Source organism: Schistocerca americana, chromosome 5, assembly GCF_021461395.2.
Source record: "Schistocerca americana isolate TAMUIC-IGC-003095 chromosome 5, iqSchAmer2.1, whole genome shotgun sequence".
Lineage (NCBI taxonomy): Eukaryota > Metazoa > Arthropoda > Insecta > Orthoptera > Acrididae > Schistocerca > Schistocerca americana.
Window position 1 is genome coordinate 413899008 of NC_060123.1, and position 144179 is coordinate 414043186.

Genomic DNA, 144179 nt, shown 5'->3' on the forward strand with positions numbered 1-144179 from the left:
TACTTGTAATAATCTTCGTGATGTAGTATTGTGTCATAGCTTTTTCTTTCTCGCGTTCATAACCTTCTGCAAACGTTTAAAAGTTGTTGGGCTGCCTTCCGAAAATACTGCACCGACTAATGCTTTATTATTAATTCAGATTACAGCTTTACCCTCAACATCACGTTAGGACGAACACTGAATATTTGCTGCTGAATGGTGAATACTAAAAACTGTATGCGGAATTGGCACAAATGGAGTCTCTATAGCCTACGGTCTTAAAAGATAGATAATGCATTTTTTTCATTTGCAATGCTTTTTTTTTTCATTTGCCGTTTGAATCGCTTTCTGCAGAAAGGCAACTAGTTTGAAATTTATAAATTTCCGTTTTTTGACGATTATGATTCTGAGTGGACCATTACTTGTTTATCACAAAAAGGAAACCTGTTTGCACAATAACACGCGTCTGACACTGCTGTCAATTTTCCATTTACTGCATATACGGAACTAGCCTGGGACACGTTGGTGCAAAAAGGGAAGATATTATACAGTGAATTACGTTGCTGAACTCATAAATAATTCTTCAAAAAAAAAACTATTACAAGCTTTCCATTTTTCTAAATAATGAAGGTGGATTATTTAATCGTTTATAGTTCTTCGTGGCTTACATTCCATGAAAGAACTTGCCTGAGTGATGATTCGCACGATAAAATCGATCCTAGACACCTGAAACGCGTTCTCATTATTCCAAAATACGATAAGATTGCAGAGCAGAGACTTTCCTCTAGCCTACCACAAGATGTACAGTAAGAAAGACTGCCACACTGGCAAGCCTTTCCGACAAAGAGAGTGTCATAACAAAATACATTTTACTTCTCTGACTATAAGCAAATTTACGAATCATTTGGTATATCACAATGGTTGAACTGATTAGTATTCAAAAAGTCGATGAAATTAACATATGAAAGTAATCTCCCCGGCAGCTAGATATTACCGTGGGCTTACCTAGAGGACTGTTTTCTTGTAGGAGCGGTGTACTTTTCCGAATCTTGATTTATATGTTCCTAGTAATTTACAATACCCCAACACAGCTGATCATGCTTGCTCGATAGTACTAAGTTCTTCCCCCGCCTGGGCTTCAGTTTATTATTTCTCGTGGATAATAATCATCACAATTTATGTCTCAAAGTACGCAGTCTCTCTCTCTGAGCAAGTGCTGGACGAGCTAATTAGGAGACTCGTTTTTGTTGCATGTGGTTCCCTTTCTCTTGTCCACAGCAAGACGTTTTCTGTGTCAGGTTGTGCTATTCCTATGTATGTAGTATTGGATATTTCAATTTCCATGTGTGTGCTTATGGAAATATATGCAATAGTTTAACAGATTTGTCCGTCTTATAGTCTGTAGAAATCCCCTGTTGCCTCCCACAACCCGGTACTTAATAATCAGAAAACCCTGCTGGAAGAGATGAGGTGAAATGCTGGCTACGATGAAGAAAGCAGAAGATTAGCGGGTAACGTCGATTGTATTTCTTATTTGGGAATCGCAAGTCAGGCAGACATTTAATGTTTTACCACCCCTAACGCCATGTTCGTTCTTTTAAAAGAGAATCGATGGAAGCTGCAACATCTACAAGATGAACTTTTCAACTGAAAATCCGCATAGTGTTACCTGCCAACAAAATGCCCGTCCACATGTTTGCAAGGTTGTCTCGACTACCCTACAGAAGTTTCGCTGCGGCGCCCTTACACAAGGTTCATGCAGTCCTGATCTCTCCCCATGCTATTTCCATAATTTTGGAACGCAGAAGAAAGATATTCGTGGCTGCCGATTTGCTCCTGAAGACGGGTGCACGCCTGGGAACAATCATGGTTCCGTAGGTAATCGCCAGCAGTCTTTCTTGGTATCACCAACACCTTTGGTATGATGAAATACGACGTAATGCTCAGTAATATACACACTACAATACTTTCCTTCATAGGGGATCTATATCGTGGGTTATATTTTGCTTAAATCGTTGCTGCGAAATGATTTTACATGAGAGCATCCCTGAACCTCAGAGAATAGAATACCTCTGACATGGAAATACATTAGAAAAGACAACTCGTGTACTGGAACTTTCAGTACTACTTACTGGCGTCATAATCTCTTTAATACAAAAATTACTCTGTTACACCAAACGATCTACATTTTCAACAGTTCTTATAAAAATAAAAATTTAGCCTGCAGATGCCAGAAATTATTTCACTTACCGATTTTAGCTATTCATCTATTACGATATTGGGAACCTTATCGATAATGACAGCTTTTTCTGGTGAGATCACGTTATCGGTAGAAACAGAAGAGTGCCGTTTTGCTGCAGCAACTGGTGTTTGTTGAGACGATTCAATCGTCGAAGTTTCAATAGCACAATTTCCCCGCACGTCCGTAGCTTCGGTGTTGACAGCCGACTGTAGCGAGTGTGTGTGTGTGTGTGTGTGTGTGTGTGTGTGTGAACTCCACATCTCTTCCAAAATCACTAGACCGATTTCTAGCAAATTTTGTACACATATCCCCTCCGCCCAGAAACAATCACTGTCGGGGTAAGAATCACCTACCTATCACGGCTGAAGAGATGTGACGTGAAATGTGTGGAAAACTGCCCTATCATGTGTGACGTATAATTTATTACTTCTTAGCTACAATAGCCCGCTTGACATAGAGGCGGAGTGATAGGGAAGCGTGGAGGGGATGAAGTTTGTGCATGCGTGGCAGCAGAGAGCGGGAAACGAAATCCGTGTTGCCGAACTGAGTTGCTGCGGTCAACAATTAGGTTTATTTGCCTTCAGTATCTTCTAATACGTTTTAATATATGAGGGAATAATACATTTTAAAACTGATTTAGATAATTCGTCTACATGAGAGAAATCTTTCATGTGAGTCTTGAGATGGTGTCCACTGCTCCACAGCAATAGTCTGTGTGACGTCGGAAGGCGAGAACAGCTGATTAAGCTTTTTTTTTCTCAAAACGACAAATTTCCTAACGACAATAGCATCGAAAACAATTGCAATAATTTCCGTTTATTGCGATTTGGACTACACTATAAGTAAAAATGTAATGCATTACAAAATACACTTCAAACTCAAACCGAAATCATTAAATTTGTTTGACAACTACTGCTACTCCGTATAATTTTTAAATGTGTAAAATGTGAATATGTGAGTAAGTTTGACAGAATTTCAATTGAAGTCACTGTCCATAAAAAAGAATTACTTGTAGCAACACTAGTGCAAAAAACTATAGAAAAAGTGTAAAAACGGACACCCTCTTCTGTTTTTGACTTAAAGGTACCTTCTTTCGTAAAAATCCCAGATTTTTCAATTCCATTAATCGCTATAACAAGTTTAAGAAATGATGAGAGGCGAAACAATGATTAGTGTCCATCATTTCTATTCTAAAACAAAGATTTACAAAGATCTTGTAAAATTGAACTTAAAAAAAGGGGGTGCAAATACCGGCATCCACAAAAAGATGCAAGAAATCTCTTGAAATATTTTAATGAAATGGTTTAAAACAATACAATATGGTAAAATAGTCTACAACAAGCAACTTTCGTACATTTATGCATGAAATCTGATATTATTTACAGTAATTGCAAGCGTTAGTAACGCCAGCACAAATTGTGCCCACATTTGGCACCTAACACATTTAATCCACACCTCTCCTCTCCTCTTCTCTCCTCTCCTGTCTCGAGAAAACTTTTCATCACAAAAGATGCAACTTGCATCGCTTGAATCTGATGTATACCCGTCGTTCACATCAAGGTCATTATCGCTGTCCACAAGGTGAGGGCTGCAGGAGCCTGAAGAGCCCAATGATGAATCAGATAGTTTGGTAGAACAAATCTTCTTTCTGTGAAGGCCTTTGGATTTCGCACATCTGTTCGCAGGACGGCCTCTACACCCAGAGAAAGTTAACTACCTCTTCTTCACAGCACTTTTGTCAAGCGACTTTGTCAACTGAGCTTTGTATGGTGTTCCAATGACGTGGCAGGCGGTTGCTGCTTTTCGTCTCTACGTTGTGGGTCTCTTCAAATGAGGGGGACAAGAGATATTTCGAGTGGTGAAACCACATTTGTTTAAGTCCCTGGAGAGCTTCCCGGTGTTACAACGGTTCCATCAACTGACATAGTTAGAGCTTGATATGACTACATGAAGATAACTGGAAGAAGAAGCAGATGACGCCGATGGTCCAGAGATGGTAAGTAGAGGAGCATGTGATTGAGAAGCATTAGGTCTATGTTCCACGTGGAGCCAGTTTTCCCTGCAACCAACTCAGCAGCTACGAAATCAGCGTCGGTGAAGATGTAACGGTTCACAATATATAATCCAGTTTGAATCCGTTTATTGCAATCTCAGCTGATTGGCCAAAAACCTCCATAACGTCGTAAGGTGTGAGAGAACGCCCATTGTGATGCAACCATAATTTCACTGCCTCGCTGTAATTCGTTTCCAGAGGTCTCACGAACGTCTTATCTAGAGACTGCAGTTTGTGGGTGCAATGTGGAGGAAGTGAGATGATAGTCACGTCGTGTTCTTTCGCCAAATCAATAACATCTGGAGTTCGAACGTGGCTGTAATGATCTTCCAAGATAGGAGAACAGGCCTTTGTTCAGTCGGACATGTTTTCTCAATGAAATGAACGAACCATTATGTGAACAAATTGTTTTGAACCCATCCTAAAGGATGGGCTCTACCAATTGCACCAGGGGAGCAGCTTCACATTAGTGCTTGGCAAATGTTGGTCATTGGTGGGGCGTAAGCGCTAATGCATGTGATATCTCTGATTGCAGCCACACTTTCTGCAGACGTAAGACCCGCAATTTGTGTTTTCCCTTTCGTCCCTATCACTTTTGGAATTTTGCTTTGGACAATGGATAAGCCTGTCTCGTCCATTTTATATGTTCGGTCTGCTGGATATGAGTGTTTGCTGAAAGTGTCTGCCAATAAATCAAAGAAAACCATCACATTCTCTTTATTGAAGCCTAAGGCTCTGTGATATGAGGTTCTACAAGGTCTGCGAATTAACAGCTGATCCTTGTGTCTCTCAAGAGAAAGATCAGCCCAATCTCGTCCTTCTTCTCCTCCTTTGAAAGGGGTTGTCAGACTGTTTCTCTGGGCAAGTAAAAATGCCATTCTTCTCAGATCCGCCTAAGTACACCCAAAGAATTTTTGTTCCATCTCAAGGAGATAAGAAACTAGCTGTTTCGGTTTCCTTCCAAGCTTTGTCTCTTGAACCGCTTGCTCAGTGATTTTATCATTTTATCAAGTTTAAGAAACCTCTGCAAAGTTGTACGAGACACTGCGAATGTTCTTGCAACACCTTTCACAGTAGCCTCCTTTGGTTTCACAGCTGCTATGGCACGTTCCATCTGAGATTTATCGTACTGATGCACATTCACAGCGCTTATTCGTTTTCGGCATTCTGTAAGGACGAACAAAAGCATTAGGATCTATTATCGCAATTTGAGAATTCTAGTTGTTTGTTTGTTGCTGTGTGAGTTGTGTGATTATATGAACTTTAAACAAAAATCCACTAGCCATATCCCCATAAAATTATTTGAATATTTTACGTTGATTAAGGGAAGAGATAGTGTAATTATGGGCCTTCCTTAAATAGAGGCCCATTTTTACATCAACCCAATGGGCCCATATTTACATCAAGCATTCTTAAGCAACATGCACGTATTCATGTCTAACCTAAAAGCGTGTGTAACGTAAAACTTGCTTCTAAAAGTAGCTTAGGATTCCATTATTCCGGATATCACTGAGAAATTGTGTTAAGCTAATCGGAAGGATATAAGAAGAATACGGTTTGATATACCTGCCAGATGCGCGCAGTCCTGAACAAACACAAATTCACACAATAATCCACGCTGCAACCAAACTGCTTTAAACAATGCTCCCAACTGTTCAGTGCTACCGTCTATCAACATCAGGCACCGTTGTCAGTCCTGGTCACCAGACTGCAGCACTTCCCATACCCTCTTCCTGAGGGGTGCCTATAATTACACCTGTACCCATTTTTACAAGTCGAGCAGCTTTCATGTACCAAACTGTTTTATCTTGTGACTTCGGTTTTACATATCTTATGGAAAATAATTACTATGAGCGCAGTTACTTTTTTTTATTTTTGTGACAATGATTTTATATCAGCTGGTGTGCCTTATGTATCGCTTTATCCAAACGGTTTATAAATGTTAATCTATATTCAGATCCGATGATGGCACCTTTAGTGTGTTGAAACCGGTTATCCAGTAAACAGTATTAAAGCGATCATTTCTTTTGAATTATTTTTACAACAGAGTGATCGCCCCACTACGTACTATGTGTTCACTGCAAAAAGGCAAGGAAGTTACTAAGTATAGTGTATGCAATTGATATGTTGACGAAAACGTTTTTATACCACGAGCCTTTGAAACCAAGAAAGAACATTACTTTGCTTTGTTTCAAAGTCTACATCGTAATACCGTCTGAGTTCATGACCGAACCATCTGATTGTAAATTTAGGATGATAGATTCAAGGCTTTTATCCATCTTCATCTCTCTGTGAAGGTCTTATTCCTGAAACTTTTCAGCGTGACACACACTGTATAACCACGCTGAAGAGGGATGCTGTCTACTGCTTCATGCACAAGCTTTTCAGTGTCTGTTATCTTGAAAGCCTCCTCCCCCCCCCCCCCCCCGCACCATCACACAAACACACACACACACACACACACACACACACACACACAGCTTGCGACTTGTTCGCAAATTAATCCTATCGGACTATACTGACAGTAATATGTGGGTAAAAGCAAAACTGTGTCACCACATTCACAAGTAAGGAAGTCAAATTTGTTCACTCTGTCGCGTGACCTTTATAAATTAACGAGTTGCTGGAGTTCAGCACGAGTCTGGCTTATATCGTCCGGAGTATTTTTATTTTGCACCCAGAGCACAATATCCCCTTTCCTGGTGCTCGTACTTGGTCACTTCCCTGTAACAGCTGAATGATAACTGACTCGGTAATTACAATGACCGACTTCGAAGCTAGGTATGGCAAGAATTGCTTACTGAATCACTTCTCGAATCTAGTCACTACTGTTTTTCTTACTCCTAAATACAAGTTTACTCTCAGAAACCAAATCAGATGAAGAGTCAGCATGGAGAATAAGTGTGCGAGAACCATTTCCTAAGGGAACTTTAAAATCGCCAGTTCCACCACTGATTTTCCAGCAGGTATGCATGGAATGATTCTGATTCATCCATGTTTCATCAGGTTAACACAGCGAAGAACTAACCTCCCCCTCTTGTATCGTACATCTTTATAACGGACGTGGTTCATGCTGCTCCTATGTCACTTCTTTCAATTAAATACTCTCTTCTGAACATACCTGAACCAAACGTATTTTAAATTTTTTTCATTGACGAAGCACTACCTTTGAAGCCAGTTTGCTCAAGCGTAATAGTAACAAGTTTTTGTGACGTTGGATATTCCCTTATTATATACGTTTCAAACACGGAGCACTTTAAGACACCGTTATCAAAAGCTGCTATTTATGTTACAGGTTTCTTACGATTTAGATGATTTTCAGGGACACGAAAACAAATTTTCCTGAGATTTCTACAGCTCTGACACTTTTGTTTACTATTCTCTACACAGATCTCTTGCCGACACGTGCTTCTGCGGTTCGTTCTTGAGTCTTCCAAATGTCAAAAATGGAAGAATCGCTTTTAGATTCACATTTAAAGAACGTAAACTTCTTCGACTGTTAGTGAATTACCTACATCTACATCTACATGATAACCCCACAATTCACAATTAAGTGCCTGGCAGAGCGTTCATAGAACCACTTTCAATCAATTTCCCTACCGTTCCCCTCTCGAAATCTTTAATCTTTCCGTACGAGCTCCAGTTTCTCTTATTTTATTTGTTGTGTGATGTCCTTAGGTTAGTTAGGTTTAAGTAGTTCTAAGTTCTAGGGGACTGATGACCATAGATGTTAAGTCCCATAGTGCTCAGAGCAATTTGAACCATTTTCTTATTTTATTATGATGATTATTCCTCTCTATGTAGTTGGGCGCCAGCAAAGTATTTTTCCACCCTGAGGAGAAAGTTGGCGACTGAAATTTCATGAGAAAACCCTGCCACAACGAAAACCACCTTTGTTTTGATGATTGCCACCCCAATTTATATCCGTGGCAGTCTCTCCCCTATTTCAAGAAAATACAAAATGTGCTGCGTTCCTTGAACTTTTTCGATCAATCACATCTGCTCTGGATCCCACACCTGACATCAATACTCCAGAAGAGGGCAGAAAACCACGGTGTAAGTAGTTTCTTTAGCAGACCTGTTGCATTTTATATGCGTTCTGACAATAAATCGCAGTCTTTGGTTTGCCTTTCACATAACTTTATCCATGTGACTGTTGCATTTCAGTTATTCGTAATTGTAATCCCTATGTATTTAGTCGAATTTACAGCCTTTAGAATCCTATGTTTTACCCTATAAACCGAATTTAGCGGATTCCTTATAGGACACTATTTAGAGTTAATTACTGCTTTTGTCACCATAAAGCTATCTTGCCTAAGTCGTTTTGTAATTTGACTTTAGAAGACGGTAAATCATAGCATCATCCGCTAACAATCTAAGAGGGCAGCTCAGATTGTCTCCTAGATCGTTTATTAGATCAGGAACGAAGAGCGCCTATAACACTTTCTTGCAAACACTAGATATCACTTCTGTTTTACTCGATGATTTTCCGTCGATATTACATACATGATATTTCTGAGATGAAATCAAGAATCCAGTCACACAACTAAGACTATACTCTACAGGCACGCTATTTAATTAAAGTTGCTTGTAAAGAACTTCACGTTTATTGCCGTCAAATGACATTTTCATTTGAAAATCACACTAGAACGTTTACAGACTCACAATCACAGATCTCCTGCTACAAGGAAGTAACAACGACATCTGAATGAATAATTTAGTCGCTCTGTGAATGATACTGAATCGTCGTAAAATACGGCAACAGCGCAGCATGTGGGAGAGAGATACTCGCAGTCTAGTTTGTAATTCGCGGCTAGCCACTCGGAAAATTTTTAAAATTTTGTGTTTGAGTCACCCATTATGTATGCGCGCGCTGCATTCCTGAAGGAATTTCATTTGTAATTATAGCCTTGTTGAGTTCAGAGTATCGAGCACTCGCCGTCGAGGCATCACAGTTCAGAGACTACTTCGTCACCATTTCGAGCTGAATGACATAATAGTTCTGGATCATCGGAAGACCGTACAGTGGGTCCAGCTGTTCAGGACTAGACCTACATCTTGTGCAGGAAATTGAAGTCTACGGCGAAGAAGGACGCAGCGGCCCGCGGAGCGAGTGGAGGAGATGCATCAAACGTTCATGCGCGGTACTCACCGTTATGGCACTACACATGCCTCGGCGCTAAAAACCACATACCGTTCTCTGTGGCGCATCATTCGTCATAACTTACACGTCCACCCTTACAAAATTCAGGTTGTACAGAAACGGGTAAAGCTGCCCGATGGACCTTCCCCTACTCTTCCTGACTTCTTCCTGGTTTCTTGTTATAGGGACAGAGCGAGGTGGCGCAGTGGTTAGCACAATGGACTCGCATTCGGGAGGATGACGGTTCAATAACGCGACCCGTCACACTGATTTAGGTTTTCCGTGATTCCCCTAAATCGCTTAAATGCCGGGATGGTTCATTTGAAAGGGCACGACCAACTTCCTTCCCCGTCCTTCCCTAATCCGATGAGACCAATGACCTCGCAGTTTAGTCTCCTCCCCTAAATCACCCCATACCCATCCCTTCTTATGAGTGTACTTGAATAAGCATGTGAAAGCCACACGTCCTCATACCGTGGCTCAACTCAAGAGAAGGATTCATACAGTTATGTAGGAGGTCCCAATGAACATGCTCAATCAGTAGATGAAAGCTTTCGATAGCCGCCTGGATAAATGCACGGAAATCGATGGCAGTCATATGTACAGCGTTATATTTAAAATCAGGAAAGGGCGTATATGTTATGTAATGCCACACATTTTTCTTTGTTTTCATTGTAAGTTTCAATAAATTTATCGGTTTGTTTCCAGGTTCTGTCCTTTTCAAATCCTACTATTCATTCAGCAGTCATTTAGCTACAAAATAGCAGGTCAGCAACTGGAAGCAGTTAATTCCATAAATTATCTGGGAGTACGCATTAGGAGTGATTTAAAATGGAATGATCATATAAAGTTGATCGTCGGTAAAGCAGACGACAGACTGAGATTCATTGGAAGAATCCTAAGGAAATGCAATCCGAAAACAAAGGAAGTAGGTTACAGTACGCTTGTTCGCCCACTGCTTGAATACTGCTCAACAGTGTGGGATCCGTACCAGATAGGGTTGATAGAAGAGATAGAGAAGATCCAACGGAGAACAGCTCGCTTCGTTACATGATCATTTAGTAATCGCGAAAGCGTTACGGAGATGATAGATAAACTCCAGTGGAAGACTCTGCAGGAGAGACGCTCAGTAGCTCGGTACGGGCTTTTGTTAAAGTTTCGAAAACATAACTTCACCGAAGAGTCAAGCAGTATATTGCTACGTATATCTCGCGAAGAGACCACGAGGATAAAATCAGAGAGATTAGAGCCCACACAGAAGCATACCGACAATCCTTCTTTCCACGAACAGTACGAGACTGGAATAGAAGGGAGAACCGATAGAGGTACTCAGGGTACCCTCCGCCACACACCGTCAGGTGGCTTGCGGAGTATGGATGTACATGTAGATGTAGATGTACTCTGTAGTTTCCTTTCATAGTAGCCGTCTTATTTGTAGCATATCGTAAACAACTTTCAAATGAAAGTCATTGGATGTGTAAGTAGGCTGTTTAGGTTTTTATGTTGGTAACGCCACGTAGCGCTCTGTATGAAAATCACTGGCTGTGCTGTGTGCAGTCTGTGGCTGGTTTGCATTGTTGGAATATTCGCTATTGTAGTGTTGGGCAGTTGGATGTGAACAGCGTATAGCGTTGCGCAGTTGGAGGAGAGCCGCCAGCAGTGGTGGATGTGGGAAGAGAGATGGCGGAGTATTGAGAGCGGACGATCTGGACGTGTGTCCATCAGCAAGAGAAAATTTGTAGTATTGGATATATATATATATATATATATATATATATATATATATATATATATACATATGTGTGTGTGTGTGTGTGTGTGTGTGTGTGTGTGTGACTTTTGAACATTATTAAGGTAAATACATTGTTTCTTCTCTATCAAAATCTTTCATTTGCTAACTGTGCCTATCAGTAGTTAGTGCCTTCAGTAGTTAGAATCTTTTATTTAGCCGGCAGCATTGGTGCTTGCTGTATTGCAGTAGTTCGAGTAACGAAAATTTTTGTGAGGTAAGTGATTTATGAAAGGTATAGGTTATTGTTAGTCAGGGCCATTCTCTTGTAGGGATTATTGAAAGTCAGATTGCGTTGCGCTAAAAAAATATCGTGTGTCAGTTTAGTGATGATCAGAATAAGTTAAGAGAGAAATGTCTGAGTACGTTCAGTTTTGCTCTGCTGTTTGATTATCAAATAACGTAAGAGGTTTTCCAGCACTGTCATTTATAAAATTTTTCTAAGGGGCTGTTTCAGATGTAACACAGCGAGCAGTTATCAGTAGCTTCAACGATCATCTAGTTCTTGCAGTCCATGACAACTATTACATAACAAACTCGCCTTACGTAATTTTGATTCGTTAATCTAGGGTGTTGGGAAAGGCCATCGCTTCGAATATATTTGACTATAATCATTTTGATTCACTACAAATTTCTTCCCATTGGAGGAACTGCACAGCTATTTTCTTTGGAACTGAGTACATGTTACGAGCTGCTATCTCTTAAAATCCCATATGTACACAACCAACCATTACTGTTCTTTGCAAGCAACCATTAAGGCTATTTGGTGCCACTTCTTTTTCATTCCTTCATGAAAAGGACTTTGTTGCTGTCTGGTCTTCAACCCGAAGACAAGTTTAATGCAGCTCTTCATGCTATTCTATCCTCTGCAAATGTCTTTATCTCTGCCTAATTACGGAATTCTACATCCATTTGAACGTGTTTACCTTATTCAACCTTGGTCTCCCTCGAAAACCTTTACTCCACACGTTTCCCTTCCTTACCAAATTGACAGTTCCTTCATACCTCATGATGCCTATCAGGCGATTATTTTCTTTTAGTCTAGTTAGGCCATGAATTCTTTTCTTCCACAGTATGGTTCAAGGCTTCCTCATTTACGCTCCTTAGAGTTCTTCTCCAGCGACACATTTCAAGAGCTTCTAGCTTCTTCTTGTTTGAAATGACTATCGTCAACCTTTCACTTCCATACTAGGACACTCCTCCCCCCAGGAAACCATGGACCTTGCCGTTGGTGGGGAGGCTTGCGTGCCTCAACGATACAGACAGCCATACCGTAGGTGCAACCACAACGGAGGGGTATCTGTTGAGAGGCCAGACAAACGTGTGGTTCCTGAAGAGGGGCAGCAGCCTTTTCAGTAGTTGCAGGGGCAACAATCTGGATGATTGACTGATCTGGCCTTGTAACTCTAACCAAAACGGCCTTGCTGTTGCGGTACTGCGAACGGCTGAAAGCAAGGGGAAACTACAGCCATAATTTTTCCCGAGGGCATGCAGCTTTACTGTATGGCTAAATGATGATGGTGTCATCTTGGGTAAAATATTGCGGAGGTAAAATAGTCCCCCATTCGGATCTCTGGGCGGGGACTACTCAAGAGGATGTCGTTATCAGGAGAAAGAAAACTGGCATTCTACGGATCGGAGCGTGGAATGTCAGATCCCTTAATCGGCCAGGTAGGTTAGAAAATTTAAAAAGGGAAATGGATAGGTTAAAATTAGATATAGTGGGAATTAGTGAAGTTCGGTGGCAGGAGGAACAAGACTTCTGGTCAGGTGAATACAGGGTTATAAATACAAAATCAAATAGGGGTAATGCAGGAGTAGGCTTAATAATGAATAAAAAAATTAGAGTGCGGGTAAGCTACTACAAACAGCATAGTGAACGTATTATAGTGGCCAGGATAGACACGAAGCCCACGCCTACTACAGTAGTACAAGTTTATATGCCGACTAGCTCAGCAGATGACGAAGAAATTGAAGAAATGTATGATGAGATAAAAGAAATTATTCAGGTAGTGAAGGGAGACGAAAATTTAGTAGTCATGGGTGACTGGAATTCGCCAGTAGGAAAAGGGAGAGAAGGAAACATAGTAGGTAATATGGATTGGGGTTAAGAAATGAAAGAGGAAGCCATCTGGTAGAATTCTGCACAGAGAATAACTTAATCATAGCTAACACTTGGTGCAAGAATCATAAAAGAAGGTTGTATACATGGAAGAATCCTGGAGCTACTAAAAGGTATCAGATAGATTATATAATGGTAAGAAAGAGATTTAGGAACAAGGTTTTAAATTGTAGGACATTTCCAGGGGCAGATGTGGACTCTGACCACAATCTATTGGTTATGAACTGTAGATTAAAACTGAAGAATTTGCAAAAAGGTGGGAATTTAAGGAGATGGGACCTGGATAAACTGACTAAACCAGAGGTTGTACAGAGTTTCAGGGACAGCATAAGGGAACAATTGACAGGAATGGGGGAAAGAAATACAGTAGAAGACGAATGGGTAGCTCTGAGGGATGAAGTAGTGAAGGCAGCAGAGGATCAAGTAGGTAAAAAGACGAGGGCTAGTAGAAATCCTTGGGTAACAGAAGAAATATTGAATTTAACTGATGAAAGGAGAAAATATAAAAATGCAGTAAATGAAGCAGGCAAAAAGGAATACAAACGTCTCAAAAATGAGATCGACAGGAAGTGCAAAATGGCTAAGCAGGGATGGCTAGAGGACAAATGTAAGGGTGTAGAGGCTTATCTCACTAGGGGTAACATAGATACAGCCTACAGGAAAATTAAAGAGACCTTTGGAGAAAAGAGAGCCACGTGTATGATTATCAAGAGCTCAGATGGAAACCCAGTTCTAAGCAAGGAGGGGAAAGCAGAAAGGTGGAAGGAGTATATAGAGGGTCTGTACAAGGGCGACGTACTTGAGGACAATATTATGGAAATGGGAGAGGAGGTAGATAAAGATGAAATGGGAGATACTGTGTGAAGAGTTTGACAGAGCACTGAAAGACCTGAGTCGAAACAAGGCCCCAGGAGTAGACAACATTCCACTGGAACTACTGACGGCATTGGGAGAGCCAGTCCTGACAAAACTCTACCATCTGGTAAGCAAGATGTATGAGACAGGCGAAATACCCTCAGACTTCAAGAAGAATATAATAATCCCAATCCCAAAGAAAGCAGGTGTTGACAGATGTGAAAATTACCGAACTATCAGTTTAATAAGCCACAGCTGCAAAATAATAACGCGAATTATTTACAGACGAATGGAAACACTGGTAGAAGCCGACCTCGGGGAAGATCAGTTTGGATTCCGTAGAAATGTTGGAACACGTGAGGCAATACTGACCTTACGACTTATCTTAGAAGAAAGATTAAGGAAAGGCAAACCTACGTTTCTAGCATTTGTGGACTTAGAGAAAGCTTTTGACAATGTTGATTGGAATACTCTCTTTCAAATTCTGAAGGTGGCAGGGGTAAAATACAGGGATCGAAAGGCTATTTACAATTTGTACAGAAACCAGATGGCAGTTATAAGAGTCGTCGGGTATGAAAGGGAAGCAGTGGTTGGGAAGGGAGAGAGACAGTGTTGTAGCCTCTCCCCGATGTTATTCAATCTGTATATTGAGCAAGCAGTAAAGGAAACAAAAGAAAAATTCGGAGTAGGTATTAAAATCCATGGAGAAGAAATAAAAACTTTGAGGTTTGCCGATGACATTGTAATTCTATCAGAGACAGCAAAGGACTCGTAAGAACAGTTGAACGGAATGGACAGTGTCTTGAAAGGAGGATATATGATGAACATCAACAAAAGTAAAACGAGGATAAAGGAATGTAGTGGATTAAGTTGGGTGATGCTGAGGGAATTAGATTAGGAAATGAGACACTTAAAGTAGCAAAGGAGTTTTGCTATTTGGGGAGCAAAATAACTGATGATGGTCGAAGTAGAGAGGATATAAAATGTAGACTGGCAATGGCAAGGAAAGCGTTTCTGAAGAAGAGAAATTTGTTAACATCGAGTGTAGATTTAAGTGTCAGGAAGTCGTTTCTGAAAGTATTTGTATGGAGTGTAGCCATGTATGGAAGTGAAACATTGGCAATAAATAGTTTGGACAAGAAGAGAATAGAAGCTTTCGAAATGTGGTGCTACAGAAGAATGTTGCAGATTAGATGGGTAGATCACATAACTAATGAGGAGGTATTGAATAGGATTGGGGAGAAGAGGAGTTTGTGGCACAACTTGACTAGAAGAAGGGATCGGTTGGTAGGACATGTTCTGTGGCATCAAGGGATCACCAATTTAGTACTGGAGGGCAGCGTGGAGGGTAAAAATTGTAGAGGGAGACCAAGAGATGAATACACTAAGCAGATTCAGAAGGATGTAGGCTGCAGTAGGTACTGGGACATGAAGGAGTTTGCACAGGATAGACTAGCATGGAGAGCTGCATCAAACCAGCCTCAGGACTGAAGACCACAACAACAACAACAACAACAACTAGGACACTCTACACAAACACCTTCAAAGAAATGGCTCTGACCAGTATGGGACTTAACATCTGAGGTCATCAGTCCCCTAGAACTTAGAACTACTTAAACCTAACTAACCTAAGAACATCATACACATCCATGCCAGAGACAGGATTCGACCCTGCGACCTTAGCGATCGTGCGCTTTCAAACTAAAGCACGTAGAACCGCTTGGCCACAGAGGCCGGCTAAACACCGTCATATAAGTCTCCCTAACGCTTCTTGCTATTTCCGCTCTCCACATTGTACCTTCCATGCTTACAATGTCGTCAGCTGTACGCCTCCCAAATAACAAAACGCATCCACTACTTTTAAACTATGATTTCCTCGCCCAGTTTCCACGGCACCCCGTAATTTTCTTCGCCTACATTCCATCGACATTGTTCAATCAAATTTTGTGTTTTCAGCCGGTCTCGTTTAATTCATTGCACGATATTCCGACTGGGCTCCTGGCAGTCATCTTCAGGTGAACTATCGAAGAGTGACGTAAGCTTGCTCCGCTCCGCCCTTTACAGCGCGCTGCGAGTATTCTGTCCATGTGTAAATATTCAAGTTGGTCACGGACCACAGCGCCCTCGCTGGTAGAATAGCGGAACTCAGCTATCTGTCCTCTGTATTACCACTCGCTGCGGTCGTTGGCGCACGCTATCTTCTTCGATTAGAGCAAATCGTGGAGATGATGGGTATCCACGCACTGTCAAACTGGTAACCGCTTTCAGGGTTCATCATATTTTCCGCCAGGCGTATTTCCACGGATTCTTTGATAAAACAGATGTAGCTGTGGTCACAATCACAGTTCTATCACAGTCCATTGAATGTGCAGTGGAAATACAGTGTTGTGGAAAAGCGGACCTGCTTGGTTGCAAAAGACGAGTGCAATGTTGATGTTCAGTGCAGCGTTCTTTCACAGCAGGTTGTTCTGTTCTATGTAAGCCATACCACAGTGACAAGGTATTTTGTAAACTGCGGCTTTCCGTAATGACATGTCGTACTTCAGTGATCACAAAAGCTCTGCTACCTAAATCACTTTCACTCGTAATTTGCAGAGTGTGCTTGCTATTTTAAACTAAATGTTGCACACAAAAGGATGAAAAGCTAAAGATTTGGCCGGCGTGTTCTCCTTATCCGTTTCCTGATTCTTGATTTTAACTGATAGTACCCTGTTAATCTGTTAGATGAAATACCCATTCTTTATAAACACTGTCTTTAAGTGGTCGAGTTCTTTAGGTAGACTGTCTAGATTTTAATTTTAATTATTAAGAGCCTCAGTTGCACCGTTTACCTAGACTTTACCTAGGTTTCAGTCGGGATAGCCCAACCTTCTTCAGAGTAACGGTAACTGCCGTTTGTCCATAGTGGACATCGTCAAGCTAAAACTGCAAATCCATAATTTAGATCTGAGACAGTGTGAGCTCTGTGTATGAGCGTTTTAAGCACGCTCATAGTTTGCGACTGGTGATGACAACTTCACTCTTGCAAATATAAGTCAGCATGAATGGGCTTACGATAAGCACAATGCCCCAGAGAACCACCATTCTTTCGTTTAACCAAGACAGCCAAGTAAAACAGACAACCATCTTTCTGTATTTCCATGTTATTATGAGTGCAGTAGAGGTGGTGAAGAAACGCCCACATACCCGCAAAGAATCGCTGATTTAAGAAACAATACTTGTCCACCAACTGTCGGTTTTCAGTTAAGGGTGTAGCACTGTTCTATGAGGTCAGCTCTGTAGGTTGGTAAGAGAAATAGCAATTGTTCCGCACTCGATATGGGTGTTTTGCACCGGCAAAATTTGCAGTGAGCGCAGGAAGAACACTTGTCCTGGAGAAGTGTTATCACTATACGCAGTGTTGGTAGAAGTGAAATAAGTGGCAAACGAGCTCTCGCACTGATTCTTTTGCGTGAAGGTAGTAAACCACTTGTAGTTTATTATCGTGCAACGAGTCTTCTGATGAATCAATTCAAGATTGCGTGGCATTAAAAGAAGGGAGTGAGTAATGTGGAATATCAACACTATAAGCTCAAAAGACTGCGTACTAAACGCCCTGATTACGAAAGCAGTGGGAAAATAGTGACGAAAGAACAAATTGGTGATGATTTCAAGTAGCTACTCTTACCGTTATACATTGTGATGTACACACTTGCATTAAACAGTAATAAGCAAAATACTGGTATTGCTGGTTCACATAGAATATTAACTTGACTTTACACATGTTCTCTGCAATTTTTTGAGAAAAATTAATGATAAGGATAGAGACTTTCACACATTTTTATGATATTGCACAAGACTATCTCCGGGGGCTGGTTACTGTCGCAGGTGTTGGAAGAAGACATTTGCGAAAAGGAGAAAGAAACCTAGGCAGCAAAACTTCAATTATTCTGTGAATATTAGTAAAAGGAGATATTTAAGCAAGCATTCCTGAACATGCATGGCGCGACGAACATGAGGTTCGAAGGATTAGACAGCTACTCGGACTCGGTGAGTGAGCTACCGACCGAAGAGGTAAAAATCGTTCAGCCAGTGCGGCAAGAGGCAGAGAGATAAGGTCTATTGTTGACGATATGAACTACTACCCGCAAAAAGTAGTCCACTACGAATCGCGAGAGCGCCATTATCTGCACGAACAGCGTAATGTAAAAATTATGCACGAACAGTTTCAACTTATATACTCCGACATAGCTGTAAAACACGAGTACTTTCTGAGAATATTCAGTGAGAGATTTTCACCCAGTTTCGGAAGACCACAGGTTGACAGATGTGGCAAATGTGAAGAACTGTCAACTGAAATGAACGATACGGTGCTTAATGACACAGCGAAACGGGTAGCTTCTGCAGAACTCGTCGTGCAGAAGAGGTCGGCAGCTAAGTTTTCTTCTCACGTTTGTGAAATTAAGGGGAAATGCATTGATGATGAGGAAGCAGCAGAAATTGATAATGACTTTATGCAGAATCTATGTCTACTAACTATACTATTTAAAGAGGCCTTTATTATCGTCAGCTTACTGTGAATGTCTTTAATATAAACTACCTCAAGATTGGTGAATAAAAATTCTACTTTTACCATGAAGGAACGCCGAAGAAGACTCCGATGAGGTGTGTTCATTCTTATTAGATCTCATCTCAAATAATACTCCAAAAACATATAAACATCTCATGTCTTTTCATTTGGTTGCCCCAGATAAATTAGGAGTCATACCTTCGTAAGGGCCGGCCGGGGTGGCCGTGCGGTTCTAGGCGCTACAGTCTGGAACCGCGTGACCCCTACGGTCGCAGGTTCGAATCCTGCCTCGTACATGGATGTGTGTGGTGTCCTTAGGTTAGTTAGGTTTAAGTAGTTCTAAGTTCTAGGGGACTGATGACCTCAGAAGTTAAGTCCCATAGTGCTCAGAGCCATTTGAACCTTCGTAAGGTTTTCCCTGGCATTGGCAGCCTCATAGCAATTCCTCGCCATTAATAATTATTTTCCTATACGTGGAAATTCATTTTTAAGGGACTTCACGGTAGAGAAAAGAAAAATCCGCTCACTGGATAAGATGTATCACATCTACCAATTTGTTGAATTCTTCAGGTTGAGAAGGTAATAAGTTCCAATTGAAGGCAATTTCATCAAGCCATCTTCTTGCATTCAGAAACTGGTGGCCAAGATTTTACAAAAAGAATACCCCTTCTCTGGATGGGGGTAGCAGAAAGGTGCTCAGGAACCAGAAGCAGTCAACTGCAGTGTCCGAATTCTTCGAACACTCCAGGTACTTTGGTTAGAAAAACCAAATATCCAAAGTCCTGTCATACACACTTTCCGTATTGGTATTGACTGCAACTGTTCAGTTCCTTTTCCCACAGAGAAAGCGTAAAACACATGTGTGCCAGTAAGTTCGAAAGAAATTGCTGACATCAAGAAATACATTGCAGTCATTTTACACCACATTCTATAGTTGGTCAACAGTTGAATTTGGAGATTCGGACTTGTGGAGAATAAAAGAGTGCAGCGTAATATAAAACAATGTGAAGACAGGTTTAGTTTAAAAAATGACAGTGCAAATTCATAAAGTTCATGCCTGACGGAACATCGGATGAACCGTGACAGTGGCTAACAGTTGGACAGTGCGTGCAACTCCATCTTCTCCACAACTTGTTCTAATCGAAAACGACAGAGTGCTCCAACGACCACGGCGAACGGTAATACTTGACAGACACATGAGGTCTGCGGTTCCACCAGCGAGGGCGCGTCCCTGGCAAGTGTGAAGTCTCGTCAACTTGAATTCTGGCGCATGCGCATAATACTCGCTTCGCTCTGTATAGGGTGGGCACAGGTAAGTCGTGTTCAGTCTTCGAGGTTCAACTGGAGATGACTGAGTGATGCCCCGACGAAATATCGTGCAATTAATTAAACGACGACCAGCTGCAAGCCCGAAATTTGTTCGAAAACTCAATTTGGCGGAAATATTTTAAAATTCATTTCCTTTGCTCTTGTTTTACCTATATTAATGTTGATCTTATTACCTCTTTTCAAGAAGCCATTAATTTCATTCATTTTATCTTCCAACGCCTTATCAATCTTTGACAGAAATACAATGTCATCGGAAAACTGCAAAGTTTTTATTTCTTCTCCTTGTATTTAACGGGAGGACGACGGTTCAATCCCGTCTCCGGCCATCCTGATTTAGGTTTTCCGTGATTTCCCTAACTCGCTTCAGGCAAATGCCGGGATGGTTCCTGTGGAAGGGCACGGCCGATTTCCTTCCCCATCCTTCCCTCACCCGAGCTTGCGCTCCGTCTCTAATGACCTCGTTGTCGACGGGACGTTAAACACTAATCTCCTCCTCCCTCCTCCTCCTTGTATTTAAATTATGTTTCTAAATTTCTCTTTGGTTTCTTCACGGAATATACGCATCACACGTATCGTATAAAGATATTATGGATATTATGTACAAGAAAATAGAAAGGAGAATCAAGTTGCTGGAATTTATACGATTGTGACACTATTTTATACCTTGAAACGACCAGAGTTTAAAAGTATGGCCATTAGATTTAAACTGAGAGAGAGCTACAGAATTCTAGATTTCCTCTGAAACGTATGCTGCTTTCTTCTCGTAAACGCAGCAGTGATGCCAATCAGAGGAATCTGACTTAATGTTTTTTCGATAATGAATCTATTTAAACGCTCCTCAGCTGGTTAAGTTGCTCATATTTATTACGTTAGTGTCTGTATTACAAAAGATTTGAAACGAACATTCTATCAGTTTTAAGTTGCTTATCTAACGGCTTCTAGGGGCAACAAATATTTGGTTTTCAATACTTCATAGAATCAGTTATAGACAGAATTTAAAAAATCAAATGCTGTTAAAATCTACCCGTTATAGGGTAGAATATAATGTTAAAGGTTTAACACAGCAAGCCAAGCACTGAAGTTGGAACGTATGTGTCTCCAAGCAACGTAACGTATAGCGCGCAATTTACTCTGCCTATATTCCTCCAGTATTAGAAGATCAGGACACGTAGAGACTTCAGACGAACTGTAAGCATATTTCCGAAACATTTCGAAACTTTTTGTCACTGGCACGCCGCACTTAATAACGAAATGGAATAAGTTCATAGCTAACGACATTTTCGCTGTTCATACAGTCAAACGTTAACATTAGGTAAGGCGTTTCAATATCTTGCTTCTTTATACTATATTTATTTTCAATACAATGCGCTTACAGTATCCGCAGATACCGCTGATTGCCCTTCACTATGACATCATAGTGATCCGATAAAAACTACTTTTCTTAAAATTAAGCGGAAATAACCCAGACTATACTTATCCAGAGTTTGATAACTAGAGCACTCAGCGACTTGGAGGAACTTGAAACATGGTTTGAAACCTTACCTAAGGTTTTTTTTGTAAATGGGAGTTCGATTCATTAAAGAATAGACGTTTGGGGCTACTGGTCCACAAATAACCTGCTAAATGCACATACATATACTTACTGCGTATCAAATAAATTATCATCGAAAAGATTTATTCATTCTGAAGGAAAGTTATTCAAGCGATTTTTGTACCAGAGGTATATAAAACGCAGCAACCTTACGTTACTGTTCATAACGGTAAGAGAATGAGCCGTGACACATTTTAAATCAATTAACTTTTATTAACAGCACATCGCCATCGCAAAATTCATTGCTCGGGAGACTTCTGTTATCGAGTGACACAGGGAGCTCCGAAGGGCTGGTTCACGGCCCCGTGCGCATGCGCCGCCAATCTCAGCAAACAGTTCCCACTGCGGCCGCCAGGAGACGCATGAATTTCCCACGCGGCTGCAAAATTCATCAACAGATGGCAGGCAAGCTTTATCTTGCCCTGTCGAATGAAGATTAGCTCCACGTTCTGCTGCCAGATATTTCGAAATCAATATCCATATTTCAGCAGGCGGTTAATGAAGTTAGGCGCGCCCTTTAATAGATCGAGTAAACGCCATTAAAATTTTAAAGGCTGCAGAGCTGGCTCGGATTCTGTACGAAACGGTGCACCGGTCATACGTAATGAAGTGCCACATGTTCCATTCTACTGAGCAAACAGCTGCAAAAATTTTGCCGAACAGATTGTGTTATATCACATTATCGCTACAGAAATCCGATGAATGGAGCCGGCGGTGTTGTCAAAGGATAAAATTTTCAGAGAAAAGTATCAGAGCCATCAAAAAGAGTTACGGTATTTGAATCAAATTTAAAAATGCAGGGTATTGTTTTCGCTGGCGTTGATCAAAATACTATTATTAACTTGTGCAATTTTTTTGTTGGAGTTTTTTTTTACATCGAAAGAAAATGAATGGGGGTAAGTGATATAAGTGAATGGAAATATGTGCAAGCAGTTTGCAAATCTATTAAATCAATTTCTTTTGGTCATTATTTTTCTCTGTGCTACATCTGTGTCCGAGGGACTTTGACACCCTTAGTTTTTCAAAGCAGTAATCTGTATTTACATGAAGATTTTCCTTCCAATGTTTTTTAAAATTTATTAAGATATGTGAAACACAGTAAAATGATATTGGTGGAACATGATAAATCTAAATAACAAGTGATAACATGACAGTCGCTACGTAGGTGTGTGAAGAGTTTTCATGCAATTTTTTCGACAATTATGTATGACGTTACATTTTGACGCCAGATTCGTAATGTCACGAGTAGCTCATCACACATGATACACGTGTACGGACAATACGTCAGTATATTATATTTTAAGGCAAAGTTTTACAAACTACACCCATAATGTATGGTAACCATTGCAGGAAATTTGACGCAAAGAGCTAATGTGCTTTCCGCTTTCTATGGCAAGCTTTAAAGAGCAGCAAATTATGCAGCCAGGAAAATTTTATTGTCTAAGGCGTTAATCCGTATACTGAACACTTGAAATAAGGAAAGTCAAAGCGTAGAAAATATAAAACATGGTTAAGGAAAAAGTTTTTAACAAAAATCTCGAAAAGTTACTGACTGACTTTCTCAAATTTTTACACAACCTGATAAAAATTCAGACAGACATAGGATATATATTTTTTTACCAACAGTGTACAGTTTTTCTAAAATTAACTGCAAGAAAGAAGCTATTGTATTATACTGTGCCGTGAATATCTGTAATTTACTTTTCTTTCTCGCATTCAGATTGAGAGCAGGGCACTTAAACCATTGGGCAAATTTTTTCTGGCATGCCATACATATTATTTCAACTTACATATAATTTTAAAGGAGGAGGAGGAGGAGATTAGTGTTTAACGTCCCGACGACAACGAGGTCATTAGAGACGGAGCGCAAGCTCGGGTTAGGGAAGGATGGGAAAAGAAATCGGCCGTGCCCTTTCAAAGGAACCACCCCGGCATTTGCCTGAAGCGATTTAGGGAAATCACGGAAAACCTAAATCAGGATGGCCGGAGACGGGATTGAACCGTCGTCCTCCCGAATTATAATTTTAAACAAAAATCGTATACGCAACTGTATACCGCTTTGTTTTCATCATCGCATCTGATTTTAACAGAAAGCACGAAAGCTATATTTATGTCTTACCGTTCTTATGACTGGAATAGTGTCACGGCGTCCGTACCTTCCAAAACTTTGTAGTGCTGCACGTTCACAGATTAAAACCAATTGAAGTTCTGTCATTGAAGCTACCATCCTCACAGATATGTTAGCAGGATTTAGCTATTGCTGAAATTTTTTATTTTGGGCAAAAGCAGCTGTAGAACTGTATAAAGATTAAAACAGCAGTAAAATAAATATTATTTGTCATCCAACTAGTTTCATGGCATTAGAGCCACTTCTTTGGGGACACATTTATTTCATAATTTAGTTCCAGCGATAACCAGTAGGCGACTTAACATTCTCTGTCCAACTGTAACAAAAATGTTCAGGCGTCCAAGATGTCCTCCATTCTGCCGAAATCTTGGCCGGTTGAAAATTTTTGTTACGGCTGGAGAAATAATGTTTGGTTATGTTGTGGTTGTCGCTTAAACTCTGTAGTGAAATTTCTACGTATTCCTGAAAATGTGGTCCTAACGCCACGATAGCAGTTAGATCATTAATAACTGTCTCTCATATAGCTGAAGAGGCCTTTTTCTATCATGATAGAATTTAGACAGAGATTTTAAGCGATATCAGTTCCCAATTAAGGTTTCGTTGTCAATAACAATAAAGGAGGCCCCTGTCACAGAGAGAGGGGATGAAGAGAACGACACAGAAGGGGGGAGGGGGGGATGGAAGGAAATGAACACAGAGAAAAGAGTTGATGTAAGGAGAGAAGAAGGAGTAAGAGGTGTAGAGAGGTAGAAAGGAAAATTGCACGTATATCCAATTTCAATACATATTTAGAAATTGCAAAGTATTTCAGTGTTCGCTAGTATAAAATATGTTTATTGAGCAAGAAGAAGAAATGAGCCTCAAAAGCCAAGATTATGTCTCAGTAATGTCTCTCGCCACTTCAGTATATACCTCGAACAAGGTAAGAAGGAAATAAAAAAGAAAAATCAGGAGTGAGATTCAAGTTCAGACTTAAAAGATATCAAATGCAACATTCACTAATGACGTTGTTATCCATACCAGCGGTGTAGAAATTATCCTTCCAGCCTGCCTGCCTGCCCCTATTTCTGTCGCAACCATTACAGCAGCTCAGCCTGCTGCAACGGAGACACAGAGTACGTGTGTACTGAAGCACAGTGGTTAGGGCAGGCCAGCTTGGGTTTCCACAAACCTGGCAAGTTCCACGAGACCCTTTAAGCCTGCTGCAGCTGACAACGGGTTGCTCTGTTAATGCAGTGTGACTAGCTGGGTATATGTATGCGTAGATAGCTTCACTGCAGCTCATTTGCCGTAACGGTGGGAGCAGCAAAATCAGCAAACCAAACTTTAAAAAACTGACGAGAAATGAAGAATTGGAAAATATATACCAGTCAAGAAAGAGAGCCGAAGTCTAGCAGGTGAAAAGTTGTGTTTTATGAGGGCTTATAATAAACCGGTAGAGGTCTCACATTGTAAATTGTGTAAGAAGATACGAAACACTCTGTCAGGAAGCTTGAGTATGTCTGTAAACTGGACCAGCAGTTCCAGCGCTCCGGAAATATTTTGAAAGAGGACAGAGACTTTGCGGCTGAGAAGTGTGAGGAAATGTGTGCTTAGGGCTTGAGGCCACTTAGCAGTATGTAGGCTTTCTAAATGTTAAGCAAACATGGACTGAAACAGGAAAAAAGTATTGCTCAATGGATATTAAAAACCACATTCAAAAAAATTGTTCAAATGGCTCTAAGCACTATGGGACTTAACATCTGAGGTCATCAGTCCCCTGGAATTTGAGCTGTTTAAAACTAACTAACCTAAGGACATCACAGACATCCATGCCCGAGCCGGGATTCGAAACTGCGACCGTAACAGGTGCGCGGTTCCGGACTGTAGCGCCTACAACCGCTCGGCCACAGCGGCCGGCCCACATTCAATGGTGTCCAACGTAGTGTGAAAAGAACTTAGAACTATTTCTACCACTTGGAAAGAATTCAGCGAAGCCGCAATACACATCGTGGAAAAGGTAACTAGAATTGATGTAACTGGGGTCATATTCCTCTGGAGAACACTAAGGTTACAGAAATGAGACTCCCAAAATCTTACTTTAGTTAGTGTTGCAATATAATAGACATCTTCGCGTTCTTAGGTGCAAAGGATCTCTACTTTCGATATGGTTCTGATTACAACACAGAACATATATTAGAGGTGACCTGATGATAGTTCGAATTGAGAATAGCCAATATTAGTAGAAAGAGGATGGAGTTGCAAAGAAAACCGTTCATTTTAAAATAAATATAAATGTTGTGTGACTAGAGCCTCCCGTCAGGTAGAACGTTCGCCGGGTACAAGTCTTTCCATTTGACGCCACTTCACCGACTTGCGAATCGATGGGGAGGAAATGATTATGATTAGGACAACACAACACCCAGTCCCTGAGCGGAGAAAATCTCCGACCCAGCCAGGTATCGAAGCCGGGCGCTTAGGATTTACATTCTGTCGTGCTGACCATTCAGCTACCGGGGGCGGACACCGTTCATATTGAAATGCATAAATAAGCCTGAAATACAACGAGAAGGGAAAACAAGTACAAAGAAAATCCACCATTTTCTGGCCTAAAATGATCCAAAGTGAATATATATTTCATATAGTCTCGTCCAGTGATACTCGGGTAAAAAGAACAATTTTCATCAACTCAGAACCGTGCACATAGCAATACAATGAAAGCGAGCCGAATAAACTGCTCCGTAGCGTAGCACAGCGGGAAAAGGGACAGGCAAGTAAGATTGTCTTAGCATATGTGGGATGAGCATAGCTTAACAAGAATAGGAGTAAAGTAGACTGCCCGTTTTGCTGATACCGTGCGGTACCTTGCCTGCCTGGTTAACAGGCAAGCCTGGACAGGTTAAAAGCTGAAAATGTACACCTCTGATCCGTAGTACAACAAAAGACATGTAGAATGGAATGAACATTCAAATAAGCATACAGTATGGTTAGAGAGTAAAGCGACAAAAGAAAAAAGGAACGATTAGTGTCAGAAACGAGACTAGCGATAAACTTAAGATCAAATTCAGGGGCCAAACAGTAGACAAACTGTAAGCGTTCTGCTACTTAAGAGCCATGGCAGAGTTTTCGTTCGAAGGCCTTAGTGTCCAGAATCGGTAAGCCAATCAGGCAACATCGCCGTGAGCAGAAAGGCAATCGTCCTAGCGACACACACGGTTTAAGACACGTGAAGGGATTAGTGAACACTAGGTCATCGTAGCGAAGCTCAAAACCATATCAACCAAAACCGCGAAAAATAAACGCAGAATATATTGATTTAAAACAGCAGATAAAAATTCGCTTGATGCCTTACTCAGAGAGAGTCTCCATTCCTTCCAAGGTAATTATGTTAGTGTAGACGAGATAAGGCTCAAATTCAAAGATACACTATCGACAGCAATAGATTTTCACCGCATAAGTTAATAAGAGACGGGACTGATCCACCATGGTACACAAAACACGTCAGAACACTGTTGCAGAAGCAACGAGAAAAGCATGCCAAATTCAGAAGAACGCAAAATCCCAAAGACGGGCTAAGTTTCACGGAAACTCGAACTTTAGTGCGGAAGTCAATGCGAGATGCCTTTAATAGTTTCCACAATGAGACATTGTCTCAAAATATGGTAGATAAACGAAAGAGATTCTAGTCATACGTAAAGTACACCAGTGGCAAGAAACAGTCAATAGCGTCACTGCGCGATAGCGATGGAAATGTTACCGTGATGGTGCCACTAAAGCGGAGTTAGTAAATACAGTTTTCCGTAATTCCTTCACGGAAGAAAAAAAGGGTTCTAATGGCTCTGAGCACTATGGGACTTAACTTCTGAGCTCATCAGTCCCCTAGAACTTAGAACTACTTAAACCTAACCTGAGGACATCACACACATCCATGCCCGAGGCAGGATTCGAACCTGCGACCGAAGCGGTCGCTCGGCCCCAGACTGTAGCGCCTAGAACCGCTCGGCCACAGTGGTCGACTCCTGTATGTCATGAAAATATTAGACCAGTACGATTCAGGTGCCGTGTCGGCCGATAAATCTGAGCAGCCACCAATTTGTCGGATTGAGTCGTGCCTTGCATATGACTGGCCCAGTAGGCACCGACAGCATACGCGTACCATGCCGCGTAAACAGTTCTCCATGCAGTGTAAACAGCTCTCTAAACAGGCGAGCAGAACTGAATTATGCCCTTGGTGCTATTCATGGTACAAACGCCAAGACTGCCCGTCCCGACAAGCACAGTGTTACGCTTGTGGCAAGAAAGTTCATGTACAATTCTTATGTTTTCAAAGTAACAAGCATAAGAATTCAGCCCATTCACAAAACTCTACTTACGAGTCCCATGTAATCAATGCAGTGTATTCAAAGGCTACTAGCAAAACTAGCAAGTAATCAATTTCTTCAGTGCTACGCCAGTCCACTCCGGCCGGCTTCACGAAAGAAGACGAAGTAAACATTCCAGAATTCGAAACCAGAACAGCTGTTAGCATGAGTGACATAAAAGTAGATATCTTAGGTGTTGCAAAAAGAGCAGTTCTAGGCGCTACAGTCTGGAACCGCGCAACCGCAACGGTCGCAGGTTCGAATCCTGCCTCGGGCATGTGTGATGTCCTTATGTTAGTTAGATTTAAGTAGTTCTGAGTTCTAGGGACTGATGACCTCAGACGTTAAGTCCCTTAGTGCTCAGAGCCATTTGAACCATCTTTTTTAAATTTCTTTTTGTTGCAAAACGACTCAAATCACTTAATAACGGCAAGCCATCCGATTCAGATGATACACCAATCAGGTTCCTTTCAGAGTATGCAAACACAATAGCGGCTTTCTTAGCAATCGTATAGAACCGCTCACATGACGAAAGGTCTGTTCCTAAAGACTGGAAAGTAGCACAGGTCACACCAATATTCAAGAAAGGAAATAGGAGTAACCCATTGAATTACAGACCCATATCACTGACCTCAATTTGCAGTAGGATTTTGGAGCATGTACTGTACTCGAACATTATGAATAACCTTGAAGAAAATGACTTATTGATACATAACCAAATCGGATTCAGAAAATATCGTTCTTCTGAAACACAGCTAGCTCTTTTTTCCCATGAAGTTATGAGTGCTGTCGACAAGGGATCTCATATCGATTCCATATTCCTAGATTTCGAGAAGGCTTTTGATACCGTTCTTCACAGGCGACTATTAATCAAACTGCTTACATATGGAGTATCGTCACAGTTGTGTGACTGGATTAGTGATTGCCTCTCAGAGAGGTCACAGTTCGTAGTGATGGACGGTAAATCATTGAGTAGAACAGAAGTGATATCTGGCGTTCCGCAAGGTAGTGTCATAGGCCACCTGCTGTTCCTGATTTACATAAATGATCTAGGTGATACAATGTGAGCATCCCCCTTGGATTGCAGATGACGCTGTAATTTACCGTCTAGTAAAATCATCAGACGATCAATTCCAATTACAAAATGATCTAGAGAGAATTTCTGTATGGTGCGAAAAGTGACAATTGGCACTAAACAAAGGAAAGCGCGAGGTCATCCACATGAGTACTAAAAGAAATGCGATAAATTTTGAGTATACGACAAATCGCACGAATGTAAGGGCTGTCAATTCGTCTAAATACCTAGGAATTACAATTACGAGCAACTTAAATTGGAAAGACCACATAGATAATATTGTGGGGAAGGCGAAACAAAGACTGCGCTTTGTTGGCAGAACACTTAGAAGATGCTGCAAACCCACTAGGGACACGACCTACATTACACTTGTCCAACCTCTGCTGGAATATTGCTGCGCGGTGTGGGATCCTTACAAGGTAGGATTGACGGAGTACATCAAAAAAGTGCAAAGAAGAGCAGCTCGTTTCGTGTTATCTTAGAATAGGGGTGAGAGTGTCACTGATATGATACACGAGTTGGGATGGCAGTCACTGAAACAAAGGCGGTTTTCTTTGTGGCGAGATCTATTTACGAAATTTCAATCACCAGCTTTCTCTTTCGAAAGCGAAAATATTTTGTTGACACCCACCTACGTAGGGAGAAATGATCATCATAATAAAAGAACAGAAATCAGAGCTCGATCGGAAAGATTTAGGTGTTCCTTTTTCCCACGCGCCATTCGATAGTGGAGTGGTAGAGAAGTAGTATGAAAATGGTTCGGTGAACCCTCTTCCAGGCACTTAAGTGTGAATTCAGAGTAACCATGTAGATGTAGATGTTCGGTAAAACAGCGTGTCCTGCTGCGTGAGGAAGTCCGTGATTGGCAGCTGCACATCCTCTTCCGACAGGAATCGTCCAACCTTAAAAGCCCTTTTTGAGGAAGCGAAGGAGTGGTAACTGCGTGGGGAGGGATTAGAACTATAGCGTGAGTGCTTGAGTGTCTCCACATGCGTTATCATGAAGCAACACCACCCCTTGTCACACAATTCCACAATGTTAGTTTTCGATATACGTGCTACCCCGTACAAATTCTTCATTCTCCGGTGGATGTCTACCGATGGTTGTCCACCGATAAACAAGAAAAGAACAACAGTGCGTTGGTCGTGTTTGGACGCATTTTGTAATAACGTCGCCGTAGTTCAAGTTTCTGCATTTATCGCAAGAGCGTCGGAAAGACACGGATACCACACTGGTCCCTTGCTGACATGTCGGTACCGACGTCGAAGAAGCCCTACGTTGCATATACACAACCCCTCAAACGGATACGTATCGATAGCCCTTTATATCACATGACGGATGAAGCAAGAAAGACATAAAAGCGGATTAGCACAGACAAAAAGCAGGCACTCTTGCTCAAAATCTGAACTACTAGTAACGGCCTTAAATTCAGGAAGAAGTTCCCGACAATGTACATTTGGAGCACAAGGAACATGGGAAAACCGGTAAAGAGGAGAATCGTTGTGTTTCTGAAGTGTTGCTGTAGACAGATGTTGAAAATTAGCTGGACTGATTAGAAAAGAAATTGGGAGGTTCTCCTTGAAGTCAATTAGGAGAGGAATATGAGAAAAACATTGACAAGAACAAGCGATAGGGTGACAGGTCATATATTCAGACATGAAGAAGTAACACCCACAGTATTTTCGGAATCTTTTAAACTGTTGAGGATAACACAATACTGGCCTTTAAAATTGCTACACCACGAAGATGACGTGCTATAGACGCGAAATTTAACCGACAGGAAGAAGATTCTGTGATATGCAAATGATTAGCTGTTCATAGCATTCACACAAGGCTGGCGCCGGTGGCGACACCTACAACGTGCTGACATGAGGAAAGTTTCCAACCGATTTCTCATACACAAACAGCAGTTGACCGGCGTTGCATGGTGAAACGTTGTTGTGATGCCTCGCGTAAGGAGTATAAATGCGTCCCATCACGTTTCCGACTTTGATAAAGGTCGGATTGTAGCCTCGCGATTGCTGCTCGCGTTGGTCGAGATCCAATGACTGTTAGCCGAATATGGAATCGGTGGGTTCAGGAGGGTAATACGGAACGCCGTGCTGTATCCTAACGGCCTTGTATCACTAGCAGACGAGATGACAGGCATCTTATCCGCATGGCTGTAACGGGTCGTGCAGCCACGTCTCGATCCCTGGGTGAACACATGGGGACGTTTGCCAGACAACAACCATTTGCACGACCAGTTCGACGACGTTTGCAGCAGCATGGACTATCAGCTCGGAGACCATGGCTGCGGTTACCCTTGACCCTGCATCATAGACAGGAGCGCCTGCGACGAACCCGTGTGTACGAATGGCAAAACGCCATCTTTTCGGATGAATCCAGCTTCTGTTTACAGCATCATGATGCTCGCATCAGTGTTTGGCGTCATCGCGGTGAATGTACATTGGAAGCGTGTATTCGTCATCGCCACACTGGGGTATCACCCGGCGCGGTGGTATGGGTTTCCATTGGTTACATGTCTCGGTCACCTCTTGTTCGCATTGACGGCACTTTGAACAGTGGACGATACCTTCCAGATGTGTTACGACCCGTGGCTCTACCCTTCATTCGATCCCTGCGAAACGCTACATTTTAGCAGGATAATGCAAGACCGCATGTTGCAGGTCCTGTACTGGCCTTTCTGGATACAGAAAACGTTCGACTGCTGCCCCGGCCAGCACATTCTCCAGATCTCTCACTAATTGAAAACGCCCGGTCAATGGTGGCCGAGTAACTGGCTCGTCACAATACGCCAGTCATCAATCTTGATGAACTGTGGCAACGTGTTTAAGCTGCTTGGGCAGCTGTACCTGCACACACCACCCAAGCCCTGTTTGACTCAATGCCCAAACGTATCAAGGCCGTTATTACGGCCAGAGGTGGTTATTCTGGGTATTGTTTTCTCAGGATCTATGCACCCAAATTGCGTGAAAATCTAATCACATGTCAGTTCTAGTATAATATTTTCTATTATAATATTTTTGTCCAATGAATAGGCCTACCCGTTTATCATCTGCATTTCTCCTTGGTGTAGCAGTTTTAATGGCCAGTAATGTAACTGTAGACGAAGACAGAGACTGGAATATATACGCCAAATAATTGCGGAACCGTAGCTTCTTCGGAATGCGGTATGTGTCCTACATGGTGTGTGCCTGCGAAGTGTTTGACGAGTTGAGCAAGAACTCATAATTTTTCAAGACGGAACCCACGATCGGGTATTCATGACCTGAGTGATATCGAAGTTAGCGGTAAAGTAGAAAACAATTCGAAGTTCTGTGCGTAGATTTGATCCCAGATCGTATACCGGGGGTGTGGAAACGCGCAAATAGCAACATTAGCGCAGATGTGCATTAGTATTTCAATTTAGTATCTCAAACGAAGAGTGGATCCGTGTCACAAAATACTCATCTGCTGTTGGACGAATAGTGAACACTACAGTATTCGTGGTAACCGGTACAAAGTAGACCAAGGTCTTGTGGCCGCAGATGCTCCAATAAGTCGCCCCATCATCATGACAGCTACTTTGGCACCCTGCTAGTAGGCACATTTGCTCCTGTCAATCATTTTTCCGCCATACGATCCGACAAACCGTTAGTAACACCTCTAACACTTGGACAGGTCCCATTGGTCTGGCTGGCATTGGACACCGTACGATGATCACAATTTATGACAGCCACTACGTACTGGCCATTTGTTGTTTACTCCTAAGCACATCAAATGGTTGAAATGGCTCTGAGCACTATGGGACTTCTAAGGTCATCAGTCCCCTAGAACTTAGAACTAATTAAACCTAACTAGCCTAAGGACATTACACACATCCATGCCCGAGGCAGGATTTGAACCTGCGACCCTAGCGGTCGCGCGGTTCCAGACTGTAGCGCCTAGAGCCGGCCAGTGTGGCCACGCGGTTAGAGGCGCTTCAGTCCGGAACCGCGCGACCGCTACGGTCGCAGGTTCGAATCCTGCCTCGGGCATGGATGTGTGTGATGCCCTTAGGTTAGTTAGGTTTAAGTAGTTCTAAGTTCTAGGGGACTGATGACCTCAGATGTTAAGTCCCATAGTGCTCAGAGCCATTTGAACCATTTTTTGTAGCGCCTAGAACCGCGCGGCAACCACGGCAGGCCCTAACCACATCGGCGCGCAGGTTTTCGTGTGCCAAAAAGCTAAGTGCAGTGCCCGTTCACGATGACAGCTCGTGGGAATGTATGTTCGTCGGTAAACAACACCGAAGTCTGGGATTATTGCCGGAGTATGCACGGTATACTCGTCTTGCATGGCTGACCACTGTTGTCTCGTGGGCTTTCTACCAACAGATGGGTGTCGCTGATTTACACAGACAAATCTTCACATGTCGGAGTGAGATGTTTTCCGTTTTTACATCACTCACTGAGTGTTAGTTGGCCGTTCCTCTCTGAAGTGTTGAAAGCCGTCTACTAGATACGCCTTTCATATTAAACAACACTGCACGCGTTGTAAATCACTAGTGTGGTGCAAAGATTCTCTGTATTGTTTTCATCTCCTTGGGAAGTCATATCTTTGGCTCCGTAGTAAAGGTATATCTGTACAGTGTACTTTGAGCGTGGAGCGCTGCTAATCAATTAAGTAAGAGGGCGATTAAGGTCTGCGTTCGCTTGCCGATGCGCCTGAGCACACAGGGGAACTGTTCCGCTGATCCTGAGCTTGAGAGTTCTATTTGTTAATGCCATAAGCTTATGTTTTGTGGCTTGCTGAGATACTCACTTTTAAGCTGCAATATTCAGGAATTTATGGTGAGTGCGTTGCCTGCGAGAGTGCTTTAGCGTAATAGTCTGCTTCATGGATTCTCAGCTCTGCAGATGTGTTGCTTTCTGACCAGGGCTAAATCTGTTGTTCCGATCGACATTACATTCATTACACAAGGATCTGTATAGAATTTTCAATAACTCATCCGTGATTATAGGTCATGGTCTACGTCTTTCTCCCATCATTTAACAGTACCATGGAATATGAGAATGTATGGCGTCATCTTGTTCTGTTTTTGAGAATACGTGATATTTTATTAACACGTGTTTCCTTGAAGAACATGTGTAACTTTGTTAGTCGATTTTCATGCTTATTTAGTGAAAAAGAACAGAAATTCATTTTACATTTACCATTAGCTGTTTCTGCCGAAAGCCATTTACAAAATGTTGGGGCTTTCATGCTCAGTTCGAATGCGCTCACTTATACATTGTCTACGCTTGAAGCTGATGCGTACAGTTCACTGAATACGGCCAGGTTTTAGCTAAACTGCTACCATGATAATATTTTTTTTCTTTTTTTACACCAATATTTCAGCTGTCACAAGATTGGTTAGAATTTGAGAGATCTTCGACATAGTTGCTGCAATGCTTGCGAGTGACTTCTGTGATTCCTGCTTCTTGCGAATAGGAGTTTGGCCATCCAAAACGCTGTCTGCGTTTGCATCGAACTTGTTTTATTTATAAAAGGAAACGAATTTATACTTTCAGATAGTGTAAGAATGATTGAACATCTTGATTGTAATGTTGCATTACCTAAACACACATTAAAAGACCGCTTTGTGTGTTTTCCATTGTGTTATGAAATTGTTGCCTAGTATTAAGTATTACATTAATAACAAATCATTTTGTTGTTCATTCACGGATCAAAACTTTATATACCAAGGGAAGTATTTTCAGGCACTAGTACTGACATCATACCACGTATGTTATCGGTTAAGGTCAAACGGGTAGCAAGCAGTTTTCCGTGTCGCAAAGTGCCTCATTGCAAACATCACTGAAACTGAGTGACGACAGTTGGTATCTGTACCAGACATCTAATATTGGACAGTAATGTAGAATAACTGATACAACATTCCTAAGGCGTACCATGTGTACATAAAATGCTTCAAAAGCACGCAGTACATCCAAACGTACAGGAAAATGTAACACGCCCAGAAAACTTACCTGGTTGTTCGAACATGGCACAGTTTTGAAAAAAACTCCTGGTGGAATATAAGAGACCAACTTGCCACTTTCCACTTTATCGTAGTCTTTTCTTGCGTGGTGCTAAAGTCAAGCGATGCATAGTACTTTAAAAGGAAACTTTTCCGCTTAAGATCGTGAAAAAATTCTATTTTAACTTTTGTTACCATGGACACTATACTATCAACATAGCTGTATAAAAGAAGCACATTGGTAAAGGCATTTGTTCATTACCCATACATGTTACTATATTGTGAAAACTGTAAATGCACTAGAGCACGTTCCAAGTGTTCAATTATGACGAGGAAAAATAATGAGGAAATATACTGCATCCATAGTTCGTGACTCCACATTGATTTCAAGTATGTCACAGACTGGTTCGACTTTCAAATACAACTCGAAGACAAAAGAAGTGGTTCAAATGGCTCTGAGCACTATGGGACTTACCTTCTGAGGTCATCAGTCACCTACAACTTAGAACTACTTAAACCTAACTAACCTAAGGGCAACACACACATCCATGCCCGAAGCAGGATTCGAACCTGCGACCGTAGCGGTCGCGCGGTTCCAGACTGTACAGACCAGAACCGCTCGGCCACTCCGGCCGGCCAAAAGGTTAACAAATGAAGGAGCTTACATTTGTAGGATATAGAGAAAGCTTTTGATAATTTTGAAATTAAGAATGTAGCAGTGACAAAATGCAAGGAGCCGAAGGTTACTATATCTAGCTCAGAAAGAAGACTACAGTTACAGGAGTCAAGGAACATGAAATGGAGGTGTTGGTTGATGTGCGAATGAATTAAGGAGTTTGTAGTTTATCCCCGATTTTCTTGAACCTGTGTATGGAACGGACAGTCAAGCACACAAAATAAAAATCAGGAATGGGAAATAAAGTTAGGGAAGAGAACAAAACCCGTAAGAAAATTGGCTGACTTTGTTATTCTATTACAGACGCCAAAGGAATTGGAAAATCAGTTGAAGTGATTGGACAGTGTCCTGAGAAGACTTTGCCAAAAAGGTAAGAGAATTTTAATGAAGTGCAGTCAAATTAAGTAAGGCAATCCTCAAGGAGTTAGAAAATGAGACCCTAAGTAGTTGATGCCCTATTCAGGCTGCAAGATAACTGGTGGTGACTAAAGTACAGTAAATGTGAAACATAAACTGGCAGCAATGAGAAAGTCGTTTCTCTGAAAGATAGAGATTTTAATATACAGGGTGGTCCAGTGATAGTGACCGGGCCAAATATCTCACGAAATAAGCGTCAAACGATAAAACTACAAAGAACGAAACTGGTCTTGCTTGAAGGGGGAAACCAGATGGAGCTGTGGTTGGCCCGCTAGCTGGCGCTGCCATAGGTCAAACGGATATCAACTGCGTTTTTTAAAAATAGGAACCCCCATTTTTATTAAATATTCGTGTAGTACGTAAAGAAATATGAATGTTTTAGTTGGACCACTTTTTTTACTTTGTGATAGATGGCACTGTAATAGTCACAAACGTATAAGTACGTGGTATCACGCAACATTCCGCCAGTGGGGACGATATTTTTTCGTAATACATTACCCGTGTTAAAATGGACCGTTTACCAAATGCGGAAAATGTCGATATCGTGTTAATTTATGGCTGTTTTCATGAAAATGCCCAACGGGCGTGTGCTATGTATGCTGCTCGGTGACCTGGACGACATCATCCAAGTGTCCGGACCATTCGCCGGATAGTTGCGTAATTTAAGGAAACAGGAAGTGTTCAGCCACATGTGAAACGTCAACCACGACCTACAACAAATGATGATGCCGAAGTAGGTGTTTTAGCTGCTGTCGAGGATAATCCGCATATCAGTAGCAGACAAATTGCGCGAGAATCGGGAATCTCAAAAACGTCGGTGTTGAGAATGCTACATCAACATAGACTGCACCCGTACCATATTTCTATGCACCAGGAATTGCATGGCGACGACTTTGAACGTCGTGTACAGTTCTGTCACTGGACACAAGAGAAATTACGGGACGATGACAGATTTTTTGCACGCGTTCTGTTTAGCGACGAAGCATCATTCACCAACGGCGCTAACGTAAACCGGCATAATATGCACTATTGGGCAACGGAAAATCCATGATGGCTGCGACAAGTTGTACATCACCTACTTTGGCAGGTTAATGTATGGTGTGGCATTATGGGAGGAAGGATAATTGGCCCCCATTTTATCGATGGCAATCTAAATGGTGCAATGTGTGCTGATTTCCTACGTAATGTTCTACCAATGTTACTACAAGATGTTTCACTGCATGACAGAATGGCGATGTACTTCCAACATGGTGGATGCCCGGCACATAGATCACGTGAGATTGAGGCGGTATTGAATAGCATATTTCATGACAGGTTGGTTGGTCGTCGAAACACCGTATCATGGCCCGAACGTTCACCGGATCTGATGTCCCCGGATTTCTTTCTGTGGGGAAAGTTGAAGGATATTTGCCATCGTGATCCACCGACAACGCCTGACAAAATGCGTCAGCGCATCGTCAATGCATGTGCGAACATTACGGAAGGCAAACTACACGATGTTGAGGGGAATGTCGTTACACGTATTGCTAAATGCATTGAGGATGACGGACATCATTTTGAGCATTTATTGCATTAATGTGGTATTTACAGGTAATCACGCTGTAACAGCATGCGTTCTCAGAAATGATAAGTTCACAAAGGTACATGTATCACATTGGAACAACGGAAATAAAATGGTCAAACTTACCTACGTTCTGTATTTTAAGAAACTTACCTGTTACCAACTGTTCGTCTAAAATTGTGAGCCATAGTTTGTGACTATTACAGCGCCATCTATCACAGAGCGAAGAAAGTGCTCCAACTAAAAAATTCATATTTCTTTACGTACTACACGAATATGTAATAAAAATGTGGCATCCTATTTTTAAAAAACGCAGTTGATATCCGTTTGACCTATGGCAGCGCCATCTAGCGCGCTAACCATAGCGTCATCTGGTTTCCCGCTTCAAGCTAGCCAAGTTTCGTTCTTTGTAGTTTTTTCGTTTAACACTTATTTCGTGAGATATTTGGCCCAGTCACGATCAATGGACCACTCTGTATACTTAATGTATATACTTTATATATACTTGAGAGTTAGCAAGTCTTTTTTGAAACTGTTTGGAGTGTAGACTTGTACAGACCTGCAGCATCAACCATAAACCGCTTAGAGCAGGAAATGTTACAAGGGTTTGAAATGCAGTACTACAGCAAGATGCTAAAGATTGGCAGGGGTAAATAACGAAGAGTTGATGAACAGAATTTGGAAACAACAAAATTAATGGCATAACGTGAATAAAAGTAATTATAAGTTAATAAAACATGATCCCGGACGAAGCAAGGAGGATATCGGATGTAGATCACAAGGTGCATTTCTGCATACGGATACTTGCATCAAATATTGGACTTAAAGTCGGAGTGATAATCTGGAGAACATACATCTAGAGCAGAACATTGTGTTGAAGTGAATCATGGTTTGTTAAAAATAGAAAAGGTAATTTTGCTGTTGGTGGTGTGTTATTACAAATGGTTTTTGGAGATCATGGATGACTGACAATAAATGATCAGATATCACAATAAATCAAAAATCGAAGACCACTGTCAAAGAGGAATATGTCCTAGTTTACATTAGAACCAAAAGGAGCCCATTCCCATGACATTCGTAGTATGCATACCATGATGGAGTGTGTACTCTGATGTGTTATTGATTACATATACATGTTTAAATTAATTTCGTTTGCATAAATGTTTTGTGTCTCAATGACTGCGGTCTGTAGTTCGAGAGTCGTGTTGGAGGATCGAGAAACATCAGAGTAGCCTTGGGTGCAATATGGTATGCACGTCAGTAGTATGGCTGTCGGGCCTTTGTGCCGCAATTAAAGCAGCTGGTGCTAGTTGCTGCTGCGGTCATCGAAAATCCAAGATGGCGTTAGTGGAAAGTTAAAAAATCCAAGATGACGATGATATGAAATTTAGAAATCAATGACGGCTGAGACAAATTATAAAAAGGAAGGTAACGTTTGGGGGAAATTTGACAAAAATACAAGACGGCAGTGATGGGAAATATAAAAAAAAGTAAGAATAGCAGGAATAGAACAGTTATTGATGTGTCGACAGAAGTGCCGACACAGTGTTATTTTGAGGGGGCCGATAGGCACGCTATCTAACGCAGACGGGCGTGAATTCTGGAACAGGATAACTATTGAATGGTAGCAAGAAAAGTACGTAGCTGCTTTATACTTAACTTTAATGACTCCTTGTGATACATCTCTCTTGACTATACAAATGAGACACGTAAGGTACATGCACTGTTACAATTGGCGCCTTGCTAGGTCGTAGCCATGGACTTAGCAGTACGCTATTCTAACAGTCTCTCGGCAAATGAGAGGAAGGCTTCGTCCGTATTGTCGCTAGCAATGTCGTCGTACAACTGGGGCGAGTGCTCTATCGTATATCGAGACCTGCCTTGTGGTGGCGCTAGGTCTGCGATCACACCGTGGCGACACGCGGGTCCGACATGTACTAAATGGCCCGCGGCCGATTTAAGCTACCACCTAGCAAGTGTGGTGCCTGGCGGTGACACCACAGTTATGCTTTGTGATGTTCTCTATGTTAAAATCCAGGTGGTTCAAAAATGGCTCTGAGCACTATGGGACTTAACATCTGAGGTCATGAGTCCCCTAGAACTTTATCTTCAAAAAAAATCTTTATTACAAATTTATAATAATTATACTATCTTAACCCACTTCCTTAAATGATTAGTGGGTCCTAATTTTATCCAATACTAATTGTTGATAGATGCAAATTTAATTTATTTGTGAGCTACAGCTGTAACTAGATAACAATGGGCACAAATTTATTATTATTAATATTAACTTTATATAACCTACGATTAATTAAACTCTACTGCCTGCAGCGTCACAGTTGTGTCAGTAATTTATAAACCTACTTTTTAGAGCCTTGTTCAACGAGCTAATCCCGATGAGTGTGCCTCTAACACTGGGAAGGCCAAGGATGTTATTCGCTGCAGGTTCCTAAAATAGCTAATTTCCTAATCTAAGTCCTACTAACTAGTTCTAATCTAAGTCAAGTCCGGTGCTGTGTCCTGTATCGGTGGTGTCGTTCCCCACTCCCCCTAGTCCTGTACTCGGCGGATTCCAGACTATGAGGAAAGTCGGCCTGTCCACGCACAGGCAGTATGGGAATAGGGCGCTACATTCAGTGTTTGGTGTGTCTCCAATGGTTAATTTAGTTTATGTCCCTCAGGTATTCTTTTAACACTTTTCGTGATACCTCGTCAGCCAATTGGTTAAGAGTTTGAAAAGTGTCTTCTTGTCTACGTAAGTGGTATGTGTCATGGTCAGATTATTGGTGACGTAATGTCGATGCTACATCAGCGAAAAGGGGGCACTCGTTGACCACATGATCGGGAGTACCCTCCAATGCACCACATTCACATGCGGTTGTTGCCCTTTTCCCGAACCGACATAAATATGTTGGGTATGGCCCATGACCAGTGAGAAAGTGAATCAGTCCTCGGGTAAGTTCAAAGTATCCCATGCCCAGTCGTTCCCTAACGTTAGGAAGAAGTTCAAATGTTCTGCGACCTGTTTCATCTGCTTCCCATAATTCTTGCCATAATTGTTCGCCTCTTTGCATTATCTCACCCTTATCCTCAACGCCAATGCCTAATATGTCTTCTGTCTTCGTAGTATTCCCTTTTTTAGCCCAGAACCACACAGCCTGTTCTCGAATTTTGATGTCCAGGGGGCAGAGCCCCATTGTGACTAATAGGGCTCCCCCTGAGGATGTTGTGTAGGCCCACACAGATCTCAGTATCATGTTTCTCTGAACCCTTCCCACTGTCATAGCGGGCACAACCCTCATGAGCCTGTGTTCCCAGACTCCCGAGCCGTAACCCTCTAATGATGTTAGGATACCGTAGTGATATAGTTTTATGAGGTGAGGGGGAAGATGAAATCTTTTATGTCTGACGGAGATGAGGTTGTTTAATGGTTGGATGGCTTTCTGGGTTACGGTGTCAATGTGTTTCCCGATGTTCCAGCTTTCGTCAATGATGATTCCCAAGTATCGTGTGTCACGTCACCGAAGAACTGGTGAGCCCTCGATTCATACAGCTGGGTTTCTAATTAACTGTCCTTTTAGTAATAAGTATGTTGACTTACTTGGTGATATTTTCATTTTGGTGTTTTGGCACCATAGTTGTAATATATTTATGGCCCTTTCTATTTTGGGCTCTACGTCCTCGCGACTACGGCCGCCAACCAACAGGAGGAGGTCATCTGCGTAGGCTATCCCCTCTAGCACTTCTTCACTTCGTTGTAAGGTATCCAATAGCAGCTCCATGCGGATGTCGCAAAACAGGGGTCCTAATATGGAACCCTGGGGTCATCCCTTTGTTATTGATTTTCCAACTCTCCCGCTAGGGGATGACAGCCGCACCTCCCGATCCTCACAACAGCTCCTCAGGCAGCCATATAGCGGCCCTGGATACTCTTCCTCCCATAAGCATGAGAATAGCGAAGGCCACCACGGGTTGTCGAAGGCGCCACTGAAGTCTACATGATGTCAGCTACGTACTTATGCGGCGTAGAGCCACAGACCTCACCCGCCAGGGCGATTGCATCAGATGCCGATCGCCCAGGCCTGAAGCCAAACTGCTGTTCATCCCACACAGCACTCGGTGTGCAGCCAGTCTGTCAGCCAGTAGTTTTTCGAATATCTTCCCAATATGTCCAGTAAACATATGGGTCTATATGATTTTGTTTCTGTTGGGTCTTCAATGGGTCCTTTTCTGATGATCACAATATTTGCTGCCTTCCAGATCTTGGGGAATTTCCGTTGTCTGAGGCATTCGTTATACAGGTGAGTGAGTGGTGCAGTTAGCTGGGGAGCTAAGAATTGCACCACCTCCGCCACAATGCCGTCTGGCCCGGGAGCTTCAATCCTGTTTAGTGATCTTATGTGAGCAGCCACCTCCCCTTCTGAGAAAGGGTAGACTGCCGTGTTATTGTTGTATTCTTCGAGGTCATCATGTCGTAGCTGCCACTGTCCTTCAGATTCCCCATCCGCGCTATCGTCAGGCAGCAGGTACTGGAGGAGGACCTCAGCAGTCTCCTGCCAGGATTCCGTCATCCTGTCCCCATGCCTGTCTGTTGATAATTCCATAGGAGGGCGGATCTTTTCTCTGACTAATTTATATGGTAAGCCCCAAGTGTCTAATGCTAATTGATTCTGAACAAAGCTCTCCCAGCTTCTTGTCCTTACGGCTTTTAGTTCCTTTTGCAGCCTAAGCTTGGCCTCTCGATACAGCAGCAGCCACCTTTGCAGTTCCAGCCAGACGACACTGCGCTGGTAGTGCCTCCTCAACCTTCTGACAGACCGGCGCATGTCCTCGAGTTCGGCCGACCATGGTGACGGAGAGGCCGTCATGGCCTTCCTCCTAGTTGGTACGGCTGCTTTAACCGCTCTAGTTATTGTGAACACCGGTTCTTCTGATCTCTCGTTTATGTCTATGTTCAGGTGTGTGTCAACCTCTGGCAAGGCAGGAATATCGCACTCCCTCACTAGGCGTTCCCAGTCAGGTCTCTTGTAGTTTAACTTTTTTATAGTTAGAACTTAGAACTGCTTAAACCTAACTAACCTAAGAACATCACACACATCCATGCCCGAGGCAGGATTCGAACCTGCGACTGCAATGGTCTCGCAGTTCCAGACTGAAGCGCCTAAAACCGCTCGAATCCAAGTGGTGCCTTTTTCAACTTATCTGAAGGACGTGTGTTATTCATCAAGATGTTTACCAGTAGTGGTCTATGTATCGTCCCACATGTGAGCATGTAGTTTAAAAAAATACTTAAGCTTCACATGAATTGTGTTAATTGGTGCCATATGGAATAAATATCTGAACAGTCTGAATTATTTACCAATGATATTCTCAATACTACAGCGTTCCCATGTAAGAAAAATAAAAAATAAGAGACATAAGCCGCACCTGAATTGCGTCAATTGGTGCCCCCCCCCCCCCCCCCCCCCACACACACACAGACCCCAATTGCGTAACGTTTCATCTCTATATTTCATCGCCGATATCTCACATCTCACTAAAATCTTTATGTCAAATACTGTACTGTCTCATCGGTAAATTATATCTCCCTCTCTCTAAGTGTTTCCCCACTAAAAAGCTCTTATTTCAAATACTGTACTTCTTGATCAGTAAATTTCTGCGTGTGTGTATGTATGTTTATCCGTGTGTGTGTGTGTGTGTGTGTGTGTGTGTGTGTGTGTGTGTGAGTGTGTGTGTGTGTGTGTGTGTGCGCGCGCGTGTGTATGTGTGAGTGTGTGTAACACTTGAATGAGACATCAACAACAAGATAGTCTACCGGGATGAAAGCAAAAAGAACACACAAAAATACTCAAGATATAAATTTTGTTACAGAAAGGATTTTATTCCTAACGAATATTACATGTACGCTTGATTGACTACTCACAGATTAAGAAAATCAACAGAATCATGTCTTGTGACAGAATGATTGTATAAAATTTACTGTATTCTGCAACTGCCTAAAGCTGTTCTTCATAATTTATGCTAATATAGATCCTACGCTGGACCCAGCTGCTACTTCCGAATGTAATAGTAACTCTGGTTTGTATTTTTGTCAAGTGTGTTTACATACACCATTCAGTATAGCCTGCTACACACACCACAGGTTAGACAAAGTATAGTCAGATTTTAAATTGTACGACGTCTTTACTATTCCAAACTTACACAGAAATCAGAACGAATCAGATTAAATGTATTTTTCCATTTTCAGCGGTGATGACTCCAAGCTGCTTGACATGAGTTACAGAACACATTTAATATTTTTACATACACAGTGACATAAATTATAATTTTTTGGGTGGGGTTGAGCCCCTCCCTCTCGCCAGGGTATTCATGTTAGCTACAAATTACACTTAATGAATCCATACACCATAAAAAGGTGACTGCCATAGGCTATTCATGGTCGTCTAAGTAGTATACTTTTATACTACACACCGATTACAACATGTGATATACTTTCAACCATTTCAGCTTCCATAGTCTGGTCATAATTAATATACACCAAGGTGACGAAAGTGATAGGATAGCGGTTGCACAGATACAGATGGCGGTAGTGCAGCATACAAGAGATATAAAAGGGCATACCTTTGGAGGAGTTATCATTTGTAGCCATGTGATTCATGTGGAAAGGTTTCCCCCGTAATTATGGCCACAAAACTGGAATTAAGAGACTTTGAACGTGGAATGGTAGTCTGAACTCTACGCATGGGACATTCCATTTCGGAAATCGTTTAAGAATTCCATATTCCGAGAAACCGCAGGGAATTCAGTATTCCGAGATCCACAGTGTCAAGAGTGTGCCGGAAATACCAAAGTTCAGGCATTGCTTCTCACCAGGGAAAACGCAGTCTCAAAGACGGAGAGCGCCGGCGTTTGCATGGAGTTGTCAGTGGTAACAGACGAGCAACGGTGCGTGAAATAGCCCCAGAAATCAATGTGGGACGCACGACGAGCGTATCCGTTAGGGCAGTGCAGTGAAATCTGGTGGTAATGTGGTATGGGAGGGTACGACTGTCACGAGCGTCTTTGCTAACCGAACCACACAGCCTGCAGGGCTACACCCGGTCTCATGACCATACCAATTGGACCATAGTCGGTTGGAAAACCGAGCCTCAGTGTTGAGAGCCAACGGTAGTACAGACCCCACGAAGCCACGAACCCAAGTCACCAATAAGGCCTGTGCAGGCTGGTGTAGTCTGTGTCTACACAAAATGAACTGGGTCGTCTGGTTCAACTGAACCTATCATTGATGGTTATGTGGGCTACTTGGAGACCATTCACAGGCAACCACAATGAAATTGATTTGGATGACAGTGTGCCATGTTACCAGACCATAAGACTTCGCGATTTGTTTGAATAACATTCTGGACAGTTCGAGCGAATGATTTGGCCACACAGATTTCACGTCAAGAATTCAGTCTAATATTTATGGGAAATAATCGAGAGGATAGCTCGTTCACAAAATCCTGCGCCGGCAACGCTTTCGCAGTTATGGAGGGCTATAGAGGCAGCAAGGCTAAATATTTCTGTAGTGGACTTCCAACGACTTGTCGATTCAATGCCACGTCGATTTGCTGCACTACGCCGGGCAAAGCAAGGTCCGACATGAATTACCCCACGACTTCTACCACCTCAGTGTATACTTACATGCCCTGCATACTGTTGGCAACCCATTTCATGTGCCATACATCCGTGACTACAGATCAGAAATGAGATGTCACATACACCATCCAATTCATAAAGTAAAATTCATTGACATGCATACCCCGCATTTATGCAAAAATGATGATATTCTTAGGAACATACAGAAAAGATAAACCAATGAGTGTATGTTCTAGCTTCACTATTTCTTAGAGTTTAGCTCTGTAATTTGTGAATATGTCCTTGCATTCAATGAATTCAGATGAATATTTCTTTCATCTGGATTCTAGTAAAATACTAGAAACAAAGGAAAAACACTGTTGTGCTAACTGAAAATTAGTTCATATTACTGACTGTGTCATCAAACTTTGCTGTGATTTTATTCCGCCCGCTAAATGTTTTTGCATTTTTCATCTGTAAGTACATTGTACAACAAATACAATACACTCTGTTTAAAGTGAGTGCATTAATGTCCTCACGCTCTGCCTGCAAGGCAACAATTGATGTTGGCATCCAGGATAGAGGATTAAAAATGAAAATTACGTTTTAAAGCGGTGGAGAATGTTTGTACTTTGCATAGCCATTACCCTAAATGACAAAGGTCACAATTTAAACGCTCGACAAGTAGCAGACATACCTCTGTTCAACATATACAATACACCTTTATGAAATCCGCAGAGTAAGGAACAAACAATGATGTCTACTGTACCATCCTTCTTGTCAAATGTTTTATGGTTCAGGAACGGGAGCAGCGGGGATGCCTGATAGGGACTAGCTAGATATCGACAGAATAATGGTTACTAAGGGAACAGCTGGACAAAAACGATTTACACAGCTACACAATATCTACAGCTAACGAAGTACTGGGTATTATAAATTATCGAAGAAAGCGAATACTTTAAGGACAAGATCCGTGGGTGCAGTGGGTACGGAAAACATTTTATTGTATTTGTAGTCACCAGTTCCGATGCACTAGCTGTTAATCTTACTGTACGATAGATCCCACACTTGCTGTCCTCGCGCTTGTGTGCCAAATAGTTATCTAATATCTGACGGTGTGTTTCCAGTTTGAAATATTCTGCAGACCAACTTCATTAGTCTTTTTGCTGTCACTTCTCCCAATGATTTTAGCTACTCCGAATGAATTTCGTACATCCCTCCTGCCTATTTTGATTGCAGGCCCCATGCTGGACCTCTAATGTCTTCCATATCGACTCTCATTTTTCTCACATCACATCACCTAGCCTGCTCTCCCCCTCAGAGTTCAGTGTACTCTTTACACTTACCAGCCCTCTTCTCTGTATTTGGCAGTGCAAATCCCACTTACATGTAATTTCACTGATTGTTTTGACTTTACTATCTGCTGAATCATTCATTATAACTACGATTTCTTTTTCGACGTGTTCATATTTTAAGTGTAGCCATTTCAATTTGTCTTTCCCGCTATTCCGATTTATTTCATTCCTAAGCGACTTATATTACTGTATTCCTGTGTTTACGATAGAATTCTTTTTGTACTTCCTTCACTGATTTATCAGTTGAAGTTTCTGTTAGTTAACCCAAAGTTCCTTCGCAGTTACCTTCCTTGTACCTATAATTGTCTGCCCAAATTCTGTTCACATGGCTCTGAGCACTATGGGACTTAACATCTGAGGTCATCAGTCCCCTAGAACTTAGAACTACTTAAACCTAACTAACCTAAGGACATCATACACATCCATGCCCGAGGTAGGATTCGAACCTGCGACCGTAGCGGTCGCGCGCTTCCATACTGAAGCGCCTAGAACCGCTCGGTCACAACGGCCCGCCCAATTTCTGTGATTGGCCTTTTTAGAGTTGTTCATTCGTCGTCAACTTAACCACCTACTTTGGTATTCATTGTCGCAGTGCCTACGTCTTTAGAGACCATCAAATGCATCGCATCATTCCCCAGCTCTTCAGTGTCAAACTTCTTCCTACTCTGATTCTTCCACAGGATTCTCCTGAACTACAATTTACTTTTCATCATTATTAAATTGTGATCCGAGTCTGTTCCTACTGTCTGTATCTGCTCCTTGGTAAGCCTTACAATCTAGTTTCTGGTTCAGTGACCTACTCCTGTTATGATTTTTGAACAGTGTATTTATTTTTGCTGACGGAAATTTATTGCAGAACTGAATTAACTTTTCTTCTTTCTCATTACTCCTGCGAAGCCCATTCTCAGCCGCAACTCTTTCTTCTATTCCTTCCCCCACTACCACATTCCATTTCCCTGCGTTTAACAGATTATCATCTCACTTTATATAGTCTAGTGAATACCCGTTCACTATTTTCATATACTTTTTATCTCTTCATCCTTTCGTTGTGACTTTGGAATGTATACCGAAACTATTGTCGTTGGTGTCGGTTTATTGTTTGTGCTGATGAGAACAACATTATCAATTATCATTTCAAAATTCACTCGCTCTTTGGCCTACCTAATTATGTCTGATTTTGTTCTAAAAATGAAAATTCGGTTTCATAATAAAAAATTTTAATCTAAATCCAGTAACTTCGGTATATATAGAAACTGAGGATCTAGTTTCTTACTAAACAAGAATAAATAATTAATAAAATTTCGTTGTGGGATTTCTCATTTTTACCCCTTTTATTCTATCTCGACTACGTAATTCGCATTTAAAATTCAGGTGGTAGTATGGAAAAAAACATTAATCTTAAATACAAAATAAAAATTAGGGGTGTCAGTAACTTATTATTGGTCGTTATGAGTCAGTAACTTCATTTGATAATTCGTTTCTTTCTGTAGTTTATTTTGTAGTTCTGCTAGTCTACATTTAAATTTCGTTTAACTCGATAATTCTTGTGTTGTCAAGTACTGTACGAATTGGTGCGATGGCCAGGCAGCCACACTGTTCTTCTGGCCAGGGAATTGCTTTTAGTCTGCAGTCAAAATTTCTTGTTCTTGGCGTACTATGTTGCGTCCTGAGAAGTGATGCAGACTTTTGTTGCGTCTATTCCCAGGTTTGTCGGCGGGGTCACATGTGATCTGTCATATTAGGGTATCGTCTGTATTCTACTTGCCCAAATCGGGCAGATCTAACAAGATGGATAGAGTACAGTTTTGTGACACGGGAATCGTTTCATTGATTTTATTCAATGTTGTTCTACCATGTGACTTAAACTGGATATTGAAAATTTTTCCACAACTCATGTCAATCGTCATTCACTTTGGACTTTACCTTTTCTTAATGTGGTGGTACCACTTGTTTGCCCTGCTCATTTTGTCTTCGTGGGTTACGTAGCTATTCTCGACTGTGGTGGTTCTGAGAAATCTGGGCTTTGAATTCACTGTACAAACGTTAACGGGTGCTGCTTGACTTTCTGACTGAAATGCTTCGATACATAGACTTTTCACTTTGTTATGACCAATTTTGATATTTTATGGACATTATATAGTACCAATGATCTGTATTTTGCATCATTGGATCTTACTTTCTTCCTGGTGTAATGATAGTGGGCCGTATTTTACTACGAAAATATTTTCACGGTGTACGAAATATACACTCACTGATAATACGCTATTGGCTACTGATTATTGGCTAGTGGCTGTTAGCGTTGCTAAGCCATGTAATACATTTTAGAAAATCCAAACTCTTCTCTGGTTTTACTTTAAGGGTAATACCGAGACTTCGCTTGGAATGTAGCTGCATGGGTGCACTAACCTTGTTCAACATTGAGAACCAGTTGGTAGTTGGCCTCTTCTGTGGGTCTCACAGCGCACCTATCTCTAGACCCGTACCATTGTTGCTATGGGTAACCATTGCAGTTGGTAGAGCTGTAATGATTTCCCAAACTACAATTTTCTTGTACTTGTTCCAGTTGATCATGGCTCCTGCTGTTTCACAGTAAGTGTTGCGGAACTGTTTTATATGGTTAGCTGGTCTTATGCCGTCACAAATATTCTCACATTATCTGCATTTGCTAAACGCATGATTTTGTATCCAAATAAGTTAAGCCTGGGAGCGAGCTGTTAAGCTTCCAGCGAAAGAGTTTGAAAGCAATTGAGTCTGTGCCATCGACGGTGGCCAGCTCTGATGAACTGACCGCGTTACGTCGAATGGCCCAGATAGTTGCCTTATTTTAGACTGCGGGTCTTGCTAAACTCCTCTTACAGTTAGGAAGCATTTGTTACTGATTTCAGATTTCCGCATCGATTTTGGTAGAAATAAGGGAGATCAGACTGACATCTTCCGAAAAATCAGTAGATATAACAGAGCCCTTGTTTTACAAGTGTCCATAATGATTATTATGTAACGGGAGTCAATCAGACTGTCGATTATAATGCCCCAGGAACCTCGCCTGTTTGATATTCTGCTGTCATGTGTTTCCTTACGTACCTTACCCTTGTGCTTATTGCTCAAACTAGTATCTTGTAGACGGCGATTATCTAGGTTATCGGCCTAAGGGTTTCCATGTTTGTTCGCTCTCGTTTCTTGGGCAAAAATACGATGAGCCCCTAGCGGAAGGTTGCAGGAAGCTGTTCGAAATCCCATGCGTCGCTTAATACGTTAGCGCTTCGTTCAATATATCCCAAAAAGTGAGTAAAAATTTCACCTGGTAGTGTATTTATTATTGGTGACTTCCTTTCTGACTTGTCAGTAACGCTTCATGTATTGCCTCTTCTGTAAAATCTTGTCAGAGGAGACTGTCGTCTGCTTCCGATAGTCAATCACGGATATCATAAAAAAAAAACTGACTCGAAGTTCTCGTGTACTGCTGCAGCGCTTCGCTTATGATGTGACACCCGATGTCGTTTCGTTTCGTTTCCTGTCATTAGTTCCTCGAGTGTTTGGTTTTTCGCCGATTGTGATGTTTTAATCAGATGTCTCCTCACTTTCAGTCGCTGTAGTTTCCTACTCTGCAAAGACATCTTTGCTTCAGTCTGTGAAAAATTGGTGTATTTAGATGCAACTCTCGGAGACATACGAAATAAAATCGCTCTCTACATTCCTGCCATTCACTTTTTTGTAACCGTATTGTCTCGCAACCTCCTTACATTGGGTTTCACATGCTCCCTCCATGTAATATTTCCTGATTTCTAAGTAAGAGGTGTTTCATTTTCAGTCCCCATTTCCACGGCAAGTCGTTTACTTTTGTACACTGATTCTGGTAATATAACCACAACGGTAGCCAAAACCTTTACAGGCTAGTTTCCTGATGTAATGATGTTAGGTAAACTGTCTTCTGAAGGAGTACACTAATGAGTTCATGTTTGGTACTTGGCTAGAGCCTACTACGCAAGAATAAGCTCTCAGTAGACTGCCATTCTCATATATCAAAAATAACATTAAAATACACCACTCATTAAACCACAAAGATGGCAGTTATCTAGTAATTTGAAACATTTAATTCTTGCATAATCGCTGATAAGTCTGAATATTAGAGGCTAACAGAAGAACACCGTAACGGTGAGTCCTGAAGAATTACTCTCTGGGTGGGTCTCCAGAACTTAAAGTCACAGAAAAGTCTGGCACTGCTCATTACAAAGACAGAGAGGTGAAGTCCGTGAGGCTTAGATCAGAGATCGGTCTTTCGATGGACTGCTCGTAAGGCCCCCAGAGACGATGATTCGGTACGCTGAGTTTGACATCTTGGCTGTAATCGTACGGCGTCCTAAGTACAGCCGATGCAGAACGGTATGATCCGGGTTACTTTCGGCCATTTGATATCACTGGTGCAAGTAGGCCGCTATAGCTCTAATGCTGATGTGGGCGCCGACTATTTGTGAAGCGGGCACCACAGTTCGTAACAACTGCAGTCGAAATCGTTTCTCTCACTCTTCGGAACTGTTTGTCTTAGGCTCACGATACTGTACGCCTAGAGGACCACGCTTCAGCGACCCACCTCTGTCCTGCTACGCTGGTGGACTACAAGTGGCGACGAAGACCCCTACCGTTCCCGGGAGGAGAGATGGTTAACTGACTCGACGTCGCAGAGTCCTAATAAGTCATTTTCTACCAGGTATCATCCTAAAAAGTCGTCTGGTATAGTCGCTGTCGTGGTCCATGAGCATGGGGCGTCGGCAGTGGTGTGCGCTCCTTTGTGAACCCTGCTGTCTGCTGGCCAGTTGCCTCCAATTCCTGTGGGCGATGCTGCTGCTGCTGTCGTTGGAACTCTATCATTGACCATGGGGAACCTGGACCAAAAAATCATGGTGAAGCCACCATTTGAAATATACGAGGCTCTTCGGGTGGGCCGTTGATTTACTTATTTGTGGTATTGTGAATGGTCCAGCAGAAGGACCTGCACCTTTGCCAAGAAGTCGGGTTACCTCTGCAAGCGCCCAGTGTTACTTGCCTCCTGAAAGAACCCTGTCCATGCGCATCTTGTTACCTGTAGTAATGGTGGCGCAGTCTTGGATGGGGGCGGTCGCAGACTATAGGGTTCACAGCTGGGAGTGCCGAGGTCAGGCATGCAATCTCTCCACTGGGTTTGCCCCATCAAGCCAAGCAGGGCGATGTGATGCCAAGAACAGTACCAGGGGATGACATGTATTGTGGTCCCTAAGTAATTTCGCCATTTGTGATTTGAAAGTTCGAACGAAATGTTCCGCTCTGCCATCGGATGCTGGAGAAACCGCGGCCGTTTGCAGAAGTTGAATATCACTATATTCACGTGGTTAGAGATGAACTGACGACTGTTGTCGGTCACCATAGTTTTCAGGAGGCCTTCACTGCCAGAAATCATCGTCTACTCTTGGATGGTTTTCGGCTGTCGTGTCGAATGCATTAGAGAAACTTAAGAAAATATCCACGCCTCTTCTACTAGTATCTGCCAATGGGATCCCACAATGGCAGTTTTCAAAATCAAGATGCAGGCTGTAACACTGTTGCGTTCTGAAGCTAATTGATCATACTGACATTGTTGGTATGTTCTGAGCAGATATTCAGTATCCTTTTTAATGCCTTTGCAGAACGTGTATTCACAGGCTATCCGTTTTGTTTCAACCGTACCCCAAATAGCTATGATGATTCCAAGTATACACAAGGCGCTGTATTACTTTCGGGATTGTGTTGTACTGTATTGTACGGGCCTGGGGACCTAGAAACGACGGAGACACTTCGTGCCCGCCGTAGCCCTCAGTGGTTCACAACCCCACAGCAGGCTACAGCAGTCCACTCACCCCACCGCTACCCCGCACCGAACCCAGAGTTATTGTGCGGTTCATCCCCCAGTTAACCCCCTCCCCCCACCCCTCTCCCCGGGATCGTCTCACACCAGACGAGTGTAACCCCAATGTTTGCGTGGTAGAATAATTATGGTGTACGCGTACGCGGAGAATGTGTTTGCGCAGCAATCGCCGACATAGTGTAACTGAGGAGGAATAAGGGGAACTAGCCCGCATTCGCCGAGGCAGATGGAAAACCGCCTTAAAAACCATCCACAGATTGGCCGGCACACCGGACCTCGACACTAATCCGCCGGGCGGGTTCATGCCGGGGACCGGCACACGTTCTCGCCAGGAAAGCAGTGCGTCAGACCGCGCGGCTAACCGGGCGGGCACTTTCGGGAAAACGACCGTGGTTTTCCTGTTTCCGCTGTGTATAAGGCCCATGCTGAAAATCGACAGTTCTTGGAGCCGATGCCAGTAGGCAAATTTCTTGCTTTTCTAGGAGTTTTTTTTCATCCGTCGGTCACCCGTGCTGTGGATACCATATGATGTCTCTGAGTACAGCGTCTGCTGGGTCAATTGGCGAATTAACTGGTGTTGATTAGAAATGGCGCGGCTACCGTTTCCGATTCGCAGTCTGTGTGAAAACAAAGTTCAGACGTGTTATGTGTTGCTTGAAGTTTCCCCAGCGGTTTGAATATTCCATAATATTTCTGGTGTGCACCCAGGATATTTTTAATTATCATTCCGGGAAAACATCAAGAAACACCTCAAATATCCCTCAGGGAGGAAGATGGTTTTGCTGGTCCGGAGGCTGGAAAAGCTACGGAATCTGGGAGCTTGATTATTAAGGTCACTGAGTATTTTTACCGAGATGTCGCAGCCGAGATTTATACCTAAATTCGCGAAAGCGGTACATTTCATTAAAACTGTCGCTGCTAGTAACATTGCTCGTAAGGCTTTAGTCTTGGAAGAGCCGTATCATTTACATCTAAAGACAGCAATTGGTCTCTTTCCAATTGCTTGTGGAATGGGTTGATTTCGTATCCATCGACACTACACCGTACGGCCAATAACAAAGTCTGATCGCCTGGCTACGTTCTCTCAGCAAAAATCGACTTCCAAACGTTCCGTTTTTAATCTACGGAGTAAGGATCAGGATCTCTCGACGATGGCTGTTGGGCTTTAATTTTAAGCCTACGCTGAAGCCCTCGCCAATAACATCTTTTGTTGGAAGAATTGAAGAAGCCATTAGAAAAATATCTAATTATCCTGGCGAGGAAACAATTAATGAAGCCTGTCGAGTGATAACAACATACTTTCTAGAAAAAAGCAAAGCTGCATTACATAAGCTACGGAAGGACAGAACGCATCGTAAGACTGACAAGGAGCCAGTGCACTTGTTCAAAGAAAACCTGTTTTACTTCTGAACTCCAATTTTCTGTCCAAGAAAGTTATCAACAGATAGAAGGGTCACAGCTCTGTACCATCGAGATTACAAAACCTTCCCAAGGTCCACAAAGTAATACGGAAACAGAAAAGTGATTCAGAAGACGATATATGTCACAAATACTGAAAGCATTGACGTTTATAACAATAGTGAGTAACATACGTGCACCTACTTGAAACGCACAATTATGGATAAAGGATGTAAAGTGAAAGATTAGGGTCCATGAAGAATCAGGTGTCATTTCCTACCTTATTGAAATTAAAACCTCTGAAACAGGTAGGCCTTTCGCAAACACAATTTCAGTTAATTACAACACAGATCCAGTAGGATATCAGATCTCTGTAATAGGGCAATAAAACAGGTAAGCCTTAATTAATAAGAGTTTCAGCTAACTCAAATTATGAACTAGCTCTTAATTTAATTAAAAGGAAACAGGGAGGCCTTCAATAATAACAGCTACAGTTAAGTAAAATTATCAAATAGAAAACAGGCAAGCCATCTTTAGTAACAGCTATAGTTAAATGAAATCTCCAAATAGAAAACAGGCAGCCCATCTCTAACAACAGCTTCAGCGAAGTAAAATTATCAAATAGAAAACTGGCAGGTCTTCTTTAATAACAGCTTTAGTTAAGTAAAATTATCCAATAGAAAACAAGAAGGCTTTCAACGATGACATCTTCAGTCAAACCACATTACCAAATGCAGAACACGCAGACTTTCAATAGTAACTGCTTCAGTTAAGTAAAAGCACCAAAGAGAAAACAGGCAGGCCTTCAATAACAACATATTCAATTAAGTAAAATTCTTCTTATTCTTTTCATTCAGCGTTTGTCCCTCATGCCAGCGGGGTCCGAGACATGGGTCCGTTGTCTCCACTTCGCTATAATACGGGCTGCACCTGTGTGGCTGTTCATGCATTGCATCCACTTACCTGTGCCAGGTCCCTCCTGTGATCTTTCCTATCGACCACCCTCGGTCAGCTCTTGCTCATTTCAAACCCCGACGGTTCAAATGGTTCAAATGGCCCTGAGCACTATGGGACTCAACTGCTGTGGTCATAAGTCCCCTAGAACTTAGAACTACTTAAACCTAACTAACCTAACGACATCACACACATCCATGACCAAGGCAGGATTCGAACCTGCGACCGTAGCGGTCGTGCGGTTCCAGACTGTAGCGCCTTTAACCGCTCGGCCACTCCGGCCGGCAAACCCCGACGGTATGAGGGCATCCGAGACCTAGGGGGTCTCATTTTCCTCTTTCTGCCTTTCATGGCACAAGCCCTTGTACTTCCGATAGCTCATTCTTCGACTGCCTGAGTTCTTTCTCTTTCCATTTCGCCGGCCGCGGTGGTCTAGCGGTTCTAGGCCCTCAGTCCGGAGCCGCGCGACTGCTACGGTCGCAGGTTCGAATCCTGCCTCGGGCATGGATGTGTGTGATGTCCTTAGGTTAGTTAGGTTTAAGTAGTTCTAAGTTCTAGGGGGCTGATGACCATAGATGTTAAGTCCCATAGTGCTCAGAGCCTCTCCATTTCTCTTGAAGTTAGTCAACATCTTCAACCGCGGACCAGGTCTGGAGAACCAAAGGCTAAGAAGGCGGAAGAAACAACTTCAGCAGCGTCTGTACTCCATGATAGGAGCAGCTGCAGCAGGCGTCTGTTCTCCATGTCAGGAACGGCCTTTCCTCCTGCTGGCAATAGCTCTAAAATGCTTGGTAACAGGCTCTGTGACGAGGGGATCGTAAAAATTCTGTCATGTTTATGGAAATTCAGTTAAGTAAAATTACCAAATAAAAAACAGGCATGCCTTCAATAATAACAGCTTCCGTTAAGCAAAATTACCATACCAACAGGTGCGACAGGACATCAGCGATAACAGCTTCGGTTAAGTAAGATTAACAAATAGAAAACAGGCAGGCCTTTAATGATGAGTTTCAGCTCGGTGAAATTACCAAAAGAAAACAAGCAGGCCTTCTTTACTAACAGATTCAGTTAAGTACCAAATAGAGAACAGGTAGGGCTTTATGATTAACTGTTTCAGTTAAGTAATAAAGAGTTTATACTGCCTCCTCACAAGGGGTGCACCAGAAGGCTTAAATATGAGACGCACGAGACTACACCATACAGGGAGGCCAATAAAGGTTACAACGAGAGGACTGGCCTTCCAAGGACCTTTTCGTTGGGAATAGACCGGCAAAAGAAATAATTACACAGAAAGCTTAGTAACGTGAAAGCAACACACTACGCAAACAGTATACCCGTGTTTCTGCGAGATACCGCCTCTACAACAATGGCGAAACACGCGAAAGAAAACTAGGCTGCCAAGCCCAATTACATAACCTCATCAGTTGCACATTTTGACACTCACGCATCTCCTAAGCCAATATAATTAACAGAGCGATGACGTCTGCAGTGCCCGAAGTTATCTCGAAAACCGGCACCCGGTCGTATTACAAGAGGAAGGTACTTATCTGGTGTTCGAAGAAGTTTGGCGCGAAGGTCGGATAAAACCTGTCCGGCTGAGGAGAAACCATCAGTTCACATAGTTTATGATATCGTATTAACAATCACCCAAGGCCATCATCGAGCAACTAGTGGAAACAAATAACTGCTAAGAAATCGAAATGATCGCAACAGACCTATAGGTGTTAATAAGAAAATAACAGTTAAGACCACACATATGAAACTTAACTGAAGTTCACGAGCGAAGCTGAAACTTTCCGGTTCCAATGGGGGCCCAGAATTCAGCACAGAGAAACTGGCTTCAACTCTCTTATCTGTGTGTCACGTCCCAGAGCTGGCTGGCTAGGCTACGCACGAAGACGGCTTCGAAAAACACTATAGACTCCACGCTCAATACGCTTGTTTGTGTAAGTGCTCGCCTTATTCGCTGGGCGCATCTTCCACGCCGTCCTCCTCGCTCCGTTACCACTCAGCAAATCGCCACGCCACAACACGCTCCGTCCCCCACCAACTACCTGCAGCAAAGATCTTTTTTTTTTTTTTTTTTGGTCATCAGTCTAGTGACTGGTTTGATGCGGCCCGCCACGAATTCCTTTCCTGTGCCAACCTCTTCATCTCAGAGTAGCACTTGCAACCTACGTTCTCAATTATTTGCTTGACGTATTCCAATCTCTGTCTTCCTCTACAGTTTTTGCCCTCTACAGCTCCCTCTAGTACCATGGAAGTCATTCCCTTATGTCTTAGCACATGTCCTATCATCCTGTCCCTTCTCCTTATCAGTGTTCTCCATATATTCCTTTCCTCTCCGATTCTGCGTAGAACCTCCTCATTCCTTACCTTACCAGTCCACCTAATTTTCAACATTCGTCTATAGCACCACATCTCAAATCCTTCGATTCTCTTCTGTTCCAGTTTTCCCACAGTCCATGTTTCACTACCATACAATGCTGCACTCCAGACGTACATCCTCAGAAATTTCTTCCTCAAATTAAGGCCGGTATTTGATATTACTAGACTTCTCTTGGCCAGAAATGCCTTTTTTGCCATAGCGAGTCTGCTTTTGATGTCCTCCTTGCTCCGTCCGTCATTGGTTATTTTACTGCCTAGGTAGCAGCATTCCTTGACTTCATTGACTTCGTGACCATCAATCCTGATGTTAAGCTTCTCGCTGTTCTCATTTCTACTACTTCTCATTACCTTCGTCTTTCTCCGATTTACTCTCAAACCATACTGTGTACTCATTAGACTGTTCATTCCATTCAGCAGATCGTTTAATTCTTCTTCACTTTCACTCAGGATAGCAATGTCATCAGCGAATCGTATCATTGATATCCTTTCACCTTGTATTTTATTTCCACTCCTGAACCTTTCTTTTATTTCCATCATTGCTTCCTCGATGTACAGATTGAAGAGTAGGGGCGAAAGGCTACAGCCTTGTCTTACACCCTTCTTAATACGAGCACTTCGTTCTTGATCGTCCACTCTCATTATTCCCTCTTGGTTGTTGTACATATTGTATATGAACCGTCTCTCCCTATAGCTTACCCCTACTTTTTTCAGAATCTCGAACAGCTTGCACCATTTTATATTGTCGAACGCTTTTTCCAGGTCGACAAATCCTATGAAAGTGTCTTGATTTTTCTTTAGGCTTGCTTCCATTATTAGCCGTAACGTCAGAATTGCCTCTCTCGTCCCTTTACTTTTCCTAAAATCAAACTGATCGTCACCTAGCGCATTCTCAATTTTGTTTTCCATTCTTCTGTATATTATTCTTGTAAGCAGCTTCGATGCATGAGCTGTTAAGCTGATTGTGCGATAATTCTCGCACTTGTCAGCTCTTGCCGTCTTCGGAATTGTGTGGTCTCAAACCTGAGCGACATCACACGACAGATTGAGCTGGTGGTGCCAAGAATTTCGAAGGCGACGCCAGCAACCCCGCTACGGCTCCGTCTCCTTCCGTTAGACCAGTAGACCCCAGTCCAGCTTACAGAAAAAGGAGCGGATGGTTAATTAACAGTCTTAAGCTGATTAAGGTGCACCCTGAGGACCTTACCAGTGGCCAGATGCCTGACAAGCAAGTTAACCAGGCCCAGAATTTAGATGGTAGTGCTGCATAGGCCTATGAAACGAGGAGTGAACTTTCCGAGCTTGGCATCTCCCCTCACCCGACTGGAACAGTTCTTCACGAAAACTTCATATTCTACCTTGCCCTGAAAAAGGAGTATATTCCTGTTATGTCACCGTTCCTGGCAGCGGTAGCTAACACAATGTTATTCCTGGCCCATTCCCAATTTTTCCTGAGAACTTCAGAAGAAACAGACGAAGGCAGGAGGTCGTTGATATACTACAAGTTGGATAGAGGGGAACTGATCGAATACGCAAACAAGATACCGGCAAGAACTGCCTTGGATGCTTCGTGCTGCATAGTGTTAAATGAAAAATTGAGCTAACGTAAGGTGGTACCCACTTACTCGGATACTCAGGATGGTAAATGATCGAGGTTGACTTAAGGTTGCGATTCACTCTCTCGGCAATCATGTGTGGGTATAATATGGCGTCATCGTTAGGTGCTTAACAGCGTTTGAAAGCGAACCTGCTTAAACTGTTCAGGAAGCAACGGCGGAGTGTTATCGCCAATTATAGCCTCAGGGGGTCCAAACCAGCTGAAGAACTTGGTCAGATGTGCAATGGTAATGGGTGCTATGACCTCTTTTTGTTACGAGGAAGAGACCCTGAGTTAGCGACAAAGAGTTTGTCCATAGTATTCTCCTCCCACTCGGATCGTAACAATCCCTTCGGAGGACTATTAGGCTTCTTACAGACTGCACACTCACCCACCAATCGTGTGATATCCAAAAAATACAACGTAGGCAAAGTGAGGTGATCCTTAACTTTTTCCAGTGTTTCATTGAGGCCCAGATTCCCTCCCACTAGAGAATTATGAAAATAATGGATAACGGGAGGCAACGGCTCGTGAAGCAAACAAATTTTAAAATTCCCAACTTCGTTAACGCGTTTGCATAGTACGTCATCCCTGATGAAGTAATCGCTAACGTCACTACCTGGTGAGAGCTGCTTTTTTAATGGACCCCATAACGTATCTTGATCCTGTTTGATTTTAAGGCCCACGAACAACTGGGGACCTTCGGCTAAAACGGTACACACAACCAGGTGAGACTAACGGCTTTATTCTCGACAGGCCCCTCCTCCTAAAACATGCGACTGAGGGAGTCGGCGACTTGGTTGTGAGATCCTTCTATGTGTAGCACCTTGAAGTATATCTCGGAGGACCGCCCATCTGGCAATCCTACCAGTTTTCCTGGGTCGAGCCAACATCCTACTTAGGACCTGATTGCCCGTCTCGAGATCAAACTCCCTATGCTCAAGATAGAACTGCAACAACTCTCAGGCGGAAAGCACAGCCGGCACCTCGCACTCATAAAAGGAGTAAGTCATCTCGGACCTGACAACCTTCTAGACGTAAACGCAAATAGGCGTCTTATACCTTGATCGTCCTGCAATAACACTGCAGCAATATCGGCACTGGAAGCAACTGTTTGAACAATAAATCTTTTGCCAAAATCCGGGATGGCTAAAGCCGACAGGTTGGTGACAGCGGTCTTGATAGCTTCAATAGCTGCCTGTTGGCTCTCACCACAGACACATTTCTTCCCCTTCCAATATTGTTTCTTTAGGGGAGTGGCCATCTGGGCAAAATCAGGAACAAAACGACGAAAATAATTCGCCAACCCAATAACTCTAGCTATCTCTTTCCTATTTCAAAGTTGAGGAAATTTCTCCAAAACCTTAGTCCCTTCCTAGTCAATCCCAGTACCGTCCGCGGAAATTAAGTGGTCCAGAAGGGGCCCCTATTTCCTAACAACTGTAATCTTCTACGGCTTAGAGAGGACCTCCCGAATATGGGAAATATGGTCCTCAAACCACTGATTATAAATCACATCATCAAGGTAATTAAAGACACAAAAGCACTTCAAGTCACCCAGGATATGATCTAACAAACGAGATTAAACCGCCGCCCCAGAGGACAAGTCGAACGGCACCCTGTTGAAGTCATAAAGGTTCAATCAGTGCAGAACGCAGTGAAGTGTTTAGACTCCGCGGTAAGAGGAATCTGTTAATAAGCTTGGTTGAGATGAAGCAGCACGGATCACTTAGTCCCCGAAAACCAGGTAAAGCTGTAGTGAAGGCCCAGAAATGGGACAGATTCTAAGATACCGTTTTTATTAAGAGGTGTTGGCCCTCCGCTTTAGGACCGAGGGGCATCGGTGACGCGTAGGAGATGTAGACGGGCTCTAGACCCCATCCTTCAACATACTCGTCAATTTCTGTTTCAAGATTTTTATTCTGGGTGGCGAGAAGTGATAATGAGTGTGTCTGTCGCACCGGAATATCGTCAGGCAAGTGTATGTGGTTCCGTATGACGTTAACGACCCCCAACTTATTAGAGGAAACATCGGTAAACTCCTCTAATAAATTCAACAACTGTCCTACCTAACCTGGCTCAAGATGAGCCACATAAATTCACCGGAGTTACCATTTACCGAATAACCCCCACTTTCGCAATCGCAAGAGCAAATGGCTGTCTTGACACTAGACGAAGAACTAAAAGAGAAGGTGCGGCTTGCAAAGTCGAGAACTCATCCAGTTTTCTGAATAAAATCACATCCGAGCAACAAACTGAGCGCTAGATCCTTAACAAGCAAGAGCTTAAAGGGCCACGAGAACTTATAAATAGACAAACTACCGCGCACCTCCCCGACCAGTGGTAACTCTGGGCCATTTACCACACCAAATTTCTGAGGGCAGGGGTACACGGAACATAATTTACAGAAATGCCCAAACTCTAAATACCAATTATATTTCAAGGAGGGTACACAGAGCTACTAGAATCCAACAGCGTGCAAAAGGTTGTTATCCTAAACGGGCACAGATAAAAGGGAAGGTAGATCCGGAGAGAGCTTGAATACGGGAGCACCATGGCGCACGCGTCTGGCGGACACCATCCCCCCCCCCCTCCCCCCGCCCCGTCGTCAGCTGGCGTCGTTTCCCCGTTCTTGGAGCTCGTGCTACGGGACACTCACTCACCAAGTGATCGCGGGCGCCGCAGCGAAAACAACCTTTCCCTGAAAAGGTGTTCGATGTTTGAGGAGTCCTATTCATTCTCGGGGTGGGCAGAGGAGTTTTCAAGTGCTCCTCTCGCCACCGTTCCTCGCCGGCAAATGACAAAGATTCAGTGGAATCAAGCAATGTCTGCAGATCCCAGAAGCTAGTGGGTTGGGAAGGAAAGTCTATGCGCGGCCTCTCCTCAGGACGCGTGGCCTCCAAAACGTTTTATACAGTCTTGAGTTGCGAAACAGACAGACCAAGAGCCAATGTGCCTAGACGTATTCGCTCGCCATGATGGTTCAAAAATGTTCAAATGTGTGTGAAATCTTATGGGACTTAACTGTTAAGGTCATCAGTCACTAAGCTTACACACTACTTAACCTAAATTGTCCTAAGGACAAACACACACACACCCATGCCCGAGGTAGGACTCGAACCTCCGCCAGGACCAGCAGCACAGTCCAAGACGGCAGCGCCATAGACCGCTCGGCTAATCCCGCACGGCATAATGGTTTAGTGGTTCAATGGTTTGGTGGTTTAAAAGATGCCTGCACCCACCAGTAGTATTTGCGTTTAACCTCGTTTCGCAACCGCGGAAGAATCAGTCGCATTAGTTGTCCTGTTGAGCCCTACTGCTTCAGGACTTGAGATATAAAGTCACTCAGAGTACCTTTCGCCAAGGGCTAAAGTAATACTAATATGACATGATGAGTTGTCCCCAAGGCATACGCAAGAAGTTCAGATCATACCAACAGCCACAAAAACTACTGGACAGGCCCAAGGTATCGAGCAAAATCTCTGACAGACGTACCGTCGAGCAGTCTAGTAAAATGATTAGCCGAAGGGCTACCTAAAACTTGGGCATATGACGCCAGACGAAAGAACAGATTCGCCCCGTTAGCTGCTGGACTTTCTATGACTTTCCAATCGGACTTTCTATGACTTTCCAAGCTTAAGGACGCTGCTTCGACCTGCAAGTCCCTCACTCGATCACTCAACTGCCCCAATCTGGTAACTTCAGACTAGCTAAGTTGGAGGAGGTAATGTCCCTCAAACGATTCCGTTAATGTGATAGGTAGGGCTGAATTCTACCAATTTGCCTAACACTAGGTTGACTGCCGTGGAGAAAGGACAAGTTCTGTTGCACCTTATCCAAAGCCGCGTAAATATTATCGAGAGAAACATCTCCCTCCCTAATGGTGCTCACTGGAACGAAAAGCGGGGTGCCCAACAATGCACACAACCTGGCCTCCAGCTCTGGATCACTACCTGAATTCGAACGAAGTTCATAACAGAAGTGCTCCTTTAGATGCCCGAGTCCAGGTCACCTATTTGGATCCATAAGAATCTGGCTCACTGTGAACAACCGAATAGATTAATTCAATGCTCGAAAGACAGTAGGATATCATTACGCACTAAGGAAGTGATCACACGAAGTGACAATTCTGACACCCTCTCCCCCTCTGCCAACAGAACGCAACCACTCTCTGTTACCAGATGAAACCTGCAAATACGAATGAAGGGATGAAAAGGTGAAAGGTTAGGGCCCGTATAGCATCATGTGTCATTTCCTACGTCACTTGTATAAATACCTCCGAAACAGGTAGGCTTTTCGCAATCACAGTTTCAGTTAATTACAACACAGATTGAGTAAGGTATCAGATATCGGTAACAGGACAATAAAACTGGTAGGCCTTGAGGGTTTAAGCTAGCACAAGTTATGAGCTAGCTCTTAATTTAATTATAAGGGAACAGGTAGACATTCAATAATAACGGCTTCAGTTAAATAAAATTACCAAACAGAAAAAAGCAGGCCTTCATTGACAATAGCTTCAGTTAAGTAAAAGTATCAAACAGAAGATAGACTGGCCTTCAGCAACATTACAAGTGCAAAACAGGCCGCGCTTCTTCGATACCAGTTTCGGTTAAATAAAATTACCAAATAGAAAATTGGTAAGCCTTCAATGAGAACGGCTTCAGTTCAGTGAAATTACCAAGTAGAAAACAAGCAAGCCTTGTTTAATAACAGATTCAGTTAAGTAAGGCTACCAAACAGAAACAGGTAGGCCTTCAGGAACAACTGCTTGTGTTATGTAACCAAGAGTTCGAATTAGCAGCAATTAAATTTGTATGCTAAGATGGAGAGAGAGAATTAATTTCAAAGGGAAGATTTCATTTGTTAGTATTAAGGAAGAGATAGAAATCCTAAGGAAATGTTTCATAGGTTATGGTAAAAGGGAAGGTTGTGTAACAAAAGAGATATAGAGGAGACGGTTATTGCGTAACAACAGAGATATATAGAGGAGACGGGAAGGTTTCAGCATAATGTCGAACGCTGACAGCCTGCATAGTGAACTGCTACACCTGGAAGAAATATTTCATTACAATGGATATAGAACACACCAAATTAAGAGAGTTTCGCAAGCACGTACTCCAGACCAACCAAAAGAAGTCCAATACGAAATTTTTCCATTATCTGGGTATTGTGTACTCTACTTTACTTGTTATCTCGTTGGTTGTATGGTCTTTTCATCTGGGAGATCTGACACACTACGAGCGTCGTCTTACTTGCATGTCAGTGTTTTGTAACAGCTGTCGCTCTCTCAACTTTGAATTCGTCTTCTGTTGAAACGTGCACATCGACTCATTCATCCGGTCTAAGGCGCTGCAGTCATGGACTGTGCGGCTGGTCCCGGCGGAGGTTCGAGTCCTCCCTCGGGCATGGGTGTGTGTGTTTGTCCTTAGGATAATTTCGGTTAAGTAGTGTGTAAGCTTAGGGACTGATGACCTTAGCAGTTAAGTCCCATTCGATTTCAGATACATTTGAACATTTGACTCATGCAAGCCGTTTCCATGGTAAATGACGGCGTCACTCAAGCAGTATTTTCATTAGCAATAGGATCTAGTTGCAGTCTGTAATACCTTCTATATGTCTGCCTGCATGCCGGTATATATTTAACATCTAGTCGCTGTCACAGCTCTAAAATCGTTTTCCGCTGGATGGAAAAAGTCGACAAGACAACGCCGTGTCCATGGGAACCATTTGCGTCGCTTAAACACTATCTTTGATAGCACACAGTCAACGAGTAAGCAACAAACCCCACAGATGGCTTACGGTATTCTCACAACCAGATATATTTGGTTGTATGTATTTTTATCACTTATGCTGTTTATAGCCGTTGCTTTATAAAATGAAATGTACCTGTTCTTTGATTTGCTATCAGCTTTCGTGTGATTATTTGTATACAGCGTATTGTAACAAGAGTTTTACGTCCTGAATGCCTGACTGGCTATCGCTGACGTAATTCGGTATCCAATGGGCAGAGCATCTCGTATTTAAACAACAAGTGCGTTACTGACCTTAGCAGCTGATGTTCGTGGAGTTCTAACACCCGCTTCGATCATCGCCACCGTCTATCATCTTGAGCTTAATTCGTTCTTGTAATAAATGTAATACATGACGTAATTTATATGTTGTAACTATTATCAGACATCCCTCTAAATCCATTTTGTGTTCATATTTCAGTATGAGGGTCTGAGGAAGGTAAGAAAAACTAACCGAAACCGATTACCAGCGAAATAAATGCTTTTGCTCCCGGACTGTTCATAATTAATTTAAATTATTTTCGCCTAGACCGCTGTTTCTCCACGAAATATGTTATCAAAAATTACTGAGTATAAATTGTATCATTGAAAGTCAAAGATTCATTCTTCCAAGTATCTACCAGATAATAATGACGTACGGTGCTTCGTTCTAATGCGGAGAGTAGAAAGGGATTGCTATCCAGGAAACTATGTAAGAGTGGGATTCAAATCGTATGAAATGAAAGTGGCACTTTATACATACCAAGACCCGAATCGCACGTGGTTATCAACATACAGCTGTCGATAGCTATCGGCGAGTGGCGTTCAATAAGTAAAGCAGGTTTGTTTTATTCGGGATTCCAATACACCTTACTGTTCCCCATTGTTTTGGCCAGAAACGGGTAATTTTTCAGCATAGTCTCCGTTCAATACAACGGACTTCGGCCACTTTATTGTGTAGGCCCGTATGCCTGTTTGCTACCAGTCTACTCGTCGACGTCGGTACCATCTTCTTGCTGCATCAATAACCTCATCATCCACCTACTGCTTCCCAAGGTGTGCATATTTTATTGGGCCAAACAGATGGAATTCGGTAGTTGAGAGTTCTGACATGTAGGGTGGATGAGGAAGAACAGTCTACGGAAGTTTTGTGACCTCTTCTCGGATTCGCAGACTTGTGAGGCCTTACGTTGTAACGTAAGGAGAAGTTTGTTTTCATTTTTGTGACGACGAACACACTGAAGCAGTATCTTCAGTTTCCTGAGGGTCACACAGTACGCTGTAGAGTTGATTGGTGCTCCACACGGTTGACATCGAACAGAATAACCGATCCAGAGTCGCAGGAGACCTTCGCCACGACTTCACCGGTTGAGGGGGCGGCTTTGAAATTTAGAAGAGACGGTGTGGTGCCACTCCATGAATTGCCGTTTTGTTTCCTGTTAGAAGTGGTGAGCCTATGCATCAACACCTGTGACGATGTCTAAAAAAAAATTGTCACGATCAGCCTTGTGACGTGCAAGCAATTTCGCACAGATGGTCGGAATAAATGTTTAGGATCTTCTGTTAGGATGCGAGGAACCCAGCGGTCACGCACCTTTGAGTACCTCAAATTGTTAAGGCATGTGTCAGCGCTACCAACGGAGACGGCCAGTTGTGCTGCGAGGTATTTCGTTATGATCCACTGATCACCTCGAATGAGGGTTGCGCTCGTTCCAACACTGCAGAAATCACAGCTGTGTGCGGCGGGTCGGCACGCGGGACACCGGACTGATTTGCGTGACCTTGTTGCGATAATCACAGACTATTCGCTCAACGACTCAGCATGCTTTTGTTCACTGACGGGTCTCCATTGACGTTCTGTAAGCGCCTATGAATGTCTGCGATGCTGTGGTTTTCCGCCAATAAAAACTCAATGACAGCTCTCTGCCTGGAGCAGATGTTATTTTGAACTCTACACCTAGGAGCTGAAATGGGGCTATTCCGTGATGTCCCACAAGAAAGTCCTTTTTTTTTTACCGAAATTGGTTGAGAAAAAGAACTACAAAGAGAAGCATGGTGCGTAGTTTGATGAATTCAAGGACTAAGTACGTTATCATATACTCGAAACATTGAAACGTAGACATTGTTTCCAACGAACCATTTTTAGGAAATGTGTCCAGGAAAATTAAGCCATGACAAACTGCGCATGAAAGAGCCATACAACGCAAATGTATTCAATGACTTATGACGTAAGGATATGCATTTTAACTTCAGCTGAAGAACTGATTCATCTACATTTACATTTATATCTACATTTATTCTCCGCAAGCCACCCAACGGCGTGTGGCGGAGGGCACTTTACGTGCCACTGCCATTACCTCCCTTTCCTGTTCCAGTCGCGTATGGTTCGCGGGAAGAACGACTGTCTGAAAGCCTCCGTGCGCGCTCGAATCTCTCTAATTTTACATTCGTGATCTCCTCGGGAGGTATAAGTACGGGGAAGCAATATATTCGATACCACATCCAGAAACTTCACGACAATACCAACACTTTTAAAGCAGTAACTGTCCCAGCGAATACGGTAGCGCGTTGAGTTGATGACATTGCTTGTAATTTATCATATCAGTTTCAAAGAAAAGGATCGAAATTTGCTTGCTACCCAATAGACCGGGACGAATCTACAGACATCTCTGATAGTGTTTTTTTTATACAGATGTCAAGAGAAGTTACTGAGGAACTAACAGATATTAATTTCCTGCGTAGTACAACAAAAGGTGAGCTTATCTTTCAAAAGGTACATTTAATTTTAGCTGAAAACTACAACATTCCTTTTTCTCCTTTGAAATGTGCTACAACAGATGGTGCAAGAAAACTGTGTGACAAATGTGGAGGTTTTGTAGGAAAACTAAACTCTGAATGTGAAGGCGATCATGTTAGCAAATCGTTGATAATGCACTGTATTCTTCCTCAGGAAGAAAAATTGTTCAAATGGCTCTGAGCACTATGGGACTCAACTGCTGTGGTCATAAGTCCCCTAGAACTTAGAACTACTTAAACCTAACTAACCTAAGGACAGCACACAACACCCAGCCATCACGAGGCAGAGAAAATCCCTGACCCCGCCGGGAATCGAACCCGGGAACCCGGGCGTGGGAAGCGAGAACGCTACCGCACGACCACGAGATGCGGGCTCCTCAGGAAGAGCTCCTGCTACATCACTGGATATGTCCTAAGTGGTAAAACTTTTTCTGAGTTTCACTTGCTGTTATATGCTCAATGGTTGTCAGTTCAAGAAGAGATGGGATCTTCTTTAAGTTATTTCCCATATCACAGTGATACAAGGTGATCAACTCGTGGTAAAATTTTCTCAAGCTTCTTTTCTTTCTGGGCCCAATCCAACGACGCAAATGTTCGTTGTTTCGGCAGCGACGAAAACCAGTTCCCCAATTGGAAAATAATTCTGGGAATCGGCAGTCGGTTATGAAAAAAAAATAAAAAAACAACTGCAACCTATGAAAAGATACCCGTCACAGCCTTGACACTGAAGAAAACCGGCGCATAGAGCTTCGTGTGTGATTCTCCAGAGAAAACTGTAACCTTCGACTAATCTCGTTAACGCGCCTCTGTTTCATGACGATTTTCAGTGCCCCAAACTCATACTTTGTTGTTGTCTTCCGAGTCAACAGTTTTCTGACTGGTTCGATGCAGCCCGCCGCGAGTACCGCTGCCGCATTATCCTCTTCATCTTAAACTAGCACATGTACCCCACATTCTAGCTATTCCAATCTGACTTCTTCTACAGTTTTTACATTCTTCATCTCTATATAGTACCATGGAGATTATTCCCTGATGTTTAATAAGTGTCCTATTATCCTGTCTCTTCTTCTCGTCGGTGTTGTCCATATGCCCTTCCCATCGATGATTCCGTGGAGAACCTCCTCATTTCTTATCTTGTGAGTCCATCTAAGTTTCAACATTCTTCTCTCGCACAACATTTCATACGTTTTGAACTCCAGTTTCGATTTTCCCACTATCCATGGTTCACTATCATACAATGCTCTGCTCCAAACGTCCATTGTCACAAATTTCTTCCTCAAATTGAGGCCTATGTTTGATACCAGTAGATTTCTCTGTCCATAAATACCATCTTTGTCTATGCTAGTTTGCTTTTAATGTTCTCCTTGCTTCGTCCTTAATGGGTCGATTTGCTTTTAAGGTAGTTAATTCCTTAGCTGTGTCTACTTCGTGATCACGAATTTCGATGATAAGTTTTGTCAAGCTCCTCATTTTTCTACTTGTCATTTTGTCTTTTTCCATTTAATCTCAGTCTACATTCTGCTCGGAAAAGGCAATTTGTTCCCTTCAATATATCCTGTAATTCTCCTCCACTATCACTGAGAATAACAGTGTGCAGAACTATAGACCTATATCTCTAACGTCGATCAGTTGCAGAATTTTGGAACACGTATTGTGTTCGAGTATAATGACTTTTCTGGAGACTAGAAATCTACTCTGTAGGAATCAGCATGGGTTTCGAAAAAGACGGTCATGTGAAACCCAGCTCGCGTTATTCGTCCACGAGACTCAGAGGGCCATAGACACGGGTTCACAGGTAGATGCCGTGTTTCTTGACTTCCGCAAGGCGATCGATACAGTTCCCCACAGTCGTTTAATGAACAAAGTAAGAGCATATGGACTATCAGACCAATTGTGTGATTGGATTGAGGAGTTCCTAGATAACACGACGCAGCATGTCATTCTCAATGGAGAGAAGTCTCCCGAAGTAAGAGTGATTTCGGGTGTGCCGCAGGGGAGTGTCATAGGACCGTTGCTATTCACAATATACATAAATGACCTTGTGGATGACATCGGAAGTTCACTGAGGCTTTTTGCAGATGATGCTGTGGTGTATCGAGAGGTTGTAACAATGGAAAATTGTACTGAAATGCAGGAGGATCTGCAGCGAATTGACGCATGGTGCAGGGAATGGCAATTGAATCTCAATGTAGACGAGTGTAATGTGCTGCGAATACACAGAAAGATAGATCCTTTATCATTTAGCTACAAAATAGCAGGTCAGCAACTGGAAGCAGTTAATACCATAAATTATCTGGGAGTACGCATTAGGAGTGATTTAAAATGGAATGATCATATAATGTTGATCGTCGGTAAAGCAGATGCCAGACTGAGATTCATTGGAAGAATCCTAAGGAAATGCAATCCGAAAACAAAGGAAGTAGGTTACAGTACGCTTGTTCGCCCACTGCTTGAATACTGCTCAGCAATGTGGGATCCGTACCAGATAGGGTTGATAGAAGATATAGAGAAGATCCAACGGAGAGCAGCGCGCTTCGTTACAGGATCATTTAGTAATCGCGAAAGCATTACGGAGATGATAGATAAACTCCAGTGGAAGACTCTGCAGGAGAGACGCTCAGTAGCTCGGTACGGGCTTTTGTCAAAGTTTCGAGAACATACCTTCACCGAAGAGTCAAGCAGTATATTGCTCCCTCCTACGTATATCTCGCGAAGAGACCATGAGGATAAAATCAGAGAGATTAGAGCCCACACAGAGGCATACCGACAATCCTTCTTTCCACGAACAATACGAGACTGGAATAGAAGGGAGAACCGATAGAGATACTCAAGGTACCCTCCGCCACACACCGTCAGGTGGCTTGCGGAGTATGGATGTAGATGTAGATGTAGATAAGCGAATCTTATAATTTATAATGTTTCAACATTAATTTTATTCCCTCTTGAACCTTTCTTTTACATCCGTCTTTGCTTCTTAGACGTATAGACTGAACAGGAGGGACGGTAGATTGCAACCTGGTCTTCCACCCTTCCTAATCGGAAATCTTCGTTTTTGGTATTCAAATCTTGTTGTCCCCTCTTGGTTAATGTACTTACTGTGCACGACAGAAAAAAATCGCAACACCAAGAAGGGGTTGTGCGGCATAAAGCAAAGTTGGTAGGCGTGTTGCGCCTCCTCCATGCAAATCATATTTGCTCTAAATGCAAACCTTGAGTGATCGTTAGCGTTAGTTACCTTTGAGATCGGACGTGGTGAGCTGATGTCAATCAAGAATGCCTTTAAGGCGATAACGATGCCATTATTATCACCTCGCTAGTTTCATCGAGGTCGTGTAATAGGGCCACGAGAAGCTCGAGGTTCCTTTAGCGATATTGCAGAAAGGCTAGGCAAGAATGCAGCCACTGTGTATGACTGCTGGCAGTGGTGATAACAAGGAAGTACGGTCACAACTGACCGAGCTGCGGACGGCCACGTGGCACTACCGAGAAGGATGACCATCGTGTTTGGTGTACTTACATGTGCAATTTGAGCAGCAGTTGGCACCATAGTGACACAACGAACTGTTGTTAAGTTTATTACTCCAAGGACAGCTCCGAGCCAGAGACCGTGCAGCGTGCATTCCACTGGCCCACAAACAATCGCCATCTGTGTCAAGCGAGAGCTTCTGGAAGGCAGTTTGGAGGCCTGTTGCGTTTTCAGATGACAGCTGATTCTGCAGCGCTACCAGTGACGACCCTTTGTTGGTTAGGAGGAGACCAGTTGAGTGCTTGCAACCGACCTGTCTGCGTGCTAGACAAACTGGACCTTCACCTGGAGCTATGGTATGGCATGCAATTTCGTATGACAGCTGATGGATGTAAAAGAAAGGTTCAAGAGGGAATAAAATTCAGGGTTGTTGTTGTTGTTGTGCTCTTCAGTCCTGAGACTGGTTTGATGCAGCTCTCCATGCTACTCTATCCTGCGCAAGCTTCTTCATCTCCCAGTACCTACTGCAACCTACATCCTTCTGAATCTGCTTAGTGTATTCATCTCTTGGTCTCCCTCTACGATTTTTACCCTCCACGCTGCCCTCCAATGCTAAATTTGTGATCCCTTGATGCCTCAAAACATGTCCTACCAACCGATCCCTTCTTCTAGTCAAGTTGTGCCACAAACTTCTCTTCTCCCCAATCCTATTCAATACCTCCTCATTAGTTACGTGATCTACCCACCTTATCTTCAGCATTCTTCTGTAGCACCACATTTCGAAAGCTTCTATTCTCTTCTTGTCCAAACTGGTTATCGCCCATGTTTCACTTCCATACATGGCTACACTCTACACAAATACTTTCAGAAACGACTTCCTGACACTTAAATCTATACTCGATGTTAACAAATTTCTCTTCTTCAGAAACGATTTCCTTGCCATTGCCAGTCTGCATTTTATATCCTCTCTACTTCGACCATCATCAGTTATTTTACTCCCTAAACAGCAAAACTCCTTTACTACTTCAAGTGTCTCATTTCCTAATCTAATCCCCTCAGCATCACCCGATTTAATTTGACTACATTCCATTATCCTCGTTTTGTTTTTGTTGATGTTCATCTTATATCCTCCTTTCAAGACACTGTCCATTCCGTTCAACTGCTCTTCCAAGTCCTTTGCTGTCTCTGACAGAATTACAATGTCATCGGCAAACCTCAAAGTTTTTATTTCTTCTCCATGAATTTTAATACCTGCTCCGAATTTTTCTTTTGTTTCCTTTACTGCTTGCTCAATATACAGATTGAATAACATCAGGGAGAGGCTACAACCCTGTCTCACTCCTTTCCCAACCACTGCTTCCCTTTCATGCCCCTCGACTCTTATAACTGCCATCTGGTTTCTGTAAAAATTGTAAATAGCCTTTCGGTCCCTGTATTTTACCCCTGCCACCTTCAGAATTTGAAAGAGAGTATTCCAGTTAACGTTGTCAAAAGCTTTCTCTAAGTCTACAAATGCTAGAAACGTAGGTTTGCCTTTTCTTAATCTTTCTTCTAAGGTAAGTCGTAAGGTTAGTATTGCCTCACGTGTTCCAACATTTCTACGGAATCCAAACTGATCCTCCCCGAGGTCCGCTTCTACCAGTTTTTCCATTCGTCTGTAAAGAATTCGCGTTAGTATTTTGCAGCTCTGACTTATTAAATTCAGGGTGACAGGATATAAATTATAAGTTACGAACCCTGTCTGCAAATTTGTACGTCACTGTGGTGTTTCGACCTGTTGTGCTGCCATTCGTGTACAGCATCCCAGAGTGTGTTTTCCAATAGGATAACGCTCGTCCACATATCTCGGTTCTAACTGAACATGATCAATAGACATGTTGCCTTGGCCTGCATCATCACCAGATGTATCTCATCGAGCAAGTATTGGACATCGTTGGACGACAACTCCAGCGTCACGACAGAACGAGCATCTACCCTTCCCGTATTGACCGACCACGTCCAACAGGCTTGGAGCTCCACTACAGAAATTGACATCTGGCGTCTGTACAACAAAATGCAAACATGTTTGCATTCATCATTCTGTTGCGTACATCGGTTATTAATATACCAGTATTTCGCTTTTGCAACGGCTTATCCTACGCTTCAGTATGCTGTTCTCTTGCAATGTTAATCACTTAAATATTTTTCCTAGACAAATATACTCCCCAGATTTCATTACTCTACTTTAATTACTGTGTGGTGTTGCGATTTCCATTCCGTCAGCGTGTGTCATCGTCATTCCCTGTATCTTACTACCGTTTCTCTCATAATTTCGAACTTCTTGCACTATTTCAGAGTGTCTAACTGTTTAACAAATCCTATGAGCGTGTCTCGATTTTTCTTCAGTCTCGCGTCCATTACCAAGCGCAGCGTGTGGACTCTTGTGCCTTACCTTTAAGGCCAAAGTGATGATGATTTAACATTCTGTTTTTTCCATTCTTCTGTACATAATCGTGTTAGTAGCATGATTTATGAGCTATTAAAGTGACTTTACACCTTTCCGCATCCGCTATTTTCAGAATTGTGTTGATAATATTTTTCCGAAAATCTGACTGTGCGCTGCAGTCTTAAATATTGTACTTACCAACTTGAATAGCCTTTAGATTGTCACTTCTCCCAATGATTTTAGGAATTAAGATTCAATGTAATCTATCACTTCTGCCTTATTTGATCTCATGTCTCCCAGAGCGTTTTTAAATTGTAATACTTGTTCACCTACATCGCCCATATCGACTTCAATTTCTTCTTCTACCATGTCAGACAAGCGTCCCCTCATAGTGGGCTTTCCACCAATCCGCACTCTGCTATGCGTTTAACATTTGAATTTCCTGTGTACTCAATGTTATTGCACTTGCTTTTAATTTAACAGAAGGTTGTTTTGACTTTTCTATATGCTGAGTCAAACTTCCTGAAGATCATTTTTTCGATTTCTTCACATCTTTCCTGCAGCCATTTCACGTTAGTTGACTAGCACTTCCTCATTATTTCCGTTACAAATGGATTATAATGTTGTATTCATGTCTTTCCCTGAACAATTTTGTACGTCCTTTCGTCAGTCAGTTTAAGTACTTTAATGAAATTAAAAAAATATTTTTTTATTTATTATGTTAAAAAAATGATGAAAATAAAATGAATCGAAAATGGATTTGCAAATGTGGGGATGGAAATGTTGCTTTATATATTTTTGTTATTTTTCCTTTCAGTACGAACTTTGTTGTAGAGCCCCTTATTTACGTGTGGTAATAAAAATTCATTTAGACAGAATCAAGCACATTTAATATTACGTGAACCTTCAACCCTTTCGTGCTGGTAAATTCATACTAACTGATTAAGAACATTTAGTTGAAAATTGTATAAATTAAATTTTTTTTGCGTATTTCGGCCTTGGCACACATTTTCTAAATGCAGTGGTTTTTTTTTTTTTTTTAATATTTACTGAATTCTTTCCCGGCGTTAGCTATGGAACACAAGACTGTCTCTGTTAGCATAAAATGGTTAAATATTGCCAAGCCGACCTGAACGTTTAATTATCATTGACAAAACACACTTCACTATACGTTTAAGTTATTTGCTTTAGAAATTGAAAGAACCAACAGATTGTTAATCTTCAAAGTTAACTATCCGCCTATGAATGCACAAATGTGAAACCAGTAATAAATTCCGTCAGTCTCAGGATTGCTGTAAAAGGAAAATATTTTCGTAATTCACTGCTAATTTTATCTACTCCCGATTTCCGGGTTTGGTTAATTTTTATTAGCGGAGCAATTTTTTAAATGTGCCGCCGCTGCAAATCGTTCGGTCGCGGCACAGCCCAGAAACACCAACGATAATTGCTAAAAATGCTGACAATTCTTTAAAGAAATATTATAGATGACATGGGCAAGCTAATTTACATTAGTAATACACAATTTTGATAAATTATAATGTATTTAGACCACCTCAATAATTCATCTTACATTACTTTGTAATTTCTCCTCTAATGGCGGCTAAAGGTAGATATAGACAAAAGAAGTCTACTCATTCATAAAATGCTACGTCACAGGTTCCTCTCTCTCTCAGCTCTCGAGGAAGACGACAAAGAATGCACATTATGTATTCCTATTTATACCACTGCCGACCGTTAATGTCTCTTTGCAATCTTACAACATTACTCCCCCCTGTGGTTGTATTTTACATTTTTCTTATCGCAGATATTAACATATTTCGTAATTACATTATGAGTACAGAAATACTACAATCATAAATACATCGAGAATATTATTACAGAAAGTATTACAATAATAACGAATGTCCTTTATACAAAATTAAATAATATTTTTTTGTTAAACAATTACAGTACATACGATTTGCTTCATAGCGTACATAGTACAATTAAATGTCATTTCCTTTGATTAATAGTGTGTGTGCTGCCAGGGAACGTTACAGTACGTATCTCTTCGAAGTCACTGCATTCTACGCATTGCCTTATTTGCGCCTATGTTCGTTTGTGCAACATCTGTGACTGCCCTTTATAGAGATATTTACTCCTCACACAAAACGGTCTATACTATCGCTGTCCACATCCTTAGCGAACTTCAAACGTGTCCCATCAGTCTTCAGTGTTTCAGTATCCCACTTCCTTCGACGTTGATTTTCCTAGGCGATTCTCTTGAACTTTACTCTGCTCTTCTTCATTCTGGTCTGAGTCTGTATCTGCTCCTAGGTATGCCTTACAATCCCTCGTCAGATTTCGGAATCTCTGACCAGTGAAGCAGCCAGCTGGAATCTTCTCGTTTCGCCGTTCTTTTCCAAGTATATCTCTTCCTCCTGCGATTCTTGAACAGAGCATTCCTTATTACCATCTGAAATTTACTAAAGATTTCAATTAGACTCCTCTGATTCCTACTGCGAAGTCTAGACTCTCCCGTAACTTTTTTCTCTACTCCGTCCCCGACAACCGCGTAGCGATTCCCACGATTATTAGACTTTCATATCCCTCTACATAATGAATTACCTTTCATATTCAGCTTGCGACTATGGCATGCATAGCCGTATCATCGTTGTCTGCGTTAGTATGCTGTCGTATCTGATGAGAACAACCCTGTCACTGAACTGTTCACAGCAGCTCACTCTATGCATTATTTTCCTATTCGTAACGAATCTTACCCCTTTATACCCTTTCTTGCTGCTGCTGACATTACCCCATATTCTTCCGACCAGAAACCCTTATCATCTTTCAGTCTTTCTTTTCTGTCCCACCCTGAAGGCCTATCTAGATTGAGCCTTTGCATTTCCCTTTCACGATTTTCTAGATTTCCCACTACGTTCAAATTTCTGTCATTCTGAGCTTCGTTGCTGAATGTCACCTTGAAGACGAAATGTTTATCTGTATATTCCTCTTGTCTTCTGATGCAAAATTGAAAGTTTCAGCCATAACGTTCCAGATTTACTTGTTTTACGGGCTGCGGACGGTACAGTGGAAGTGTAACCACCTTCGCAAATCTTTCACACAGTTTGCAGGGGTTCTGCAAGGTCGTGGCTTGCGCGAACATTTGATACGCGAAACTTTCCGCCACGCTCTCCATGCTTGTATCCGGCACACTTGGTCGACCGGTACTTTCCTGTTTACAGAGACGACCAGTCTCCCTAAATTGTCGATACGACGCGCGATGCCCTGTTTATCTGGCGGTTCCTTTCCGTATTTCTGAATGCACTCTGCTCTGTTATAACTAATCAAAAAAAGCAAAAAAATCACTCCGTCTTCAGGCCACGAGAGGCCTACCGGGACCATCTGACCACCGTGTCATCCTCATTGGGGGATGCGGATACGAGGGGCGTGGGGCCAGCACACCGCTCTCCCGGTCGTTATGATGGTATTCTTGACCGAAGCTGCTACTATTTGGTCGAGTAGCTCCTCAATTGGCATAACGAGGCTGAGTACACCCCGAAAAATGGCAACAGTGCGTGGCGGCCTAGATGATCACCCATCCAAGTGCCGACCACGCCAGACAGTGCTTAACTTCGGTGATCTCAAGGGAACAGGTGTAGCCACTGCGGCAAGGCCGTTGCTTCTGTTGTAACTAATAAACATTTAAAAATATAGCTACATCTGTGCGCGGCAGGAGTGGCCGTGCGGTTCTAGGCGCTACAGTCTGGAACCGAGTGACCGCTACGGTCGCAGGTTCGAATCCTGCCTCGGTCATGGATGTGTGTGATGTCCTTAGGTTAGTTAGGTTTAATTAGTTCTAAGTTCTAGGCGACTGTTGGCCTCAGAGGTTAAGTCGGATAGCGCTCAGAGCCATTTTGAACCAGCTACATCTGTAAGATTCCTTTTATTTTTCGGTAGTTAAAACACGAGCAGCTTCGGGTTCTTACACGCCCATCATCAGGTATTATACTTTTGTGCTGTGACTCTGTGCTCTGCGCTCGTTGGTGACAAACCACGTCCTATTCTCGTCTACCGCAACGCTCAGAGTCACAGCACGAAGTTGTAACACCTGTTGACGGACATGTAAGAACCTGAAACCGCTCGTGTTTTAACTACAGAAAAATTAAAAGAATCTTAGAACTGAAGCGTTATTTTCAACTTCTACTTTAATGCTCAGTTGCGCATGTTCCTCGGGCAGGATTGATTGTAATTAACGTTTCTGAACCAGACAAGCGGGAGTTAAGGGAAACGACAAGAACCCGGCCCACATATCAACTGGTCATTATTTCAAGCAAATAATTTATCGGTAAGTTGAAATTGGATTTAAAATCAAAGAAATAATTACTGCAGTTCAAATCTTAAGGCCACATGCTTATTATCATCGTCATTAATAATAATATGGCCAGCTATGCCTAATTCCAGGTGAAATTTGCAATTTAAACCTTAAGGCCACAGTTAGAAATGTGACTCCAACGCCCAACTTCATACTCTGTAAGGTGTTGGCGCTGCATGAGTGCAAGAGGTGGCTTGAGATGGTAATTTTTTAAACAATCAGTCAGATGGCGTATCCGGTAGATGGCTCCAGGGTGCAGCAGACAAGCCACGTTGTGAGCAACGTGAAGCGGCAGTCCATACAACGAGATGAATTGTGGTGTCACTAACGAACGATCGGACGGCCACAAAGGCGCCCCTTTCCACAGCCGGAGCCCCGCACTAGCTGGCCGACGCGACGAAGGTAGACCCCACCAACCGACTGATACACTCCACACACCACTCGTCCAATAGCCAATTACCTGTGTCGGACGGATGATGCTTTCGTAGACCAACTTGGCTCGAATACCCCAACTCAACTCCCACATACAAACTCTATGTCACAAACAATTCGCCTCTAACGTGCAACTCTGCTGCCTGAGACCAACTGTCTTCCCACCCAGACACACCAAACAGCCATCACTTTCTCCTAAGCCGACTTCGAAGGTGCCTCTTGAACAAATAGCAAACCTATAGCAAACTCGAGGTAGTGGCGGCAGACAAGACCTAAGCGAAGTAAAATATGGCGCATCGGCTCAACCTCCCGCCCTTAACCTATTGGGAAGGTAGAATCAGCTGGTGGGCTTGACTTTCCTGACATGCACCATAAAGGTCCTACTGGTCGTCAGATGTTTGAACAGCAGTATGATCTGGCCCAAAACGCAATCAGGCATGGTCCTACGAAACGTGGAACGAACTTCCCCGAACCCCACGGAGTACACCTACCCACATTCCCGTCTTAGACCTGATCACACACCTTCCCCTGGAAGGGGTCGCCTATTTCGTTTATACGGCTGCGCTTGACGGCAATGGGCCATGTTAATGTTAGTTCGTGCATATTGCAAATTTTCCCTAAGGACCTCAGGCGTGACAGAAATGGGTAGGAGGCGGTTAATATCCCGCAAATTAGCCGATGGAGAGTAGACAGGGTAAGCAAACAGGAAGGCAGCAGGGGCTCCCATGGAAGCCTCGTATTTCCCGGAATTAAAGGCCAAGTTCAGTCACGGTAAGCTAGTATCCCTCTTCCTAGGAGACTTAGGATGCCAAATGATTGATGCCGAGTTTAGGTTGCGGTTCATCCTTTCGGCGAGTGATGCCGGAGGATAGTAAGGGGTGGTGGTTGTGTTTAATCTCGTTTCCAAAACAAAGTTGCCTAAATGTTCTCGAGACAAACGCGGGAGAATTATCACTCACCAGTAGTTCGCCATACAGATAAAACGGGCAATTTTCTTTCTATTATGCGGCTGGGGAAATTTACTTAAGGCGCGGGTGCATTCTTGATCGATACTAAACTCCTGTTCAAGTATAAAATGCCCCAGGGAGAAAACTTGCTGTCTAGCCAAAGTAATCTTAGACGGCTTGACCGCTTCCCTAAGCCTGCAAAATACAGCCTGAATATGCTCCCAGCAGCACAGCAGCCCCAGCAGACAGGCCAAGAGTTAACCGATTAAATTCATATAAGGTCCAATCGGAGCAAAAGGCAGTCAGATGTCTACACTCCTTAGTCAATGCTATTAGGTGGTATTCCTGATTAAGGTCAGATACAGTGAACAAACTAGTTCCGGAGAATCACGTAAAACAGTTTTAGAGGTCGGGTAAGGGGACCGATTTTAAAATTACTTTCTTATTTAGTAACCGGTAATCGACTGCTGGGCGGAAATCCTGCCATTGGCTTTGGGAATCAAGAAAATGAACTAGGCGTAAGAAGATACCACCCCTCAACAAGCCGTCAAGTTTCTGCCACAAAATCTTCATTTTCGGTGGTGAAAGTCGGTAGGGAAACTGTCGGATCGGTACATCATCACTGGCACGAAAATGATTTAATGACGTTAGTCATCCCTACTGTATCACTAAGCACGTCAGGAAACGTGCTAGCAACCGCAATAACTGCCCAGTGCGTTCACGTAGAAAAAGGTCAACCACAAATTGATTGTCGGTAATATTAACGTGCTCTCTGATTTCTGCCTGCCGGCAGGAGCACAACACTATTCTCTCAGCGGGGGAAATTTTTAAAGAAAACGTACGAGTACTGAAATCCAACATCATTCCGGTTTCTTGAACAAAATTGCACCCTAAAATGACGTAAGGCATGAGCCTCTGACAAGCAAGATGGTAACCGGCCAGGAAAAACGGCACACAAACTCCCCGTAACCTCCCCCGCACAGAGGCAACCCTTGCCCAATAGCTACGCGACATCTCCGAGAGGAAGTGCGGACAGTAGATAACCTGCCGAAGTATCCAACGTGAAGAAACGTACCATAGTTGAGGATAGAAACAGTACTGCCGAATCCAACAAGCCGCATAGTGGTTCAGGGCCAACCGTGGCGCAAATAAACGGAGAAGTGTAGCCGGAATTCGGGCGCACCACGGGCCCGCGGTACCGGCAGGTTCGAGTTCCACTCCTGGGAGCATGGCGTCATTTATCAGAACGAGGCGGACGAGCGAACGGACAATGCCGTACTTGACGATCACGAACAACACATCTGAAACACGCCGCCTCCCCATTGCTCGCCCTCGTTTGCGAAACTTTATCGCTAAGGTTGGTTCCAATTCTATCAGGGGGCTGCCTCACACTACGCGCTGGACGTCAGCGAACGACAGCGCCTTAACGGAAGTTAGGAACTTTTGCAGGTCTCTAAAGTTGGTCGGACTTGGGTTTGAGCCCCTCTAAAATGTTAGAGACCATTTCAAATTCCGACACTCCCAAGTCTAAGGCAGTCACTGCCTTGCGAACCCGCTCTACATGCTCAGATAATAAATCCTTAGCACCCTGGACGCGCCAGTAATACCTCACCTCAAGTTCGTTACGCATTCGTAGTGAGTTCTTCCCGTACCACCAGCTGCCTAAGTTTACCTTTCACAACCTGTTCTTTTAATGCGTCAAAGAGCTTCAGACTCAACCTATCATGAGTCAACAGATAAAATAAGGCGAGTATCACAGGATGTGAGACTCCTAAAGCATCGGCCTGTGGTTCATGACGCACTAGCAACACAATTTCTGGGTGTCGGGCAAAGTTACAACAGACAATCTTAATATGATCTTTCACCCTATTCTCTATACGCACCAATTGGGCGCGAATTCGCCCTATAACCTCCTGCCAGTTGTGCACCGAACCTTTTTATTCGCATACGCTGAAGAAGAAGTTATATTTAATCCATCAAATTCATTGTCGTGCCCTTCTGTTACTGTAAAAACTAAGGAAAACTACTAAATGATATCATGTCCTTTCTCAATTACTGGTGTTTATTAATTAAAACACCATTTGTAAACCAACATTTATAAACACTCAACAGAAATCATATACTGTGTGCCATAACACCTATATTTTGCCACTGATCTCGGCCTCGCTAGCGAACAACCGTCTCTAGCCTCTCGCACACCCGACTTCCACTCACGGACTCCAACACTTAACTCTCGCTCATCCACTCGCACACTGTTGACTGCACCGAAGCCTTTGCTTTAGTTTATGATCGCTCCATATGATCGATACTATGTGAGGGAACAGATATTAAGGCTACTGTACCATAACAGCCCGATCTGCTTCCCGGTGGGCTGACCCTCCTGCAACATTCCGACATTAATTTCAACGCTGTGGAAACAGTATCAAGCACTTTTACTACATCGCCAACGGTGTCCGCGGTCATCGAAAGCGGCGCCGTTAACGCTGCTAGCAGACTGCCTGTCTATTCGGGCACACTTCCCTCAGCACCCCCACGGCGGATGTTGAGCTTGTATTGAAGTTGGTCCTCTTTTAGAAGGTCAGTACCGGGGCAGCCTCTCGGTACCATGGCGCGACACCGGTACTGAGACACGCAAGCAGTAATTGAACAACAGTTAATAAAACATCATACCAGACTACAGTAAACACTAGATCAAATTGCATGAAACAATAACTAAGGACACCCCCTGCACTGGTAAAAGAACGTAACCACGCTCTGCTTCCAATTGTGAACCAGACAATAGGGAGTTGAGGGAAGTGGGAAGGTCGGGGCCCACAAATCAACTGGTTATGATTTCATACAAATAACAATTTTTTGGTAAGTGAAAATTTGAATTAAAATCAAAGCAATAAATACTGTAATTTAAATCTTAAGGCCACATGCTTTAAATAATAATAATAGGGCCGGCTAATCAAAAGTTCAGGTGAAATTAGCAATTCAAACCTTAATGCCACAGTTAGAAATATGACTTCAAGGCTACTCTTTTCAGACTACTGAAGTCAAACTAAACCAAACTTAATACTCACCTTGTGAAAGTTATCGGTGCTGCATGGATGCAAGAGGTGCCTTGAGATGGTAATTTTTTGAACACACAGTCGGATGGCGTATCCGGTATATCGCTCCAGGGTGAAGCAGATCGGACGGCCACAAAGGCACCCCTTTCCACAGCCGGAGCCCCGCACTAGCTGGCCGACGCGATGAAGGCAGACCCCACCAACCGACTGACACACCCCACACACCACCCGTCCAATAGCCAATTTCCTGTGTCGGACGGACGCGGCTTTCGTAGATCAACTTGGCTCGAACAGCCCAACTCAGCTCTCACATACTACAAACTCGATGTCACAAACATCTCCCCTCTAAGGTGCAACTCCTCTGCCTCAAGCCGAACTGTCTTCCCACCCAGACACACCACACAGCTAGCACTTCCTCCTAAGCCCACTTCGACCAAATATGCTTTGTGATCAAATAGTACATCGATAGAAAAACTCGAGCCAGTGGCGCCAGACAAGACTCAAATATGGCGTCGCAGCTCAATTTCTCATATTCCAATACACAAAAACTGTTTTCTTGCTTTGTTGTCATTTTGCCAAGGCAGTACTCTCGTTACGCTCACTGACCGGTAAATTGCGATTTCGGTGAGTTTATATTGTATTGTATGTTAACCGGGGACCTAGAAACGACGGAGAGGCTCCATCCCCTCCGCAACCGCAGTGGTCCACAACCCCACGGCGACTACCTCAGTCCACTTCACCCTTCCGCCACCCCACACCGAACTCAGGGTTATTGTGCAATTCGGCCCCCGGTGGACCCCCCCAGGGAACGTCTCACACCAGACGAGTGTAACCCCTATGTTTGCGTGGTAGAGTAATGCTGGTGTACGCGTACGTGGAGAACTTGTTTGCGCAGCAATCGCCGACATAGTGTAGCTGAGGCGGAATAAGGGGAACCAGCCCGCATTGGCCGAGGCAGATGGAAAACCGCCTAAAAACCATCCACAGACTGGCCGGTTCACTGGACCTCGACACGCATCCCTCACAGCCAACATCCCTCCTGATCGAAACTTGAGCTAACATACCACTAATAACAACCATACTACGCCCAAGGAAAGCAAAGTGGAATATCTACGGGGAGAAACTGAATAAATGCTTGGGATGGATCCACCGAACAGACACTAACTATGACAGAGTAATAGGTGCCGCTAAAAATGCCGTAAAAGCCACTGTCCCAGGGGAGTTCCGCAAATAACATGTACCAGGCTTGGACAAAAAGTGTGAAATAAAGTATCAAAAATTCCTTCAGAGTTGAGACCTTGAGATTGCAGACGACCTGCTGCACAACCCAGACGACGCTCGGCGAGAGAAATTGGTCGAAACCGCAGAGTCGTTTGATTTCCAAAAATCTAGTAGAAAAGCCTGGTCTGTCCTCCGAAAACTGGGTGGAGCTAACAAATTACATCATACCTCCACAGATATTTCTGAAAATAGGGTGGCAGCTCACATACAAGCTACAGCCATAGCTCAAGGCACAAAAATCACGCAAGAATAAAATACTGTGAGCTTAGTGCCATTAAGAGTCCCTAAAGACAAACAGCACATCTTTGGGTCAATATTCTTCCAGATTTACCGCTACTGAAATCAGAGACACGCTGAAGAACATTAAGGCAGGAATGGCACCTGGACCAGATGGAATACACCCAGAATTCATCATCACTGTCTGAAATATGCCAAAAAATACACTCCTGGAAATGGAAAAAAGAACACATTGACACCGGTGTGTCAGACCCACCATACTTGCTCCGGACACTGCGAGAGGGCTGTACAAGCAATGATCACACGCACGGCACAGCGGACACACCAGGAACCGCGGTGTTGGCCGTCGAATGGCGCTAGCTGCGCAGCATTTGTGCACCGCCGCCGTCAGTGTCAGCCAGTTTGCCGTGGCATACGGAGCTCCATCGCAGTCTTTAACACTGGTAGCATGCCGCGACAGCGTGGACGTGAACCGTATGTGCAGTTGACGGACTTTGAGCGAGGGCGTATAGTGGGCATGCGGGAGGCCGGGTGGACGTACCGCCGAATTGCTCAACACGTGGGGCGTGAGGTCTCCACAGTACATCGATGTTGTCGCCAGTGGTCGGCGGAAGGTGCGCGGGCCCGTCGACCTGGGACCGGACCGCAGCGACGCACGGATGCACGCCAAGACCGTAGGATCCTACGCAGTGCCGTAGGGGACCGCACCGCCACTTCCCAGCAAATTAGGGACACTGTTGCTACTGGGGTATCGGCGAGGACCATTCGCAACCGTCTACATGAAGCTGGGCTACGGTCCCGCACACCGTTAGGCCGTCTTCCGCTCACGCCCCAACATCGTGCAGCCCGCCTCCAGTGGTGTCGCGACAGGCGTGAATGGAGGGACGAATGGAGACGTGTCGTCTTCAGCGATGAGAGTCGCTTCTGCCTTAGTGCCAATGATGATCGTATGCGTGTTTGGCGCCATGCAGGTGAGCGCCACAATCAGGACTGCATACGACCGAGGCACACAGGGCCAACACCCGGCATCATGGTGTGGGGAGCGATCTCCTACACTGGCCGTACACCACTGGTGATCGTCGAGGGGACACTGAATAGTGCACGGTACATCCAAACCGTCATCGAACCCATCGTTCTACCATTCCTAGACCGGCAAGGGAACTTGCTGTTCCAACAGGACAATGCACGTCCGCATGTATCCCGTGCCACCCAACGTGCTCTAGAAGGTGTAAGTCAACTACCCTGGCCAGCAAGATCTCCGGATCTGTCCCCCATTGAGCATGTTTGGGACTGGATGAAGCGTCGTCTCACGCGGTCTGCACGTCCAGCACGAACGTTGGTCCAACTGAGGCGCCAGGTGGAAATGGCATGGCAAGCCGTTCCACAGGACTACATCCAGCATCTCTACGATCGTCTCCATGGGAGAATAGCAGCCTGCATTGCTGCGAAAGGTGGATATACACTGTACTAGTGCCGACATTGTGCATGCTCTGTTGCCTGTGTCTATGTGCCTGTGGTTCTGTCAGTGTGATCATGTGATGTATCTGACCCCAGGAATGTGTCAATAAAGTTTCCCCTTCCTGGGACAATGAATTCACGGTGTTCTTATTTCAATTTCCAGGAGTGTAGCTTGTAGAGTTTTATACAAATGTAAAGACAACAGGGAACATACGACAGAAAATGAAGAACTCAAAGATCATCAGGAATACTTAGTGACCAGCCTAAGACCTATAGACCAATCGCGCTGCTCAGTCATTGAGAGACTGCGACCAAAAAGACTGGAATCAATCCCAGACGAACAAGCAGGACTCCGAGCTAATAGAAACTGCACTTATCAAGTGCTTTCCTGGCAACCTATCAAAAAAAGCAAAATACATCAACTGCAGTTATAGATCTCACTGCATCCTGTGACACTTTCTGGAGACAAGGGCTGTTGTACAAACTAATTGAAATAATTCATTGTAGCAATACTATCAGACTGCTTGCTTGGAGAGCTTTTAAAGTGTATACTGGAGAAAGAAAGAGCTTCACCAAGTTACTCAACTATGGGCTGCCACAGGGCTCAGTCCTTGCCCCGCTGTTGTTCGGACTTTACATTTCCATCGTTCCAAACATACAATCTAGGAAGTGTGGCTATGCGGACTAGTGTGCCATAGATGCACAACACGAATCATTTGAGCCCACTGAAGACATTCTGTGCTCCGATATAAAATCACTGAGTGTCTGTTTCCGCAAGTGGAGACTGCAGCCCAAACCGAACAAGACTGAAGTATCATGCTTCCGTCTCTGTAAGCACTCAGCAAGAAGAGAGCTCAGTGTTATATTTGAAGGGAAACACCTTAACCATAACAACTACCACAAATATGTAGGAGTTGCACTGGACACGATGCTCTCTTACAAGGAACACCTGACAAAGGTTACAAGCAAAATAAGGACAAGAAACAACACCAACCATAAATTGAGCGGCACTACTTGGGGCTCTAGAGCAGATACACTCGGCATGTCAGCAACTGAGCTTGTCTACTCAGAAGCTGAATGCTGCACTTCAGTATGGATTAATAGCCCGTACTCAAACGGAAGTGATGTGGTATTAAACGACACCATGGGCATCATCAGCGACACAATATAATATACCCCTACGGTATGGTTGCCAACCCGTATACCACCAGCAGAGAAACGGCGAAAAAGTGCTCTCCTCAGAGAATGCAACAAGGTAATTAACAGCCCTCAGCTGCCCTTACATAATGATACAGCTGACCTAAATCACAGAAGGTTTAAATCGCGAAGGCCAGCATACTCACTTCTAAAGGGATGACGACCTCCTACTTTGACATCCACAATCTCTGGAAACAACACTGGAGAAAACACTGCCCAACCAAAATGCCAAGGCTTCATGATAAATGAGAAGCAGCCCGGCTTCAATGACGTAAAGCGTGACAACTTTAAACAGCTTACGCACTGGCCCCTCTACAAATGAGGAAAGATATAAGCCCCAAACTGCGACTATGGTGCTGAAAAACAAGGAGTTCAGCACATAGTAGAAGAATTCCCAGTTCGAGCTTACAAGGGAACATTGATCGGCTTCCTAGCTTCAACAGAGGAGCCTATCGATTATATTCACTGCCTGGATGTCAATTTGTAATTAAACTGCATATAAAGTGTATAAGAATAACGATGTATGCCATACGATAAATAACAACTAGTCACACCTGCTGCTATCGTGTCGGCTCTCGACACAGTGAGCTTCCGCCGACGAGAACAGTTGCCGTTAGCCCTGTACAACGGTCATTAACTACGGTCCAGAAGTGGGTAACGCTGAAGAGCGGTCACTATCATCTCCCTCCACTGCAAGAAGTCGTGGCTTGAATTTGAAACTAACGGCTGGCTAGCGTCTACCATCTTGCGGTATTGTGAATTAATCAAATTAGGACCCAGAAGATTCGTCCGCTCCCACGAGCCCATAGTTCGCTAGTTCGGCAAACCGACAGGATTTCAAATCGTGGGAGAAAATCAGTCTGATAGTGGTAACTAAAGATTAATTACGATAACTTTTGAAATAATCATTTAATCAGCTCGAGATGCATATCATACTAAAGGTGATGTTCTGAATAACCTGAATCTGATGTTAAAAGTATTGATTTAATTTACGTAGTGCACTCTCCCTTTGTCACTGGGCCGGACCACGCTGCAGCAAGGGCTAGTGGTATGCCCTTTTTGCCAGTCCAAGAAAAGTCTGAACTCTGCAACATGTCATTCTCTCTTTTCTGTTTTCTTACACATTCCAGCAGTCAACTCTTGTTTACTAATTTGCCTAAAGAACGTAATCAATATAAACAACGTATTTCTCTGTCCCCTCTTTCCTGTCTTATCACCCATCACCGCTCTCAAGGTTCTTTTAAAATCTCATTAACAACGACAATTATCTTTAGAAATGGTGCTTCCGGTGGCAAATTGGTTGAGTTCTACGTGCATATTACACCTGTTCGTAAATCTGATTAACGAAGTGCACACTACAGCAAAATATAGAACCATCCGGTACCAGTAAATCATGTAGTACTTATGGAGTGAAAAGGAAGTTTCGCAAAATTGTGGATGGAGCATTTCCTTGGAGAAAAGATACATTAATTTTGGCGCACCATTTAGACTTCGTCTAATGCGGTTTGTGCTAATGAATACACGTAAAGTGGATTATTTGTTTTCTACAGTAATCCATCAAAACTTTATGAACTTATGAATTATCTGAACGAAAAATCGGCAGTTACAGTAAGGTGCCTGTGAGAGCTTCACGCAGTTCTGTTCGCTACCGATACGCGCCTCTCGCTCGTTCATTTCCGTATCCGGCGACAGGTGGCAGGAGTGCATATTACTTCAGCGCAATCTTCTGCCTTCTTTCCGATTCTTATCGAATAAAGTCCTATGCGTCAAGGTAGGATAATGGAAAAATTAGTTTCTCGTCTACTGTTACTGAAATTTTAAACGCTGTCTGTTGAGAGTTCGGTTACCATAAATGAAGTTGGCGAAGAAGGAATGTAAAACTGAAATCTGAAACATACAAATAACTAACAGCCGCACATAATCGAGCAACGAATAAATCGCAGTTGCACAAGAGTATCTTATCTCTTCATTTCGTATTAATTCTTGAACAGGGACATTTTACAAATACTTTCCAATACTGTGTCTCAGAGTCTAAAGGGTCTTTGCACGTTTCCCAAAATTTTCGATATCAGTTACTATCTAGCTTTGGTAACCTTCCTTCTTTCAGCCAATTTGCATAATTTTTTTTCTAAGATTAGATTAGATTAATTGTACCTTATTTTCCGTAGAGGAGATTCTCAGTGATGTATGTAATAAAACAAGAATGCATAATCCACATTTATAACAAAAGCTATGTGGTCATATTTGTTAAACATATCCTATGTGAAATTGTGCTCGTGGAAGAAGAATAACAATAACACTCATACTGTTTGATATTTTTCACAATATCTACTGCGACTGATTCAATTAAAAATTTGTTATTGGCGTAGAAGGAGCTGACCTCCAATAAATCCTTTAGGCAGTGGTTAGCTTTATTAGTAGCTAAACGTTTTGTGGCTTCTGGGCTTATTCAACAGATTTCGTTCTGTATTTTCGTGAAATGAATCCTAGCCTTTACTCTTCCACCGTAGTTATGTAAATATACATTATGTCGTTTTCACGGTTATATATACAGTTTGCAGACGAGTTTAACGTCGTAAATGTAAGGTCTTTGTTCGTACATTCAACTTTTCAGAACACGTGGATCTGTTTCCAATTTCCTCTCAGTCATCCAAATTTTGAAGAATCATATCTCATTGCTGTTCCGATAGTCGAATAATATTTCTCGCTCTGAAGCTAATGTGTTAATTTTCCTTTATCAGTCGTATCCAGACGGTAACGAAAAGGTGCGTAGTCCGTTGAACTGGATTCCAAAGGGTTCAAATGGCTCTGAGCACTATGGGACTTAATATCTGAGGTCATCAGTCCCATAGACTCAGAACTATACCTAAACCTAACTAACCTAAGGACAGCACACACATCCATGCCCGAGGCAGGATTCGAACCGGCGACCGTAGTGGTCGCGCGGTTCCAGACTGTATTGCCTAGAAGCGCTCGGCCACTCCGGCATGCGAACTGGATTTGTATATGAAAAACTGAAACGTGCTTATTGCATTGTTGGCTGCACTCTAAATCTTTATGTGTCACGCCACTTCAGCGACTAGAACGTCGATGGTGATGAAACGATTACAACACACATTCACACACACACACACACACACACACACACACACACACACTCACACAGCCGCGGGCGGAGAAAACTCCAAACCCGGCCGGAAATGGAATTCGTAACCCCATAATCGAGAGGCAACACTAAACACAAGACCACGAGCTACTTACTGACTTTCATTTTTTGAATTCCAATACTGAACGTTATATTATGTGTGAGCGTTATTTGAGATCTTTGCGAACTTGTTTTCATCCCCCTGGTCTGTCCTCACGCAAACGTTCGGCCTGTTCCATACCTCTACATGTGTTCACCTTCTAGAAAAGCGCTATATTGTTTTTAATTGCGTTTAAAAATGCAAGGGGTTAACCTGACTTAACATTTTCGTATCCGAATTATAGCTATGCATGTTACTGTAAAACTTTATGTTCTGCTTTGGATAGATACTGAATGAGGTTATGTTTCTATATTTCTGTTGTTGTTTACAGTTTTACAATTAAGTGGGACGTATATGCCCCGCTGGCTCGAGAATGAAAGTATGGTTTCTAAATGTATTCCTCCAAGAGGAAAAAGTAAATATCATTATTTATGTAGGACAAATTCCTTAATAAGAAGCCAGTTACAGTTTTTCAACTGCTCACCATCCAAAATATATAAAATTCGTTACAAGAAAATATAGGGATAGTAGAAAACCAGCTGTATCCTGCCCTGCATCCATAGCAGAGTACACAGCTGCAATCAGAGCTGTAGCCCGATCGACCTGCGTAGAAAAAAGTATGGTATAGGCAGTCGGTCGCTCAAATGGTAGCATCGTCTTTTATAACTTCCTTTTGGACGTTGCATTAGTAAACATTGTCATCATGTAGAATTCTGATAAGGAAGGACAATGTACGTGGAGTTTTCGATTTCTTAAAAATCAACACAAATAAAATAAGATTACAGCACCGAATAAAATACATAAATGTAAAAATTTAGATGCAAATATAAACAAAACGCACAAACAGAAGTTCTCTGAGTACTGGCCAGGAGGAAAAACCAGTAAACCAATTTAAAAGTGTTTTATCAATAAACATGTGCACAAATTCGTATTTTTCTTACAAGCTGTGGAAAAAAATAATAAATACCTTTACTGAGCTTTTCTATTGCAGATAGGAAAAAAATTACATAAAACCGCCAAAACACAAGGTACACGATACACAACTGACACAAATGAGTGATATGTCACGCGTTAGGTGCCATACAATGAGCCTGTTGGTTCCAAACAATTGATAGATCCAACGCTAGATGGCAGCTCCACACAGATGTGGGACTTTCATATTCCTGTGAACCCACAAAAAGAAATTTGTATGTGGCACATTAATTTCCCAAGGGTTACGGAGTTAACAGTTCCATTACACGAAGTTCTCTGCTACACAGGTAATTTTTGGACGCTGTTGAGTTTCAAAACACGAGTCAGCGAAGACAGAGACATCGAATACTTTTCTGTTACCACAGTAGCTCAGGTTTTTTAGATTGTTAGGAGTTGCAGGACACAGAGAAGACAAAAAAATTAGCGTATCACGATGTCACAGCTGCATAGTCTGTAGCTGCGTGAAGTCTGTTGTAAGGATTATAGTTTCAGTTTTGTGTTGGTTACATCTTGTTAAACTCCCCTTAATTGAAGCATTGCGACTTAGGACGGTTTTTGCGTTGATTCACTTAGAGGTCGGATTTAATATAAAGCTGAAAGCTGCGGACTAGTCTCTTATGAACTCGCAGGTTAAAGTAAACAGTAATGCCAGGCTTTCGCAGTGTTGTTCCCAGTTCTGATGCAAGCATATTAACACACGTCAATGTACAGAGGAAAAGGGTTACGGAATACTAGCACGTATTTGACTTTCATGATTCAGTATCGTGCAGAGCCGTCATATATAGCAATCAAAGCCCCTCAAAGACGTTTCTTATCAAGGAGGACCTATATATGTTACTGGGAAGTCTCTGTGGACGCAGTTAATACCTGAGTCAGTTATTTGAGGAACACAACTAACAACCATATCACATACATGTACGATGAGTATCATGTGAGAAAAGCGTGCCAGCTAGAGAAGAAGAGGTTGAAATTATTTTTCCAGTTTAAGATATTCTCTGGTCGTGTGACAGTTTAAAACCTTCAGTCTGCACTGATTTTTGCAATGAGACTTACTGTCGTTTCGAGTTGACTGACGAACAAGAATTGGCTATAATTATCCACAATAATTCGAACCCGAACATGCTGAAGAATTTGTTGAAAGTATTATGAACATAATGCAAGGTGAAATCGCACACAGCCACCACAGAATGTTAGAAGCCATAAAACTTTATCAGCATCAGAACAATCAACCACCCAAAGAACCAGGCTATTATGAATGTGTCATTTATCGAACTAATGTCGCCCACATTGAAAAAGAACGACATTTACTCAGAAAATGGCTCTGATACAAATAAACTCCAGATTAAGAAACCTAAAAACATTTCGTTATATTCTCTAAAAAGTAGCGGACTTAGCTACCTTACACAGCATGGAAAAGACTGTCCTAGTACAAAACATAAATAAAACCATTCAGAAGGACATAAGTAACTGTAAGTAAACACTCAAAGCAGAGTATGAAAAGACAAAAATTATAATCAGTATAAACACGAAATTCAGTAACAATAATGCCATGATTGTGAAAGCTGACAAACGGAATTCTATAGTAATTATGAAGAGGGATCAGAACATCGCGAAAACACTGACTTTCTTCTCTGAAAACAATATAGCGTAGCTTAAACAACACCCAACTGTAAAATTCCAGTCCAATATCGAAAGAAGGTTAACAAATGCAACTTCCTTTTCGTAGAATAACAAGTAAGGACCGGCATTATAGTGAACCCCATTGCTTCAAGACCGACGGCTTAATACATATACCTCATGTTCCAATAACAACTGTTGTTATTTTTTAAGATACAGCTTCCTTTAAAGTATCTCAATTACTGAATTAAACTCTGAAGCTGTACTAAACTTCTGATAAATAGTACTCAGTAAAGAACACTACTGATTTAGCAATTAAAATTAAATATGTAGGCGTACCTGTAGGTGACTCATTAGCTTCTTTCAATGTAACTAATCTATTTACAACTGTACTAACAGAAGGAACAATTTGGGTAATTTTTAAAAACTTGGAAAAACATACAAAGTTCCTTATTTCACAAATATCAGAAGTCACTTTTGTTGGAGGCATAAGTAACAGTTGCCTTACCCTTAAGAGGAATGTTTACAAAAAAACATAATCTTGCCATGGGCAGAAGTACATCAAGTTTCCTTGCAGATATATTTCCCAGTCACTTGGAAAATAATTTTTAGTCCCAAAATTAAAATATTATATACTCTAGTTATGCAGACGACCCACTGCTGTTATATGATGGCACAAAAGAGAAGATACATTCTTCAGTTCATTCCAAAGGGAATAAAATACACAGTATAGCATGAGAACAACAAAAGCATAAATTAACTAGACCTTGAAGCCTCCAACCTCCAAAAGAAACGTACCTTCAGTACTCAAAAGCTACAGATACAAGACACAACAATAAATAGCTTATCATACCATCCCAACACATACAAACATTGTAACCTCCCCACAGAAATTTTATAAGAAATGTAATGACAATATTTAATACAAATGGGAGCCGAGTGTAACCTCCCCACAGAAATTTTAAAAGAAAAGGACGATACTAATTAGAAATGCTGATGGACATGGCTCTATGCGTAACCTGCCCACAATCAAATGTACTGACAATGGCAACAAAAATGTGAAATTCGCAATCTGACTCAAATATAAATCCTTCAAAATTAAAGTCCATTCAGTGACAAGAAATTTCAATTAAACCGAAATATTGGTCTTTGGCCCTGTGTAAAACAATCAGAATTAAAGTCTTACCTCAGAATAAATGGAGGTCACATATCTGCTCTTGTTGTTGCGCACCGCTTGGAGGAACTGCATTGCAAATAATAATATTCTCTTTTTTTGTGATTTTAGTGGAATTTTTCTTCAAAAGAAGTGGAATGAAATGGGAAGTGCAACGAGATCTTTAGTTCAAAAAAAATTAAACTTTTGAGAAAATGCTTTTGAAATAAAAAATTATTATTGAGAGACTTGTTGGAGAATAATTACAATAAATACAATTTTTCATTATCTAATGATTATATTAATTAACAGTATACCTTATTCCTCATCTTGACCATTGTTGCCGACCGCCTACATCACACAACCGCACTGGGCTGCTACTACTGACCGACCGCTCTGCATGACGACTACAGACTGAGTACTGCTCTCAACTAGACGGAGCTACAGACTCGCAACGACTGAACTGACAGACTCGCAACGACTGACTGACTGCTACTCTGCATAGCGACAACTAACTCGCAAAGACTACTACTGACTGAGAACCGCTCGCAACACTCGCGCGGTCAAGCGCATACTCTCTGGTCACAGATGCTACAATGCCTCGCCATCGCTGCTGCGTTACATACGTGTTTCATAACCCTCCACTCGGGGGGCAAAAATTTGGCAGCGATGGTGAGTCATTTGGACTTGCCAAGCGCGGCAAAATTTTTCTTTAATTAACAAAATCCTACAACTTACAGAATATTTAAATGTTGTGCACACGCACTAAGTACAAAATATATCAGACAAGGACAAAATGTGAATACTAAACATAGTAGCAAATCAGAAAAAAGTATATACAAACTTTTTGACAGATAAAGTGCACAGGCACTGAAAAAATTCTTTAGCATATGCAGAACAAATAAACAGACTGGCAAGAATAATTAGATGTAGTACATAAAGTAAATGTTGTGCACACGCACTAAGTACAAAATATATCAGACAAAGACAAAATGTGAGTACAAAACATAGTAGCAAATCAGAAAAGTATATACAAATTATTTGACAGATAACAAAGTGCACAGGCACTGAAAAAATTCTTTAGCATATGCAGAACAAATAAACAGACTGGCAAGAATAATTAGATGTAGTACATAAAGTAAATGTTGTGCACACGCACTAAGTACAAAATATATCAGACAAAGACAAAATGTGAGTACAAAACATAGTAGCAAATCAGAAAAGTATATACAAATTATTTGACAGATAACAAAGTGCACAGGCACTGAAAAAATTCTTTAGCATATTCAGAACAAATAAACAGACTGGCAAAAAATATTATGTTGACAAGTGTACATGCACTGAAAAATGTCTTTAGCATTTTCACAACAAATAAACATAATGGCAAAAAAAAAAATTCATGTCCAAAGTGCACATGCACTGAAAAATGTCTTTAGTATTTTCACAACAAATAAACATAATGGCAAACATCATGTCGACCAGTGACATAAGTGTACTCACACTGGAGTTTAGCGAATCGAAAAATGTATAACCTATGAACATAAATGATGTTACCAAAAAAAAATTTTTTCTTTATGTGACAAGAATCAGGATAGGAAAGGGAAGGATTGCATCATGGTTGTAGCACTTTAGATTGCACACAGCTGCTCTGAAAGTCCATATCTTTCCACAGTAGTACAACACCAAGTGACACAACTTGAAGTTCTTTTCCCATCAGAATTTATCAGTGTAGCCAAGACACTGAACTGTCGTAGTAATGTTCCATGTTTTCATTTTGGCAGTACATTAGGTACACCAAACAGTGGGACCATAATAATGTCTTCATCGCTCATGGTGGTGGACAGCATGTCGTGTCAACACCACACTCTTACAAGGCACACCAACGTAGAATTAGTGCAAAACCAAATATAGTGCTCCATGATCACTGGGATAAACAGGACAAATGGACATTGCAGCAATTCAGGGTAGTCAGCTTATGAGGTGAAGGACATCAAGTCACATAATATTGACAATTACAGTCTTCATTGATAGTTCGTGGCATTCATAGCCCAGTTATTGAACATTTCTGTACCAAGTATGTAGTATTACAGAAAAATGTTCATTAATTGTTTTACACAGAATCAGTAGCCTTCTTTTCCTGGTTACAAAGCATTATGAAATAATCGCATTCTTTTCAGTTACAGAGTATAATCAAGAATCATTAACCTTCTCCTAATTACAGTTAATTAATCATTTGTCTTTAATTAATCATTTGTCTAATTACAGTTAATTAATCATTTGTATAATTACAGTTAATTAATCATTTGTCGTTAATTAATCATTTGTCTAATTACAGTTAATTAATCATTTGTCGTTAATTAATCATTTGTCTAATTACAGTTAATTAATTAATCATTTGTCATTTCAATATACTAAGAATTATTAGCCTTAATTAATTACAAAGCATTATTAAACAGTACCATAGTTAATTAATTATGTGTCATTCCAATCTATTAAGAATCATTAGTCTTTTCCTAATTACAAAGCATTATGAAACAGTCACATTCATTTCCAACAACAAAGTATCAACATTGGAAACAAGAGCTAATCAATGGCATAATTAATAACAATTCCGTTGATTGACATTAATTATTGGCACTCAGTGGCCATCAAGTATTGAATAGAATAAAACATAGTTCATCATTCAGTATTATTCAGATCATTACAAAGTCATTATTAAAAATTAGTTAATTACAGTCAAATCATTAGTAATCACAGGCATTACAATAAACAGTGGCAGTTATTAGCTAGTGACAAAGCATTATTTTGAATATAGTCTCATTAAGAGGTCATTACTCGAGTGACATGCTATTCAGAGTTGATCAGTATTATTCAGAATTATCATAAACTAGTGACATTATGTGGGACTGGTAATACATTTTTTTGGTAGCAATGCATTGCGTTGGGATCGATAATTAATTGCTGAGGCATAATACTTTTTGCTTTTGACCTATTGCTGCAAATGAGGATAGGTAACGTCATTCGTCATGAGTCAGCTGTAGCAAGATTATGTAACAAGGCAGTACATGTGATCACATTTATAAATGATAAACACAAATGGGTAAAAAATATAAAAATGCAAGTACTAGAACAGGTATAATAAGTAACAGGTTTAGTAAGTATCATGAAAAACTTCTCCTGGAAAAATTACAAAATGGATTATTGACCTGAAAGAAGAAACGCACACTATGCTGAAAAGTAGTGAACTTCGAATTAACAGGTAGCGAAATGTGTATAAAAATGTGTTTCATAGCTGTCCTTTCCAAAACTTTCCGTCATCCTACTATGCAATGTAACACCTGCTGTCAAAGCAAACCGCAACAAATACTTAAATAACTACGTAGCATAAATACATTACTTCAACATTATCCTCATCTGTAAAGAAAAAAAAAACTTCATTATCCATATCATCATAACTTCACCATTATCATCACCTGTAAAGAAAAACTTCATTATTCATAATACCATTTCCTTCATCATTATTCATCAGTATTCACTATCATCTGCAAAAAATCACTTCATTACTCATTACCTAACTATTCCTTATCTCTAGCATATTTCATCACTAAAACTAAGATGTGTAGTTCAGTCTGACAGCCTGCATCAATCACCTTGTAATCTGAAAGAAAAAATTAGTTAAGACTGCTATTCTGTGATGAGTATAGTATAGTCTTGTTAATGCTTGTTAATCCTGATCCATTTACTCTTCCTCATAAAGTTATTGCATCTTCTATCGTTTATTCCGTAGGTGAAATTCCCATTTATGTTAAATTTATTTCTTAGAATCATCATTCCTTTCTGAAATTGATGAACAAAGATTAATGTCTTGCATTTAAATCCTATACCCACTAAATAATGACTGGTTTATGGTGACACAATTAACCATACAGCATAACATGACAGAAAACGTAATATGTCCAAGACATTGACAGTGTTCGGATGCGAAAAAATGTACACAGAATAATACAATGCAGTAGCAAAAAAAATGTGAAACAGTCACGATGTTGAGATGTCATAAGGCAAAAAAAAAATGTCAAAGTCGACTGGTGTGTGTTATATCTTAACTATTTCATAGTGCATACAAACAAAACTGGAGTACAGTCATATACACAAAAAAAATGGAAAATGTGCACGGTCTGATGTGTAACGACAAGAAAAGCGACCTGCTAACCTTACCTTGCCGGGCACTTGCCAAGAAAAAAAATACGATAATCATCAATAAGTAGTCACATAAATATAATTGCAGAAATAGTCGTAAATGTGTAAATTCATCTGGAAAAATATGCACAGTCTGATGTGTAACGACAAGAAGAGCGACCTGCTAACCTTACCTTGCCGGGCACTTGCCAAGAAAAAAAATACGATAATCATCAATAAGTAGTCAGGTGAATTAATTGCATTAGTAAATGGCATCATAGTGTGTTGAATCATACAGTGGTTTCACTCAATAAACGGTTTAATGTTTGAGATATGGTGATTGCCTTTCGATTTTCTGGTTCTCAAAGTTTCGACGTGTACAACATTGGGGTGAGGGATGCTGCGAATCCGATACGGACCTGCGTATAGAAGTTCAAATTTACTGCACTTACCTTTTAATTTGCTGGATAAATAGTGTGTACGTACTAATATCTTCTGTCCAACGTGAAAGTCGCGGCGTGTACAAACCTGTTTTTGCTGTCTTCTCCGGCGCTCTGCGGCACGTTTGATGTTGTTCAGCGCAATGTCAATTATTTCGTGGTGTCGTAGGCGACGATTTTTGGGGAATTCTATTAATTCTTTAATTTTGTTCGGTGGTTCAACGTTTTTCAGTATAACAGTCGGAGATAGCATAGTGGATTCATTTGGAATGGAATTAATTACATCTTGGAATGAGAGTATGTGTGTATCCCAATCAATATGTCTTTTGTGGCAGTATATTCTGCACAGCTTACCAATTTCCTTCATTAATCTTTCACAAGGGTTCGAAGAAGCGTGGTACTTGGATATATAGATCGGAGAAATGTTTCTAGCTCGTAACATGCGTGTCCATACACTACTACGAAATTGAGATCCATTATCAGAAATTACTTTCATTACATGCCCTACATGAAATAGAAAATGTTTTACAAATGCTTTCGAAACAGTTTTAGCAGTAGCTTTGCGTAATGGAGTGAAAGTAACAAATTTTGAAGTGAGCTCAACAGCGACAAAAATGTAGCAAAAACCTCTGTTAGTTCTCGGAATCGGACCAAAAATATCTACTGCGGCCATGTGTCTTAATTTCACAGGTATAATGGGATATAAAGGAGGAATATGTGAAGTGGTGTCTGATTTAGCTTTCTGGCAAATTTTACAAGACGCTAAAACTCGTCGTATACGTTTTTCCATGTTGGTAAAATAACAGTTCTGTCTCAGTATAAGAAAACATTTTCGTGCTCCGTAATGTGCGTAACTTAAATGAGTGTACCAAATTAGTTTGTTAACCAGTTCGTCAGGAATGCATAATAACCAGCTGTTGCTGTCAGGATGAGAGCGGCGAAACAGAATGTCATTGCGTACAGTGTAGTGGTTTCTAATCGTAACATTATTCTTATCTTGCCAAAGGTGTTTAATTTCTTTCCACACATTGTCTTTATTTTGTTCTCGTGCTATGTCCTGTAATGACGATGAAATAAAGTTTTCAAATGCAACTTGCTGAATGTACATGACACTGAAATTTGTTTTGCAGAAGTTGGTTGCTACGTCTTGCTGATTGTTGCCGAGAGAACGCGATAGTGCGTCTGCTATAACATTTTGCGTGCCGGGAATGTGAACTATTGTAAAATTAAATTCTTGCAAATAAAGTTTCCATCTGCTTAACCCGTCGTGAGTGAATTTAGCCGAAAGTAAAAATTGTATTGCTCTGTGGTCTGTGTAAACTGTGGTATGTCTGCCATAAAGAAAATGCCTAAATCTCGTGAAAGCCCATACAACACATAATGTTTCAAGTTCTGTAACAGAATAATTTCGTTCAGCGGGTGACAAAATGCGGCTTGCAAATGCGATGTTTTTAATAACTGTTGAACCATCTTCTTCAATTTCCTGAAAAATGTGTACGCCTAAAGCGGTATTGGAACTGTCGGTGGCAATGGAAAAATTTCTAGTAAGATCTGGGTGCGATAAAAGTGGAGCATTCAACAAAGCATGTTTCAGGTTCATGAATTCAGAATGAGCTTGCTTATCCCAAGACCAAATACTGTTTTTACCTGTTAATTGGCATAGTCTAGGCGTGTCTAAAGCAGAATGATGAATAAATTTACGAAAAAAGTTAATTAAGCCCAAAAAACTGCGTAATTGCTTCCTCGTCGTAGGAACAGCAATGTCACGCAGAGCCCGAAGCCCTTCCGGATCAGGCGCAATGCCCTCCGCCGAAATCACGCGTCCAAGAAACTTTATGGAAGTTCCGCCAAAGTGCGATTTACCAAGATTAACCGTAAGTCCCCGTGCATAAAAGGTTTGCAACAGTTGTTCAAGAATCAGATTGTGTTCAGACCAGCCAGCCTCTGCAATAACAACGTCGTCTACATACGTTGTGATCCTGTCCTTAAGTTCTGTCGGAAGTATTGTGTTCAAACCGCGAATAAAAGCTGCAGAAGAGATAGTTAAGCCGAATGGTAATTTGCAAAATTGATAACAGTCGCCGAAACAGAGAAAAGCTGTATATTTTCTACAATTCGGATGAAGTTGAATTTGCCAAAATCCCGATTTCAAATCTAATGTGGAATAAATAGCTGTACCGTGAAATTTCTGTAAAAGTTCCTCTAATGTCTGTGGTCGATCTGTTTCATTAACAATAATGTCATTAATGTGACGTGAATCAAGTACAAGGCGAAGTGAGCCATCTTTTTTCTTAACAATATGTAGCGGGTTTATGTACGGACTAACTGCTGGTTCTATAATTCCTTGGTCGAGCATATCCTGCAATTCTTTTTTAACCTGTTCTCTGTGAATGTATGGAATAGGATAATGCTTTGCTTTAAATGTGTCATGCGGTTTGACTTGAAATTCATACATAAAGCCGGACATAGTACCAGGAATGTTGTCAAAAACTGGAGCTTGCTGTAAAAGAATTTTATGTAATTGCGTTCGTTCGTCGTCTGTAGTTGCACTGCTTTGTCTAACTTTATCGGAAATCATTTGTATTACGTCGTAGTCCATTTCGTCTGGAGTATTATAGTTGTGTACGTACGTATCCGTTAACAATGTGGGATTACAGTCTATGTCACGTGTTGCGGAAATGACCTCTGTGCGGTTAATTGTTTGTTCTTCCGCAGATAATGAGTGCTGAAATTCTAAAGCAAGTTGTACATTTTCATCCTTTAACATTAAATAAGAATTCTGAAAATCAATGACTGCTTCGTGTTGTACCAGAAAATTCGTGCCTAAAATAACGTCTGTTGTCAATAAAGGAACAATCCAAAAATTAGAGTGAAACGTGTGACCTGCGATAAAAAATGATAAATGTGTCTGTAATTTAACGTCTACTCCTTTACTCGATACTGCTCCTTTCACTTTTGTTTTGCCTAAAGGTAATGTCGGATAAGTATTCTCTTTGTTGCACTCATTAAAAGTCTCCTCATTTATTACTGATATAGGTGATCCGGAATCAATTACTGCTGAGAATTTCGATGAACCAATTTTAATTTCGATAACAGGATGTAAAATGGTTTTCTGAATAACTGGTCTTTCCTGTAAAAGAGTGTCTCTGATGTCGTCAAAAGTAATTACATTTTCGTGAACAACATTTTGCGTGTCTAAAGTAGTGCTTGTATTATTGCAAGATGCGTCCTGTACATTATCTAGTCAGATTCTATCTGACGTGCTATTATTATTAGGAGGATTCTGTGGCATTTCGACTATTTGAACCGTCCTATTACTTCTTCCAGGCGTGTTACGCTCTGGATGGTACCTACTGTCGGGTTCATTCATGAGAACATGTTCTTGCGTATGATTTTGCTGCTGGTATGACCGACTGTTGTTAGATGTTCGCTGAAAATTGTCCTCATTACTCTTACGTCCGTCGTAATAGTCATTCCTATACGGCGCATTACGATAGGAATTGAAATACTGTCTCCTCTGTACGTAGTTGTTTCCTTGCTGACGTACGTTACTATTTGTTGTACCAGGGGCTATACGTCCACGCGGCGAAACATTAAAGCCTGGCCGACCCTGCGCATTCCACTGTTGGTCAGGCATGTCAACCGGCTGGTCTTGATGTTGCTGCTGTGAAACACCTCCATTGTTACTAAAGTGTTGTTCCTGTTGCTGAAAATTTTGACGGTATTGATAATTCGAATTTTGCCTGTTATTAAAGTTTTGGTAATTGTCCTTCCTAAAACGTCTGTTATCTTTCCGACTGGAATTACGTCCCTGATCATAATTGTAGTACTGTTGCTGACCTTGGTTGTTACTCAAAAAGTTTTTGTTTACAAAAGAATAATCAGATTGCTGTACTTCCAAGAGCTGTAAAAGATCTCTGAATGCTGAAATGTTTTCTTTTTGCTGGCCCGTTAGAAGTGACACTCGTAATGACCGTGGTAATTTAGAGATGCATAGTTGTATAAGTGCGGATTCACTGTACGGTTCACTTAGGTACTGGTTTTGTTGTACCATATGCTCAAAAAATTGCGTTACACTGGGAAAATTTGAGTTTTCATAGTTTGGCAAACTAATTAGTTGGTCTTTAATTCCGCGCTGTGTCGTCTTCGACCAGTACGCTGACAGAAAAGCATTCTGAAATTCCTCTACCGAGTAACACTGTCTCGCGATCGGTCTCATACGAGTTGCCGGTTCGCCTTCCAAAAAACTGCAAATAAATTCAAGTTTATGTGTTACAGGCCAAGTCGGTGGAAGAGCAAAACTAAACTGTTGAATCCAATCCAGTGGGTGAATCTGCGTTCTATCGTTTTTGAAAACCTTAAACTTTCTCACTGACAGAAAATGTTTGTAGTCGAAGTTATCATCTCTGCATGATGGAACAGGTTCAGGATCGTAAGAGTATCTATTGAACTGTGGTTGTTCGGAATCTAAGTCCCGTACTCTCTGCAGATTACCCAAATTATACGCGCTGCGTGAGTCTGACACATGTTCATAAAGTGGCGTCTGTTGTGTATTAATAACAGAAGTGTTTTTCATTTCTGTTACTTCTTGTTGTAAATTTGATAATTTCCTACGTAACGTGTTGTTAGATGAATCGATCTCATTAATAGTCTGCTGTAAATTTTGAAATTCAGGCGTTTGGATAAATGAAACCGGTGCAGTATCGTCTGATTTATTGTCATTAGTATTTTCGATAACATCAATACGACTGGCCAATTCATCACATTTTTCAGTCAGTATTTTAACCTGATCATCGGTTTTAGAATCAGACGCATTAATCTGTTTTTGCAACTTGCGCGTAGTTTCGCTCAGTTTTTTAACATCAGCTTTGATGACATCGCAATCCTGTGTTAGATCTAGTTGTTCGAATCTATCTGTCACTGTTTGAATATTTACTGTGTGTGTATCTGTTTTTGCTTTAAGGTCAGAAATTTCATCCCGTAATTCCGCGTTCAATTGTTCTATGGTATTAATTTTGTCGGACACTGTAGTAATATTATTGTCTACATACGTCTTCGCTTTCGCGAATATTTTACGTTTGTCCTCTTGTCTCTGTGCAGTGATTGTTTCCATGACTTGTCGTTTTACTTTGTTTTGATCCTGAATAAATCTGCGGAAACGCGTATCACTGTTCTGTATGTGCTGATTAAAGCGCTCGTTAATCTGAGTGTTCTGCTGTTCGAATTTCGTGTCTATCTTTGCGTCCATAGTGCGCGAAAGTTCTACCGTCATTGCTCTAAACTCGTCCCGTAATTGTGTAGCTTTTTCAGAGCACTGTTTGGCGACTCCGCTAATTTCGTCTCTGAGTGTATTTGTCGCGGCTGTTTGCGTTTCCCTTAATTCTTGCGCAACAGACTTTATTTCTTCGCTATTTTTTTGTGAACAAGCCTCAATTTCCACGCGCAACTGTTCCTTAGTGTCATGGCACTGCGCGGCAACGGCTGTAATTTGTTCACTAAGTTGTTTGAAATTTTCGTCATTATTGTCAAGTTTTTCATTTAAGTGTTTGTTATCTTCCCTAAGTTGTTTGACCTGTTCATTGAGTTGCTTGAGGTTTTCATTCTGTTGTTTGTTATCTTGTTTGTTCTGTTCTTTAAGTTGTCTGAAATTGTTGTCCATTTTCTCACTTTGCTGTTGTATCAAACTTGTCATAATTCGTACCAAGTCAAAATTAGCGTTTATATTATCTGTACTGTTTAGTGGTGGATCTAGAACTCTCTCGCTTTCCGTGACCATTTGGTCATTCTGTAATTTACAAAAGGGTTTGTCAGTCGGATGTACACTGTCAGACATTATTTCGGAATTAAATAAATCCGTCCTACTTTGTGTGATCTGTTCATTTTCATTAGACAAATTTGTCTGTTCGTCACTTGAGTTTTCCAAATCGGGTGTGTTAAGCTCTACAGCGCTCATTACCATAGAGCATTCTGCGTCATCAATTGTCGTCAAGTTAACAGACGAGACAATTGAGTTCGTTTGTTCATCATTAAGGTGAAAGTCATCATTAGTGGTTGGAATGCACCGATTGTTAGTGAACGCAGGATTGTCATCATTACGTTGCGTATCACAATTACTATCGGTCACGTTGTTTAAGTCAGTAATTTCATTCACAATACTTCGCGATACACTATTCACAGTCTTTCGTGGCATTTTTACAATAGTCAAAATTTTTCACAAAACAAATAAGCACAATGCAAAAGCAACACACAAATACAACAAAGCAGCAAATTGCCGTTGACCTGTAGAAAGAAAGTCACAATATTGTTAAAAGCGTTGCGCCAAATCCTAATTATCTAAGCAAATAAGAGCAGATATCTGACTGTCGCTCAAAAGACTCTCAACGAAATACGATCCTGGACTGGGTGTCGCCAAGTGTAACCTCCCCACCGCAATTTTAAAAGAAAAAGATGACAATACTTAATAGAAATGGGAGCCAAGTGTAACCTCCCCACAAAAATTTTAAAAGAAAAAGGACGATACTAATTAGAAGTGCTGATGGACATGGCTCTATGCGTAACCTGCCCACAATGAAATGTACTGACAATGGGAACAAAAATGTGAAATTCGCAATCTGACTCAAATATAAATCCTTCAAAATTAAAGTCCATTCAGTGACAAGAAATTTCAATTAAACCGAAATATTGGTCTTTGGCCCTGTGTAAAACAATCAGAATTAAAGTCTTACCTCAGAATAAATGGAGGTCACATATCTGCTCTTGTTGTTGGGCACCGCTTGGAGGAACTGCATTGCAAATAATAATATTCTCTTTTTTTGTGATTTTAGTGGAATTTTTCTTCAAAAGAAGTGGAATGAAATGGGAAGTGCAACGAGATCTTTAGTTCAAAAAAAATTAAACTTTTGAGAAAATGCTTTTGAAATAAAAAATTATTATTGAGAGACTTGTTGGAGAATAATTACAATAAATAAAATTTTTCATTATCTAATGATTATATTAATTAACAGTATACCTTATTCCTCATCTTGACCATTGTTGCCGACCGCCTACATCACACAACCGCACTGGGCTGCTACTACTGACCGACCGCTCTGCATGACGACTACAGACTGAGTACTGCTCTCAACTAGACGGAGCTACAGACTCGCAACGACTGAACTGACAGACTCGCAACGACTGACTGACTGCTACTCTGCATAGCGACAACTAACTCGCAAAGACTACTACTGACTGAGAACCGCTCGCAACACTCGCGCGGTCAAGCGCATACTCTCTGGTCACAGATGCTACAATGCCTCGCCATCGCTGCTGCGTTACATACGTGTTTCAACATGCAGTATTTAGTGACATGCTACACACTGTACACTCACATAACACCCATGAGACAGAGTTGGACACAGTAAAAAGTGTTGACATAAATAATGACAATACAGCCAAAAAATTTAGACTCACAAATACACAAAGAGAACACAGCAAATCGCCATTATCAACTTATCAATATGCAATATAAAAACAGATTACAAAGAGATTGTGAAACAAGGAAACGACCCTACAAGTGAATTTACAGCAAACATTTGTTAGAAAGAACAGATACGTCCATTGCCACTTATCTGAAATATACCATAACGAATTTCCACTCAGTATATTGTACAATTACATTATTTATTAATAACTTCTGTAAATAAGTATTCCATGAATATTATTGGTCAGTTGGACATACATTATCTGTACAACCCTGAAAAAACATACTGATAGACAACTGTAGAAGGTGACAAATGTATAAAGGAGACAATAACTCATAAACAAGTAAAGGGAAGGAACATGACGTGTCTGTCGTGTCAGAGTATAAAATGCTAAGTTGTACATAGTTGAGGGATATACATTGTGTCATATGCACAAAGTGAGTGTCTAAGACATGTCAGAAGACCCTACATAAGACTGACCTCAGATCATAAAATATGTAGAACGTATGAAAAACGCCCATAATAACCTTTTCATGATGAAAAACATTCGTGTGTGAATGCAACTGTATACCATGTACTGCCGTGAAACAATCAAAGAGGGACAGCAAGTAGCCCGTGAGGATGCAGTGCATCATAAAGTATGACTCAACAATATATAGACATGAAATATCAAAAAAGTTGTTTGTGTCTAGCACGCAGCTCAAAAAGTACACATATGTGTTAACTGTAAGTGATTATGAAGAAATAAATGACATCTAAAATAACACACAGTTATGAATAAATGCACTGAAACCAGTACACACCTAGGTCTTTCGATGACACCAATTCCGAAAGCTATTACATCCATGCAATTAAAATTTCAAACGAAAATACCAGTCATACAACTCGTGTAAAAGTCAAGTCATATTATTAATTGACCAGTGAGGAGGCCACACATCAGTAATTAAATTATAAATAATTGTAATATGTCTGTCAAATGTAAAACTGTGAATGCGTGACATCAATCTATAAGTTCGCAATTACATATTATAACATTACACATTACAACATAAGTTCGCATACACTATTACAACAAAGAAACGTAATGATACGAGTGCTATACAGCAGAACTTAAGTTATGATAATGTAAATCCACGAAAAATTTAAGACAGGTACATAATCACTAAAGGTTTCACATATGACTGAAGTAATTGCATGTCTTGAGTCTGTATAGTTATCGATACTCTTTTTTCGCCCTTCTTCATCCCACCTTCTTCCCACTACATATTTTGTATCACGTTCATTTTCTTTCAAGGCAGTTTTAATATTGACTAGGAACTTGCCTCTTAATCACTCTCATTGGTAGTTTGTTTGCTGTTCCAGTATACAATTGTTACTGGACATAGTCTGGGTTCGCATGTGAAAAGTAGTTTGTAGCCTACTTGAGAGGATTTCTCGAGTAATGATCTATGCTTGCGTGTATGTTTCTGTCATTTGCCTCCTTTTAGATATTTGGTGGCTGAACTGTGTGTGTTAGCCCTAGAACTACAATTAGATATCTGTATATGTCTCCATATTTTGTTCACATTTAGATATTTTCAAGTTTACATATGTATTAGTTTACTGTCATTCAGGTTACGCTGCACAAGACTGTGGGATTCCCAGTGTTGTTGATGTAATAGTGGATGTATTGTCAACTCGTAGACAATTCTGACATGGACATACATGAGTATAGGATTTACTCACCTGTAGCGGCACCACCTGCAAGGATAGAGAAAGTTACTTTTGTGCAATATTCTGAGCACAAGCTACAGCTAGGTGAGGGCTAGATTGCAGTGAGTTACGCATACCAACAGTTGGGAAGTAGAATAGAAGCCACCTGGCTGTCAAATGGCTGGAAGAGTATATGTAGTGGTTCTGCATGTCGCAAATCACAGGCAGAAGGGGCCCACTGGCCAGCCTAGCGTGTTATGAGTACGTGACGCAAAGTGGCTTGTATGGCAAAACACAGGCACACAGCCATGTATAAATAGGTGCAGGTTTCTAGCGAGATGCATTGAAGTGTGGCAGCTCTCATGGATGGTGGGGCGTGTCACACCACCAGCTACATGTAGCAGCAGATGGGGCGCCAGCGTTCCAGTCCACGGCTGGTCACTGGTTCGACCCTCTGAGGATAACACGGGGTCCATAGCCAGCCAGCGGTGGACCACTCCACAGCTCACTACCACAGGCAGTCGTCCTGGCTTCCAACACACACTGGAGATATCTCGAGGCGATGGCTGCAGACTCGGACGTCGGATCATGAGCTCTTGTTGTCGCCGCGATCTCAGACATGCCTGCGAGAAGCACACAACTGGCCGCATGCAGCTCACACCAAATGGCGCTGAGTCGGCAGGGACGTAGACCACTGAGCCAACTGATGGCATCCTCGCTGTTGTACAGGGCTGACACACAGTGCGTGCATGGGTTTCTGAGGCAGCCATTCGACGCCAAGCTGTTTTGCAGACAGCGAAGTGGTGTCCTCAGCATTGTGGGATCTGGTAACACAGACCGAGGGGAACATAGCACTGTAGTTGGAAACAGTAAATCACTTGGAAAGCTCGGACAATCCTTAATGCAGGCCTTCTACCTCTCCTACAGAGAAGTTGCAGAATTAGAAAATTGCAGCGAAATGCAGGAAGATTTCCAGAGGATAGGGACTTGGTGCAGGGAGTAGCAACTGACCCTTAACATAGACAAATGCAATGTATTGCGAATACATAGAAAGAAGGATCCTTTATTGTATGAGCATATGATAGCAGAACAAACACTGGTAGCAGTTACTTCTGTAAAATATCTGGGAGTATGCGTACGGAACGATCGGAATTGGAATGATCATATAAAATTAATTGTTGGTAAGGCGGGTGCCAGGTTGAGATTCATTGGGAGAGTCCTTAGAAAATGTAGTCCATCAACAAAGGAGGTGACTTGCAAAACACTCGTTCGACCTATACTTGAGTATTGCTCATCAGTGTGGGATCCGTACCAGGTCGGGTTGACAGAGGAGATAGAGAAGATCCAAAGAAGAGCGGCGCTTTTCGTCACAGGGTTATTTGGTAAGCGTGATAGCGTTACGGAGATGTTTAGCAAACTCAAGTGGCAGACTCTGCAAGAGAGGCCCTCTGCATCGCGGTGTTGCTTGCTGTCCAGGTTTCGAGAGGGTGCGTTTCTGGATTAGGTATCGAATATATTGCTTCCCCTACTTATACCCCCCGAGGAGATCACGAATGTAAAATTAGAGAGATGCAGGGGGAGGTGCAGGGAGTTGGTTTATTCTTGTACTTAAATGTTTTGTTTCAGGACTAACTGGGAACGAAAGCAACACAGTGGCATAGTCAGGGACCCGAGGTGGATCGGAACCAGAAGAGGGATGGATTTTGTTGGAAAAAGTAACACAATTGACAGCATACAATACGCAGTTGAGAGATGAATTAACATCTAGAAGTGATCGGGAAACCGCATCTGATCAGTCGTCGTTGCCTAGGGTGCAGGAGATTGATCCAGCTGCCGCGAGTTTGATTATTCTGTTTTCTGGCAAGGCATCTGAGGATGTGCTTTCGTTGTGGAGGACTTGGAGACCAGCGGTGATGAATGGTTGGTCTGATGAGCAGTTGTTACATATAGCCAAGATTAAGTTAATGGGTGAAGCAAAAACATATGTAAGGTGTTCTGGGGCCTTAAGGAAGATAGATCAGTTTAAGCAGTTAAAGGAAGGGCTTTTATCAAGGTACAAAAAACAGAATAGCGTTCGGTACTTTACAGAGAGGTTAAGTACAACGTCAAAGAGACCGGGGGAGACGATGGAGAAATGTGGGACAGGGTAAGAGAAATTAATTAGTATACGACTTGGGTCAGAGCGATGAAGCGAATAGTGTTCTGTTGCAGGAGGCCAAGCAAAGAGCACTTGTATTTTTGAGAGGGCTACCGGCGCATCTGTCACGGAAAGTGTGTGAAGATAATCCGAAAAATTTGTATTTGGCCATTCAGCACAATCCCACGTGGGGAAGTAGACATGGCAACAGGTATACGCGAGAGGCAAACAGTATTTACAGTGAGTGTAAAATGTTTTAAGTGTGATCGTACGGGACATGTGTAGAGGCCGTGTGCCCATTCACCGTGGAATAAAGGAAAGGGTGGAAGTCAGAAGCGGGTGGATGGAGAAGTGGAGATGGAGAGGTGAACAAGCGTTAAATGGCAGAGTGGACCCAAGTCCCACCTAAGGGAGCTCCCGTTTAATTTCAGTGTTGCGAATATGTATGTAGAGGTGGAATGTTCATTGGTAGCATCCATAGGAACTAAACAGTTTAAGATTTTGTTGGACACAGGAGCGCAACTGTCAGTGGCTACTAGGAATATAATGGGACGAAGGAAGCTGGACTCACCACGTTATCGGTTGCGTGGAGTGGGCGATAAGGAGGTCACACACAAATTGGGGTCGGTGACAGTTGACTTTAGAATAGAAAAAGTCCGATTTAAAGCATGCATGGAGCTACCATGGGTAAGCGAGGGCTACGACATGATCCTAGGAGTAGATTTCTTGCATCAACATCATACCAAAATTGACCTTGGAAAACGAACTGTCTAACTTGGTGGAATGTTATTTCAGCTAGGGGAAACTGTTGTCAATGCAGAAATGTCGCGAGGGGCGTTCAACGTAATGAACAAACCAATTGAACCGCATGCATTAGCATTAAGGCTTAATTCGCGTTAGTGTGTGTCTGGTTCAAATGGCTCTGAGCATTATGGGACTTAACATCTATGGTCATCAGTCCCCTAGAACGTAGAACTACTTAAACCTAACTAACCTAAGGACATCACACAACACGTGTGTCTGGTGGCACCGGGAAGTCGCTTTGGGTAAGTGTGGAGTAAAATCTACCTGTGGGTACAGTATGTGTTATTGAACCATTGGAGGATAATGAAGTTTTGGGTCCATTGGGTTGTTTTGTGAAACGTAGTGTTGTACGCGTGCAGGAGGGGAACGACAGGCGAATAGTTCCCGTTAACGTGGATAATTTTAACGCTGTAGACGCGAATCTGAGGAAAGGAGTTTTAGCAGCAAATTTGGATGTGCCAGATGATGAAGACTGGTGTTCGAGTGGTAGCGAAGCGATCAACCACTAACTGCCAATAGAACTGCATTGCGTGACAAAATTAAGCATTTGAAAGGAGGAGACAGAGATCATATGGAATAATTATTGTGGGAATTTAAGGATTTGTTTTTTCGGCAAGGGCCGTTACCAGTGTGGTGTCACCGCCAGACACCACACTTGCTAGGTGGTAGCTTTAAATCGGCCGCGGTCCATTAGTACATGTCAGACCCGCGTGTCGCCACTGTGTGATCGCAGACCGAGCGCCACCACAAGGCAGGTCTAGAGATACGGACTAGCACTTGCCCCAGTTGTACGGACGACTTACCTAGCGACTACACTGACGAAGCCTCGCTCATTTGCAGAGCAGATAGTTACAATAGCCTTCAGCTAAGTCCATGGCTACGACCTAGCAAGGCGCCATTAGCCTTACATAGCAATTGATAATTATCGTCTAAAGCATGTCTCAACAAGAACGATGTATACAACAAGGATGGATTAAAGTTAAGTATTCCAAAAGCAACGTACTGTTCTTTATAGCATTCATTGAGCGTCCTGTTTCAGACTTCACGATATTCTGCGTGAGCTTATAGCGTGCATATCGGCCCCCTCAAAATAACACTGTGTCGGCACTTCTGTCGACACATCAACCAGAAACTCAATTAGTTCAACATAGGATACCAACAGGGAATGAAGCACCTGTTTACCGTAAATCACACAGAATACTGAGGTATTTGCAGCCGATTGTGGAGGTTTTCATTGATCAGTAGCTTGCGGACAGTATTATAGAGCATAGTAATAATTGCTAGGGAGCAGGCATGGTCGTGCCTAAAAAATCTATGGATGGAACTAAGAAATACAGGTTCTGTTGTGACTATTGATACCTTAATAATAAAACAGTAACGGATGCATATCCCATTTCAAACATATCGGAGACGTTGCATCACTTAGGACAGTGCCAGTACTTTTCTACGGTGGATTTGACAAGTGGTTATTATCAGTTAGAGTTGGCTCCAGAGGATCGTCCAAAAACTGCTTTCTCTACAACTGGAGGACATTACCAGTACATTAGAATGCCATTCGGTTTGAAAAACGCTCCGGCAACGTTTCAGAGGTTGCTAGACAGTGTCTTGAGGGGTCTGAAACCACAGCAGTGTCTGGCCTATTTGGATGACATTATAGTGTTTTCAAGTAGTATGGAGCAACATAGACAGCGGTTAAGGGAAGTCTTTATGAGGTTACGAGCAGCTCGTTTGACGTTGAGCCTGGAGAAGTGTCATTCTGCATTAGAAGAAGTAAAATATTTGGCTCATATTATCAGTAAGGAGGGGAGCACGAACAGATACGAGGTTGGTACAGGCTGTAAGAGATTTTCGGGAACCAAAAACAGTTAAGGAAGTGCAGTCATTCATCGGAATTTGCCATTTCTATCGAAAGTTCGTGAAGGATTTTGCATGTTTATCACAGTCGTTGACGCGATTTTTACGGAAGGGTGTGAAATTTGAGTGGACTGAAGAGTGTCAGAAAGCGTATGACAAATTGAAAGAAGTGTTAACATCAAGTCTGGTTCTTGTGTTTCCAGATTTTGAAAAGGCCCAGTGCAAAGCATCGACTGAAGCATTAGGGTGTGTTCTTAGTCAGGAAATTGATGGGAAAGAACATCCTGTAGCCTATGCGTCTAGGCAGTTGAATGCAACAGAGATGAATTACTCAACAACAGAGAGGGAGATGCTTAGCGTAATCTATGGAATCACATATTTTAAATGTTATTTATATGGGAGTAGATTTACGGTAGTAACAGATCATGCTGCATTGAAGTGGTTGTTGGGGCTTAAGGATCAGTTCACTAGACTCGCTAGATGGGCTATGAGTCTTAGTGAATTCGGCTACGATGTGGTGCAAGAGCCTGGGAAGAAGCACGGTAACGCGGATGCACTAAGTGGGAAGGTGGCAAAAGTAGAAATCATAGGTTACGACCTAGCAGTATGGCAAGAATTACAGGACACAGACGACGATTGTAAATTGTATCGGACACAGCCACAATTTAATATGTACGACGGTCTTCTGTGCAGGGAAACGAAGTTAGGGCCAAGGGTAGTAGTGCCACGGTAGTTGAGGGATGAGGTTTTAAAGAAAGCACATTATCATATGTTATCTGGTCATGGCGGGTGTAGAACGATGAATAGGAGAGAGGCGGAGGGGTATTTGTGGAGAGGTAGGAAAGGAGATGTGGATCAGAATGTCAAGAATTGTATACCATGTGCGCAGAGAGCAGATTTGGGTCGGAAATAGATACAGCTACAACGATTACTGGAAGCGACAGGTCCATTTTCTTTGTTGGGGATCAATGTCTTAGGACCTTTCAGGCGAACACCATCGGGGAACAGATTCATTCTGACAATAATAGACCATTTTTCGAGGTATGTGGAGATGGTGGCTCTGCCAAATTAACAGGAAAGAATGGTCGCGCAAGCGTTAGTAAACAACGGGATTTAGAAATATTTTGTACTGGAGACAATAATTACTAACCAAGGGACAAACTTCATGTCGGATTTAATGAAAGAACTGTGTAAATTGTTGAACGTAAGGAATTTGAGGACGAGCATGTTGCATCCACAGGCCAACGGAAGGACGGAACTATTACACAGAACAATCGGGAAGATGCTGAGTTTTTGTGTGGATTCTCATCACCGTCAGTGGGGCGAGTATTTGAAGCATATTGTATGTGCATGTAATGCAAGAATCCATACAAATACCGGTTTGTCTCCATATGAGGAAGTGTATGAGCGAAAAATGACCACACCGTTTGACTTAGTGAAGGTACAGAAAGGAAGGAATGGTGAATCTGTATGTCAATTCGCAAGGACAATTCGGGATGTTTGGAAATGGGTACAAAAGGCGAATACAAAGGCTTTGGAAATGCAGGAAGACACAGTAAAGTGGAAAAGAAGTTTACCGCAGTAAAGAGTGGGGTAGTGGATAATGCTGTGCAGCCCCTATACGCAAAAAGGGAAAATGAAGTTCCTCACGAGATATCAAGGCCCATACAAAGGTGTGGAAACCACATCCCTCGTTAATGTTAAGCTTCAGCTACCAACTACAACAACGATAGTGCACTTTGGGCGGTTACGGCCAGAGGTGATTCCAGGCATGTCACACGAAGGAAAGAGGAAGAAAGAGAGAGTGAAGAGAGGTGCTAAGCACAGGGAAAATCAGGAAGACAGGGTACAGCATGAAGTATCATATGCTTTGCAATCCAGAAAGTAGTAGAGTATTTGTAGTTTTTTTTGTTTTCATGTCATGTATCATTGGGTTTGTGTAGAGTAATTAGGCATTGTATTTTCATATGTTGTATGTATTTTCGAATATAGCCTGCTGTGGACAGCAGTCCTTTTGAAGAGGGAGGAAGGGTGACGCTGATCCCTGTCCTCAGCTCACTGAAAAGTGAAGTGTAGCGTTTGACGTATGTGGAGTGCTGTTGGAGGAGAAATCAATGCAGTTCTGAAGAAATAAATGCGTCGGAGTAAATTTTGCGGCAAAGCCGTAATAAATATTTGTTAAACGATGTCAAAGTCGTACGATTTCCTGTTTAAATTTTTAGTTACCGACAGTGGTGCGTCAGGAAAGTCGTGTATATTGTACCAATTCATATAATGTAAATTTAACGATGAAAGTAGTCACACAATCGGTGTTGGGTTTGGATAAAAAATAATGAATGTTGGAGGAAACTCTGTGAAGCTACAAATATGGGACACGTGCATGGTGTAGTTATTTTTAGCCAGGGGGAAAGGAATAGACTGTCCAATGGCATCGTGGAGCCAAATTTGAGCTTGCAACATGGTCAGGATGCATTGGATCTTCTCTCCCTACGAAAATTTGGTAGTAGTAGCAAGTTGTTTTGAGCAGGGAGTATTTGCAGAAGCGAAACGTATAGAGCTCGAGGGGAGCGGAATTTTAATCAATGGAACTGCATGGAACATAATAGGACCAACCTTCCACCTGCCAGCGTCAATTTAAGGAGTAACGCAATTGAATGTTACGCAGTCACAGCTGTACTGGCCAGAAGCCACTTTAAAGTTTTTGCCAAGGCAGAATCTGACTTTGTTAAATCAAACTCTGGAGCCAGGTCCTGTAAGATCCATAATCCACCTCGTTTTAGAGCAAGAGGGGCACTCAGTATACGGAAAAGCAACGGCAAGTAACGATCATTCGATCATTTTGAGCACCTCTGTGCCAAGTGTAATGGCAGTCTTAACTTTGTTATGCGTTGTTTTCTTTCTGATCAGGCGGAGAGCTAATTCCAAGAGGGAACCACGGGTAGTCCAAGTCCCAGTGGATTGGATACCGAGGGCGTGAGACGAGTACTGAAGGGGTTGATCGAGCAGTGGTCGTCCAGTAACGAATTTTTACGTTTTGTTTCATGTCACGGTTTTAAGGGGCACTAGACCACATTTAAGTTTTTTAATAGTAAGGAAATATGCCAAAGGTACCGACCCAAGCAAGTTAAGAGCTAGTTAGGTGTCGACACGGGCAGTGGGTCATTCCGAAGAGGGGAATAATGTAGCGGCACCACCGTTTAGGATAGGGAAAGTTGGTTTTGTGCAATATTCTGAGCACAAGTTACAGCCAGGTGTGGGCCGCATTGCAGTGAGTTACACATACCAACAGTTGTGAAGCACTGGGCCGTCAAATTGCTGAAAGAGTGTACTTAGTGGTTTTACATGTCGCAGATCACAGGCAGAAGGGGCCCACTGGCCAACCTAGCGTGTTATGAGTATGTGACGCGAAGCGGCACGTATGGCAAAAGAGAGGCGCACAGCCACGTATAAATAGGTGCAGGTTTCTAACGAGATTCGTTGAAGTGTCACCGCTCTCCTCGATGGTGGGGCATGTCACACCACCAGCTACATACAGCAGCAGCAGATGGGACGCCAGCGTTCCAGTGCACGGTGGGTCGCTGGTTCGACCGTCTGAGGCTGACGCGGCGTCCCTAGCCAGCCAGCAGTGGGCCACTCGACAGCTCGCTACCGCGGGCAGTCGTCGTGGCTTCCAACACACCCTGGAGGCATTCCTGAGTTGAGGGACGCAGATTCGGACATCGGATCACAGGCACTTGTCGCTGCGATCTCAGCCACGCCGGCGAGAAGCACACAGCTGCGGCTCACACCGAGTGGCGCAGAGCCGGCAGGGATGCAGACCGCTGAGCCAACTGCCGGCATCCTGACGCGCCGCAACTCCGCTGGCGTACCAGGCCGACACACAGTGTTTGCACAGGTCGCTGAGGCAGCCATTCCGCGCCAAGCCGTTTCGCAGGCCGCAAAGTGGTTTCAGCATTGCGGGACCCAGTGACACAGACCGAGGTGACCACAGCATTGCAGCTGGAAACAATAAATCACTTGGAAAACTCGGACGAGTCTTAATACGGTGCTTTCTACCTCTGCCCGCTACTTTCGGTCATCTTTGGTGGCAGAAGTTCCACCACACACGATTTTATTATTGGTATTTCGAGTGGGATTCACACTGGTCAGTTGGTAAACTGGTTTGTCTGTGAAACCATATGTGTCGCCAGTATGGGTCTTTTGAAACCTGATGGGATGGATATGATGGTCTTTAGTTTTGATGTGGTTCAAAGGCCAAGGTGTGTACTGGTTACATTGCATTTACTCATAAGTATGTGCAATTTAAATGTTATTGTATTTTTACGTGTTCACTTGTGTTTGTAAATAAGAGTACTTCTCGAGTCGGTTCCTGGTCAGGAAGGTAGCTGACATGAAGGTTGCTGCCATTTTCTTCTAGTTAGGTGCTTGGTGGTAGAACTGTGTATGTTAGCCCTAGAATTGTATCTAGATATCTTTAAAAACCTCCTTCTCTTCAAGATGCAATTACTTTAATCATATGTGACACGTTTAGTGTTATGTACCTGTCTTCAATTTCACATGGATTTTCATTACCCTAACTTAAGTTGCGCTAGATACGACTCATGTCATTGTCAGGGTTTTTGTTGTAATAATATATTTCCAACATATAGATTGCAGTCACGCATTCGCAGTTCTGCATTTGACAGACATATTACAATTATGTATGATTTGATTACTAGCACTGAGCCGTGGTAAAAATTGCTGTTTTGAAGAGCGCGCCGCAGCGCGTAGTGTGAAGCAGTCGCCCTCTGTTTCTGGCGGTGGCGCCGCTATGGCAATCGCAGCTTTGGTGTCTCCCTCTGGTGGGAAAGGGGAAAGGTTGCCTGTTCATGTGGGTCAGTCTCTCGTCCCCTGCTTGCTAGTCTGTCTCTCGTCCGCATTTGTTAGGCAGTTAGTGTCTGTCTGTCGTTCGGAGTGCTAGTATGTCTGTCGTTCGGATCAACCTTTAAAGACGGCAAAATGAGAGTCTTTCCACTCCACTAGTAAGAGAACTCAGCGAGTGATCGCCCGGTTTGGGCTTAGTTCCTGCATCTGAGTCTGCGCATTAGGCCGCCAGTCTGCTCGAGCGTGCTCAGGCAATGATCATTGGCGGTTGGATCGATTTTTTTGTTTTTAATCTAATTTTGTTCGTTGTATATGATCGGGGCGGGCGTCTCATGACACCTGTTGAAGTTGTTCGTTGAACCGTTCACTCAGTTTTTTTTTATTACAGAGGGTAGCTAAGCCCTCTGACCGAACACGCTGAGCTACCGTGCCGGCATATCGATGGGTTGGTCGGTCGTGCACTGAGACACAAGATGACTTGTCCGTCTTGAGCATCAGCGCATTTGAGGTCGCCACGTGAGTCCAGTGGGTCACGTCGTATAGCGAGGGGTAGTGACTTTGCGGTCGACACGAGAGCAACCGGAGTCAACCCACGACATCGGTCTGGCCGGTGCGAGCTGCGACGCCGTGAGACGGGAGATAGGCGCGCCTTCCTGCGTCCGTTGAAGCGGCTGGCTGCGGACGGTTCGGGGGAGCGATTTGGGGGTGCTGCGCCAGGTCTTCTCGAGAAATCGCAGTTTATTAGAAGTTAAGTGATTGGTGATTTGTTGTTTGATTTATTGTTAAATTCCACTTGTTTTCTTGGTGAGGTCACCAGCCGTTTTGCTTTGGGGTCGTCCCACCATTCTTCTCCGTTTTCCCACCCGCGGGAAGGTGTTGTTTATAAATTGGGTGGTCCGTTTTTCCTTGGAGTAGGGGCGGGTTAGAGCAAACTGCGGTTCGGGTTGTTTGGTAATCTCCCTATCAATCTACCGTACGTTACTAGCTGCCTCCGTCATGTTTGTCGGATTTGGTGTGTTAACGAATTTATTGCTTGGAGTGTAACGGCCTAATACCTGAAATATGTTTTGATCTTTAGAAACTTTGATACTCTTGCCTATGATCTTGAGAGGCGGTATATATGTACTGTAGAGCATCTTAACTATTGTTTGGCCAACCATGTACAAGTTTATGTAAGACTGCATTTCATGGGCTTTTATTTCAATGATCATTTTAGTATATAAAGTTGCCACCCTTTCACCGTAAGACTTTCCTTAGAAGTTAAAAACCAAGTTGCACCTTCGGTGGCAGGGTTAATATTTTAGTTGTTAGTGTTTTGTACCATTTCGATCCCTCCTACGGGGGCTGCATGGTTTGTGTGCTTGTGCAAATTGTTAAAACTCTTAGTTTAAAGTCATCTGGGGTAGTCTTTCAGAGGCTGTTGTGAGCAGTCGTAACTACGGCCGTGTCAAAATTGAGCGGCAAGGTTCTCTGCCCGAAAGCTCATACAGTCAAAACTTGTTTCTTTCTGCCTCTGAATAAACTCTAACTTTGATATTTAGAGGGTGCTTTCTGATTATAATTTTACATCTGCTTCTTTTTTTAAAAAAATGCTATTAAATTGACCAAAAATTCCAATTTGTTAAAAGAAATGTGGTTATGATTTCATCAGTTACTCCCAAGGCAACTACTTCCATGCTTACATAGTGGGATTAAATGTGTTAACGTTCTTGATGAATCGCTAGTAAATAAAATAAATTCTTAAGAATATTCTTTGAAAATAAATCACGGTTCAGGCATGTTGAGTGGCCTCCTCATTGGTCAATTAATAATGTGACTTAACTTTCGCACGGTTTGTATGACTGGTATTTTCGTTTCAAAATTTTAATTGAATGGATGTAATGGCTTTCGGAATTGATGTCATCGAAAGACATAGGTATGCACTGGTTACAGTACATTTATTCATAACTATATGTTATATTAAATTTTAATTATTTCTTTGTTATCAGTTTTGTTTAACACACGTGAGTACTTTCTTAACTGTGTGCTAGTCAGAAAGCTTTTATGATATTTCTTGTGTATATAATGTTGTGTCATTCCTTATAATGCACTGCGTCCTCACGGGCTACTTAGTGTCCCTGTGTGTGATTGTTTCATGGCAGAACACCGTGTACAGTTGCATTCGCACATGAATTTTTTTCATCGTGACCAGGTTCGTATCGGCGTTTTGCATACGTTCTACATATTTTATGACCTGATGTGGGCATTATATTGACATGTCTTGGACATTCATTTTATGTACATGGCATAATGTATGCTCATCAATTACATACAACACAGCATCTTATACACTCCTGGAAATGGAAAAAAGAACACATTGACACCGGTGTGTCAGACCCGCCATACTTGCTCCGGACACTGCGGGAGGGCTGTACCAGCAATGATCACACGCACGGCACAGCGGACACACCAGGAACCGCGGTGTTGGCCGTCGAATGGCGCTAGCTGCGCAGCATTTGTGCACCGCCGCCGTCAGTGTCAGCCAGTTTGCCGTGGCATACGGAGCTCCATCGCAGTCTTTAACACTGGTAGCATGCCGCGACAGCGTGGACGTGAACCGTATGTGCAGTTGACGGACTTTGAGCGAGGGCGTATAGTGGGCATGCGAGAGGCCGGGTGGACGTACCGCCGAATTGCTCAACACGTGGGGCGTGAGGTCTCCACAGTACATAGATGTTGTCGCCAGTGGTCGGCGGAAGGTGCACGTGCCGTCGACCTGGGACCGGACCGCAGCAACGCACGGATGCACGCCAAGACCGTGGGATCCTACGCAGTGCCGTAGGGGACCGCACCACCACTTCCTAGCAAATTAGGGACACTGTTGCTCCTGGGGTATCGGCGAGGACCATTCGCAACCGTCTCCATGAAGCTGGGCTACGGTCCCGCACACCGTTAGGCCGTCTTCCGCTCACGCCCCAACATCGTGCAGCCCGCCTCCAGTGGTGTCGCGACAGGCGTGAATGGAGGGACGAATGGAGACGTGTCGTCTTCAGCGATGAGAGTCGCTCCTGCCTTGGTGCCAATGATGGTCGTATGCGTGTTTGGCGCCGTGCAGGTGAGCGCCACAATCAGGACTGCATACGACCGAGGCACACAGGGCCAACACCCGGCATCATGGTGTGGGGAGCGATCTCCTACACTGGCCGTACACCACTGGTGATCGTCGAGGGTACACTGAATAGTGCACGGTACATCCAAACCGTCATCGAACCCATCGTTCTACCATTCCTAGACCGGCAAGGGAACTTGCTGTTCCAACAGGACAATGCACGTGCGCATGTATCCCGTGCCACCCAACGTGCTCTAGAAGGTGTAAGTCAACTACCCTGGCCAGCAAGATCTCCGGATCTGTCCCCCATTGAGCATGTTTGGGACTGGATGAAGCGTCGTCTCACGCGGTCTGCACGTCCAGCACGAACGCTGGTCCAACTGAGGCGCCAGGTGGAAATGGCATGGCAAGCCGTTCCACAGGACTACATCCAGCATCTCTACGATCGTCTCCATGGGAGAATAGCAGCCTGCATTGCTGCGAAAGGTGGATATACACTGTACTAGTGCCGACATTGTGCATGCTCTGTTGCCTGTGTCTATGTGCCTGTGGTTCTGTCAGTGTGATCATGTGATGTATCTGACCCCAGGAATGTGTCAATAAAGTTTCCCCTTCGTGGGACAATGAATTCACGGTGTTCTTATTTCAATTTCCAGGAGTGTACTTTGAGACGACACATAGGTCATGTTCCTTCTCTTTACTTGGTTATGAGGTATTGTCTCTGTTATAGATTTATCACCATCTACAGTTACTTTTTCTGTCAGTAGGTTTTTTCAGGGTTGTGCAGATAATGTATGTCCGAGTGACCAATAAAAACATAGAATAGTTATTTAAAGAAATTATTAATAAATAATATAATGGTACAATGTATTGGGTGGAAATTCGTTATGGTATATTTCAGATAAGTGGTTATGTATGTATCTGTTCATTCTAACAAACGTTTGCTGTAAATTCACTTGTAGAGTCTCGTCCTTGTTTCACATTCTGTTTTTAATTTGTTTTTATATTGTTTGATTGATGAGTTGATAACGCTGTCGTTACCGTTTTATGCATACAGACCTGAAAATGGCTAACTGAAGTGCCGAAACCGGTTGCAACAAAGTAAATGAAATCTTAAGGACGGCTGAAGGTGTTTTGTTTTCTCACAATAGTTAACGGCCGTCGTCCCAGAGATCTCGTGCCAAAAGGATGGACAGACAAAAACTTGCATCCATTTATGTCCACTGTGCATTCTGACGGATTTTGGCAGTTCGAGCAGGAAATGCGACATCCCACACATCCGATATTGTTACAGAGTGGTTCGAAGAACACTCTTCTGAGTTTATACACTTCGCTGGCCCCCAAACTCCCCAACATGAACATTACAGAGCATATCTGGGATGACTTGCAACGTGCTGTCCAGAATATGTCTCCAACCCTCGACTCTTATGGATTTATTGTCATCCCTGGAAGGTTTATGGTGTCAGTTCCCTTCAGCCCCACTTCAGACATCAGTCGAGTCCATGCCACGTCGTTTTGCGGCGCTTCTGCGTGCTCGCGGGGGCCCAACACATTAGGCACGTATACCAGCTTCTTTGGCTCTTCAGTTACATGTACTTTACTGCCGCTTATTTTTAACATCAGTTTATTCCCAAGTATTAGAAGCTTGCACTCAGTTAATACTAGGCAGAAATCCAATCGGTATTTGGATCACACTTCCTTGACTCTTGTATAGAAAGATATACAGTGTACTGTTGTATCCATTTTCAATAAGCTATCACAAGATTTCAAAAATATTACCAGCAATCCAGGTGCTTCCAAATCCAAACTGAAGGGTCTCATCATCGCGGATTCCTCCTAGTCTGCCGAAGAGTTCCTTGAAAAATCAAGCTGATTCCTGTGCTATATTGTTGATTGCGTTTAGATAAACTTATGGGTTTTCGTTTTTTATATTGATAGATTTTATTTTATCTGTTATTACTTTTCTGTTATAATTTCATGTCCTGGCATGTTCCATGGCCTCGTAGATTTGCTCCTCAATTTATCTTACGGAACTAGACGTCCAAAATAAAATTAAAAAAATAGTGAATCATCTGACAACAGCAGGTAAGATACCATTACTTATCTAAAGCGTTGTCATATCTAATGAACGTTAATGATACAGTTAACAAGATATAAATTCAAAATTTCAGTGTGCTGCAAAGATAGAGAATACCAAAAATAAGGAAAAACGTTTTCGTGCATTCATGAACATTGTTAATCATTGTGATCCTCGTGGCCAACTCAGGCTTCTCGCATGATACCCCGTACGCAGCTGTGATGTCGAATACCAGCAGCGGTAACTTTACGGCAAAGGAAGAGGGACTATGAAAAACATTTATTTATTTCTAGACCAGTTGTCATCCATAACATCTTTTTTTTACTTAAATATTTACCAGATATGAAGTATTCCTTAAAGTAAATAACAAAATTTGATATGAAGAAGTTTGAGAAATTTGTTTCTGTCTATTTTTCTACCGCCATGGACTATTATACTTAATTAATTTTGGAATCGACTAAAGCGAAATGTACTTGTAATCTGCATTTGGATCGTTTCCTGTCTGAATAACTCCATTCATTCTGAAATTGAATATGCCTTTGTAAATGTCAAACACAATGTGCTGGGTGGTTGTGGTATGTGTGAAATACTTTTTTTCTTTTTATTTATTTTTCTTAACGAACTGCACACATTGTAAAGGTTGTAAGGCAAGAATATAATCTTCCGCTCCTGGTGTTCAGTCTTACGTCTAAGAAGCAATGATGGAAGGAACGTTTGAAGTGAAAGGTGAAACGTTACCAATGTTTGCACGCACTAATGGACACTGCAATCCAGAGTGAAACTGAGGACGAATTACGGGCTCTTTTAAATGGAATTAACCGTGTAATGAATACAGAATATGAATTGAGTGTAAATCAGTGAGAAGTAGCAGAAATGTGAACAGAGAAAAAATTAACACCAGAATTGGTCATGACGAAATAGATGGAGTCAAAGAATTCTGCTACCCAGACAGCAAAGTAACCAATGACGGCCGGAAGAAGAAGGGCACGAAAGTAGACTAGCACTGGCTACACTGGCATTCGCGGCGAATAGATGCCTACTAGTGTCAAAGGCCCTGATATGAGGGAAAAAATTCTGATAATGTATGTTTTGAGTACAGCATTGTGTGGTAGTGAACATGGGCTATGGGAAAACCGGAACAGAAGAGAATTAACGTATCTGAGGTATGGTGCTGTTTAAAATTAGGTAGACGGGTAACGTAATGGATGAGGAGGATCTTCGCAGAATCGACGAGAAAAGGAATATACGGAAAAATGACAAGAAGAAGTCATAGGGTGACAGGACATCTGTTAAGACATCAGGGAGTAGCCTCCATTATACTAGTAGGAGCTGTAGACGGTAGACGCTGTAGAGAGACTGGAATACGTCCAGCATATAATTGTAAACGCAGGTTGCAGCTACTACTCTGAGGTGAAGAGGTCGGTACAGAAAAGGAATTTGCGGCGGGTCGCATCAGACCAGTCAGAACATTGGCGACTAAAAAAATAAAACACTAAATGAACAAAAACATAAAAATTAATGATTAGTGAAATGGTTGCAAAGAGCTAAGCATTGCATTCCCGTGCACTAGCATGTGAAACGACTCTGTCGTTTGCATGTTTGCCAAGGTGGTTTTTGCTGTCTAGTTGGTGTTCACGGACATAGAAGGAAGACCAGAGCATGGAGGCGTGAACAGGCTGGAAGTATTTCTTAACAAACAAATCGTGCTTAGTGAAGACTATTAGTCATTCGATGAATCACAATCAAACACTTGAACTGTACGTCTCTGTTGGTAGTGCTGATACATTCGTCCAGTCGGAGCACTCAGAGTTGTGTGATCCCCTCAGGGTTCCTCGCTGCCTGACAGAAGACCATAAAGAGCAACAAAGGCCTTCGGTGAGGAGTTGGTTGCGCGATACGAGGCTGATAGTGACAATTTTTTGTCGAACATCGTCACAGGCGATGAAACGAGATTTCATCACTTCTAACCGGAAACAAAACAGTAATCAGAGTATGAAGGCTTTCACGACCGGATGACATATCTTCCGGTAAACCTTCCGGGATGTAAGGTCGTGGTCCATGAAACTCTTCAGCTCCTAACGTTTCGTCCAGAGCTGCGCTGGACATCTTCAGAGAGGTGTTTCTCCTCCGGTGAGTTTTGCCGACTGACGGGTCGGACGTCTGAGAGCGACTTATATATCGTAGAATATAAGTCGCATATAAGTCGCTCTCAGACGTCCGACCCGTCAGTCGGCAAAACTCACCGGAGGAGAAACACCTCTCTGAAGATGTCCAGCGCAGCTCTGGACGAAACGTTAGGAGCTGAAGAGTTTCATGGACCACGACCTTACATCCCGGAAGGTTTACCAGAAGATAAAACAGTAATCCTTGGAAGATGCCACACCACCTCTCCTCCGAAGAAAAAGCTCAAAGTCGCTTCCTCGGCAGGTAAAGTGACGGCGACCGTCTCCTGGGATTCTGAAGGGATTATTCTGTTTGACGTCCTCTCTGATGGTGTAACGATCAGCTCTGAAGCGTATTGTGCTACCCTCAGGAAACTGAAGAAACGACTTCAGTGTGTTCGTCGCCACAAAAATGCAAAAGAACTCGTTCTCCATGACAACGCAAGGACAATTTTCATTGGATTGTTCTTTCTCATCCACTACACAATCCGGATTCTAGTTCCGCCTGTTAGGTCCAATGGAGGATCTAGTCCGCTGGCAACAGTACATGGAAGATGGAGAGGTGTGATGCAGCACGATGCTGTTTCCGACGTTCAAAGCTAGAGTAGTACCATGCGGCATACAAACTCATCAAGTAAGGTAACGTAAGACCGTCGCATTGAATTGTGATTGCGTTCTAAAATAGCGTTTTATAGCCTAAAGAGTAGGGAATAATGTTGTGTTTAGGAACAGGAATCAAACCAGAGAAAAATGTGTTGCAGCTTACGATGGATGACACAATATAAGCCTTGCAGTTAGGAAATACACTACATGAGTGATACGTTCGATCGACAACTGTTCCATTTCTTTTCGTTGAAAGTTCTTTAGTACGTATAGCCCAAATTTTCGGATGTAGGAACTGGTTATAATGTAACGTAACAGTTTTGACCGAGACATAAAACTTCTTCACACTATCTACAATAGACAGGGTGTACCATAATTAATGATGTAAGTGCATACACTTGAATGTAGATGGCAGTAGAAGCAGAAAAGTAAACAAAGGTCCGCAAACGAACCGTTTGCAATATAATTGCGTCTTTATGGTTACCAACCCCGAAAGACGTGATTCTCTGCAAACTCCGCACGCCGGACCGTGATGTAGCCTTTGTTTACACTCTCGAAGCAGGGAATTTGAAACAGAATATATACGACAGTACGTTACATAGCCAGAGTGCCACTTACGTCAGTCGTTTGTGGAGCATCATTTGTGTTGCACTAGTACTGGTGCTAGTATGCGGATATGCATTTCATGTGTGGCGGTGCTCACAGCAAAGCACGGGAGGATGCACGCTCTTACCCTGAATCATACCCTACCCGAAGTCAGCTCTAGCGCCCATCGCTTACAGGGCTGCATAGCACCTTCGAAAACTGAGAGCTTGGCACATGCAGCTGGAGCTGGTGGATCTGCATGAATGAAACCCGTGCTTGAAGATGTGGTGCTGGAAATAGTCGAATAATTTCCAGGAATCTCGATAAGGAAACTTACCACACAAATCCCTGACTTGAGCAACAATAGTATTTGGAAAATAACGGATCGCAATGTCGTTTACCCGTACTATTTCCATGAGTTGAGTTAGCATGACTGACTTTGATCCTAGACAGTGAATGCAGGAACAAGCTGTAGGCAACCCTAAGTCTGACAAACACATTTTATTTGCAGGAGAAGCAGGATTATCACAATTCTCACGTATGGAGTTATGTAGACTCCACCCGACATGCTGTGCATGAGCCGGGACTTCAGCCACATTTCTCACTGGATGTGTGAGTTAGAGTTACTGAGTGAGCATCTTATTGTATCATAAACGTTTCCAAACAAACTCAATGGACAGAATTACCCTCGGCCACTACGACATCATCTTGCAGGACTGCTTGAATATTTACCATTAGAGAACGCCAGAAGTAAAGGTATATGCATGATGGAATGCTAGCCATTTTCCTCCTGTGGTAAGACAACATTTAACGCCACGATATTGTCAAAGATGGACTGGGTGAGGAGATCCTGTACCGTGGTCTCCAAGATCATCTAAAACCCACGGATTTCTTCGTTTGGGACCACAGGTGTAGTGTACGACACTACAGCTATGGCTGTTGAAGAATTGGAGCAGCGACTTGTTAAAGTTTGTCAAGAATTTCTAAGTCTTCCAGGCGAGTCTGAAAGTATTCGAAATTCATTGCGGTGATAGGTACAGGCGTGCATCCGCATACGACGACGTCACATTGAATACCTCCTTTAACTACAAGTACATTCATCAAATTGTTGTCGTGTTCATTATAAACACCTACACTTCTACCAAAGTGTCGATAATAAAATTTCTTAATGTTTTACAGTGTTCTTACATTTTCCTAACTCGAATACTTTTAAGCAAAATCAAGTCAGTGGTGGTGTAATACTAGCTCTGTCTGATATGTTGTTGTTCATTGAACATGGAAAGAGCGTAATATACTTTACAGATATTAAGATTGTTATGTGCAATTCTTTGGAAGATAATGTGTTATATGGCGTGATTTACCATCATTGTTAAGTTGTGAATAGTTCTGCTTTGCCCGTTCAAGCTCTTTTAATTAAATAAAACAACAAGTTTACTGTTAGTAGTCACTGTTTTATTTATTTCCACCACGCGTTTCAAAGGTTTAATTAAGTCTTCGTTTATGATAATGGCTTTATAAACTTGTATTGAAGGCGACCATTCTTGCCGACGAGATAGTGTCAGTATTTTATAATACACAAGGTAGGAACAGTAGTACGAGGCTTAGAGTTTTGATCTTTCTTTATAATAGTTGTTGTTAAAGTATAGAAATGCAAATAACAAACGATAAATTAAATACATTAGATGAAACCGTGATACCATGAGCGGGAACCACTCTTTTTCCATGTGCCATCTACGAAGCATCGCACACGAAGATTTAAGCTACCAATGTTTGTGATGAAAGAGTTGATAGAGTCGAAATCAGTGTTTTAATTCATTTAGATTTACGTCTACACAGATACTCCAAAGCCACCGTGATGTTCATGGTGGAAGGTACCACGTACCACCACAAGTAATTTCTTGTCGTGTTCCACTTGTACGTAGAGTTAGGGAGAAACTACAATGTCTAATCCTCTGTAACAACCCTGATTTGTATCATTTTATCTTCGTGCTCCTTAGGCGAAGTATACGTTTGCGGTAATAGAACGACATGCTGTCGGCCTCAAAAGCCGGTTCTATAAATATTCGCAACAGTGCCCCACGAAAATAGCGTCTTGTTACCTATCAGGATTCCCGTTTCAGTCAACGAACCATCTTCTTAATATTTGCGGCTTGATCGAATCTACAGACGACAAAATCAGCAGCACACCTATGAAGTGTTTTAAAGTCTTCCTTTAGTCCAACGTGGTTGGAATCCCAAACGCTGAAGCACTACTCAAGAACGGGTCGCACCAGCGTTCTGTAAGGAGTTTCCTTTACGTATGAGCTACGGTTTCCCCAAATTCTCCTGATGACAGGAAGTCGAGCATTCACCTCTCGGCTACCAACCTGATGCACTCATTCCATTTCACTCTCCTCACAACACTACGACTAGATATTTTAATCGATATGATTAGGTCAAGCTGAAAAATATTAATTCTATACTTAAAATTTATGGGATTGTTTTTCCCATTCATCTGCACTAACTTTTTTTCACTTAGAGCAAGTTCCCATTCATCATACCAATCAGAAATTCTGCCTAAGTCATGTCGTGTCCTCCTACAGTCACTTGAGGACGAGGCCTTCCTGTAAACCACAGCGTCATCAGCGAAGTGTCGTAAATTGCTGTTCACCCTGTCAGTCAGATCATTCGTGTATACACAGAAGGTGAGCAGCTCCATCACGCTGCCCTGTGGCATTCCTAATGACACCCTTGTCTCTGATGGACACCCGCCGTCGAGGACACAGTACAGATACCAGAAATTTTAGAAAAGATACATGCAGGTAAAATATTTAGAGAACAAATGTGTACATCCTGCTTTAGAAATCATAGCCATACTCCATTGCAGAAATTAATTTACAATCATCAAAATGGCTTTATTTTTACGATTCTGACGGGATTTTGTGAGACCTCGTATTCCCAATGAACCAATAGGCCAGGATAACATCGTATATTCATAGGACATAAACACCCTTTGCACAGTGTATTAAGACAAAACCACGTACGAAACTCGGCAAAACGGAAAGAAAGAACCAAGACGACGTTCAGACTTGAGTCAACATTTATTTTGATCTCGAGAGATACCATGACTTACATAATTATCCAAAGCTCGTTTACCTGACTAATGTTACTATTTATGTGGCTCTGAAAAAATTATGAATATTAAATTAACTTCCTCTTCAACAAATGTATGATCTCCAAGTTGTGGGTGGGTGTTAAAACTCTTGTAAAATCCTCTTCTGTGTGACCTGCATTTACTGACAGAGGTAGAAAAATTATTGACTGCTTAGCGAGAGAAAAAAAATTAATTATTTTGGAAATCAGTTGTGCCTGCATTCTGTGGATGTTTCTTGATGGAATCGCTAGTCGCAACACACAAAAGGGATTTGTATTAGTGAGAGTGAGACGGACGGTTTATTCCCTAGTGCCATACTCCATGATTATGGTTAGTTTTACGACCTGGAAAATATCTGTCTCGGTTCAGATCGGAATGCAGGAGGCTGAAGGCTTCTCTGATGAGCTGACTTGGTGAAAATTGTTATTCCTTTTATGTTTTGAGCATGAATTCGGAAAGTTAAAGACTATAAGCTCTTCAGAAGGGTGACAATTTCTCTCTTAATTTTTACATAACGCGCAAGCGGACATTTTTACACAGTCCAAGCCGTAGAAGAATAAATTCGTTTGCGCTTACCTCCTTTTCCAACCTCTAAGAACTGCTCAACTCCTTCGCCTTGTCTGCAGTAAAAGGTGCCACAGGACTATAATAACACTGGACTCGCATTCGGGGGGACGACGGTTCAATCCCGCTTCCGGCCATCCTGATTTAGGTTTTCCGTGATTTCCCTAAATCGCTCCAGACAAATGCGGGGATGGTTCCTTTCAAAGGGCACGGCCGAATTCCTTCCCCGTCCTTCCCTAATCCGATGAGGCCGATGACCTCGTAGTTTGGTCTCTTCCCCCAAACCAACCAACCAACAAAGACTATAATAATAATTATGTCACTGATTTGTTCACTTGAACGGTTATTACTAAATAATGAACAGACATACTCACCTCTGCCCAAATCTTATTCAATGCTAAAGATATTGACGATATCAGAATATGAAAAAACAAGATCAACCTTAACATATCTACGGTTTTTCTACAGACATCATAAGATTCCATCCACCACCGAAGTTACAATATTGGCCATTAAAATTGCTACACCAAGAATAAATGCAGATGATAAACGGGTATTCATTGGACAAATATATTACACTAGAGCTGACATGTGATTACATTTTCACGCAGTTTGGGTGCATAGATCCTGAGAAATCAGTAGCCAGAACAACCACCTCTGGCAGTAATAACGGCCTTGATACGCCTGGGCATTGAGTGAAACAGAGCTTCGATGGCGTGTACAGGTACAGCTGCCCATGAAGCATCAACACGATACCACAGTTCATCTAGAGTAGTGACTGGCGTATTGTGACGAGCCAATTGCTCGGCCACCATTGACCAGACTTTTTCAGTTGGTGAGACATCTGGAGAATGTGCTGGAAAGGGCAGCAGTCGAACATTTTCTGTATCCAGGAAGGCCCCTAAAGACCTGCAACACGCGGTCGTGCTTTATCCTGCTGAAAAGTGGGATTTTGCAGGGATCGAATGAAGGGTAGTGCCACGGGTCGTAACACGTCTGAAATGTAACGTCCACTGTTCAAAGTGCCGTCACTGCGAAAACGAGGTGACCGAGACGTGTAACCAATGGCACCCCATACCATCACGCCGGGTGATACGCCAGTATGGCGATGACGAATACACGCTTCCAATGTGCGTTCACCGCAATGTCGCCAAACACGTTTGCGATCATCATGATGCTGTAAACAGAACCTGGATTCATCCGAAAAAATGACGTTTTGCCATTCGTGCACGCAGGTTCGTCGTTGAGTACACCACCGCAGGCGCTCCTGTCTGTGATGCAGCGTCAAGGGTAACCGCAGCCTTGGTCTCCGAGCTGATAGTCCATGCTGCTGCAAACGCTGTCGAACTGTTCGTGCAGATTGTTGTTGTCTTGCAAACGTCCCAATCTGTTGACTCAGGGATCGAGACTTGGCTTCACGATCCGTTATAGCCATGCGGATAAAATGCTTGTCAGCTCGACTGCTAGTGATGCAAGGCCGTTGGGATCCAGCACGGCGTTCCATATTACCCTCCTGAACCCACCGATTCCATATTCTGCTAACAGTCATTGGATCTCGACCAACGCGAGCAGCAGTGTCTCGATACGATAAGCCGCAATCGCGATAGGCTACAATCCGACCTTTATCAAAGTCGGAAACGTGATGGGACGCATTTATACTCCTTACACGAGGCATCACAACAACGTTTCACCAGGCAACGCCGGTCAACTGCTGTTTGTGTATGAGAAATCGGTTGGAAACTGTTTTCATGTCAGCACGTTGTGGGTGTCACCACCGGCGCCAACCTTGTGTGAGTGCTCTGAAAAGTTAATCATTTGCATATCACAGCATCTTTCTCCTGTCGGTTACATTTCGCGTCTGTAGCACGTCATCTTCGTGGTGTAACAATTTTAATGGCCAGTAGTGTATTTATTGTAACATTGCAGTCATCGGTGTATAAAGTTACTTGCTCTAGAAATTCAGGCCTTGTGGCTGTGTCCACGGCATTAATGAATGTACCTCAACTAACATTTAATACGAATAGCAATACACAGAATTAGCAACTCCTTCCGTCGAAGATGAACCATTCGTTACTTCTGGATCCTGTTGACAGATTCTTTTGACAGACTTGCCTACCAATATGAACATATAAAATCGATGCTTTTTAGGTACTTAATGCTATGAAACTTTCGTCTAAATACTCTGATCTCATTCGTAGGGAAATAATAATTTTGTTAATAGCTCTTTCATTTAAAACCAGACGAACGTTGCCCCCTGACTCGCCACAGCTAGCAGGGTGCTGCAATATTGTGACGTCGAGGGCTGTATCATCCACTGAAGCATTTCCTTTATTTCCTTTGTGACTGGCGCTCTTTTGGTCCATGGGCTGGAGTAAGTATTCTGACACTGTATTTCATAGGGATATACTCCATTTCTTATTAGTATGTTAATAATACCTTCTTTTCCCTAAGTACACTGAAGCGCCAAAGAAACTGATATAGGTATGAGTGTTCAAATACAGAGATATTTAAATAGACAAAGTACGGCGCTGTGGTCGGCAACACCTGTATTAAGACAAGTGTCTGGCGCAGTTGTCAGATCAGTTACTTCTGCTACAATTGCAGCTTACCAAGATTTAAGTGAGTTTCAACGTGGAGTTACAGTCGTGTACGAGCGATGAGACACAGCATCTCCTAGGTAGCGATGAAGTATTGACTTTCCCCGTACGACCATTTGGCGAGTGTACCGCGAATATCACGAATCCGGTAAACAATCAAATCTCCGACATCGCTGCGGCCGGAAAAGCATCCTGCAAAAACGGAAACAATAATGAATGACGAGAATCGTTCATCGTAACAGAAATGCTACCCTTCCGCAAACTGCTGCAGATTTCAATGCTAGGCCGTCAACAAGTATCAGCGTGCGAACCAATCAACGAAAGAAACATCATCGATTTGGCTTTCGGAGCCGAAGACACATTCGTGTACTCTTGATACCTGCACAGCACAAGGCTTTACGCCTCCACTGCGCCCGTCAACAGCGACTTTGAACTGTTAATGACTGGAAACGTGTTGCCTAGTTGGACGAGTCTCGTTTCAAATTGTATCGACAGTATGGACGTGTACTGGAATGGAGACAACCTCATGAATCCATGGACCTTGCATGTCAGCAGGGGAATGTTCAAGCTGGTAGAGGCTCTGTAATGGTGTGGGTGGGTGCAATTTTTAGTGATATGGGACCCCTGATACGTCTAGATACGGCTATGACCTGCCTGATCACCTGGATCCCTTCATGTCCCCTGTGCATTCCGACGGGCTTGGGCAATTCCCGTAGGACAATGCGACACCCCACACGTCCAGATTTGCTAGAGAGCGGCTCCAGGAACACTTCCGCTAACCACCAAACTCCACAGACATGAACATTATTGAGCATATCTGGGATGCCTTAAAACGTGCTGTTCAGAAGAGATTTTCACCCCCTCATACTCTTACGGATTTATCGACAGCCCTGCAGAGTTCATGGTGTCAGTTCCCTCCAGGACTACTTGAGACCTTGGTCAGGTCCATGCAACGACTTTTATCGTTTCATTTATCGGAGTTTCACTGTTCTCAAGTGGAGCACAGATGGAAGGTATACTATCTATCGGTTAATGCCGCTTTCGGCTTAATGAATTTTACCTGTAACCCTTGAGTGCATGTACCTATGTATAAAATGTGCCAATCACAAACAATAATGTATTATTACCATTCCACCGTTGTTTTACAGTTGAGAGGCCAAACATATTCCTTCATTATTACATCAGATGACACAGTGATCAATTGTGTGGTGATACATGGAATAGGGTATAAGTAATACAACGAACAGTGAACTAGGTGAAAAAAGAAATTACGATCCAGGCAAGAAAATGACTCAGATTATGAGCTTGCAGCAGATCTTGCAATGAGGCTGTTGGGGATGGGACAGTTTGCAATCGAAGAAGTGGGTGGCTGGGATCTCATACAGCTGCATTGTTTAATGTTTCGAGTGGGTCTTTACTGTAGGGTTACACTTGCACATGGCGACAGCGTGATGCAACCAGTGTTTCTTTTATAGTTGTTTAATTAAACAGTGCTTTACCTCATATAATTTATGTTTATTTTATTTTTGTATAAATAAATTAAGATTAAACTGTGATTTTGCTCATACATCTTTACCTCGGTAACACAAAGGCAGTTATTCAATACAAGTGTACTGAAAAATGCTACACCCACTTGAGGATTAAGCTCTGGCTACGTTTACAATGCACTGTTTTTGTTTTCACGGTCAACTGCAATATTTTTGCCACTGGTATGTAGAAAGCGTTATTCTTCCATATTACCCCTATGTCAAAAATGCATTCTACAGCAAAATTCACTTATTATTATAAACATGCGTCTCATAACTCCATTTCTTAATATAGCTTTCACGTTTTTCGTTATCTAACACCAATATCTCCAATTGCAATTATGTACAAGGAATATTTAAATGCTTTTGATCTCATGAATGTTACTAAATAAATTGGCTGACATAACTTTCACCACAGCATCTATGTCTAGAACAATTATGGTTGGTAATTTCCCCCCAACCTCATGTACAGTTGCTTGAACATTTTCTTCGGTATGTTCACCACAACCGCATTGCTCAGTTGTTAATTCTTCCCTAATGTCTGTGTCATTGTAATACACTCCTGGAAATGGAAAAAAGAACACATTGACACCGGTGTGTCAGACCCACCATACTTGCTCCGGACACTGCGAGAGGGCTGTACAAGCAATGATTACACGCACGGCACAGCGGACACACCAGGAACCGCGGTGTTGGCCGTCGAATGGCGCTAGCTGCGCAGCATTTGTGCACCGCCGCCGTCAGTGTCAGCCAGTTTGCCGTGGCATACGGAGCTCCATCGCAGTCTTTAACACTGGTAGCATGCCGCGACAGTGTGGACGTGAACCGTATGTGCAGTTGACGGACTTTGAGCGAGGGCGTATAGTGGGCATGCGGGAGGCCGGGTGGACGTACCGCCGAATTGCTCAACACGTGGGGCGTGAGGTCTCCACAGTACATCGATGTTGTCGCCAGTGGTCGGCGGAAGGTGCACGTGCCCGTCGACCTGGGACTGGACCGCAGCGATGCACGGATGCACGCCAAGACCGTAGGATCCTACGCAGTGCCGTAGGGGACCGCACCGCCACTTCCCAGCAAATTAGGGACACTGTTGCTCCTGGGGTATCGCCGAGGACCATTCGCAACCATCTCCATGAAGCTGGGCTATGGTCCCGCACACCGTTAGGCCGTCTTCCGCTCACGCCCCAACATCGTGCAGCCCGCCTCCAGTGGTGTCGCGACAGGCGTGAATGGAGGGACGAATGGACACGTGTCGTCTTCAGCGATGAGAGTCGCTTCTGCCTTGGTGCCAATGATGGTCGTATGCGTGTTTGGCGCCGTGCAGGTGAGCGCCACAATCAGGACTGCATACGACCGAGGCACACAGGGCCAACACCCGGCATCATGGTGTGGGGAACGATCTCCTACACTGGCCGTACACCACTGGTGATCGTCGAGGGGACACTGAATAGTGCACGGTACATCCAAACCGTCATCGAACCCATCGTTCTACCTTTCCTAGACCGGCAAGGGAACTTGCTGATCCAACAGGACAATGCACGTCCGCATGTATCCCGTGCCACCCAACGTGCTCTAGAAGGTGTAAGTCAACTACCCTGGCCAGCAAGATCTCCGGATCTGTCCCCCATTGAGCATGTTTGGGACTGGATGAAGCGTCGTCTCACGCGGTCTGCACGTCCAGCACGAACGCTGGTCCAACTGAGGCGCCAGGTGGAAATGGCATGGCAAGCCGTTCCACAGGATTACATCCAGCATCTCTACGATCGTCTCCATGGGAGAATAGCAGCCTGCATTGCTGCGAAAGGTGGATATACACTGTACTAGTGCCGACATTGTGCATGCTCTGTTGCCTGTGTATGTGCCTGTGGTTCTGTCAGTGTGATCATGTGATGTATCTGACCCCAGGAATGTGTCAATAAAGTTTCCCCTTCCTGGGACAATGAATTCATGGTGTTCTTATTTCAATTTCCAGGAGTGTAGATCTACTGGATTACAATACCTGCCACTGCACCACACCATGGCCAACATTTGAGGAAGTAATGCAGCTGAATTTAGGTTGTTAAATATGACGTCGTTGGGAAGGGCCATTCCCCAACCTCAGTAATATTTGTGGCAGTATTTTGTTTTAGCCGTTTGCTTCAGTTGTATACTTTCGCACACGTTCTTCTCACATGTTATCATTGCTCATGTTTGAGTGAGTGTGGGTCCTCATTTAGAATGTCACTAAAAGATGCTGTTCTTCTGTGAATGTGTGATACAGTTACCATAATAACTAGTGTGATGTCTGTTACATTTTGTCTCTTCCTATTAAAATAAGGGTGACCACAATCAACAAGGTGCATATTATGCACCATGTGCTTAAACGGCATCGTCATCTAATTGACATAACAGTCTCTTGCCTTCTCTGACTGCAAAATTGTTCAACTGACAAGGAGAACCGTGCTGCAGCGTTATTGCTATTGCTATTGGTCAGTTTAGAATCTTCATTACATCATGTCAATTTAATGTAGCAAAAAGTGCCCAAGATTGTTTACTGGAGTATAAACTAACTTGTTCCTTAGATCCAGCAGTGATTTTGCTTTCCATATTCGTAAAACGTCCCTGTGTGACATGTGCTCATCGCAATATTGTATCCTATTCAATTACTTCTTGGAATTCTTGCAAACGTTTCCTTCTCTATCTTTAAATGGTTCAAGATTTGAATACTTCCTTACAGAGCCTGCAAACAGCCATCTCATTACTTTGATAAGAATGCCTTCCTTGTAAGTCTGACGATTTTCAGTGGTCTTGGTACCCCAAAAACAGCCTCTCCCAAGATAAAGCCTGTGGTGAAGTGGGTCTTCTGCTGATTTGCCCACAGCTTCGGAAAAATATCTTTAAACGACTTGATAAGAATCACATTATTAATAACTTTTTTCCTTGGAGTTAAAACTTGAAACCACCTGTACCTTAATAAACTCTCTTCTAACAGTACAGATGACAAATGGAGTACATGTGCTTATTCTCTATGATACATAGGTGACATGCCTTTGTAGTTTATAATGTACCTTCCCTCATATGATGTAGGACTAACATTTTCAACAACTACCTAACAGCAGAGGGTGGTATGTTATTTAGTCTCTGATGAACCACTGGCAGTTTCTGTTGTACGCTATTCATTTGAGATGTGACTATCTAGCCACGCTAATAAATCTTACTTACTGCAGCCTCAGTTCAGTTTAATACTGTGTTAATAACGTCTCCAAAGGCACCTCCCTGGGATGATACGTCAATAACTGTCTGTTGCAAAACACCATGGCAGTTCTGCATCTAATCTTTCATTTATATTTATTTCCTTACCTGAAATGCATGCAGAAAATGTTCAAGAAATATTTGCATTTTGTGGATCAAACTGACTTTGTATTTAGATTGTGTCTCAGCTATGACATTGTGTACTTTTAGATTTAGCTTACAAACATATTCATTTATTTGTGCTTGTTGATGGTTCTACCTCTAAAGGGATGCTTTGGCACGAAGTTTTCAATGCAATAATTTTATTTCTCAGGGTATCCTGCTGCCGCAACAAATTCGTCAGCTCAGACGCATTATTTTGTTGTAACAATAGATCTGTTATGTCAGTTGACATAGAATTTTGTTGTAATGTTTGATTTTATACATTTTTGTCAGGTTTGTTAGTTTAGACGATCTTTCATCTTGTTTGGATGACATCTTAATTAACTCGTTATACAAAGCAGTAAATGGATCTTGAACTATAATCACTACTGGACAAATTTCTTCACTTTCATCACATGATTCAATTTCGTGAGCGGAAGTTTCAGTGTTCTCAATTTCCACGTAAGCTAACTTGTTGTCACTGGCATTTAATTCTGCCTCTTCCTTGCTTCAGTTTCCATTGTAGAGTATATATTTATTTTTGCCAGAGCATAAAAGGTGGCTGAATTCACATGTGTAACGTAACGTATTTCAGTTAAACCTCAATACACAAATAACAAAAGTACTGAGCATGAATATTATGGAAAACCGACAATTTGTTGAAACAAATACCTCTCAAATTCTTGAGAGGTATTTTTGTGTGAAGGTTACTGCCCATTAGTCTTAACAGAACCTCGAAGCCTTTTTTACTCCCGTCACCAAGCATCATAAACCTTAAAGTGCAGTTCCGTATTACATACTCGTAATTCCCAAGGATAACACATTTTTCTTGATCTTCCACATTTGTTAATGACACTCAGCTTATGTAGGTTTCTTATCACTTGAAGCAATTGTAAAAGAGGGTGTTCTAGGAGGATCATTTAATCGTAAGTAACAGATAGTGACACCACGAGTAATGTAGTGGAACGGTCTGAAATTGCTTCCGCTCCCTAACAATTACTGCTACTGCCGGCTCGATTCTTACTAGCTGCCCTTAATTTTTCCGTCGGACGTGACAGGCAGTGCCAAGTACACTATAACGCTTCTCGCAGTAGGTCCTACACTGGCGCTACGAGCAACAAACACATCGGCTTTACTTCTGCAGTAATGTTAGCCAAAGTCACAAATATATGACGTAATTCGCGTTTAACAGGCAGCGTCGCAGAACGTTCATGAACAGTCCGTAGAATTTGTTTTATGCCGGAGGAACTTATCCATAATAGTGAATTTCACAGAAAACTGAGCTTTCGTACTTTTATCAGGAAAACATATTTCTCTTTTCTTAATCAACATAGGGGAAAACAACCCCCTTAGCCAACTCCCTGTGGAAGTAAAATAACAAATGAGTATTACAGTTGGAATTAAAAATGAAAGGGAAAAATGCCTTTAACATTTACATCGAGTCCACGCCACAGGTAAACGTAAATTGTAAACATTCACAAAAAGGAAACAGATCAGGCGTAAGAACTCCTGTTAAAAGTCACAACTTATTCACGACGTGGAAACGCCAGAATGCTTGCAAATAGACTCGTGTGGTTTACAGACTTAGATACAAAGTATTTCTGAATTCTGATCTCAGTCCTATGACGTACCAGAATACTTCTGCAACGAGTATATGACTTGAACGACATTATGATTTTTATCTAAAAATGGAAATTTTTCTGAGTCGAATACGTTTTTTTTTTTTTTTTTTTTTTTTTTGTATCAGACGTAGTAGTGTCCTTTTGTCTAAACAATGATGAGTCTTCTTCCTGTTAGTACCACTGCTAAACAAGTTAGTTAAGCTTTACTTTTTGGACGTCAGCTACAAGACGCATCATTTGCCAGGTTCTCTGTATTTCTCTTTCTTTTCCTCATAGACTTATTTGAGCACCCATTTATTTCTAAAATGTTCAGTGCAGTTTTAGATAGTTTTGAAAACTGTTAAACTATATGCTGAACTGCTCGTAGTCGTGCGGTAGCGTTCTCGCTTCCCGCGCCCGGGTTCCCGGGTTCGATTCCCGGCGGGGTCAGGGATTTTTCTGTGCCTAGTGATGACTGGGTGTTGTGTGATGTCTTTAGGTTAGTTAGGTTTAAGTAGTTCTAAGTTCTAGGGGAGTGATGACCATAGATATTAAGTCCCATAGTGCTCAGAGCCATTTGAACCATTTTGAACTATATGCTGAATTAACAGACTACGATCTTAAATAAGTGCCATGTTTGACAGTTTGTATCAAATAGTCACCTATCATTCATAAATTCCTAATTAATTGTCGTTTTTGGGTTCCTGTGGTTTGCATCTGGAAACCAAACATTTTGGTTGAGAAGTTACTCTGCTGTATCAGTTGTATTTGTGATGCACATAATTTTTATGGAACAAGCTGTACTAACGAGCTGTCTGCAATATTTTTGCTATTAGTTTTGAACATCTATCATTTACTCGACTGGGATATTGATATGGCCAGCATACTCAAAGAAGCTACTGAAGCTGACAAGAAAACCTAATCAAATAGAGCTTATTGCATAGTGTTGTAATGTATTACGTAATGTTGCTTTTCTCGAATCGGACACAAATTTTAAATGATGTAGTTGTGAGAAGCAGAGTAAGACGTTGGATACCTTAAAAGTGTCAATGTGGTGATCATGAAGTTTAAAACGATAGTAAACGTAAGGCATGTATAGCACATTATTTCGGTTTAGTAAGTTTTCCAGGTGATGTGCACCGATAGGTATCGTTTCCTTATTGGAAGCAGGTCTCTCAAATAAATTACTGACAAAATTTCCTTCATCCTACTGACTTGCTTTGTTTGGTTTTTTTTTTTTTTTTTTTTTTTTTCCTAGCAATTGTACAATGTTAACCGCACTGTGGTGAGAGAAGAATGTTTGAAAGATAACAGCTGGAATGTAATCTATTTTCACAGCGTTAGATCCTCTTCAGTGACAAATGTAAGATTTTTCTGAGGCCCAATGATGTTTTCAGAAGAGTGTCTAGGTGATCACACATGCAGTATCACGGATTCTGCAGCGACCTGCGTCAGACATGTTTAGACCGCTACCATGAACGAATGTGGGCAGTGCAGAACTGGCATAGGATACTCCAACCCATTGTACAGCCCTACAGCCCTACAATCTACATTTCGGCGATGCATTCGTCTTTCAGTGCTGGGAAAAAGGAAATACAAGAACGAACTTTGACTTCTGCTGCGACGAAGTTTTTAAATACATACATGGTTAGGTTATATTCTAATACGGAAATCGACAAGGTTGTGCTTAGAAATTATATGATGTCCTTTTCCAGTGTAGAAAGAAATTATGTCATATACTACCTTCTTGGTAATAATAACTGATAATACTGATGCTTTCTCTGTGCTTGTAAGTAACAACACAGAACACATAGAGACATGTTGAGATGACAGCGAAAATCGACTGTTTTACTGAGTCACATGAATCTCAAATGTATTATACTCCAGGAGTGTTTCATTTTGAGAGTGTCTTGTTATTGCATATAAACTTGTTCGAGAAGTGTCATTTGAAATTTACTAGTCGTTGATTAGTATTATATGCATAACATGTGACATTTGTTTGATTTTTATTGCGACCGTTTGGTATAGTCAATTTTTTATCTATTTACAGATGTAAGTATGAGAGTTTCATTATAAAATAAGGATAATAGTGACATAATTTAGCAAACCTTCATTCATTGTCTTGCACGTTTCGGACGTTTAATTACAAGGCAGCGTACTCCATCCAGACATGTGTAAGGGCCAACAGTAAATTACTATGTTTTAAATTACAGTAGTATAATTCGTACTGTATACGATTCATACAGGAAAATTATTTATATATTTTTCAAATGAGTTACATATAGATGTGTATGTACTATGGTGTAGTTGACCCGTAGCTAGTAACCCTGTCAAAAGCCCCTAGAGTCTTCACGCCATTTTCAGCTGTGTATTCATCGTTGTGTTTCTTTACCTTTTTTAACAATGGGAGTGGAGTGGTAATTACCTGTCGATTGCGTCACGTAAGTTTTAATAATTTCATTCAAACCCACTCTGCGATATGTAGCTTTTTTTACCATTAGTAAATATCTGTGATATCTGTATGTCGGTAAATTAACGGTTGTGATAGTGAGAACTTCGTTTCTGCTTCTTGTTACGGCATCTTGTACGTCCTATCGCATGAAATAAATCAACCGAATTTCATTTTACGTTAAAGTTACTTGTAGTAAGAGTACTGTGAAGAAGTGAGAAAATAAAGATCCCGTCACTGGACTGTTGTTTCTTAAAATCGTGTTCATTTCCTGTAACGAAAAATCGTTAGTGGTAAAGCACAGACGCACAGGTTGTGGATAAAACTGAAGAATTATCTAATTAGTGTGCGCTACCACAAATCCGACAGCAATTATCAACATTTACGGTGAGGATTTGTTCCATTTCTTTTCCAACGCACGCATGGCAGTGAACAAGTATTTTCACAGACATTGATAGCGATTCAAGCCGTACCTCATAAAATTGTGCTCCTGGTTATAACGCTGGAAATCAACCATTTCCGATGTAAAAATGAAGGCAGATGTATTTTTGATTACTTCCGCTATTAATATCGGTATACACTGAGATAGGATCCACAATTGCAGTCGCTACAAGTGGTACAGAACCCGTAAAGATTCTGACGGAATCGATTCGAAGCTCGAATTTCCGGATAGTAACGATTTATTTCATCACGCGCCAATCTATACGAAACAATTTCCTGCAGGACAAGAGCTCCAGGCATGGGTACGCTGTTGCAGTACTTTGGCGCAGTCCTTGAGCGGAGAGGAACTGGGCGAATATTCACGACAAGTGTCACAGTACTAAGGGGTCCGCTCGAATTGGAATGCACACCATGCTGCTGCCTTTTTCTTCTATAAGTGGCTTGTAGCTTTACGGAAGCATATGTCTAATCATCCCTCATGACAGAGGGTCTGAACAGAGAGAGATGACATTGTATATGCACTGTTATGATTCCATCGGGTTTAGTGTCTATGTTCCTCTGTAAATTTTTTCTGTTATAGAAACGAATAATCTGTTCAAGAATCACAAGAGGAGGAGGTATGCTTGGAAAAGGCCGGGTGATACGGGAAGATTTCATTTAGATTACATATGGTCAGACAGAGATTCCGAAACCAGATACTGGAATGTAAGGCGTACCTAGGAGCAGGTATAGACTCAGATCACAATATAGTAATGATGAAGAGTAGGTTGAAATTTAAGACATTAATTAGGAAGAATCAATACACAAAGAAGAGGGATACCTAAGTACTAAAAAATGACGAAATAGGGTTGAAGTTCTCTAAGGCAATAAGGAACACAGCAATAAGGAACAGCTCAGTAGGCAGTACAGTTGATAAGGAATGGACACCTCTAAAAAGGACCGTCACAGATGTTGGGAAGGAAAACATAGGTACAAAGAAGGTAGCTGCGAAGAAACCATGGGTAACAAAAGAAATACTTCAATTGATCGATGAAAGGAGGAAGTACAAAAATGTTATAGGAAACTCAGGAAAAGAGAAATACATGTCACTGGGTAATGAAATAAATAGGAAGTGCAGGGAAACTAAGAGGAAATGGCTGCAATAAAAATGTGAAGACATCGAAAAAGAAATGTTTGTTCGGAATGTTGACTCAGTGTACAGGAACGTCAAAACAACCTTTGGTGACATTAAGAGCAAGGATGATAACAGTGAGAGCGCAATGGAAATTCCTCTGTTAAATGCAGAGGAGTGAAGGAAAGAATACATTGAAAGCCCCTATGAGGCGGAAGATTTGACTGACGTGATAGAAGAAGAAACAGGGGTCGGTTTAGAGGAGATAGGGGACCCAGTATTAGAATCAGCATGTAGAAGAGCTTTTGGGACTTAAGATCAAATAAGGCAGAAAGGATAGATAACATTTCATCAGAATTTCTAAAATCGTTTGGGGATGTGGCAACAAAATGACTATTCATGTTGGTGTGTAGAATATATGAGTCTGGCGATATACCATCTGACTTTCGGAAAAGCATCATCCACACAATTTCGAAGACGGCAAGAGCTGACAAGTGCGAGAATTGCCGCACAATCAGCTTAAAGATTTTGCATCCAAGTGGCTTACAAAAATAACATACAGAAGAAAGGATAAGAAAATTGAAGATGGCTAGATGACGATCAGTTTGGCTTAGGAAATGTAAAGGCACGGGAGATGCAGTTCTGACGTTGCGGTTAATAATGGAAGCAAGACTAAAGAAAAATCAAGACACGTTCATAGGATAAAATGGTGCAAGATGTTCGAAATTCTGAAAAGAGTAGGGGTAAGCTATAGGGAGAGGATGGTGATATACAATATGTACAACAGCCAAGAGGCAATAATACGAGTGGACGACCAAGAGCGAAGTACTCGTACTGAAAATGGTGGAAGACAAGGATGTAGCCTTTCGGCCCTTCTGTTGAATCTGTATATCGAGGAAGCGATGATGGAAATAAAAGAAAGGTTCAGGAGTGGAATTAAAATTCAAGGCTAAAAGATGTCAGTGATACGATTCGCTGATGACATTGCTTTCCTGTGTGAAAATGAAGAAGAATTACATGATCTGCTGAACAGAATGAACCGTTTAATGAGCACAGAGTATGGTTTGAGAGTAAATCGAAGAAAGTCGAAGGTAATGAGACGTAGTGGAAATGCGAAAAGCGAATAACTTAATATCAGCTTCGATGGGCACGTAGTAGATGAAGTTAAAGAATTCTGCTTCCTAGGCAGTAAAATAACAAATGACGGACGGAGCAAGTAGGACATCAAAAGCAGACTAGAAAAGACAAAAAAGGGCATTCCTGACCAAGTGAAGTCCACTAATATCAAATATCGGCCTTAATTTGAGGAAGAAATTTCTGAGTATGTACGTCTGGAGTATAGTATTGTATGGTAATGAAACATGGACTGTGGGAAAACCGGAACAGAAGAACCTTGAAAATCAGGTGTACTGCTATGGTAAGGAATTAGGAGGTTCTGTGCAGAATCGGAGAGGGAAACGAATATGTGGAAAACACTTATAATGAGAAGGGGCAGGATGATACGACATCTGTTAAGACAGGAGGGAATGACTTCCATGGTACCAGAGGGAGCTGTAGAGGGAAAAAACTGTAGAGGAAGACAATGAATGGAAAACATCCAGCAAATAATTGAGGACGTAGGTTGAAAGTACTACTCTGAGATGAAGAGGTTAGTACAGGAAAGAAATTCGTGCAGGGCCGCATCAAACCATTGAGAAGACTGATGACCAAAAAAAAAAAATACCCGTGGTGCAGGGGTGGTGCCTCCGACTAGGGTTCCAAACATCCAAGGTCTCGGGCACGAATCCAGCCACCGCTTGATTTCAGAAAGAAAATCATCAGGAATGTAGTCCGAATCGTTCCGGTATAAGAAGTAAAGCCTTGTCCTCAGAGCTGCCAGTAAAAGGAGGATGAATCAGCAATGGTCAACTACTTGAGGATACACAAGGCAACAGAAACCACTCCATTGAAGAAACATAACTTATTATTCAGTGTAAGGTTGACTGATTATATCGGTATTTTTTTAATGCAACTCAAACGTTTTATTTAACTAA